The sequence below is a fragment of the Muscardinus avellanarius genome (genome assembly GCF_963383645.1).
Source record: "Muscardinus avellanarius genome assembly, chromosome: 5".
NCBI lineage: Eukaryota > Metazoa > Chordata > Mammalia > Rodentia > Gliridae > Muscardinus > Muscardinus avellanarius.
The window spans coordinates 132,634,974-132,755,120 of record NC_137790.1 but is presented as its reverse complement, the minus strand read 5'-3'; the positions used below and the strand labels follow the sequence as shown (position 1 = coordinate 132,755,120).

The following is a 120,147-nucleotide window of genomic DNA, read 5'->3' as shown; positions in this document are numbered from 1 at the left end:
TGTGTGTGTGTGTTGTGCTAGGAATTGAACCCAGGGGCATGCTCCCTCTGAGCTAGACCCTCCAGCCCTACTTTATTTTTTGATTTAGAAACAGGGTCTTACTAAGTTGCAAAGGGCCTCACTAAGTTGCTGAGGCTGGCTCAAACCTGTGATCCTCCTGTCTCAGCCTCCCTAGTGCTGGGATTACAAGCCTCAAAACCTGCTTCCCTGACGCCAGGCCCTTCTGGTAGTTTCGCAGCCACAGAGAACAAGAAGATCCATCTACCCTACTGCTTCTAAGAAGCACTGACAAAAAAAATGGCTCCCTGGTCCCTGAACTCCCTCCCAGGACATCCTGAGGGAAGGAGGGGTTCAGGCTGCACCTCTCCCAGTGACCCCCAAAGGACTAAGTATGCACCCCACTGGGACTCGGCGCCCTCCTCCGCCACCCTGGCCAACACCATCGGGTTCTCTGGACCCCAACACCCCAGAACAAAATGGGCAAAGAAGCAGAAGAAATCGGTGGTGTCGGGGCAAAGTCTGGGTCCCCGGGCACCCCCTGTTGCAGTGGGAGGCAGGCTGGGGAACAGGAACAGAGCGTGGGCGAGATGCAGAAGGCAGACTTGAAGCTGGATGCGTAACCACCTTGACCAGCGGTTGGCAGCTGGGCTGTGCGTGCGAGTCACTGGAGGGCTGGGGGCGCGGGACGTAACTCGAAGCTCAGGCCCCAGAGAGGCTGAGACGAGGGTCTGGGCTGGGGTCCAGGCACCACGGCCTTTCAGGGGAGCAGCCTGCCTGAGACCACTAGCTGGCAGCACTTTATCCATGTCCCTAGGGCTTTTTGGTCACCTTTGGTTATTCAAAAATTCGCTGCCTGGAGTATCCAGTATCTGAAATGACTAAAGGACTACAACCTTTAGTATAGAGGAACTAAAGCCCTTTGTGTATAGGCAGACACCCCAAACGCCTGCAAGTAGCTTACGGTCATCACAGGGGCGGAGCCGGCCTAGAGCTGGTCAGCCCGGCCATCACCACCGCCACACCCGCCTCCCTGCACCCATGACACCAGGGACCTGGCAAGGCCACCCACAAAGAGGGAACCGGAAGCCAGGGTGGAGGGCTGTCCAGTGAACAAGAGAAGTTATCTGCGATGTGTTGCATCCAGGAAGGGAAAGGGCAGGAGGCCAAGGCTCAGCTCAGGGTGCGGGGCTGGGGGCTCCCCAGGCTGCACTGTGGCCTCCTGGGACTCGCCCGGAGCTAATAGCGGCTGGAAGCTGCAGGAGGGGGAGCAGGAGGCGGGAACGGAGGTGGTGTCCCAAGCCACAGACAGGGCTGGGAGGAACCGGGTAAAAAGGCGCTGGAAAATGACTGTCACCGAGTTCAAAGCGCTGTGCTGAGTCACCCAGGGGAAGTGGAACCGCATTCAGCTCGCTGGAAAGAAGGCGGCGTGGGAGACACATGGAAATTCACCACCCCCACCGCAACGAAGGTAGAGGTGAAAAGTGTCCAGATTCTTCCGTGGCATCAGTTCATTCCAGAGAATGAATTAGAGCTGGAGGGAGCTTTTGAGACTTCTTAGTTTCTTCTGGTCGCTGGTTGCTATTAAGAGTTGGCCCACAGAGCGTGGTGGCGCACGCTTGACATTCCAGTACTTGAGAGGCTGAGACATGAGGATCGCGGTTCACGGCCAGCCTCAGCTACTTAGCGAGGCCCTCTGCAACTTAGTGAGAACCTGTTTCAAAATAAATAATAATAAATGGGGCTGGGGTGTAGCTTGGAGGTCGAATGCCCCTGGGCTCCATCCACATTACCCCCCCCCAAAAAAAAAGGTGGTCCACTTGCTGGGTGTGGTGGTGCATGTGTATAATCCCAGTACTTGGGAGGCTGAGACAGGAGGATTGCAGGTTGGAGACCAACTTAGTGAGAGGAAACCTCAGCAGCTTAGAGAGAACCTGCTTGAAAAAAAATAGGGCTGGGGGTATAGCTCACAGATGGTACACCCTTGGGCTCCTCCCCATTACCACACAAATAAATAAATAAATAAATAAACCTAAAAACTAGGGCTGGGGGTGTAGCTCAGAGGTCAAATGCCCCTGGGTTCCATCCCCAGACCTGCAAAAAAAATAATAACAGTAAATGAAAAATAGAAAGACTAAAAATTAGGGCTGGTGGTGTAGCTCGGAGGTAGAATGCTCCTGGGTTCCATCCTCAGAAGGGGGCTTGGTATAGCACCTAGTATACACACAGGAAGCTCTCGGTGTTTGAAAGTTGCTGTTTTTTTTTTTTTTTAGCATTAGCAGCGTTTTTATTCCCAATCCACCTTCTCCCTGGTTAACCCGAAGAAATCTGGGAAAACCAGGCCAGTGCCTCTCTAGTCCACCAGGTGGCGCCATTGCAGAGCAAACGGACTCTTCCTTGCTGAGTCTAGGTACCTAGTTTGTGTGGAAGCCAAGCCTGTAAGAGGAAATATGCAAGGTCAGGCCCTCAGCCCGCAGTCCCTCCCTGTAGGACTGCTTGTACCACGGAGATGTGCGTCCAAACTGCAAGTGCACCACCTGCATTTGCTCTCACCTACCAGGTAGGCACAAGGAACACGGAGTCCCCAAAAGGACTTTCTTGGCTCCATTCTCACAAGCCCCCCCTCATACATACACACACACACACACACACACACACACACACACACACACACACACACGCACACTTCGCTCTCTGAGCCCCAGGTCCCTGACTTCTGGCCTCCAGCCTGTTCACTCTGCACCCAGCGTTTCAGAAAATGTGTAGCCAGGCAGGGTGGTGCACCCCTGTAATCCTGGTACTTGGGAGGCTGAAACAGGTGAATTGCAGGTTTGAGGCCACCCTCAGTAACGTAGTAAAGATGATCAACAACTCAACAAGAACCTGTTTCAAAATAAAAAAATAATAAAAGGGCTGAGGATGTAGCTCGGAGGTAGAATGCTCCTTGGTTCAATCCCCAGTACCACAAAAGAAGAAAGAAAAGAGAAGGAAGGAAGAAAAGAAAGAAGGAAGGAAGGAGGGAAGGCAGGCAGGCAGGCAGGCAGGCATTGTGTAGGCTTCTGGGCAGATTCCAAAGCCCAGCTTTGAGCCCGTGGCCTCCAAGAGCCGTCTTAGTACCAGGGCAATGCATCTCCTGGGAAAGTGTAAGAAAAGCAAGTTCTCCCCACCCAGACCACTGGGTTTGCACTCTGGGGCAGGGCCCGGCAAGCCCTCGAGACCCCTGACCTGCACTCCCCACCCCATCCCAGGGCTGCAGGACCCTCCACCGTGGCGCCGCACCTCCACCTGCGCCCCGGGTCCACCTCACCATTGCCGGGGTGCTGTTGCCCCCTACCCCGCTGTGGAGGGAATTTTCCCTTATGATGATGGGCAAAGCTCTAGTTCTTAATCTTGATGAAAATATGTGATGTTTTTGTTCCAGTTGCTTAGAGAATGGAAAGAACCCTGGCTTGTGACAGTCAACGCCACAAACTTCAGGTTCCGTGATGTCTCCGGTTCCCGGGCTGCTCTCTGGGGGTGGGGGGGATTGCAAGGAGAGGGCGAGGGGGGATCCTGCGATCCTGGGGAGGGAGGGGAGGCCGGCCCTCGGCCCTCTGCCCCACGGGGTCAGGGAGAGCCCCACCCAGGGGGAGCAGCATGGCACCTGGAGGGATGAGAGACCGTCCCATCCTTTAGAAAGCTCATAATCTCAAACAGACCGATACACACGCCTGTCATGCCCACACTGGGAGGCTGAGACAGGAGGATTACAGGTTTGAGGCTGGCCTGGGCAATTTAGCGAAAATCTGTTTCAAAATAAAATAGGGCTGGGAATTTAGCTCAGAAGTAGAATACATTGAGTTCAGTCCTTAGTATTGTATACAAGGGGAAAAAATCGAAATGATTTTGGCAGAAAGTATAAGCATTTTCCTTCCCTTCCTGATGACTGCCTCTAAAAGAAGATTCCTAGAACTCAGAATTGCCATCAAATCCCCACACACGTAGTAAGAGGGAGAAGACAGTTAAGGCGGGCGTGGTGGCACACGCTTGTAATCCCAGTACTTGTGAGGCTAAGACAGGAGGATTGTAGCTTCTCGGCCAGCCTCAGCTACTCAGTGAGGCCTTCCACAACTTAATGAGACTCAGTTTCAAAATAAAGAATAAAAAATAGGGCAGGGGATGTAGCTCGGAGGTCGAATGCCCTTAGGTTTCATCCCCAGACCTGCAAAAAATAAAATAAAATAATAAAGAATAAATAATTTTGGGCCAGGCGTGGTGGCACATGCTTGTAATCCCCGCACTTGGGAGGCAGAGACAGGAGGATCGCGCAGGTTCGAAGCCAGGCGTGTGCGCTGGCTTAAGAGACCCTGTTTCCAAATAAAAATACAAAATAGGTGTCTGGGAGTGGAGCCCAGAGGTAGAAGGGCTTCCAAGAACCCCAGTACCACCAAAAAAAAAAAAAAAAAAAAAAAAAAAAAACAAGAATAAATAATTTTTTAAAAGGGCTAGGGGTGTAGCTCAGAGGTAGAACGCCCCTGAGTTCCATCCCCAGTACTGCAAAAAAAAAAAAAAAAGACACTTATTTTCTGTGAAAACTGACCCAGTGGCACCATGTAAATAACACTCTCTTAAGGGCACTGAAAAATAAAGATTTTTTAAAAATTACAAATATTCCTGTATGATCCTCAGAAACCCTCAAGCCAAGGGTCAGGACTCTATTAGCAGAGCGTATGGGGCTGACTGGCGCTGCTGAGAGGACAGGTCCACACCTGAGAGCTGTCAGGAGCTGTTCTGCCAATCCCCTGATTGCGCATTGCTGGCCTTGGCAACTCTAGAATACCTTCGAGCTGCATCCCCTGCTCTATTTTTTTATTCTTTGAGACAGACTGCAAAGGGCCTAAGTCGCACTAAGTTCACTGAGCTGCAGAGGGCCTCACTAAGTAGCTGAGGCTGTCCGGTAAGTTGTCGAGGCTGGCTTCAGACCCGCGATCCTATGACCTCAGCCTCCCAACTACTGGATTACAGGTGTGCACCATCACACCTGACCTGTTCTTTTATTTTGAAACAGGGTCTCACTAATTTGCAGAGGGCCTCACTAAATTGCTGAGGCTGACCACAAATCTGTGATCCTCCTGCCTCAGCCTCCCAAGACCTGGGTTATAAGTGTGCACTACCATGCCTGCCTTTTTTTTTTTTTTTTTCGGTACTGGAGATGGAACCCAGGGGCATTCTACCTCCAAGCTACACCCCCAGCCCTATTTTTTAGTCTCTTTATTTTTGAAACGGGGTCTCACTGAGTTGTGAAGGGCCTTACAAAGTAGTTGAGGCTGTCTGAGAACTGCAGTCCTCTGGTCTCAGCCTCCCGAATACTGGGATTACAAGCGTGCACCACAACCCCTGGCTATACCTGGCCTTTTAATTTAGAGAGAGAGAGAGAGAGAGAGAGAGAGAGAGAGAGAGAGAGAGAGAGAGAGAGAGAGAGAGTGTGTGTTGGTGGTTGGTGGTCATACTGGGGATTGAACCCAGGGGCTTTATACCGCTGAGTTACATCCCTAGCCCTTTTTATTTTTTAATATTTTTGTTTTGTTTTGAAATAGGATCTTGCCAGGTTGCTGAGAGTCTTTTTACTTTGGTGATGCTTTCCTCAAACCTGTGATCCTCCTGCTTCAGCCTCCCAACTGACGGGATAACAGGCTCGCGCCACCACACCGGGCAATTTCTGCTGTTTTACGCCACCCAGTGGCCATTTGTTGCAGCTGCACGAGAAAGTAACGCTAGAACACTACGGTGACTTCATGGTAAGCACATTTGGAAATCTAGAAAGAAATTGGAAATTCCCTGGCAACGTTTACATCGCCATATTTATGACCCAGAAAGAGAGGGAAAATGAGAACAGTTTTAGCTGCATTAGAAAAACTTGAAAACCTCTTAAGATTTTTATCACCTGCACTTCAGCTCTGCCCAAAGGTTTGGGGGTTTCCTCGTCGTGTGATTATGGAGCTTAACTTTGATTCCACTGTGTTTAGAGAATATATAATGCCATGGCCTCCCATGTGGTGTAGCATGTATGCGGGAGAGGAATGGAGTTGGTCATCTGTAAGCTGGGCATGGTGACGCACACCTGTAATCCCAGGACTCGGGAGGCTGAGTCAGGAGGGCCGCAGGATTGAGGACACCCTCATCAATTTAGCAAAACCCCGTTTCAAAATAAAAAAAATGAGCTCTCTGGGCCCGGGCCTAGGTGGCGTCAACATGGCTAACGCACCAAGAAGGTCAGCATCGTAGGTAACTACGGACCCGCTATGGTGCCTCCCTCCAGAAGACGGTGAAGAAAATTGAAATCGGACAGCACGCCAAGTACACCTGCTCCTTCTGCGGCAAAACCGAGATGAAGAGACGGGCGGCAGGGATCTGGCACTGTGGCTCTTGCATGAAAACTGTGGCTGGTGGTGCCTGGACCTACAACACATCTGCTGCCATCAGAAGGCTGAAGGAATTGAAAGGCCAGTAGAAACTCTACCATTTGAGACATCCTTAGCCTATAATAAATGGGTTAATTTATATTAAAAAATCAAAAACGAAATAGGATGGAGGTTTAGGCTTGGAGATAGAATGTCCCTGGGTTCAATCCCTGGTGTCCCCACTCCCAAATGGTGATTTCATTAGGAAGGTATAATTCCGTACATGTGCCTAATATCAAAACTTTAAAACATGTGAAATAACATTAGACAGCATCAAAAGAAAATAAGGAAAAACCAACGAGCAGAGGTTACACAGAGGTCAATCCCCCTTAGTGATATATGCAGTAGCTAGACCAAAATTTAGTAAGGATATGAAAGTTCTGAATAATTATGCCAGTCCTCTTGATCTAAACGACCCTTGTAGAATATTATACGCAATGAGCCGGGCGTGGTGGCGCACGCTTGTAATCCCTGCACTTGGGAGGCGGAGACAGGAGGATCGCGCAGGTTCGAAGCCAGCCACGCTGCCTTAAGAGACCCTGTTTCCAATTAAAAATAGAAAGTAGGTCTGGGAGTGTAGCCCGGAGGTAGAAGGGCTTCCAGGAACCTCAGTACCACCACCACCAAAAAAAAAAAGAATATTACACGCAATGACTACAGACTACACCTCCCTTTCAAGCACATAAACAACCAAAGAGGACGATACGCTGATTCATAAAACAAGACTGAGCGCATTTCTGAAGGTTTAGATCACACAAAGGATGATCGCTAGTCAAGATAAAATTAAATAAGAAGTCAAGGCCAAATAGGCTAGAAAGTCCCCGGCTATTTAAAAATTAAAGACTTCTATACAATCAATGAGCCAGTGATTATTCATTTTGATAATCAATGAATGGAAAAGAGGATCTTTTTATTGGTGCACTCTAGTCTCCCACCATAATGTAGATCGTGTTGACCACGGCATCTATTCACACAGTACGCAGTCCCCCATCGCCTCCCCATTTTCCTCCTCCCAATACCAAGCATCCAGTTTAGTTAACAATGTTATATTCACATGTGCACACATAGTCGTAGGGTAGCGTTTCCACTAATGGACCTCAGTCTTCCTCCTCTCCTCCCCTTCTCCCCGGCTCCACTGAAGATCTCCTCCATTACCTGGACTCCCTCTGGTATCCCAAATACTCCCTAGCTCGAGCATATTAGAGAAAACAGGTGTCCCTTCTCTTTCTGGGCTTGGCTGATCTCACTTAACATTACTGTTCTCCAGGGCTTTCCATCTTCTTACAGACGGCATAATTTTGTTCTTCTTTATGGCTGAGTAGAATTCCATTGTGTGTATTTCCCATAATTTTGCAATCCATTCATCTGTTGATGGAGACCTAGGTTGGTTCCATAGATTGGCTCTAGTGAACTGTGCTGCTGTGAGCAGGGGTATGTGTATATTACTGTAGTTCTCTGATTTCAGCCCCTTTGGGAGGATGCCCAGTAGCGGTATGGCCAGATCGTATAGGTGGATCCAGTCCCAGTTTTCTAAGGAATCTCCACTCTGATCTCCATAGCGGCTGAACTAGTTTGCACTCCCACCAACAGTGTAAAAGAGTTCTTTGAAAAATAAGATCTTTTTAATTGAGTGAATAAGAAAACCATAACCTGTGGAGCCTATGCCTGACAGAGGAATAACAAAATGTCAGAATTGTTCAATGTTACAAAATTACATTGAAAATTAAGAACCTTCCTAAATAGAAAACTCTAGGCTCAGAGAGATGTGCCAGGGAATTCCACAAAATACCAAAGAAAGAAATAGTGCCAATGGTGCATAAATCCTTTCAAAGCATAGAAGGGGGAAAAACTTCTCAGTTCATTTAAGAGGGGAGCATATTTCTAATATCAAAAATTGACCAGGGGGTGGGGAGGTAGCTCAGTGGTTAAGCACGTGTTCAGTTAGCATGTGTGAGGCCCTGGGTTCAATCTCCAGAAAACCCACCTCCCCCCTCAAAATACTGTCAAGGAAAGCGTTATCATAAGGACTGACATTTTCAGACCAGTGTCCCTCGTGACTAGAGATGCAAAAATGTTAAACAAAGTATTAGCCAATCAAATCCACTAATAAAAAGATAATCTCGAATGACCAACAGATATTGCCCTAAGCATGCAGGAATATAGATGTCCATGACCATAATTCTGCTTTACAGAAAAAAGGGAGAATCATATGGTCATCTCCAGGGTCAGAGAACACATTTCATCAGATTCAGTCAACTAATGTAAGAGGGGGAATCACTTCATCTGATAAAGGATATCTTTTTAAAAATTATAGCTAAGTCATGAATAACGATAAAATACTGAACACTCTCCCTCTAAGATCAGGAGTAAGCCAAGAATTTGCTCTTATATTTTCAACATTGTACTGGGGATCCTGGCCATCCCAGAAGGAGAATGAAAAGAAACAACAATGGCCAGCCGTGGTGGCGCACGCTTGTAATCCCCGCGCTTGGGAGGCTGAGACAGGAGGATCGCGCAGGTTGGAAGCCAGCCTCAGCTACTTAGTGAGGCTCTCAGCAACTTAGTGAGACCCTGTTTCCAAATAAAATATAAAATAGGTCTGGGAGTATAGCCCGAAGGTAGAAAGCCCCTGAGTGCCACCCCCAGTACCACCAAAAATAAATAAATAAATAAAAAATGATCATGTTGGTAAATACGTCACCATGCATGGGACACTAATAAAAATGACAACCAAAGACATTCTTGTTGTAAAAAGCCAAATGATCCAGATGTGGCTAAATTCTTTTTTGCCAACTTTCCCATCTGGAGACACAGCTTCAGGCTCCTGGGGCCTCGTTGGATCCCAGAGCCACCTGTGATGTAAGTATTATTTTGATCTCCACTTTACACATGAGAAAGTGGAAAAGCAGAGAGGTAAGGAGGGGTTTGTTTTGTTTTGTGGTTTCCTGTGCTGGGGATTGAACCCAGAACTTCACGCTTGCTAAGCCAGGGTTCTAACGCTGAGCTGTGTCCCCAGCCATGAGAACCGAGGACCTTCCCCAGAGTCCCAGAGTGAGCAAGGGCTGAGTCTAGATGAGTCCAAGGGCTCGTGGGTAGAGTGCCACAGACTGCGCGGCTTCCACGGCAGGGACCGGCCCGCGTCCTGGAGGCCGCAGTCTGACATGAAGGTGCGGGCAGAGCCCCGCTCTCAAGGGCTCTGGGGAAGACTGCTTTGCTTTTTCTTATCTTCTGGTGTTTGCCGTCCCTCCTTCCTATTCCTTGTTTATAGCCACATCACTTCAGTTTCCGCCTCTATCTCCTTCTTCCCTTTCTGTGTCTCCTCAGTAGCTCTATGTATAAATTTCCCTCTTCTTAAAAGGTCCAATCATGCTAGGCATGGTGCCTCAGCATTTGGGAGGCTGAGACCGGAGGATCGCGGTTCGCGGACAGCCTCAGCTACTTAGTGAGGCCCTCTGCAACTCAGTGAGACCCGGTTTCCAAATAAAAAATAGGGCTGGGGGTGTAGCTCAGAGGTAGAGTGCCCCTGGGTTCCATCCCCAGTACTGAAAAAAAAAGGTCCAATCATTGGATTTAGGGTTCACCTTGATCCTCTTAACCTGATTATGCCATCAAAGACCATTTCCAGATTACATCGCATCACAAGCATCGGGGCTTAGGACTTCAACACAGCTCACCCCACAACAGCAGCACACACCCGAGGTACCATGCTCTGAAAAGCTGGTGTGCTGATACACACCTGTAACCCTAGTACTTGGGAGGCTGAGACAGGAAGGTCATAGCTATGAGGCCGGCAAGCAAAAACTTAGTGAGACGCTGTTTCAAAACAAAACACAAGCCGGGCGTGATGGCGCATGATTGTAATTCCAGCATTCAGGGGGCTGAGACCGGAGGATTGCGGTTTGCGGACAGCCTCAGCTACTTAGGCCCTCTGCAACTCAGTGAGACCTGGTTTCAAAATAAAGAATAAAAAATAGGGCTGGGGTGTAGCTCAGAGGTCAAATGCCCCTGGGTTCCATCTCCAGACCCGCAAAAAACCAAAACAAAACAAAACACACACACAAGCCAGGTGTGGGAGTGCACGCTTGTAATCCCAGTACCTGAGAGGCTTAGACAGGAGGATCACAGGTTCATGGACAGCCTCAGCTACTGAGTGAGGCCCTTTGCAACTTAGTGAGACCTTGTTTCAAAATAAAGAATAAAAAATAGGGCTGGGGGAGTAGCTTGGAGGTAGAATGCCCCTGGGTTCCATTTCTAGTATCACAAAATAAATAAATGAATAAATAAATAAATAAAGCTGGGGTATAGCTCGGAGGTAGAGCACCCCTGGGTTTAACCCCCAATATCATTAAAAAAGAAAAAAAAAGCTGGTATGTAATAGAATGAACTCTTAAAACAAGTGCAGAGAAGATTCTGGAAGCATCCTCCCCCCAGATTTTGCTGTGACCCAACATACCACAAAGCGTTTCCTTGTCTGTAGCTGCTCCTATGTCTGGGGGAAACCCCAATGTTCTAGATGCAGATTTGCCCTCAGGTGCCAGGAAATTTTAGACGCCGTATTCCCAATGTTCTCATATAATTAATTTATGAGAGGAATTTCATGACATTCTAAGTACGGCTTGAAATAGGGAAAAAAGGAACCATAATCCCACTGCCATGATGTCGTGCGGGGAAGACGGGGGAGCTGAACATTCCCGGCAGAGGGACGGCAAGCGCAGGTCCCTGGAGGTATGAGGGTGCGGGTAGTTCCAGGAACAGGAAGGGTGCTGCAGCCGTGGTCGGCGATGCCCCGCAGCACACCAACAGGTCCCACGCTGGACTCTGCCCTCCACACCCGCTGCCCATGCACCCTAACCCAGGTGGGCCGTGGGGCGTGGGCCTGGTGAGGCTGGAGGGGAAGGATGGATCTTCTCTCCAAGGCAGAGGCTGGCAGGACCTGTGCCCCGCACTCCTGGATGCTGCCGTGAAGGTGAGGCGCTCTGCGGGGACCAGGCAGAGCCCAACACTTAACCTCCTGGCCTCAGGTTCCAGGAGCCTTCCCTGTATCCCTACTCATCCTCATTTTTTTTTTTTTTTCAGGTCTGGGGATGGAACCCAGGGGCATTTGACCTCCGAGCTACACCCTCTACCCTAATTTTTATTCTTTATTTTGAAACTGGGTCTCACTGAGTTGCAGAGGGTCTCACTAAGTAGCTGAGGCTGTCCGCGAACCGCGATCCTCCAGGTCTCAGACTCCGGAATGCTGGGATTACAAGCGTGCGCCACCACGCCCGGCTCATCCTCATTTCTTTAGCTTCTGCCGATATGGGCCAAGCAAAAGAGAAATGTTCTGAAGAAAGGGTTCTGTGGTCAAATAACTTAGGAAATCCCGAGTTAAATAATGTGTAACAGTTTGTTTGTTTGTTTGTTTGTTTGTTTGTTTGTTTTTTGGTACTGGGGAGGGAACCCAGGGGCATTCTACCTCCAAACTACAGCCCCGTCCTATTTTTTATTCCTTATTTTGAAACAGGGTCTCACTAAGTTGTGGAGGGGCTCACTAAGTAGGTGAGGCTGGCTGCGAACCCAGATCCTTCTGTCCCAGCCTCCCAAGTGCTGGGATGACAAGCGGGCACCACCACGCCCGGCTGTAATGGCTTTTTATCTGCAGGACTGTTTAGAGACCTTAATAGGATTTGTGTGCATGGGATCCCCCAAAACAGAACTTCAAAAAGCGAGCGTGCAGCGGTTCTCATATTGACTGCTCGGGCTCCGCAGGAAAACGCCAGGGTAACTGACTGTTGTCAGGTGGGGCCTTTGGGGGAGAGGGAGGCTTTCAGCCTTTGCTTTGCTTTGGCTAAGTCCTGCAAGGCCAAGAACCGTACAGGACGATTCTAGAACACACTCGTTATTGAAACATATTTCAGTAAGCAGTTTTACCCAGGATGGAGAGAGAGAGAGGAGAGGGAGGGAGGGAGGGAGAGGGAGAGAGAGAGAGAGAGAGAGAGAGAGAGAGAGAGAGAGAGAGAGAGAGAGAGAGAGATATGGATGGATGCTGGAGGGGCAGAAAATAATAGCTATTTTCTTTTGTTGTCATCCATGGGCCCCAGTAAACTTTCGGCCACACTGTGGAAAGGGCATGGAGTCATGCCAGGACGCCCACATCGCATTCTGGTAATTGATGAGAGCTGCCTATAATGTAGACCCGGCGCAAGATGATTTAGGATCTGAACTAGACTGGAGCTCCGCCTGCTCGGCCGGCTCCCATGGGTGGCTGGAACCCGTGCACGCCACCCTGGTCCCCGAGCACCTCCCGGCTCGCTTCTCGTTCCCCTTTTCCCAGGTCCCTTGTCCTTGCTGGTCATCCCGAGGTCAGCGGGACGGCCGGCCCCACGGAGGGGTGCGGGGGGCACGGGAGGGGCGTGAGCTCAGCTTGGCTGTGCTGGGGGCGGCGGCCCCGCTTTACAGCTCCCAGTGGAGGGGGCGAGGTTCCAGGCTCTGGGATTCAGGAGGAGGGCCCAGGCGCAGGGTCGGGCCCACCCTGGGGGCTTGCGGAGGCCCGGCTGGGCCAGTCGGTGGCTGCTCGCTAGCCTCTAAGGAGAATCTAGGCTAGACTGCATGTGGGAGACAGGTTTTAGGCGCTGTTTGTCCACGATAAGCCAGTCGTCCTCAGGCCTGGGTGAGTCACAAGCCGCCTGGGGCAGCTCTTAGTCTACCCCAAGTGGCCATGGTCTGAGGGCGCCTGGGCTGGCAGGTCCCGGGCAGCCTGACCACGCCCCTCTCCGGGGCCCCGCCCAGGGGGCGGGACCTGCCTCCCACGGGCCCCGCCCTCTCGTGCTGGTTAAAAAGCCCCGAGCCCTGGCGCAGGGAGGGCGCGGGCGAGCCCGGGCTGGGCCGGAGGGGCGCGCCGGTGCCTCCTTCCTCTTGCAGGTAGATGTGCCCAACTTTGGGGCGCGCAGGCTCGAGCTCGGGTGGAGCTCTAGGAGAGGGTAGGACGGTGGCAACGAGATGCCCGCGGAGGAGCCCGGCGCCCCCGGCGCCCCCGAGGGCCGGGGAGGAGCCCAGCGGGCCCCCGGCCCCGAGCTGCGCCTGTCCAGCCAGCTGCTGCCGGAGCTGTACGCGTTCGGGGCCCGCGTGCTGTTCTACCTGGCGCCCGTCTACCTGGCCGGCTACCTGGGGCTCAGCATAACCTGGCTGCTGCTCGGCGCCCTGCTCTGGATGTGGTGGCGCCGGAACCGCCGCGGGAAGCTGGGGCGCCTGGAGGCCGCCTTCGAGTTCCTCAACAACGAGCGCCAGTTCATCAGCCGCGAGCTGCTGGGCCAGCACCTGCCGGCGTGGGTGAGCCGGGGCCCCGCGGCGGGGAGGCTGGGGTCCCCGCGCCTGGAGCCCGCCGTGCCCTCCCCGGCCGTGGGAGCCCGAGCCTGGGTTTCGTTAAGGGCCCGGAGCCTGCGAGTCCAGTCCCGGGCGCGCCACACCCAAGAGAAAAAAACAAGGGCGCTGGGACTCCACCAAGTAACTTGCGAGGGAGGCCGGAGACACTCACGCCTGCCTGCTGGTTTCCAAGGACAAACGCAGGGCGCGCACGGTGATGGATAAATCCAGCAATTACAGAAACCTGGGCCCCAGGAGCAGGTGCAGGAGCCCCGGGGCGCAGGGCGTGCGTGGAAGGGGCCGGTGGGGACGGGCACGCAGGCCTCCCAGTCAGCTTTGTAAACAGGATTGTATACAGTGGGGAAAGGGGGGGGCAGAGACTTATTAGGAAGGGTGTTCAGTGAAAAACTGCCTTGACCACTGTCCTAGAGTAGTGTGTGGGGGGCTGTCTCCACCAGAGAGACCTTTTAACGTAAGCAGAAAAGGAGATTTCTTTGGGAGGGACCTTGCTCATCCTGGTTGCTGTGTGGGGCTTGTGTTCTGAAAGGGGCAGACTTAGAGAGCAGGCCTGACCTGTCCACACCCCTCGCCCACCATTGAGGCTGCCCAGGCCACCTGGAACAGCCCTGTGTGGTCCCCTCCCTGTATGGGGGAGGCCTCTAGACACCTGGCTGTGTACAAAGGCAGGGTTTGTAAAGAGAGACCGAGGGTCCATCCAGATGGGCACTGACACCCTCCCCCACACCCACACACTCATCACAGACACTGCTCTGAGTTTTTTTGGGGGGGAAGGACCCCAGGGACAGCATAGACCTGACTGCAGAGAGCTGGGGCTGAACACAAGAGTTTTACCCCACAGACGAGCCCCAGGCCTGACCCAGCTGGCCCTGGGCACTCGGAGGGAGGCGATCCTATCTCCTACCAAGCAGGCAGTGTCTGGTGGGAAGCATATCTGGTTATTGCTACGGTGGGGACAAAATAAATATCTGGTAAAGAAGCCAGTCAGCCGGTTAGTGCGTTGCTCAGTAACTCATGCGTAGCTGAAAATAATCGTCGGAGGGGTGCTGGGGATCTGGAGGCAGGACCCTGAGCTACATCTAGTCTGGAGTCTGAGACTGGAGCGAGGGACTCTTCCTGGGTCTCGTATCAGATTGTCTCCAAACCACGGCCTCCTGCGTCTTGGGTTCCCCCGCGCCTCCGGCTGGCCTGGCCGGCCACTTTGGAGGACCAGAGCCTGGCTAAGCTTTTGGACCAGGTGGTGATGCTGCGCGGGGCATTTTGGCCGCGGAGGTGCTTGTTGGGAGCACGGCATGGAGGCATGCACTGGTCACTCTGCAAGAGGGCTCCCTGCCCTTGGCCTGGCTGACCTGTGTGGTGGGGCTTGACAGACAAGGCCAAGTAGAGGCAGGTGTAATGGAGGTTGGGCCTGATTCTGAAGGCTGTCAGGGGCCCTAGGAAGGGTTTGAAAGGCCCTTCAGAAAGCAGCTTGGAAAGCTGAGCCTGGTAGCTTAGGCATTCGCAATCTTAGTACTTTGGAGGCTGAGACAAGAGGGTCCCAGGCTTAAGGCCAGCCTCAGCAACATAGACTCTGTTTAAAAATAAAAACTAAAATAGGACTGGGGGTGTAGCTTGAAGATAGAATGTGCCTGGGTCCAATCCCTAGTATAGAAAGAGGAAGGAAGGAGAGAAATTAATTGGGAAAATGAGTGGGGCCCCCATGGTAGTGATGGACCAAGAGGAGATGAGACTTGTAGAATGTGGACTCTAGATGCCCTGTGGCCTTTAGAGAGGGGTGAGACAGGGGTCCTCTCGGGTGCTTTCTGGGTGCCCACTCCTGGGATTGGGTTGCAGAGGGTCTCCCAAGTTGCTGAGGTTGGCGTCAAGCCTGGGATCCTCCTGTCTCAGCCTCCCAAGTCCTGGGATCACAAGGGTGCGCCACCACGCCCGGCTCTGTGATTGGTTGGGACTCTGGGATGAGAGGCAGGTCCAGGAGGTTGGTTGGTTATCTGTGAACATCTGGGAAGAGCACACAGCTGGATGCAGGCTCTCGGGCTTTTTGCCCCGCCCCGTGAAGGCAGCCAAACCCAAGATGGTGTAGAAAACCTGGCGGCTACTTGAAGCATCTCCTCCCCTCCTCTGGCCGTCTTAGGAACACACAGGGTTTGCACAGGCAGAGAAAGGTGGGGGCTGGGGGGAGTGGTGCAGGCGGCCCTGGCCCCTGGTGCGCAGTTATCTCGACCACATCCTGACCTTGACGAGCACCGTCCCTCTTTTGAGAACTGATTCCTTGCAGGGAAGAGGAGCGGTGGCTGGCGTACGACCCCCTTTGGTATCAGAGAAACATTTTTACAAGGTACCAGATGGCAAATCCATAGCTGGGGGTGGGGGGCTGAAGGCAAGTCGGGGGTCTCCAGGGTCTCCTGTGTGGCAGTGCGGTGGTCTTCCGCATAGCAGCAGAGTGAGCGGCGAGGCCAGGCTGAGCTGGAGCGAGGTGGGAACCTCTCCCCTGCCAGGACATGGCTGCCGTCGCTGGTCAGCTCTCGGTCATGCCCGCCTCGCTTGCTCAGCCTTGGTGTCTTCTCAGGCTTCACGGCCTTGCTAAATTGCTCCAGGCCACAGGTGACCACAGCGCCGCTTTCGCTGGCTGGGCCTGTTTCCCCACCTGGACAAGGGCGTCAAATGAATGGACCCGCGTCACAGCCGTATCTGCCCTGATGTCTGACTTCTTTTGCTTTTGAATTGGAGACTGAACCCAGGGGCATTCTTTTTTTTTTTTTTTTTTTTTTTTATGGTGCTGGGAATTGAACGGAGGGACATTCTTCTTCTAAGTCACACCCCCCAGCCCTATTTTATTTATTATTTGGAAATAGGGTCTTGCTAAATTGCCAAGGCTAGCTTCAAACCCGTGATCTTTCTGTTTTGCTCTCCCAAGTACTGAGATTACAGGTGTGCGGCACCATGCTCGGCTGAACCCAGGGGCATTCTACCGTGAGCTGCACCCCTCAGTTTTATTTTGAAACAGGGTCTTGCCAGGTTACCCAGGGTCTCACCAAGTTGCCCAGGCTGGCCTAGAACCAGTGATCCTCACGTCTCAGCCTCTGGAATACTGGGATTACAGGCGTGCATCACGGCGCCTGCCTCTGATTTCTGGCCACACCACAGACTGTCCTGCCTCTCCTCTCAGCTTCTTTCCATAGCAGACAGAATTTGGAGGAGAGTTAGATCTGCTTTAATACATGAAGACTTGCCCGTCTCCGTTGTCTCATGACTGTACTCTAGCCAAAGGAGAAGGCAGCCTAGGTGGCCCTGAGAGGAGAGCCACGCACTGTGTGTGTGTGTGTGTGTGTGTGTGTGTGTGTGTGTGTGTGTGTGTGTGTGTGATTCTGGGGTTCCTGGAAACCCTTCTATTTCCGGGCTACACTCCCAGACCTATTTTTTATATTTTTATTTGGAAACAGGGTCTTTTATTAAGCCAGCGCGGCTGGCTTCGAACCTGCGCGATCCTCCTGTCTCCACCTCTCCAGCGCGGGGATATCAAGCGTGCCCACCATGCCCAGCTGAGCCACACACTTTTACTTGAAAGTGTCCCTCGGGCAGCTTTTCTTTATATTTTCTAAGGAATCAAGAGTCACTACCCCTGGCGAGTAATCTCAGTACTTGGGAGGCTGAGACAGGAGGATTGCACGTTCACGACCAGCCTCAGCAACTTAGTGAGACCCTGTTTCAAACTAAAAAATAAAATAGGGCTGGGGGTGTAGCTTCGAGGTAGAATGCCCCTTGGTCCAATCTCCAGTACCAAAAAAGAAAAAAAGCCACGTGTCCTTGTTGGAGTGGGTGACTGTGTGCCTGATGGTGACAAATGAAGCCCTTGATTTTATAATCTAACCGTGGTCCTGGGTGAACCGCTGAGGGTCCACATGGGGTTGCGGTGAGCTGAATGTTTTGGAAGCCGCTTGTTCGGAGCTGGGCACAAAGGATGCTCAGTGGGGAGGTCTCTTCTGCTCCTTGATTTCCCAGGCCTCCTGACTCTGCTTCCAGCAGGAAGCTAATGACGAGAGTCCCAGCAACAATGCCTCTTTCAGGATCGGGTTGACTGCAGAGGGTGTCTCCAGGAAACCCCAAGATCACAGCACCCCAGCGGGGTTGCCCCGACCCTCAGGGCTGTGCCTCACGCTCTGGGCCCCCTCAGGACCCTCCATGGGGTAGCTTCTCCCTCCCTGCCCCGCCGCCTCCCGCAGCCCATCTCCGGGTGATTCCCTGAGCCGCTGACCAGTGCCCCGATGGGTTGATTGTTGATATTTACTTGGTCCCGGCCACGTGGGGCTGGCGTGAGGAGGGAGGTTTGGCAGATGCTGCTGTCCGACCTGGCTCTGAGTCAGGTGGGCTGTGCAGGGAAAGCCAGCCAGTGGGTAGGAAAACAGCCCGAGGCAGGATAGAGAGGAAAAGGGCCGTCTGGAAACCTGGCGTTTGTCCGTCTGTGGTCCTGGGTCTAGCCAGACTTGCTCTCCCGCCAGCCGATAGCGATCAGTTGGCGGCGTTGGCGGATACAGCGAACCCTCACTTCTGTTGGCAGACGACGCTGATGCCGGGTGGGCGGTGTGGACCTGGAGCCCGGCGCGCTTCCCCTGGGGGTCGCCTCTCTGAAAAGAACGAAGGTCTAGGGGGTGCCCTGGAGTCTTTTCGGCTGTAGGCATCTGCCACCCTCGACACGTGGGCTTTTCTCTGGAGCTGCACGCCCCATGGGACCCGGCCCGAGGCTCCCCCACCAGTCACGGATGAGCGCTTTGCGTGGCTGGTGCTGACAGTTTCCACTTCGGGGATCGTTGAGGGGCTCCAGGCTCGCAGGGTCTGTCTGTGCTAATGCTTTTGCTGCTTTGAGGACGCAAATGCAGAGACATCTCTGAGCCAACCCGGGCCCTCGCATGTGAGCCCACAAAGCTTAACTTTGCGGCCAGCACCATGGAATGTGGGTTTATGCGTGAGGACTGGCTGGGGGGCACTTGGAATGGGGTGGGACCCTTTAACCTATGAGTTCCCCACACCAGTGGGGGGCGCTTCAAGGTTCAGGTTGGCTTGGAGTCGGACCTGCTCTCCAGGAAGAGGCAGGCAGGCCTTAGTCATGTCCCTGGGCTTCCTGGCCCAGGTCTGAGGGATGCTTCATGGACTTACCACATCCCGAGCCAGGATTGGGCAACAAGGATGACAGAGTGTGGGACTCCTTTGCTCCAAGCCCAGCGCAGGGATCCTAGGCACGTATGTGTTCATGCCCAGAGTCAAGCAACAAACACTTATGGAAGCTTGCAATGTGGGAGGCGCCGTGCTTCGGGCCGGGCCGTACACACCGATGACACGCGGTTCTTGCTGTCCAGGAACTGGCAGGTGGGGGACTTGGATTCAGGACAGTCACATCCTGCGCCCGGGCCGTCCTGGGTGCTGCCGAGCCGGCATGGGGAGGACCCACCCAGGCTGGAAGTGGCCCAGCCGGCCTTCCCGGGAGAGGGGGCACTGCGTGTGGCTGGGCTAGGGGCGGGGACCCTGCGCCCCAAGCCTCCCACAGGCTTGGTGGCTGAGTGCGCCATCTTGCCTCAGTAGGCGGGTTCCAGGACAGCAAGTCATGGTACCCGAGCTTACAAGAGACTTGTCACCTCATATGCGAGCGCTCAGTCCTTCTGGGGCAGGAGGGCCCGGGCCGACTGCTCTTGTAATCCAGGTGTCTGGGAACCTGGGAGCTCACCGGTGGGCGGTGGATGAGGATCAGGGACAGCCCTTGTCCTTCTCCCCAGGGGGCAGGAGGGCAGGTGGAGCTGACCGACAGCTTCCCTTGGGTCCTGCAGGCCTTGGCAGCAGGCAGAGGGGGCACTTCTGCGCAAGTCCCCCGTGACTTTGGGGGAGTCCCTGGGACGTGTGAGCTGCCCCTGAAGACCTGTGGAGGTCTGGTGGCTCAAAGCTCCTGTTAGGCCCCTTTACTCCTACGCCAGGCGTGGTGGCGCACGCTTGTGAGCCCAGCATCCGGGAGGCAGAGACAGGAGGATCATGGTTCACGGACAGCCTCAGCTACTTAGCAAGGGCCCTTTGCAACTCAGTGAGACCCTGTTTAAAAAAAAAATGAAAAGACTAAAAAAAAAAAAAAAAAATATATATATATATATATATATATATATATGGCTGGGGATGTAGCTTGTACTTACAATGTCCCTGTTCCATCTCTGGTTCTGAAAAAGAAGACCACCCAATCCCAGACCCTTCTGTGAGGGCCCCCAAGTCCTCAGCCCCAATGATGTTTAACCATCAGTCTAGCTAAAAAAGGGGAAGGGAGAGGAAGGATGTAGCTAAGTGGCAGAATGCCCCTGGGTTCAATCCCTAGTACTTAGAAGACTGTTGGTACACTCTCTGGTGGCCCTGCTGGCTGGGGATTGCGGCTTGGACTTGAGTTCGGCTTACTATCTGTGCCTCCTTACTTAGCCTGGTAAGATTTGACTCAAGCCAGGCATGGTGGTGCACGCTTGTAATCCCAGCGCTTGGGAGGCTGAGACAGGAGGATCGCGCAGGTTCGAAGCCAGCCTCAGCTACGTAGTGAGGCTCTCAGCAAATTAGTGAGACCCTGTTTCCAAATAAATCATAAAATAGGGCTGGGGGGGAGGGTAGCCCAGAGGTAGAACGCCCCTGGGTTCCACTCCCAGTACCACACACACAAAAAAATAAAAATAAAATATTTGACTCAAGTACACAAAAGGTACCCAGGAGCGTGCTGGCTTAGGGAGGCCTCTGATGGGCTGTGCTTGGGCATCTGGGCGTTTGCCAGGCCCACTTCAAGAAATAGTCTCACCTACGATATATATCATGGGGGAGACTGTACAAGCTTCTTCAGGAATGAAGCTTGCTAGAATGTTGAATTTGCGTCAAGCCCTAACCCATTTTGTAGATCTCCTTCTGTTATGTCTCTGGACTGTGCACGTGGGCAGAGCAGGGATCGCAGCCTCATCCCTGGGAGAAACCTGGTTCTCTGAGGCCCTGGCTGCCTCCCCCACTCACCTGCCTGGCTGCTGAGCGCAGGTGTGGGGCCAGGGAGGCCGTCCCAGAGTCAGAGTGCCTGCCTTTTGTGGTGTCCCTCACCTCCCCTTCTTTGGGAAGGAGATCCCCTTGGAAAGGCCTGCGGTCGTCCATAGGGTGCTGGTGAGAATCTGGTGACACAGCAGCACTGGCCAAGCAGGGGGCCCAGGCTCGGGCTTTGGAGCCCTGGGTGTGGGGGGGCGTTTACAGAGAAGCCCCCTTCTTCCCGGGTCTGGGCAGGCCATCCAACCAGGGAGCCTGCCCCCTCCTTCTCCCTTGCTTCCGCCAAGATGAGAATCATGGGAGGACTTGGTAGAGGCAGAAGCCACACAGCCCTCCTGGGTCAGAATCAATAGTCTGCCATTTTTCTCTTCTTTTCTTTTCTTTTATTTTCTTTGTGATACTGGGGATGGAACCCAGGAGCATTCTATCTCCATGCTACACCCCAGCCCTATTTTTTATTTTTTGTTTTGAAACTGGATCTCACTGAGTTGCAAAGAGACTCACTAAGTAGTAGCTGAGGCTGTCCTCGAACCGCGATCCTCCTGTCTCAGCCTCCCAAATGCTGGGATTACAAGCGCACGCCGCCACGACAGGCTGAGTACATTTATAATGAGCTCTTCAGAAAGTTCCTCTGTACTCAAATGTTGGATAACTTCTGTCCAGCTGCCTGCTGTAGGTCTTTGCACCACCCGGTGGTGTAAGATCCCAGGGACTCCAGCCTCCTGGGGAATTGGAATAAAAGCTCAGTAGCTTTGGGACTTGGTACAAGGATGAGCCAGCCATCTTTGTTTTCTGCCTTCAGTGTTTCCTTAGTAGGGACAGACACAAACATGGGCTCTGATTGGCTTCCTTCGTCAGATCTCCCTACCAAGTACCCGCCCTTGGGCAGGCTTTCCAACGGTGCCTAGCTGGCTCTGGGCCCAGCCTATCAGTGGCCATCTATATCTGACCCCTCAGCCAATCAGTGGAGGCCAGGAAAATCGCAGCCAATCATGTTCCTTCTCTTCAACCGCGTTGACTGCCTTCAATGCTATGCTTTTTCTATTCTCCCCTGTCAGTGCTGGTTTTCAAAAGTTCAGAGCCGGAGGCCGTCGGAGATTGGGCAGAGAATTGTCTGGGCTTTGGGTCAGGAAGAACTGGACGTCGAGGCCAGGTGACTGCATTCTAGCATATAGCTGAAGCGTTAGGGGTCCGAGTGGCCCTCATTTCTGGAGCGCCCCCTCTGAGCCAGGAAGGGTACCGAGCACCGAGCACCCATCCTCCTGTTTGAGGAAGGGTGCTGAACACCTTGCACGCGTCCTTGCGTTGCTTCTTACCTGGACCTGGGAAGTTGGTAGCCTGGACCCACCTTACAGATGAGAAGACCGAGGCTTGGAGAAGCAGCATTTTACATGCATGGGAATAAGTTAGAGAATCAGTAAGAAAGGGGCTCCAAACGCTGCCGTTTCGGGTGTGTTGGGGCGAGGGTGGAAGGGGACGGAGAAAAGGATTTGAGGGCCGGGCTCCCAGCACCCTGGGAAGATGCGGGTTCTGCTCACAGGCAATTTGGGCAAGTTGTAACTGGTCTGAGCCTCTTCTCGCCTGTGAAGTGGGGATAATTACATCTTTGCTGGTCACATTATAGAGTCTCGGGAATATCAGAGGAAAGTGTTCATGGACCGTCCCGTGCCTATAAATGCCCAGAGAAGTATGACGGGCCGCGAGGGTTTAGGCCTCTGGGAGCAGCCGACCCAAGCCGCGCTTTCTATAAAAGGGGAACAGACGGCGGTGCAGAGGCGCTCCGAGGATGGAACCGCAGAGTCACGGTGGGGCCGGGGTCGGGACCCCCACACTAGTACTTGCATCTTTCCTGGCCTCAGTTTCCCCATCTATAAAAGGTGTTAATAGGGATTAGGCAAGTGTTGAGTGACGGGAGATAATATGAACTCACAAAGGTTGAAGGTGGGATGGAAAAAATACGGAAGAAGGCAACTTGAACACAAGGCGAGGCCTGCGCTGGCCTGGGGGCTCGCTGCCTGTGAGCCCGGACTCAGGAGGCCCACACGGGAGACTCGAAGCCTCAGCAGTGTGGAGAGAATCTCCGCAGCGTAGGGGGATCCTGTTTAAAGGTTTTAAAGAGGGAAGAGGGTGAGGATCAAAGGTAGAATGCCACTGGGCTCAACCCCTAGTAACACACACACAGGCTTAAATAGTAATTTTCACATTAGACAAAATAGAATATAGCTCAAAAGTAAGAGTAAGGACATACGTTTGTGTTTGTAAAGCGCAGCAGTTAAACTATAACCCAGGACACATATGTACTGTATAATACAAACTTAAAATCTTAGTCCATCTCTGACAGGACCTAGATGAAAACTACTTCTTGGGCTTGGAAACGTATACATATCCATTTCTGAAAATAAGTCAAGCAGACAAAGAATAAAGAAGGACAAAGCGTCTTAGAGGGACGTGATTAATAACTCGATCACCCACAGAACAGTCACAGAAGCTAGTCACGTGCCAGGCCGCAGAGGCCCTGTCAACATGTTCCGTCATCCTTCAGACAGCAGAGAAGCAAGCTTGGGAAACAGTTACAAATATGAGGCTTTAGAAATCTCATCTGTCTAGATATTTTAAGTATTACTATTAAAAATTCATGGAGAGAAAGTCATAATGCGATGGGGGAGGAGAGCAGAATAACAGTGGAAATATTATGTCAAAAACTGGAGGGGATTTGTAAGTTTGATTTTATCCTAAAACAAAAAAGTTCTCAGTGAGTGATTTAGCTTAAAAACTCATGAGATTCTAAAAATTTTACAAGCAACAGATTTAGATCAAAGCAATGAAGGAAATAACATGAATGTGGAAAATGTATAACGTTTCAAAAATAAAGGAAGAGAGGAAAGAAAACACGAGCAAAAGCTAGTTCTCTAAAACAGCTACTCCAGTAAGCAAGACTTCAGCAAGACTGCTCTTGACAAAAACAGATACGAGGAAAGCATAATGGGAAATCAAAGAGGAAGAAATAATTGCAGGTGCACTAGGTTAGAAAAAAATCAAATTTTATAAACGTCTTCATAACAAATGTGGAAACCCTAGATGATATATTTCTAGACAAAAAGAAATCCCCAAGTCACCCCCAATAAAAGAGAAGTCAGCGGACCTTGAACACGCCAGTAGGTACTGGTGGTCACTGGTGAAATGGTAATTTACTCCCCACAGTGGTTTGATAGGCAAGATATACAAAACTTCATAAATCTTATAATTTCTGTCTTTACTAAGGAGAGCCGGGCGTGGTGGCGCACGCTTGTAATCCCCGCGCTTGGGAGGCGGAGACAGGAGGATCGCGCAGGTTCGAAGCCAGCCGCGCGCGCTGGCTTAGGAGACCCTGTTTCCAAATAAAAATGTAAAAATAGGTCTAGGAGTGTAGCCCGGAGGTAGAAGGGCTTCCAGGAACCCCAGTACCACACACAAAAAAAAAAAAAAGAAAAGAAAATAGGATAAGGAAAGCTGTCTCATTCATTTTACAATCTGTTGTAAACTATAACAAAACCTGATATAAATTATACAGGAACAAAACATTTTAGCATCACTTTGAAACCTAGGTAAAATGTCGTGCTAATTCAATATATTCCATCAAGCGGGGTTTCTTCCAAGAAATAGATCGGATTCTGCCTTAGAGCCATCACCAAGGCTGACCATATTAATGGACTAACAATAGAAAAATCAGTGAGCAATTAGAACTGTTAACAGCTTCAACAAAGTTGCTCAGAAAGTGAAATAGCTTTAATTTATTTAGGTATCTTGTACTAGAGATTAAGCCCCGCAGGGGTCTTCTATCTCTGAGATATACCCTCAGCCCTTTTTATTTTTTATTTTGAAATAGGTCTCTCTAATTTGTTGAGGGTCTTACTGAGTTGCTAAGGCTGTCCTCAAACCTGTGCTCCTCCCGTCTCAGCCTCCCAAGTACAAGAATTTGGATGGGCGCCATCACATCTAGTTGAGATATCATTTTTTTTTTTTTTTGGTGGTGGTACTGGGGTTCCTGGAAGCCCTTCTACCTCCGGGCTACACTCCCAGACCTATTTTTATATATTTTTTTTTATTTGGAAACAGGGTCTCATAAGCCAGAGCAAGCGGCTGGCTTCGAACCTACGTGATCCTCCTGTCTCCACCTCCCAAGCGCGAGGATTACAAGCGTGTGCCACCACGCCCAGCGAGATATCATTTTTAATATCTGGAAAAATCCCCCAGAAAGTAACCCCCCCACACACAGGATTTTTATAGAAAAAAAGTTTAAAGCTTTATGATCCTAAAGATGAGTACAACAAAATGTGAATACACAAGGAGAAATAGTCTGTCCAAAGGTACAAAACTGCATGTTATGGTGGTAGGGCTCGTACGGAATAATAAGGATTTGCTATAGCTGGGGTCTGAAGTGTCCCCCAAAAGCTCGTGTGTTGAAGGTTTGGTCTCCATCCCCCAGCGCTATTGGGATGCGGCAGAACATGTAGGGGGCAGAGCCTGGTGGAAGGAAATTAGGTCATCGGAGTCATGCCCTTGGACCCCAGCGCCTCCTGGATTCTCTGTCTCTGCTGTCCAGCCACCATGAGGTGGGCACTTTGCTCTTCCATGTGCTCCCGCCATGGTATACTGCCTGGCTGCAGGCCCCAAAGCAAGGAGGCCAAGCTACCATGAGACCTCTGAAGCCACACGCCACAGCAAACCTTCCTTCTTTGTAAGTTGGCGATCCCCAGTACTTTGTTACAGCAAAAAAAAAAAAAAAAAAAAATCTCGCATCTACTCTTATCTGAATTAATTTGAAAAAGAAAAGCAGAAAACAGGAATTGCCCTGCCCCAGGCCATTTTGCAAAAACACAGGGCCTGAAACAGTGTGGTACTGGCCTGGGAACAGGCAAACGGGCTGATGAATGCCCAGCCCAGAAACAGCCCAGAGTCCCTGCCAGGAGCTGGCTTTTGAGCAAAGAAGCTTTACAAGTCAGAAGGAAAGATGGACTTTTGTTCTGTGATGGTGGAAAATTGCCTTTGTGAAAGTATGGAGCAGAAAAAATTATATCCATATCTCACTCTATTAAAAAAAATTCAGAGCCAGGCATGGTGGTGCATACCTGCAATCCCAGTACTTGGGAGGCTGAGACAGGAGGACCATAGGTTCGGGACCAGCCTCAGACTCTCAGCAACCTAGTGAGACTTTTTTTGTGTGTGTGGTACCAGGGATGGAACCCAGGGGCATTCTGCCTCCAAGCCACACCCCAGCCCTATTTTCCTATTTTTTAGTCTTTTTTAATTTTTTGAAATAGGGTCTCACTGAGTTGCAAAGGGCCTAAGTAGCTGAGGCTGTTCACGAACCACGATCCTCTGGTCTCCACCTCCCAAATGCTGGGATTACAAGCGTGCGCCACTACGCCCGGCATAGTGAGACTTTTCTTTGTGTGTGTGTGTGGGTCTGGGGATGGAACCCAGGGGCATTCAACCTCTGAGCTATAGCCCCTGCCCTATTTTTTATTCTTTATTTTGAAACCGGGTTTCACTGATTTTCAGAGGATCTCACTAAATAGCTGAGGCTGTCCGCAAACCATGATCCTCTGGTCTCAGCCTCCCGAATGCTGGGATTACAAGCGTGTGCCACCATGCCCAGCATAGTGAGACTTTTGTAATAAAAATATAATTAAAGCTTGGAGTGTAGTAGCATAAAGGTGTAGAATGCTCCTAGGCTCAATCCCTAGCACCACAAAAAAGTTAAAAATTAAAACCTGTCCGGGCGTGGTGGCACATGCTTGTAATCCCCACGCTTGGGAGGTGGAGACAGAAGGATCGCGCAGGTTCAAAGCCAGCCATGCTGGTTTATGAGACCCTGTTTCCAAATAAAAAGTATAAAATAGGTCTGGGAGTGTAGCCTGGAGGTAGAAGGGCTTCCAGGGACCCCAGTACCACTTTAAATAAATAAATATAAAATAAAACCTGGCATGATAGCATATGCCTATAATCCCATATTTGGGAGGCTGAGACAGGAAGAATACAGGTTTAAGGCTAACCTCAGCAACTTAGGGAGACACTGTTTCAAAACCTAAAAGAAAATAGAGCCGGGGGCGGGGGTGTAGCTCAGAGGCAGGATGCCCCCAGTAACTCCCTCAAAAAAATAAAAAAAGGACTGGTTGTATAGCTCAGTGACTGACAACCACTGGACTCAATCACAACGACCAAAAAAAAAAAAAAAAAAAAAAAGAAAGAAAGAAAGAAAAATCCAGAGAGTAAAGATTTCAGTGCGGAAGCCCATGTCCATAGACAAAGACTTAGGATAACTGAAAATTTGAGGTGGGGAAGATTTTGTCAGCAGGATAAAAAAAAAAGAGTGATCTGTCTGCATCAAAATGGTACACACTGACCAACGGGTGTGAGCCGTTGCTTCTAGGGGTCAGGCTTTGGAAGCCCCCTCAGCTCACTGGGTGAAGACTAAGATGCGGGCAGAGGGAACCCCCAAAGTTTGCAGCAATCGGGGGGCCTCAGTGGTCTCTTATTTTTTTTGGACTAAGTTTCTTCTCTTTTCAAAGTCTCTGCAGAGGGACCTTTTAGTGAGGAGCCTCAGATACAGACCATGAAAATTTAGTCAGCACTGGCCAGATCACTGTGCGCGGCCCACACTTGTGGGCGGGTGGGAGTCATCCGAGTACCGGGTGGGGGGGCCGGCCATCCTTGCCTCCTCCCAACCAGCCCCGACTAAGCTCCAGAATCATGCCAGGAGCTTGTTAAAAATAATTCGGAGGGCCCCGCCCCAGTAGGCTCTGATTCAGGAGGCGGGAGGCGAGGCGGCTCAGGAATCTCGGCCGCCTGCTCAGCTCCCAGGGCGGCCCAGGTTGAACCTGCTGGGCTGGATCACTGCTAATGCTGGGCCCAGAGTCAGAAGGACTCAGTCGGCAGGGATGCAGAGCCGCCTGCGCTGAGGATGCGGAAGGGCGCACCCGAGGCGTGTCCGGGAGGATGGAAGCGGCTTGGGATGGAGGAGAGCCAGTGGTCCCCGGCGAGGGCGTGGCTGCCCGCAAGCTCCTCGTAATTCAGGCTGCTTTGTGACCCTGGTCCTCATCCTGTGCCCCCCATGGGATATTCACTGCCTGCTCCTTCGCAGCTCCTCACAGCCATTCATCCATACATGCATCATTCATTCATTCATTCATTCCACAGGTATTCCTTAGTGCTCCCGTGCTAGGGGCAGGTTGTAACAGGGAACCAGGCTCTGTCAGCCCTTGTGGGCCTTCCAGGCTGGAAGGCAAGGGGTAGTAACACCAGGAACATAAATCAGATAGACTGGGCGCCGTGATGGACAACCCGAGGGCGCCTGGGAGGGGCACTGTGCTGTGCCTAGGAGGCGTCCTGGGAGCTGTGAGGCCAGAGGGGGCCATGAACAGAGCCGTCGGAGGGGAGTGGACTGTTCCAGACTCGGCCTGTGGCCCTGGGTGGGAAGCGGGAGGGTCCAGGTGGCTGCACTGGGAGGTCCCCGGGGGAGTCGTGAGGGATGAGGCCTTGCCTGCGGAGAGCTGCAGCCCCCTTGCAGTTCTAGGGCAGCGTGGGGACAGCAACAAAGGGGTCTGCCTTCAGGATATGGGACTATTACCTTCTCTGAGGTAGTGTACGCTGCTGCTCAGAGCTGGGGAAACTGAGGCTGAGAAAATGACATGATGTCCGAGGAGTCAGGAGTAGCAGGCACCTCTGACTTCTCAAGGCCCGTGCTGCTAAGAGAACTAAACTGCTCTGGCCCCTCCTGTGGCAGCAGCCTCCTCTGGGGCTGGTGTCAAGGCCAGGCATTAAGGGAAAACCTGAAAGCCATTGCCAGGCCTTGGGGTCCGCCTGTACATGTGTGCACCCCTGAGCAGGGAGTCTCTGAGCCCCATTGGGGAGGCCAGGACCCTTCCCCACCTCAGTCAATCCCAGGCCAGTGTCCAACCCGATCCCTAGCTGGCCCCGTGCTCCAGGGATTGTCCTGAGTGTGGCTGTTGCCACCACTTTACTGGTCTGTGCTTTGTGCCAGGTGCCCTGTGCATTGTACTCTGACCTCCTGTCCTTCCCGGGAAGCCTTGAGGGGAAATGAGGAGCGGGGGACAGAGGGGCCTGAGGTTCCCACAAGGAGAATGTGTCGTGCAGACGCTGACCAACAGAATTGCGCCCCCAGAACCCTCCAGCAGTGGGCACAGAGGCTGGGCATGGGACCCAGAGGAAATGATGTGACCGCAGGCCCCTAGGGAAGGGGGCAGCGTGGGCAGGGGTCCTGGGGGAGGGGGGAGAGTGGGCAAGAGACATGCCACCTGTTACGGCTGTTGGTCCCTGGGTGGTGGTATTTCCTAATAAAATACATTTTTCTTTATGTTTAGCTAACGTGTGCACTTGGTAATTTTCCTACAAAAGCTGTGCCATGCTTATATTGTGCACACGAGTGAGAAGATGGGGTTTGTGAGGAATAATCTTAGGTGTTATGGGGGTTCAGTGCTTTGGCAGAGAAGACGGAGCTTGTTTAAAGACCCCGCCCCACCCCCTGCACCTCCCACAGGTCTTCTGGGGACCGTGGGGAGGAGCGAGACCGTGGGGAGTCCTCCCAGGTGCTCCAGGAGCTGTTTCCCAGCCCCACTGGCCGGTGCGCTCCTCGAAGGCAGGGCCCAGCGCCCAGGACACCCTGAGAGCACCCGTGTGGCCTATGAGAGGCCCAGGGAGGAGACGCTGGGTGCATACGCGGTGGGCAGGACCTGGAACCTGCCGGGCCACCTGCTGGGGCACGGGCCTTGCCTGACCCCCCCCCCCATTCTCTTCTTCCTAGATCCACTTTCCGGACGTGGAGCGGGTGGAGTGGGCAAACAAGGTAAGAGCACGGTAGGGGGTCGCCCCGCGCCCCCTCACTGTTAGCGCCCTCTGGTCTCCTTGCTTAGGAGAGGCAGACGTGGCCCTTCCTGCTGGGCGGCAGCCTCCGGCCTTTCTTCATTCACCAGGATGGCTCTGTGTGCTTAAAAATGAGGGGGGGGAGGGTTGATGGATTGATTGATGGATTGATTGATTGACTGATTGACTACATGACCATAGCAGAAAAGTTAGAAAAAGAGAAGCACAGAGAAGAATAAGCCCCTCCCCACCGAGAGGGGCACAGCACAGGCGAAGGAAGACCTTAATTAGATGACAGCCCTGGCTCCCAGCCCAGATACCACACCACCGGCTGTGCGGCATCTGGAGTGTGCCTGACGCCTCTGAGCTGGTTTCCTTATCCTTAAAGTGGGAATAATTATGGCTTGTGCCCCGGCACAGTGCTTGCTCACTGATATCATTGCTACAGTGCTCTTGGTCACCTAGGGGACGCCCCTTTGGGCACTCTTGCCGGGTGACCGGCCTTCTGGCCCTCCCAGCAGGAACCTCCACTTGGTAGATGAGAATCCTAAGTCCCTCCCTACCGCCCAGCTCAGCCCTGGGAAGGCCTCCTGCGCCCTCCTCTAGTCTCCCAGCTCAGGACTTGAACCCCACCCTGGCCTTGGTTCTGGGAGGAGCTTAGCCCAGAGCAGGAGGACTTAGGCCAGGCAGAATAGAGGACTTCCCAGTCGAGCGTGGTGATGCTTGCCTGTAATCCCAGTACATGGGAGGCTGAGACAGGAGGACGGCAGATCCAGGACCAGCCTCCGCAACGTAGCAAAGACCCTCAGCAACTTTACCAGACCCTGTTTCAAAATAAATAAAATAAAAACAGCTAGGGGTATAGGTCAGAGGTAGAATGCCCCTGCCTGGGTTCAATCCCAGGTACCAAAAATAAAACATAAAAAAGAGAAGACTTCTCCATAGTGTCTGAGTTAAGGTTAGTATTTTCACAGTCTCAGAAATAATGTTTCAGAGGACGGCATCCCCAGCTCTGGGTGCAATTCAGAGGCAGCAGGTAGGAGGAGCGGCCCCGGGCTTTCTGTGGGTTGCTGCAGGCCTCACAGAGGCCCCTCGTGGCGGCCAGGGCCCTGTTCTCTGTGGGCACCACACCTTTGGGTGACATAGAGACCCCTCACCAGCATCCCTTCCCCGCTGGAGATAAGCCCCGCTCTGGGGTGTGTTCGGAGACCACAGGGAGTGACCGCCAGGAGAGGGGAAGAGGGGATCAGACTGCAGAAATTCAGTTAACATCCGGAGCTTGAAGGGGCCCCTGAGAAAAAGGACAGCGGGCCCCGCAGTGCCCCGCAGCACCCGGCAGAGTCGCACCCGCATCTCGAAGCTCCTCCAGCTGCAGGTTTGGAAGGCGGGCATGGCCCAGGGAGGTGCACCTTTAAACCAAGATCCGGGGCTTTGGGAAGAGGAGGAGAGGCCGCTGCCCCAGAGAGCTCAGCGGCCCCGCGGGGGGCCCCTCTTGGCCTCGGTGGCACCTCGCCCCCTCCTGCTAGAGGAGGCAAAGGACATTAATGGTAACCCTGAGACGCAAATAGTGTATAGATTCATTGAAGATGTTGGAACCACATTAGCGTCTTGGTTTTGAGCATTACAGTAATATACCAACTAACGGCATTTTACTTAACAAGGAACCACTGAACATAAAATTATAGTGGAGCCGAAATATTTCTACTGCCCAGGAATTTATTATTTTTTTTACTATACCTTTTCAATGTGTAGATGCACAAACACTCACCGCGGTGTTACGGCGGCCTGCGGTATTCGGTGCCGTGACCTGCAGGACAGGTCTGTGGTTAGGAGCCGTGGGCTATGGCTTTGGGTTCACGTAAAACACTCCAGGTTTGCACGACAAAAAAATCCCCTAACCAGGCCTTTCTCAGGATGCATCCCACGGTCAAACCACGCGCGACCGCGCCCTGGTTACAGAAGGGGCGAGGCTGAGGAACACGTGCTTCCGAACATGGTGCCCAGACTGGCACCGTGATCGCAGGTTCAAGGCCCGCCCGAGCAGTTAGGAGGCCCTCAGGAACTTAGCGAGACCCTGTTTCAAAATAAAAAGTAAAATAGGGCTGGAGGTAGCTGAATTCATTCCTCAGTGCCACAGACATAAAATGAAATAAAAATTGAATCGCAGGAAACAATTTTTAGCTTTCTTTCTGTAATTGTTTTCTTAAACCTATGACGTTTCCTAACTTTTCATGTGAGCCATAATGTAGAATGAGCCTATGTTTTTAGCACAGGACTGAAGTGCTTTGTATTATTAAATTTAATGCTTTTTCTTTTTTTCTTTTTTACTACGCCTTTTCAATGTTTAGATGGACAGATGTCATTGTGTTACGGATCTCTGACGATGGCACAAAGCTTTGGGGTTCTGCCGCCTTTACAAGAGCGGGAACCGCTGCAATAGTTATCAGATGTGTGTGTGTTGTGCTGGGGATTGAACCCAGAGTCATTCTACCTTCAAGCAATACCCCCAGCCTGATTTTATTTCTTATTTGGAAACAGGGTCTCACTAGATTGATGAGAGTATCACTGCTTGCTGAGGCTGGCCTCGAACCTGCGATCCTCCTGTCTTAGCCTCCCAAGTACAGGTGTTATCAGACATCGGAGGGGCAGGCAGGGAGGCAGGTGCTGCGGTGTAGGGACCTTGCCCTGGGACCCAGCTGCAGGGAATCGGGGCCTCAGCCCTGGTCGCGGTGGGTGGGCAGACGCAGGCCTCTGAGCACCGTGGGCCTCTTCCTGTCCTGGCAGATCATTGCCCAGGTCTGGCCCTACTTAAGTCTGATCATGGAGAACAAGTTCCGGGAAAAACTGGAGCCCAAGATCCGGGAGAAGAATGTCCACCTGAGGACCTTCGCCTTCACCAAGCTCTACTTCGGACAGAAGGTGGGTGCCTCCAGGGGCGCAGCCTGGGCCTGCCGCGGGCTCCGCTCTGTGCACCACAGGGCCCGCTCACAGAAGTCCTGTTTTTATCATCCAAAATGTGTCCCCAAGCCCAGCGTGGTGGCGCACGCTTGTAACCCCAGCGTTCAGGAGGCTGAGACAGGAGGAACACGGTTCGTGGACAGCCTCAGCTACTTAGTGAGGCCCTTTGCAACTCAGTGAGACCCTGTTTCAAAATAAAGAATAAAAAATAGGGCTGGGGGTGTAGCTAGGAGGTAGAATGCCCCTGGGTTCCATCCCTAGTACCGGAAAAAAAAAATGCCGGGCGTGGTGGCGCATGCTTTTAATCCCCCCACTTGGGAGGCGGAGACAGGTTCGAAGCCAGCCTCTCTGGGTTAAGAGACCCTGTTTCCAAATAAAAATATAAAAACTAGGTGTCTGGGAGTGTAGCCCGGAGGTAGAAGGGTTTCCAGGAACTCCGGTACCACCAAAAAAAAAAAAAAAAAAAAAAAAAAAAAAAACCTCAAGCGAAATCGCAGAGGTCAGCTTGCGTGTCTTTAAGCTTCAAGTGAAGTTTGGTTTTTAGTCTTATAACAATAACAACCGGACCATGCAACAGAAAAAGCGTCTGGGCACAGGGTCGAGCTGAAGAGAGAACAAACGTGACCATCGAGGGGGGTCTGGGACCCGTCCCCTCCCCGGCGCAGTGGGACCACGTCCTGCTCACCCACCAGGCTTAGAGTAAAGCGCCTCCCCTGAGCCTTCACTGACCCTGCCCAGCCCGGGCTGCCGCAGCCGGGCTGAGGCCCCTCTGTCTCCCTCCCAGTGCCCCAGGGTGAACGGCGTCAAGGCACACACCAACAAAAGCAACCCAAGACAGGTGACCCTGGACCTGCAGATATGGTGAGACCTGGAGCCACTTTGAAGATGGAGGGGGAGGAGGCTCCTCTGAGCCCTGGGCACGTGGGAACTGCTGGGGCTGGGGGGGGGTGTCCTACCAGCAGCCTGGGAGAGGGCGTGGCCAGAGGGAACAGGTGTGACTCTAGGCTCTGGGCCCAGGCCGAGGGGGGCCACAGGAGAGCGGGAGGAAGCCACGTCACCCACAGGCTGGTTTGTAGGTGGGGCAGGGCGCCTCTCCCAAGTGGGGTTCACAGGAAAAGGGAGACTCAATCTAGGAAGTCTTCCCGGAGGTGGCGAGGCTCGAGGTGGGCGGGGACTGCTGCTGTGTCCTGGAAGACCCGACAGGTGGGGCAGGGGCGCCGCGCTGCTGTATACAGGGCAGTTACTTCTTGAGCCCCTACTTTTTGTCTTGGGGGCCAAGGGGTGAGGTGGTGGCCAGAGTCGCCGCCCTCATGGTCAGGATGGGGATGTGCCTGGAGCACCCAGGTGTGGGACCTGGGGGCCTGTCTCTTGGGGACTGGGCAGAGTCAAGAAAGGCCCGGGTTGCTGGGGCGGCCACGTGCGGAGTGGCAGCTCAGATTTGGTCAGAGCTTGGGCAGGGCCATGCTGGGCACGTTGCCCGGCCTCTCTGAGCACTCCACCTGCCCCTTTCCCTTTCCCTCTCCCTCTCCTCCCCGTCCCCATTTCAGTTACATCGGGGACTGTGAGATCAGTGTGGAGCTGCAGAAGATCCGCGCGGGCGTGAACGGGATCCAGGTGGGTGGGGCTGCGTGCCGGCCGCCTCTGTTCCAGCCCTGGGAAGCGGGGCAGCTCAGGCAGCAGCAGGCTATGGACTGGGGTGACCACGCCAGTCGGAGGTCTCTGAAGCTTGGTGGAAGCCAGGCCCGAGGCCAGGAAGTGGGGGCTTGACCAGCCCCAGCTCTGCCCCGGCCCCCAGCCTGCCTCTGTCTGGGAGGTGCTGGCCATCTGGGGGAACCAGCAAGGTCATGTTTCTAGAGTGACAGAGAACCATCGCTGAGTAACTGAGGCAGGCCTTGGGGGAGGGACAGAGGCACCGTATTGGGCCTCTGTCAGCCAGCACCTCCACGGACATTGCTTTGTGGCTGGCGGGGTGCAGCCGTGTCCAGCCCTGCTGTGACGGTGGGTGGCCTGGGCACTGAGGGGCTCCCGGCAAGCGAGCATGCTCAGGTGCTCCGGGCCTGTCAGCTGCAGGGCACGCTGCGCGTCATCCTGGAGCCCCTCCTGGTGGACAAGCCCTTCGTGGGAGCCGTGACCGTGTTCTTCCTTCAGAAACCGGTGAGTCCCGGGGCCGGGGACAGGCCTGCTGTGCCACCCGGCTCGTCCACGGGGCTTGAGCCCAGGAACAGCCACTGCGTGGCCGCCCTGGCCTGGGCCCTCAGCTCCTTGCCTTGGTCCAGCCTCAGAGCGCCCGGGCAGCTGGACTCAGAGCAAGGACGTGGGTGGAGCCTGTCCAGAGCCCTCAACGTCCTGGGCGGTGCCCGCCCCCTGCAGAGGGCACCCACAGGCCAGGCCCGGGTCAGGGGTGCGAGGCTCCGCAGGGGTGCTCAGGCCCGGGCTCCTGACTCCTCCGGCCTCACAGCCCCTCTCTGCCCCTGCAGCACCTGCAGATCAACTGGACGGGCTTGACCAACCTGCTGGATGCGCCAGGAATCAAGTAAGTGCCTGAAGCCTTGGGGTGGGGGTCCCAGCTGGTGGGGGGGCTTAGGGCTTTGCAGCCAGTGCCCGGAGCCGCACAGGAGCGGAGCAAGAGGGGCGGGCACAGACCCAGTGAATCTGCGGTTGTGGACGAGTTACTTCACCCCTCTGGACCCTTCCTCAGTAAAGGGCTCCGGGTTCCTCTGTCTTGAGGCCCCTGAGTGTCCTCCCTCAGCCCTTCCCAGCCCAGGACCACAGGTGCAGGAGCAGGTGGCTGTCACAGCCGCGGCTGGTCAAGGAGGAGGGGGTCCAGGAGCTCCCACTCCCCAGGGCCAGGTGCGGGCTGCTCTCAGAGCCCGAGGACCCCTCCCCCACTGTGAGGCCCGCGAGAGCTCCCCCCCAGCAGGGCGCCCCCCCGCCCATGTGCTGGGCTCTTGGGTCTGGCTCCTGGGGGGGCATGGAGGGAGAGCGGCATGGGGAAGGCAGCGCCATAGCAGTCACACCTGGCTTCCCAGCGAGGTGTCGGACAGCCTGCTGGAGGACCTCATTGCGGCCCACCTGGTGCTGCCCAACCGCGTGACGGTGCCCGTGAAGAAGGGCCTGGACGTGACCAGCCTGCGCTTCCCTCTGCCCTGTGTGAGTACCCGTGCCGGCCACGCAGCCTCAGGCGGGTGGCCAGGTGGCCCGAGGGCGTCCTGCCACGCTTAGCTTTATTTCTGCCCTGAGAGGCCTAGTGTTCCCAGGTCACAGGATTGAGACAGGCCAGGGGCAGGGCAGCGCCCAGGCACATCTGTGCCCTCTCCCTCCCGTGGTGGGGCCTGTGGGCAGTCTCCCTGAAGCTCCTTCCCCTCCGGCCCCTCAACACCACTGAGTTTGGCGTGTGAGGAAGGCGGAACCTTTGGGTCTACTGAGGATTCTTGGTGGGGTCGGGGCTGGCACTTTCTTGGGGCCTGAGCCCCATGGTCCTTCCCTCCCCCCATCCTGAACCATCCCAGGAGGCTCCTGAGGGCAGCCAAGAGTCCTCTCTACAGAAAGGCCCTGGTTGAGGGTCAGAGTCCCCGGGGCTGGGAGTCGGTCCCCAAGAGAGGGACAAGCGCCCCTTTCATCCCTCACTCCTCTGGGTGGGGGGGCGGAGACGCAGCACATGTGTCTCCCAGCCTTCCTGTGCTGGCGTATGGGCTTTACACTATCACAGCACAGCTTTGGGTGTGATGGTCCCAGGATAACAATACAGACGCCACCACCATGCTGCTGTCCTCCGAGAAGAGCCCACTTGGGAAGTGCATTTCAGTTCCCCCCGCTCACTTGTTTCTGTTCTTTTTTAGGGTTCAGCTTTTGCATTAATTCCTGGTTACAGGCATATAAATTAGTCATACGTTTCTAAAGTCCAGCATGGAAACTACGCTGTTAAACAGGAGCTCGATGCTGCCCGGCCCCTCTGGCGGGTGCTCAGACTTCCCCAGGAAGTGGCGGCGCCTCTTCCCGCTGCTTTCTGTGGCTTTTTAAGTAGATACCCACGCGCCGTCCTGTGTTGTACACACCTGATTATATTCACAGTCCCCGTTTCTTTGGTGGTGGCACCTTCTAGCTTCCTGCCTGGCCCTTATTGCGCACTCTGACCTGGGGATCGCGTAAGGACAGTGTAGATGCCCTCCCCTTCCAACAGCCTGGCACCCACCGAGGCCATTCCCCAGCTCCTGCCTGTGGACGGCTAGGTTGCGTCTGGTTTTTTGCTGTTGCGGACACTGGCGTCACGGGCAGCCTGGTGCACACGCGTCTTTTTATATTTTTCCCAGCATGCCTTTGGGCTAGACTCCCAGAAATGCGTGGGTATTTACTGGTTTTTCTTTTTTTTTAAGTAGTTCTAAAATGCAGGCACACCTTAAGCCCCCTGAACTGCCACTTTCCTGATTCCTGTGGTCTGGTCTTTATTAAGGTGTTGCCTTTTTTCATTTCTTGTGTGTGTGGCGCTGGGGGTGGAAGCCGGGGTCTTGAGCGTGCTAGGAAGTGCGCTGTGAGTGAGCTGCGCCCCAGCCCACTCGCTTCTCTTTGAGCAAGGTCAGTGGGGAAGGACACCTCCCAGGGTATCATGGGTGACACTGAGGAGCCTTTGTGAATCCAGAACCTCCTGCCAGGGGCAGGCAGTGGGGTTAGGGTATTATACCAGGCTTGGAGAAGCGGTGCTAGCAGTCTACACGCGGGTGCACGAGGCTGAAGCGGGGTGGGGCACCTGCTCTGGTGGCGGGGCGGGTCCGAGGATCCTTCAGGAGGCTGCTTGGAGGCAGGCAGGGTGTGGGAAGGCCAGGGAGAGCCCTGCGCCCTGACACCCGTTGCTGAGTGGCCCGGGCTGGGTCATCGCCGCCTCTGTCTTCCCACGCCATCCATGGAGGGTTGTGGTGAGGGCCGCGGTGACGAGGGCGGCGTGGCCCTGGACGTGGCCGGGAGCCCGGCCCTCGGTGCTGTCAACTCACCGCATCTCCGACCCACTTGGAGCGGCTCCTCTGTGGGTTTGTGGCAACCAGCTGTGCATATTCAAAGCCATTTGGTTTCCAAGGGGGCTCCCTGGTGTGTTCTAGGGAGTGATCAGAGTCCACTTGCTGGAAGCGGAGAAGCTGGCCCCGAAGGACAACTTCCTGGGGCTCGGAGGCAAGTCGGACCCATACGCCAAGGTGAGCATCGGCCTTCAGCACTGCCGGAGCCGGACCGTCTACAAGGACCTGAACCCCACGTGGAACGAGGTGTTCGAGGTGAGGCTCCGCAGCCCCTCGGCCTCCAGCCTCCACTCTTGGTTGAGCCAAGGCCTTGCCTCCGAGGCGCTCACGTCCTCATGGAGGCTTCCTGGACAGGGGAGAGGCCTGGGGGACAGGAGGCCGCCTGTTGGTGCCACCAGCCTTCCGGAGTGGGGCCACCGGGGTCCTTGTTTGCGGCCTGCAGGTGAGTCCCTGCCCTCTTTCCCCATGGGCATCAGCCTTGTTGGAAGTTTTCAAATCAAAGAAAAAGAAGCCGGGCATGGCAGGTGCACACCTGTAGTCCCAGTACCTGGGAGGCCGAGACAGGAGGATGGCAGATTCGCAGCCAGCCTCAGCAACTTGGCGAGACGCTATTTGAAAATTAAAAGGGCCAGGGGTATAGGTCAGAGGTAGAACGTCCTTGGGTTAGATCCTCAGTAAAACACACATACACATACATAAAAATTAAAAAGGAAATAAAAGAAAAAGAAGAAAGAGACCCTGGGAGGCAGTTCTACCCACCCGTATCGAACTCCCTGCTAAATCCAAACACCAGGAGCCGGAAGACCTTCCCAAGTTCAGCCACAGTCCCCGCTACCTAAAGGGGCAACCCCCCACCTGTTCAGGCCCTCTGATTACGCAGTCCAGAGCCGCCTCTTAGGTGCCCCCTTCTCTTGCCCCCATGGTACCCCAGCTGGTGAAGGCAGCATGGCTTCCTGGTGCCGCAGCCCCGGGTCGGGGCTGTGATGGGCAAGCGTGGAAGCCGTAACCCCATGCAGGGCAGAGAGCAGCCATGTCGGGCACCCGCTGCAGGGCCGCGTGCGTTGTCTCCAGGCCTCTCTTGAGAGTCCAGGAGCGGGCGGTCCCAGGCTGGGGTCTGGCTCCGTACAGGTCAAGACGTCCCCCTCTCCCTCCAGTTCATGGTGTATGAAGTCCCTGGGCAGGACCTGGAGGTGGACCTGTATGACGAGGACACGGACAGGGACGACTTCCTGGGCAGGTAGGAAGGCGAGCCGGGCTGGGGGCCTTCCCTCCCTGGGGGCTCTGCGCCGAACCTTAGACTCCTCCTCCCTTAAGACCTGCCATCCTCTGGTCACTCTGACATGGGGTTATTTTCCCTCTTAACAAAAAACGTGGGGTTTTTTGTTGTTGTTGTTTTGTTTTAGCTTTGTGGATTAGAAGTGAGGCTCAGGTCTTGGGTCCTATGCAGCTGCGTTCAGGTGTGACCTGAGCCCCTTAAGCATGGGTGCCATCCCTACTTGTCCCTTGCAGGGCTTCTGGGTCAGATTTCAAACTAGAACAGCATCTGGGCTTTTAAAAAGGCAGTTGAAGTCAGGCGTGGTGGTGCTTGTAATCTGAGCACTTGAGAGGCTGAGATAGGAGGATCAAAGTTCGCAGCCAGCCTCAGCTACTTAGGCCCTCTGCAATTTAGTGACACCCTGTTTCAAAGGATAAAATAGGGCTAGGGTAGAATGTCCTTAGGCTCAATCCCCAGGTCAAAAAAAAATAAAAAAAAAAGGCACAGGACTAGGAAGCTACATTCCTGTAACGCATGGACAGGTTTGCATAATGAGGCATTATCCCCAAAACACCAGCAGGGCGGCAGGGAATGCAGAGGCGCCCTGGCCAGCAGCCCGCGCTTGTCTGGGTCTGGGAGCTGTCCCTCCCCGCCTGCCCAAACAGCACGTACCCAGTGGAGCAGCCCCGAGGCCAGCTCTCCCGTTCTGCTGGCCCCTGGGGGTGAATAAGGTCACTGGTTAATGCCCCCCCCAGACACCTGACCGTGGCCTCGGGGTGGAGGCCGGCCTCTGCTGCCAGGCTCTGAGTGGCGCTCACCCCTTCCTGTGTGTTCCAGCCTGCAGATCTGCCTTGGGGACGTCATGACCAACAAAGTGGTGGATGAGGTAGGGTGTCATCCACACCCGGGGGGTTTTGGCACAGCCCCCTCCCAGGACATCCCAGCAGGTTGCGTCTGTCCAGCTAGTCCTAGGAACTGGGCCTTCTGTGCTGGCTGCACCCGTGCCTGTCCTCAGGGACGCTGGCTCCAGGGAACCCGTGCCCTGGGGAATGCCCACAGAGTCAGGACGCCCAGCGGGGGACTCACATTGCGCTGGGAAGGGGTGCTGGGCTTGTCCATCCCGAGGTGTAGCACCTCCGCCCTCCCCCAGCCACACCTGCCAGCCCCGTGGGTGCCTGCCCGGGCTGGAGCCTGAAGGCCTCACATGCGGGGGTCAGCAGCACCCGACCCTTCCCTGAGCCCCGCCGTCCTCACAGTGGTTCGTCCTGACCAACACGACCAGCGGGCGGCTGCACCTGCGGCTCGAGTGGCTTTCGCCCATCACTGACCAGGACGCCCTGACCGAGGTGGGTACGGGCACCAGGGCTCCCCATACTTCCCGGGGACCATGTCGCGCGAGCCCCTTGCTCAGTGAGCTTGGGGGAGAAGGGAGGGCCCGCCAGCCCAGCGCCTAGGAAGCCGCCCGAGGCCAGCTTGAGTCTGTGATGCTGCAGGGTCTCCTCAGTCTCCGTGAGCGAGGCCGTGAGACCCGGGGCTGTGCGGGGTGAGGCTGCAGGTGTCCCCTGCCGTTGGGGACGTCCAGTGAGGGCTTGTCGTGTCTGCAGGACCACGGCGGCCTGTCCACCGCCATCCTGGTCGTCTTCTTGGAGAACGCCTGCAACCTGCCGGTGAGTGGCGATGCGTCTGGCGTCACACCCCTGGCTCTGTGGCCGCCACTTTCAAACCTGTGTGTGGCTTTAACCCCCTCTCCTCTGGTGCTGCAGAGAAGCCCTTTCGACTACCTGAATGGTGAATACCGCGCCAAGAAGCTCCCCAGGTGCGCCAAGGTACGGGGACGTGGCTGGAAACCCAAGCAAGGGCAAACTGGGACCGCTTTGCCCCACAGTAACTGCACGTCCCCGCCCCGTCTCCTGGGCCCAGGGAGAACAAGAGGTGCCCACCACTGGGTCTACACCACGGGCCACACGCTGGCTGGGCAACTCGTCCCCGTCCATTATGCTGAAGTCCCAGTGACTACGTGACAGTAGTTGTGTGTGTGTGTGTGTGTGTGTGTGTGTGTTATGTATACACGTGTGTGTTTTATAATGGGGATTGAACCCAGGGACCTTCTACCTCTAATCTGTGGGCACCCAGGGGCATTCGACCTCCGAGCTACGCCCCCTGCCCTATTTTTTATTCTTTATTTTGAAACCGGGTCTCACTAAGTTGTGGTGGGCCCCACTAAGTGGCTGAGGCTGTCTGCAAACTGCAATCCTCCTGTCTCAGCCTCCTGAATGCTGGGATTACAAACGTGGCCACCACACCCGGCTTACATTTTATTCTGAAGCAGGGTCTCACTGAGTTGCAGAGAGCCTTGCTGACTTGCCAAGGCTGGGTGCAAATCCGCGACCTCCTGCCTCAGCCTCCCGCACGCCTGGCTGTGTTGGTAGCTTTTACTGGCCTTGCAGAAACAGGACCCAGAGGTTAAGTGTTGGGTCACACAGCAAGAAGCTGGACACACCCGTTCGTATTTGAGCCCCAGGGAACGAGAGCCCGTGGCCTGCTCTGGCCTGGTGCTCGGCTCATCACCGCAGCCCGGGGCCCCGGGAGCTGGGCAGCCGGGCCCCACGGGCGCTCCCGGGGATGGAGACGGTGGGCCGCTGCAAGCTGCCCCTGACGCCGCGGACTTGCTCCTCTCAGAACAAGGCCAGCAGAGACCCCTCATCCTACGTCAAGCTGTCCGTGGGCAAGAAGACCTATACGAGTAAGGTACGGTGGCTTGCTGTGCGGCCTGGGAAGGAAACGGGCCCAGCCTTCTCAGGGAGGGCGAGAACTGCCTTCCGCTGACTGCCAAAGGCACTTCCGTGGCAACCTTGCCGAGTAGTTTCCTAGTTCAGGAACCCGAGGCTCAGGGGTACGTGGCTACCCTGAAAGCAACACTACAGCAGTGCTCAGGGTTCGAGGCTGGGTGTGCTTCCAAGCCTGCATCCTCTGCCCAAGGCACAGAGTACCTCAGCCAGCACCAGAAACCCTGCCGGCTGCCACCCCGCGAGCCCCTGTAACAGTGTTCTCAGCACCCAGAAACCACGCTGGGCGGCGTGGGCCGGAGTCCAGCTCGCCCGAGCCTTCCGCGGTCCCCTGTGTCCCCAGACCTGTCCCCGCAGCAAGGACCCCGTGTGGAGCCAGGCCTTTTCCTTCTTCGTGCGCGACGTAGCAGGAGAGCAGCTGTGTGTGGAGGTCAGCTTGCAGCTGGGCCCTGGGACGGTCGGGCACGGTTCTGAGCAGGTCCTGGCATCAGGCCTTGGTGTGCAGGGGAGGTGAGCCCCCAGTGCTGTGGCCCCTACGCAGGGCCTGCTACCCGGCACCCCAAGAGCCGGTGCTGGCATCGGCCCAGGATGTGAGCAGTCGCATACTTCTTTTGAAAAAAATTTCCTTTAATCTCCACAAAAGATCCGGACCAGTCAGGGTCCCCTTTATATGGAGGCTGCACCAGCCTTTGCCCAAGGGCTGTTGCTGGTCTGTGGGGACCCTGAGCCCTGGCAGGATGGCACAGCGCAGGGTCCCTGAAGCCAGCCCTGTGACCCTGGGCATTGGATGGCCTTGCCCGTCGGTCTTGGGCAGGGAGCAGCTCCTCTGGTCCCATTCCCAGAACAGGCCCATGCACCCACAGGTGCGCTGGCCTTCTGCCTGTGGTGAGTACAGCCTCGGGGGTCTGAGCTGCCTTGGTCCTCGGGGCTGCAGGTGCTGGATGACGACCAGGAGTGCGCCCTGGGCGTGCTGCGGTTCCCCCTGTGCCAGATCCTCCCCTTCGCTGACCTCACGCTCGAGCAGCGCTTTCAGCTGGACCATTCGGGCCTGGACAGCCTCATCTCCATGCGGCTGGTGCTCCGGGTAAGACCCCCGCCCCTGCGGACGGGCGCAAGCAATGCTCGTAGCAGCTGAGACGGGAGCTGCCTTGATCTTGGAACACTGCCCTCCCACTCTTTAATCCCTCCTAGACTTCTAAGTTGGGCCTCCTGTTCCCACCTCCTTAGCTCACAGTGCTGCCGTCTCATTTCTGCAGAACCCTTCCAGATCATAGATTCTGTGTGGCTGGGCCTAATCTGCTGTTTAACCTGTTCATAGCTTTTTTTTTTTTTTTTTGGTACTGGGGCTGGAACCCAGAGGCATTGTACTTCTGAGCTACACCCCTAGCCCTGATTTTTAGTCTTGTTTTGAAACAGGGTCTCACTGAGTTGGGAAGGGCCTAAGTAGCTGAGGCTGTCTGCGAACCACGGTCCTCCAGTCTCAGCCTCCCGAATGCTGGGATTCCAAGCGTGCGCCACCACAGCTGGCTTTGTTCACAGCTTTTATTTCAATGAATTTTCATCTCTAATTTTGTCTCTTCCAAATCCACCTGGTCATTTTTCATAGAAGCATTTTATTATCTCATGTTAACATTCCATCTTTAGTCATAATTCTACTTTCCAAAGATATTGGGAGTTGGGTTTTGGTGCCTGATTGATCTGCTGACGTGCTGTTTTACAACTTGAGTTGCCAATATGCTCAGGAACATAACAATTATGTTCCTCGCAGCCTGGATTAAAGCTCCAGGTCCCACGGAGGTTGGGCTGCACTTCCTGACTTCAGGAGCGCCGAGACCTGGACTCATTTTGGGTGTCAAACCCCACACTGAGTGTGAACTGTAAGAGCAGGCCTGTAAGGTGTGCATCCCTGGGGGCGCTTATACCCAACAGAGCACTGGCGGCGACAGACACGTTAGCAGTCTCGGCTAGCAGGGAGGATTCTTACTCTTTTTCACTGAGGAACCACCTAAATGAATCTCACCAACTCTCAGCTTAACAGTGACCCAAGGAAAGGATACCTTTTATGTTTGTTTTCACTGTCTGTCTTTTTAAATAATTATCCTTACTGGTAATCAAGCTTTTTCAGAATATTTGGGTTGCCGTCCTATTCCGAGGAAGGGTCTTGCTGAGCGACCGGTGGCCCAGTCCCTAAACTGTCCTGTCATCTGCTTCCAGTTCTTGCGCGTGGAGGAGCGGGAGCTGGGGAGCCCGTACACAGGGCCCGAGGCCCTGAAGAAGGGCCCTCTGCTCATCAGGAAGGCGGCTGCCAGCCAGGGTCCCAAGGCCCCACCCCCAGAAGAAGGCCCCACAGCCCCGCTGTGCCCCCCGGCCCCGGCCATCAAGGAAGCAGCCAAGACCACCACACCCAGCAGCACGGCTGCCCCTGCGCCCACACCCCGAGAGACAGGCCCAGAGCCCAAAGGCAAGGACGGTGCCAATGGGCTCTGTGAGCCCCCAGGGAAGAAGAGGAGCCCGGCCACCATCTTCCTGACTGTCCCAGGCCCCCATTCTCCGGGGCCCATCAAGTCACCCAGGCCCATCAAAGGCCCTGCCTGCCCCTTCGTATGGCCGCCCCAGGGGCTGGCTCCCAGCATGGCCTCGCTCAACTCCCTGGCTTCTTCCTGCTTTGACCTGACAGATATCAGCCTCAACATGGAGTATGCACCGCTCTGCCTAATCTTTTCTAAAACCACCCGTGTGAGAAATAGCGCCCACCCTGAAGGGAAACGTAGATAGGAATTTCCAATCTGTGCAAGGTGTGGTCTTTCACACAACGATCCTCACAAGAGGCGGCACAGTGTGGTAGGAAGAGCGAGGGAGCCGGCCAGCCTGGCTGGGACTGTAAGGCGGAGGCTGGACTTAGGTGTTCAGGCCCTTCCAGCAGAAACACCTCCTGAATTCTAAGAGTTATGCTGGGATGGCAGGTATGAAGAGCTGAAAATGTAGATTTGCCTAAGTGGCTGCTATTTGTTTACTAGAGGCTTAGCCTGCTGATTTAATTCAATTTTCACGGTAACCCCACAAAACAGAACTTACCGATCATCGAAGTCAGATTTGCTAGCCTCCCCTAAGGACTGCAGATATAAAGCAGGATCCACGGCCAGGTTCGGCCGCAGGGCAGGGCACTTAGATGCGCATGCTCAGTGGAGCCCGCAGGAACCTTCCTGAGAATTAGTAACTCGAGTGGCTCCGTGCCTCGAGCGGGAGGTGCTGTCTTGGGGCGAGGGGAGAGGGCTAACACTTGTAAGGACAAGAGAAGTGACAGGCCTTCTCCACAGAGGCGGGGACTGCCGGCGGCGGCTGGGCGAGATTCAGCTCACAGTGCGCTACGTGTGCCTGCGGCGCTGCCTCCGCGTGCTCATCAACGGCTGCAGGTAAAGGGGCTCGGGCCGGGAAGGCCCGATGGAAGCACCAGGCGGCCATAAATCAAAGTGGGGCGTGCAGAGCAATGGCCGGGCACACAGCCAGCCCCAGGGTGGAGGAGCGCCACGGTGGGAGGCCTGCGTGCGGGCTCCTCCAAGGGGTAGGGGTGTTCATCCTCCTTTGGCGCCCATGGGCTCGGGAGCAGCCATTGCCAGGACATTTTCCCCAGCAGGAATCCCCATCTTCCGGGGAACGGAGAGTACTTGTTCTGCCCCAACCTGTATGAAGACGCATGTTTTCAAAACCAGGCACCTGATACTTTGTCCTCTAGATTCTGCCTCTGGTCAGCTAAACTATACTTGAGCCCGTCTGAAGCTTAAGGGCTAGTGCAGCTTTCTCCCCAGGGTGAGTCTTTATAGTGTTTGAAAACTACGACTCTCTTTTCTCTACAAATCAGAAACCTGACGCCCTGCAGCAGCAGCGGGGCTGACCCCTACGTCCGCATCTACCTGCTGCCTGAACGGAGGTGGACGAGTAGAAAGAAGACCTCCGTGAAGAGGAAGACCCTGGAGCCCCTGTTTGATGAGACGTGAGTGCCCCGTTGGTTCCAGTGTGTGCCGAGCCCGTGGGCAGCCAGTGGGCACGAGGAGGGGCCAGGACTGGAGAAGGCAGCGAGGTCTGACTCTGGAGCGTCCACAGCTTTCCAGGGGGAGGACAGTACCGCCAGGACCATTTACCAAAAAGGCTGCCCACGGAGGCTGACATGGTCCTGATGATGGAATGTTCTACAAACTCTTCAAGTCTCTTTGGGAGTCAAAGGATTTGATCTGGTCAGATACTTTGTTTTGAGGGAGCTGTTTGAACTGCTAGAATGCAATTAACAAACCTTCCTTGAGCCCAAGGGCCCAACATTTCCCCCGAAGCTCCAAGGTCTTTGGTGCATCTCCCCTACTGCACGAAGCAGAGGCAGCAGGTGAAACAGATCGCTCCCCTTCTCCACAAGGGCTGGCCTGCCAGGTTCTGGAGAGCAAAATCGGCAGGCAGATTGAAATCGTGCTTCTTGCTTTTGACAGATTAGTGGTAGCAAGTCTGGTTTTATTTATTTGTGGTACTGGGGAGGGAACCCAGTGGTATTCTACCTCAGAGCTATACCACCAGCCCTATTTTTTATAATTTATTTTGAAACAGGGTCTCACTGACTTGCAAAGGGCCTAAGTAACTGAGGCTGTCCATGAGCCACAGTCCCCCTGTCTCAGCCTCCCAAATGCTGGGATTACAAACATGCGCCACCACGCCCGGCTGCAAGTCTGGTTTTAAATGGTCTTGCTTTTGGTAATGCTCAGAATGCAGAAGCTAAGGGTTTACCAGGGCCTCAGGCCCCAAGGAGGATACTTCTCGCCAGTCCAGCATGTGCTAGACCTCAGGGCTGGTTCCTCCTTATCCTGGTCCATACCTGCTCATTTTTAAAGGATGGTAATCGAGTTCTTGAACGAGTATGTTACTTGAAGAGCTCTTTTTCCCATCAATATCAAGAAAGGCTCAGGGAAAGAGAGCTCAGCCATTCAACACTTGATGGCCGGCCCCATCCTCTCTGGAGGCACGCAGAGAGGAGTGCCTCAAGCACACCTCTGCCAGTAGACAGGTGTCACGGTGGCTGCGCAGGAGCACAGGAGGGAGTTTAACATCTGACCTCTAAAACAGTCTGTCAGGAACTGTCTTAAGATTATCTGGAAGGAGGCTTGACCATCCCCGCCCTAACAGTAAACCTGCGAGCGGGGCTTCCAGGCAGGGTCTCTCATGAGGACATGATGCTTAATCTGCAGAGACGCATCTGCCTCGCTCCACATTTCACACACAACTCGTGACCTGGCCAAACAACCTCAAAAGGGGCTGAGGGGTCCTCCGAGCAGGTTCACCACAGAGAGGAGGGCAGAGAGGGGAGAAGAGAGCCACAGACTCCAGCCCCGCTCGTCAGGCAGGCTCGGGACACGGGGGTTTGTGGACAACACGACAGTTGGCTCTTCATCTACAGCTCCTGCTGCAGTGGGAGACAGGCACAGCACTTAGGACTTCAACAATGGCAAGTATATAACTCATCTTTCTGCTTCTTAAAGATTTGAATTTTTTGTTCCTATGGAAGAAGTAATGAAGAGATCGCTCGATGTTGCAGTGAAAAACAGCAGGCCGGTCGGCTCACACAGAAGGAAGGAGCTGGGGAAAGTAAGTGCTCAGAGCGCGGGTGTCCTGGGCCCTCCGGGGGCTGCTGTGAAGCACAGCTCACCCCCAGGGGTGACCCTGGATTGCAAGGCTCCCGGGAGGGCACTGTGCGTGCGTGTGTGTGTGTGTGTGTGTGTGTGTGCGCGCGCGTGTGTGTGTGTGTGTGTGTGGTACTGGGGATTAAACTCAGGGACATCCTTCCTCCAAGCTACACCCCAAGCCCTTTTTGTTTTGAAGCAGGCTCTCACTAGGTTGGTGAGTCCCACTTGGTTGCTGAGGGTTGGCCTTGAACCTGCAATTCTCTCATCTGAGCCTCCTGTTTTTATTCTTGAAAGTAAATATAGACATATAAATTTATATGATAAACCCCATTTTACTAAACTCAAAAATCTGTCCAAACTTGGCATCCCACAAGTATTTAAAGATCAAAACTATTAAGTATTATTTTGATAAATACAGCATCGTGTAAAGCTTGGAGCCCATTAGGTCAAGATATTTGTGGTGGTTAAGCCAGACGTGGTGGTGCACACTGGTAATCCCGGCATTCGGGAGGCCGAGACAGGAGGATCGCAGTTCGAAGACAACCTCAGCTACTTAGTGAGGCCCCTTGCAACTCAGTGAGACCCTGTTTCAAAATAAAGACTAAAAAATAAAGAATAAAAAGTAGGGCTGGGGGTATAGCTTGGAGGTAGAATGCCCCTGGGTTTCATCCCCAGTATCATAAAAAAAAAAAAAAGTTGTGGTGAATGGTATTTTGCCTAAAGGAAAGGTAGAGGATATACAGGAATATGCCAAGATGAGACCCCCAAAATTCTATGTATATAATACTTTGTCTTACATTTTAATACCTTTTACTCACCTCCATGAAGCCCACGTCTAGATGGCATTATTCCCAATTTTACAGGTGAGGGAAGTTGTCTTTTTATAACACTCATAACTAAAACCTGACCTGGAATTCCTGCAGGGCAAGTGCAAAGTGCAGCTTGCCTTTCCCAGGGCAGCGATCGGTCTGCCTGTCCCCTCCATGTGTCTCCATGTGGAGGCCAAGGAAGTAGGCCCCGCAGCGCCCTGAGCAGCGCCCCTGGACTAACTCTGTGTGGTTGTTTAGGTACTGATTGACTTATCAAAAGAAGATCTGATTAAGGGCTTTTCACAGTGGTAAGTGTGCCCTTTCACTTTTACACTGTATCCTCTCCAAACTTCTTCCCTTTTCAGAAATATTTCAGCTCCTTTGCTTATCAGGAGACAGATTAACACCTTTCCCTAAAGCTCACTAACCGCAGAGCTCGGTGCCTACGGGACCTCTAATCTCTGCCCTTACCCCTGGCTGGCAGCGCGCAGGAAGCTGGGTTCTGCTGGCTCCCAGGGGCCCAGGAAGCCGTCCGGTTACAGCCACACACATTCTCGTTTCTAACCCAAGTCCACACCTGTCTTACAGGTACGAGCTGACTCCAGACGGACAGCCCAGAAGCTGACGACGAATGCTATCACGGCTGTCTCAGAACGCATACATATGTGTATTAACTATGTACAGAATCTGATGGACACATACACCGTGTGAAATCCAACTGCATGGCTGGAGAACATGTACAGCGGTAGCCATGTCAAGGCAAGAACGACTTCCTCTTGATTGGATTTGTTTAAATCCAGAATTTGTGTCTAAAGTCATCGAAACCTCCGTGGTGATTCCCACTTTGGGTGGGTCGTTATACACGTCTGAGTTAGGTCTTGCCTTGATTCATGCTCCTGAAAGCTTCTTGTCCCCGACATGAGGGCCGGGGAGGGCTGCTGCTGAAGCAGCTGCCAGGATTCCCACGCATGTGGAAATAGAAACTGAACCAACCCAAGGCTAGCGCTGCCCCGGCCCTCAGTGCAGACGCAGGCCGGCTTGGGAGCCAAGTCATCTTCCTAACGGCAGTAAGGTTACGTGACTTAAGTGACTGGAATTAAGTACTCTGGTGTGTCTAAAGTCAGCCTAGGGCTTTATTCCAGCATGCGCCCTGTGCCATTATCTTCATAGGAAATGAAAGCCACGCTCCAAAGCTGGGTTTGCACCTGCACTGACAGCAGAGGCTGCAGGTCAGTCACTGCCAGGGGAAGGGCGCTTCTGGCTCCTCAGCAGGTGTGGGGCCTCCCACTGTGCTGAGAGGCGGCTGGTTCCCCCCACAGGGATGTGTGCAAGGGGTGTATTTAAGCAAGTGCCTCAGAAGCATTTTGAACTCTACGACTGCTTGTCCACTCTGATGTTCCTGGACCCACCGTCCTCTTCTGTTACCCACTCGGGTACCAGTCTCTGCCGGAAACTTCCCGGCCCCACCTCTGCTGCTCTTTTAAGAATGAGAATATTCGAAAATGTGATGCTACTCTCACAAGATTCATTTCAATAGGAAATGATTTCCTAACTTTCTGTAAATATCAAAGCCCCTTCATTACGCAAGAGCAGATGATCGGCTCCAGAATATTTCAAATACTCTGCTCATCTCAAACCAGTCCATTAAGCCAGTCCCTTCTGAACCGGCCCCTCCTGTCACTCAGGAAAGTACACTGTGTGGAAATACACCCATTTTGTGTTTTAACAATTGCGACTTGTAACATTAAATTTCTAAAGCCGTTTACCAAGCGTCTACACCGCCTTCCCGCTCAGCAACGGCAGGGCCTGTGCTGTGTCTCCAGTAATCTGCATCTCACTTTGCGAGCCAAGCAAACTATCAGCTGCCTGAATTGTGTTTACCCTCACCGCTCAAGACTCATGTAGATATAAATAAAATGTTTTTGTCTCTGCTGAGATTTCTATTTTGAATGACAAATTCTCATAACATCCTAATTGTTCCCTAAATACACAAGCCTTAAATGGGAAGGCACCAAAGAATTATAAAACACGCCAAGTATCAGAAACCCTAAAACTGCTGCTTGAGGTCACAGATCCGTGAAACCTACCTCTCCGTTTCCTAAGACATGGACGACCTAGTTACACTGTGAACTCACTTAAACATGGCAACAGGTAAAGGTCCTAGTGATAGTTCAAAGAAAAATAATAAACCAAGACAGTGCCCAGAAGTCAAGGGGAGGTGAACTATTGAAGGAACCAGAATCTTAGCACATCCCAGCCAGGAGGCCAGCTGTGGGCCCTATGTGAGGACTAAGAGCCAGAAAACAGCTCTGCTGCCCACAAGGACAGGAACGCTGTCAGGAGGGGGTGGAGACTCAGCTTACCTGCCCTGTAGGAACGTGGGATCTGAAGTTACATACCGTCAACTTGGTGTACAAAACGGAGTTAAAACTGGGAACTCTGAAGGTCCAATGGAGTCGACCACAAAGCTGGCCCTCGGGGTTGCTGGCACTCAATTTTAAAACAGGAGACCCCTGCACCAGATAGCTCTCCCTGACAGGAAGCTGTCAGGCAAAAACTAAACACAAAGGATGTGGTTCAGCAAGAAGGAAAATGTGCCATAAAGCAGAAGTGGCTGGGCAGCAAAGGTAGCTATAAAGTAGTTGGTAGACCAGCTTTTCATTACTATAACAAATACCCGAGGTAATCAGCTTATAAGAGAAAGAGTTCACTGTAGCTCACAGTTCCAGAGGTTTCAGTCCATGATTTCCCCAACGGGCCTATAGCGAGGCAGCACATCTTGGCAAGAGCATGTGGTGAAGCCATCGCCTCACAGCTGGGACACTAAAGAGAGGAAGGAGCCGGCCCCATGTTTCCCTCGAGGGCACATCCCAATGACAAGGTGAGCTCCCACAAGGCCTCACTTCCAAGAGTTCACCACCTTCCAAGAGTGCCACAGGCCTGGGAGCGCCTCTCGTACACTGGAGCTCGCAAACACTTACACCACGGTAGTAAACAACCAGAGATTTTAGTAAGGGGTCAAAAATAGCAGGCTCAAATGCTAGTTCTAACAGCTAAGAAGCAGTTTCCAAAGACCCCAGAATCTTCATCTTGGATATATACTCTAGAAAGCTTGCACACAAGCGTACGAGGAAGCACGGTCAGAGTGGCACTGCTCACAACAGCCCGGAACCCGAAACCACTGCATGTCAGTCTGCAGGAGAACAAAGTCATTCGGGGGTGGGAACAAGTGTCCTGGACCTATCACACAATACCATGCAGGCACAGCACTAAAAGAGATATTAGCATACACACAGTATGACTTCACTTTTATGATGAACTAAACTATACTGGCTTCGGCATTCACACAAAAATAACAGAACAATTACTTCAAAACCAAAGAAGTGATTAACAAAGTCAGGATCAAAGAAACCTGGGGAATGGACTGTGGTGAGCGGGGAAGGCTGGCTGGAGTGCTGGACAGTCTATTTCTTAGCTGTTACGTGGGTAATACCATGACATACCATTTCCATCATACGCATTATAATTTTAAAAGGTTAGCCGGGCGTGGTGGCGCACGCTTTTAATCCCCGCGCTTGGGAGGCGGAGACAGGAGGATGGCGCAGGTTCCAAGCCAGCCTCGCTGGCTTAAGAGACCCTGTTTCCAAATAAAAATATAAGAATAGGTCTGGGAGTGTAGCCCGGAGGTAGAAGGGCTTCCAGGAACCCCAGTACCACCAAAAAAAATCTCAAAATAATTATGCTAAAAGATGTCAAACAAAAATAGCATGTTCATTTACATAAGTCAACAAACTGCAAAGCCTTCTCTAGTGATGGAAATTAGGTCAGCTTTGGAGAAGGGCTAGTAAGAATAGCAAGAAAACTTTTGGAGTGATTGGTAGGTTATTTTTAAGTATTTGTATTTAAATACAGATAAACAGTCATTTCAGTTATTTATAAATTAAATAAAAACAGAAGTAGAGCTGCTGGAGACGCCTGAAGCTGCTCCTGTCAGACGCTGCCCTTCTCAGTGGCCTCTGAGCACCTCCAGAAAAGTCCCTCTAGGGAAGGGTTTGAAATTGTTTTAAAGAGTTATCCAGGATTCTTTAGCTGACAAAATTTGGAGTAAAGCACGCTTAATTACATCTCTCTCAAAAGTTGTTAAGGCTTTCCAGCAGAGCGTGGTGGCGCACACCTGTATTCCCAGTCCTTGGGAGGCTGAGACAGGAGGATCACAGGTTCAAGGCCAGCCTCAGCCTTGATCCTGATTCAAAATAAGTTTAGAAGGGGTTGGGGATGTAGTAAGTCAGAGTAAATTGCCTCTGGGTTTAATCCCCAGGATAAAAAGGAAAAAAAAAGTTAAGACTTCCAGACTGTCCCGTAGCAATTTCTTGGGGTGATTCAATCAGTTCAGGGTATTTACAGTATGGGGTATCCAAATACTTTTCCTACTCAATCCTCAAGACATACGTTCTACAGATTGTGAGTGTTCAGAAATGTAACTGCAGATTAACAAAACAAAGAACTTTAAATTGAGATGGGGTCTAAGACATATCTAATATATCTAACCCCTAACCCTAAGGTCACACCAGCAGGGATCTGTCTCCTGACATCTACCCTGCATCTCACCAGGCTGCTTCTTCCTGGAAGTAACTTATGTTTGTTCTACATGCTAACCAAGAATGACAGAAACCCGTTAGGCTGCTTATAAACATGAGGTCTGGAGGGCAGCCGGAGTGGCGCGGGCTCGGGATGCTCGGCGCTGGTCCCTAAGGAAAGCGGACGGAAGGCGAGGGCAGAGAACGCAGCGGCAGCAGCCCGAGTGGGCCGCCGCGGGGACGCGCCCCGAGGCCCGGCCAGCAGGAGAACGTGACTCCATCTGTGCGCGATACAAATAAGGCACCGAGGGCACTGCGTGTGGAAATTAATCACAAAACTTTATTTGAGATCTTATGTCCTTATAAAAAGTATATTACATCAAAATTGCAAAAAAAAGACACTTTGAGAAAAACAAGGGACTTCTACCTACTCCTCTATTTACCCCATGATTCATTTCTCATCATAACACAGACATCAAACATTTTTCCTTTCTCCTTCCTGCTTCGAGGGCAGCTGCCACGAGGTGTACCTTCTCTCACTCTCAGTGTGCCAGCGCCCCCTACTGGCTGGCCTGAGAGCAGCCAGCACCGCTTCTGCCAGCCCGAGTCACTAACCTGCAACTGACACGCGACCTTCCCATGCAGCCTGGCTCCCTGAGCCTCTCGCTCACCCACTCTGCCGTCCTTAAAACCACCTTCAATTTTCAGCACTCAAGAACTGCTTAAGAAATGATTAAGGGATCTAAGATTAATTTATTCCTTTAATAACTTAGCAGCTATTCTATTTCTGTAAAAGAATCACAAAGCTAATAAAAATTATATGGGTGAAAAATGACCCACTATTAAGAGGATGAATTCTGTGAGCAAATACATTTTACAACCCTTATCTCAAAATAAGAGTAATTCTACAACATACTCAGAATGGTAAGAAGGCAATTTACACAGTAAAAATGATTTGGATTTGTTTTCAGTATGAAAGTACTTTTAATTTCTTTACCGCAGGTACAATGGCATCCACGTCGTCAATTTCTGTAATAAAAGAACAAGAATAAGGGAGAGCAACTTCAACGATGGGCTCAAGAACCTCTACGCGAGGCGGCGCTGCTGGCGCTGCTGCGCGCCTGGAGTCCTCCTCCAGCAGCCATGCGGCATCACCCACTCAAGGGCTTCCTGGGCATCTCTGTGAAAGCTGCCACACACCCACGATACCCTCTGATTCCGACACTAACCTACGAGCCGCAGCAAGCCCCTGTTAACAGATCCGGCCAGCCACAGCTGCAGGACGTTAGTGCCTCCTTATTTCTGAACAGCGAGGTGGTGAAATCCTAGCTAGCGGCATCTTTCCTGGGTCTCCATCTAAAGACCTAGGAAATCTCACAGAACACAGCGCTCTTCCCTGATCCTCTCAGGGTGACTTCTCGCTAGCGGCCACTCTTAGGTCTGCCTTTCACAGTGGAAGGGGTCTACCTCGTAGGAGGCGAGAGGCGGCCCAGAGAAACCCCAGGTGCCTGTGGCACAGCAAGGAGCCCGTCTGGCTTGCCACATGGACCACTTCGGGTTCCTCTCTGGCAAGTTCTTTCTGAATTTCATTCTTATTCCTATAACTGTCTTATTCCAACTAGCCTAAGCTGGAACTCACTCTCTCGAGCCAGCCAGCCCGCAACAGAGGCCGGCTCCCGCCTCAGCTGTGCTCAGGGCAAGGTCAAGGCATTCCCTGAGCCCATTCTGAAATCACACCTGTTTCTCACGAAAGGAGAAAACTGCCTTAGAACCTTGCAGAAATGAGCCGGGCATGGTGGCGCACGCTTGTAATCCCCGCGCTTGGGAGGCGGAGACAGGAGAATCACGCAGTTGGCGCGCTGGCTTAGGAGACCCTGTTTCCAAATAAAAATATAAAAATCGGTCTGGGAGTGTAGCCCGGAGGTAGAAGGGCTTCCAGGAACCCCAGTACCACAAAAAAAAAAAAAAAAAAAAAAAAAGAACCTTGCAGAAACGACCCTGGCTGGTAGGAGGGTTTTCTCAGCCAATCACATCAAATATAAGAAGAAGGAAACGTTCTTTTCTTAAAATCTACTGAAAGTAATGGCCGGGCGTGGTGGCGCACACTTGTAATCCCCGCGCTTGAGAGGCAGAGACAGGAGGATCGCGCAGTTGGCGCGCTGGCTTAGGAGACCCTGTTTCCAAATAAAAATATAAAAATCGGTCTGGGAGTGTAGCCCGGAGGTAGAAGGGCTTCCAGGAACCCCAGTACCACCAAAAAAAAAAAAAAAAAAAAAAAAAAAAATCTAATGAAAGTAGTCCCCATATCTGGTATTCAGTACAACACTGTACCTAATACTTACCAATGTTTAGTCATTTAAAAACAGTCATATTTGCCAAACTTTCCCAATGTAAAATATTTAACTCTAGAAATTTAATTTTGTCCAAAATAAGGAATTTGTCTGCAAGGAAACTTGACTTTCTGAAGCAATGATCTTGTATGAACCATCCTAAGCGATATAATAATCTGAGAGGGGTTCTACAGAGGGATCTAAATAAGCTTTGTAAGCACATCTAGTGAAGTTGCTAATTTGCAAAGCAGGGTTTGGTAATGACTAGAATGTCACTGTGCCGGTCCATGGCCATCCGTGGTCATCCACAGCACACACAGCCATTCTATGAACGACCCCTTCAGGAAACCAGGTAACACACGTACATTTCAGACCCTGTCTTCACCCTCGAGTTATGTTTTCTCTTGCAAGGATCTTTTCAAGCACGTGAGTGTGCCTAACGGACTCCCCGTCAGCGACCTGGCTCCTACGGTCCTCATGAAATCAGACCCAAACTCTGCTCACTGGTGACTACGCCCATCAGATACTTCAATTCAGTTCATCACTCCCTTCTCTTCCTACCAAGCCTCATTTCCTCTTCAAAAATCAATGTTGTGTGTGTGTGTGTGTGTGTGTGTGTGTGTGTGAGCGTGCGCATGTGTACGTTACCAGGAATTTAGCCCAGAGGCCTTCTATCTCTGAACTACAACCCCAGCCCTTTTTATTTTTTATTTTACAACAGGGCCTCGTTAGATTAGTCTCACTACACTACCAGGCCGCCCTTGATTTTACAATCTCCCACTCACACACACACGTCTCAGCCGCCCAAGGACTGGGGTTATAGCTGTGCACCACCAGGTCCAGCTGAGTTATTCTTTAGAAAATCAAATAAACTATGCAGAAAAAATAATTTGTTAGTGAATAAATCATTTTAAGTTTTGAAAAGTGTTCTTAATAAGATAAATTAACTAATAGCCATATGTAATTACATTTAAAAGTCTTTTTTTGTGTGTGTGTCGTACTGGAAATAGAACCCAGGGGCACTCTACCTCCAAGCTGCGCCCCCAGCCCTATTTTATTTTTATTTGAAACAGGGTCTCCCTAGGTTGATCAAAGTCTCTTTGCTGAGGCTATCCTCAAACCTGTGATCCTTCTGTCTCTGCCTCCCAAGTACTGGAATTAAACAGTTGTGTGCCACCATGCTGGCTAAAATAGTCTTTCTTTTGCCTTAATTTCTAAGCAAACTAAATTTTCCCTTTAAGAGATACTAATGAAAACCTCAATCTGACCAACGATGTAAATGTAATACTTCATCTCTTCCTTTCTATAAATGTTCACTACTTTGTATTACGTATCACCTGAAAAGAAATTTTTGTGTATTTAAGAACATACAAGGCAGGTACTATCTTTATACAAAGAGTAAGTCAGCAAGTGTGTGGTGATGCACACCCGAAGTCCCGTATCTCAGCACTTGGGAGGCTGAGACAGGAGGATCTCAGGTTTGTGGCCAGCCGTAGCTACTTAGTGACACCCTGTTTCAAAATAAATAAAAACATAGGGCTGGGGGTGTAGCTCAGAGGCAGAATTCCCCTGGGTTCAATCCCCAGTACTTCAATAAATAAAATAAAAAATAAGTAAAAAGGGGAGGTCTTCCAAGGTCGGACATTCTACCAAGACTTCTCACTAGGTAATGACAGAGGCAGGGCTGACGGGGCCTGGCCAGAGCAGGACCGTCTCTCCTACGGCCCCCAGACAAGGCAGCCACAACTCCAGGCTCTGTGCTTCTCTATTCTGTGGACTAACCCCAAGCAACTCTGACAAGTTAGGGTTTTGCTTCTACAGCTACTAGTGGTTTCAAGACACTTCTAAACACTCGAAGTAACAGCACTAACCCAGTGACCAAGGAAGACACTTCTTCAAAACACACCAACATCTGAAGACTTAAAATTCCACCACCACCACCACCAGGTCTTACCTAAGATTTTAAGTAGCTCGTTAGTGAATGCCTGAAATGCTGGGAAAAATTCCTCATGTTCTTCCAATTTGTAGATAATGCTGTTTAAAAAATTCACAGTTTACACCACACCTAGAGCTTAGGTTTCCAGCATGTGATTACAAACATCTTCAAAGTGGAAAGAAACTATCCTACTAGTTTACATATAAATTTAATGAACATTTACTACAATCTTTCCTTTTGGAGTTTGTTTACCTAATATGAATCTTCTAAAAGAAAAAGTATGTTATCAGAGCAAACCTTTGTTAAATTTATATAACAATCATATCATGGCAAACTTTCCATTTAGCTGAAGTTTCTTAGACAACCATGTATTGATAGCATTTTCTAAAACTACACTTTTATACCCAACATCCTAGTTAAAAATTAATATAAAATATCAGTAGTAAGCAAAACTGCAGAAAGGAGGCAAAGACCAATAAGGGGATCTATGATCCTTTTAAAAGCATCGAACATTGAAAAACTCAAGTGTCATTTATACAAGGGTTCTCTCTGGAAAGCTTGCCGTCCATATGGAGAATGTGGTATATATGTATGTTTCCCTTCCCGTATACTGCAGTATAAAATGGGGGTGAGGGCTGGAAAAAGTTGCTTTAAGTACAGCTATAATGCCTCAGTGGGTTTTGTTTTTTGTTTTTTAGGTTCTGGGGACTGAACCCGGGATCTCGTCTCACACAGGCAGGCTCGACTCCTGAGTCACATGCCACATCCTCAACATTTAAAAATAAAACGCAGCAGGTTATACGTTAGCAATGCCTAGACTTTCAAAAAATCCTTGGCCAGACACAGTGGCCCACACCTGCAGTCCTAGTACTTGGGAAACTAAAATGGGAAGACCACAGCTTTGAGGCTAGCGCATGGTAATTTAGCTAGAATTGTTTCAAAATTTAAAAAGGGGCTGAGGGTGTAGCTCAGTGGTAGAACGCCCGAGTTCAAGCACTCATGCACGCATGTGCACACGCACACACACGTGTACACACGCCCTTGATATTGATCATTTGGTCAAATACCTAATATATATGCTGCTAGTAATTATTCAGTGGTCTACGATGATATTTTAAAACTTGTTGATAAAATCTGAACTCAATGAAGTGGCTAAACGGCCCAACTTGCCCTGGGAACAGGCTTATGCTGCAGAGTTCCCGACCCAACCTATGTAAACCTGTCGACCCTACATTCTAATTTTATCTTGAAAACACTTGGCCTTTTCTCCATCCCCATGGGTCTGAGATTGTTTTAGGTTGTCACGTTACTTTAAAAATGCCATTCCAAATAGGGAAGGTAAATAACTTAGAAGTTTTGAAAAGTCTTTAATTTTACCACTCCAAGTATTCTGGCTGATACTTTTCAAACAAATACCTCTGGAGGTCTTCAGGTCCTAATACCTGCATAACCTGCTCGTTCACATCCTCGTTAATCAGCCGACACAATTTCCCAACGGTGCCGACCAGCACACACAACGAGGACGAACTATCTGCAAAGAGAAACACACGTGCAGGATGTTAAGGGAGTCTCCGCAATCACCGCACCCAAACATTTCACGCAGCAGTCATAGAAAGTTTTACATTTTAACCTATTGTTCATCTATCAAGAGTCATTATTAAGTGGGCTAAAGATGAAAGAGGCCATCACCTAACTCCAAGAGCTCCTGGAGGTTTCTCACAGCATTGCTCATCTCTCCAAGCCGCGTGTAAACTTCATTCATTCTGGGATAGACCCCGTTCAAAGAAGGCACATCAAATAACTTTTGGAAGTGAGAGACAATAGCTTGCAAAGTTTGAAAGTTTGGTGTGTTGCTGTTCTGTCCAAAAGAAGGGGTGAAAAAGACAGTTCAAGTCTTGAAACCATCCAGATCTTTAATACAGAACTGCTCCATGTGAACTAAGTACTAAGCGTTACCTTTTCCTTATTTTCAACTTCTTCCAACATGGTGTCCACCATGAACAACAGATCCTCAACCTTGACACCTTCATTTTCATCCTGTTTCTTCAAAGAGTGCCAAGGAACCAGTCCTGCAGACAGCGTTTTCAGGGACTTATACAAGTCCTTTATAACAAAAGAAACTACACGCTGTTATTCATTTCAGTAAATAGGCTCTACAGTAACACTAATATAAAAGCAATCCAGACAAGTGAAAAATATAGATTGCAACCATCATCGTATTTTTAAAATACTATTACCAGTTAAACACAAATGTGTTGAAATTATATTTCTCCAAATAAATATAGGCCTTACCAAAAACTGCATACTGATGATCACAAATACGGATGCTCTAAGCAGTTATATTACTACGTGTTATTTAAGTAGCTACCTTGAATTACTGATATATAAAGAATAAACTTGTCCTTATATTTTGTTTTGGACCCTCCTCCCCCCACCTCAGCGCTAAGAATTTAACTCAAGGCTTCACCCATGCTAGGCCCATCCCCGGCCCAGGTTTAGAATTTTTTATAACGCCTTAAATTGAGATGAAATGTACATACCAAAATTTCATTTATTAAGTATATAATTGGGTAGCTTTAATATTTTCACAGTGATGTTCAAACATTATCACCACTATCTAACTTCAGAACATATTCATCATCCTAAAAAGAAAACCAAAAATGGGTGTGATGGTGCGAGCTAGTCATCCCAGTACTTGGGAGGCTTAGACAGGAGGATTGCAGGCTCAAGGACTTAGCAAGAACCTGTTTCAGAACAAAAAATAAAAACTAAAAGGGGCTGGGGCTTAGCTCAGGGGTAGAATGTCCCTGGGTTCAATCCTTCGTCTCTCTCACACACACACACACACACACACACACACACACACACACACACACAACCACACACAGCATGAACACACACACAAAAGAACAATGCTGTTCAAAAGCAATGTAATATGAGCGATGGTCATTTTAAACTGTCTAGTAGCCACGTTATGGAAAGTAAAGGCAAGCAGGTGACATTAATATTTTAGAGATTAAGTGGAGCACTCGCCTACGATGCCTGAGGCCCTGGGTTTTAATCCCCACATCACAAAATATGCATCTGTATTTAACATCCAAAGTGTTTTCATTGACTTGACACATGTAATCAATATTTAAACTTGTCTCCCTCTGCACGCTGAGCCGTCTAATGTGCTGTGTTAGACACTTCGAGCACCTCTTCAGGGGACCGGCCACATCTCAGTGATGCACGGCCATGCGGGGCTGAGGCCACCACGCTGGACGGTGGAGCTCTAGAGGCAGTAGGACTTTCCTCTTTTGACTTCTTTTAGTTCTCCACTATTCAACACTCCCCAGTTAAGGCCTAGATCTCACCTGCTGATACTTTTAACCTTCCATTTGGTAGAAAGGCAGCTTCCTATTTAAGCAACTCACAGAAATAAATTCATTGACAAATGAATGTTCTAAATAGGAAGTGTGGTTACTATTTAGAAAAGAGGTCAGCAACTAGCAGAATCTTCATATCTTTATCAATGCTCCCATCAACAGGTACATTTATAAAGAAGTGGTCTATGGTATAAAAAGAAGCATACCAAATCTCATACTTTTTTGCTTGAGAATAAAAGAGCATCGCAGAGCTAGGAAGAAAAGATGCTCTGCTCTCCATGGCAGTGACGGGACGTTTAGCACAGTCCATCAAGGGAGCCCTGAGAAATACTAAGCGGGACCCCCCAGGCTCAGCCTGGGAGAAGCTCCCCGTGGTCCTGTCCGTCTCGTGTCTGGAGCAGTGGGGGCAGGAGTGCAACACACACACTGTTCTGAGCTGAAAAAGCTATGGCATCTGGCGCTCACCTTTCTGGAAAGGCGAGAGGGAAAGAGGAAGGAGGTAGCTGGCCGGCTCCGTGCCCGCCCAGCTCACCGCCCCACTCTCGCTCTCGCCCTGATATGCACACTTTTTTTTTTTTTTACTGTAGTAAAACACACATAACGTTTGCCACGTTCGCCATTTGTAAGTCTAAGTTCAGTGTTACTAAGTACCTTCGTCGTGCTGTATGACTGTTACCACTACACACCTCCATCACTCCAGCTCGCACAACGGAAACAACCAGGAGTGTGTGTGTGTGTGTGTGTGTGTGTGTGTGTGTGTGTGTGTTGTGTTTCTGGAGATTAAACCCAGGACATTCTACCTGAGCTACAAACCCAGCCCTATTTTACTTTTTATTTTGGAACAGGGTCTCCCTAGGTTGCCAAGGGTCTTGCCAAGTTGCGGAGGCTGACTGTGAATCTGTGATCTCTTGTCTTAGCTTCTCAAGTACTGAAATTACAAGTGTGTGCCACCACGCCCGGCTCAGCATTCTACTTTCTGTCTCTACAATTTTGACTACACCAAGTATCTCTTATAAATGAAATCGTACAAGCCGGTGTTATGGTCAGATAAAGAATGTCCCCTGAACAGCTCAGAGTTGCTACAGTTAAGTCATGAGGGCTGTAATGTCAACAGTAGATAAATCATTGCAACCAATTTACTAGGTGTTAGCTGAGCGTGGTGGTGCACACTTGTCATCCCAGTACCTGGGAGGCGATACAGGAGGACTGCAGGTTCGAGGCCAGTCTCAGCTACTTAGTGAAGCCCTCCAAAACTTAGTGAGACCCTGTTTGAAAATAAAGAATAAAAAATTGGGCAGGGGGTATAGCTCGGAGGTCAAATGCCTCTGGGTTCCATCCCCAGACCCGAAAAACAACAACAAAAGGGGGAAAAAAAAAAAACCAGGTGGTCACCTAGGCCGGTGGGGTGAGGTTGGAGAAGGTGGCCCTGGCATGGGCCTTGGGGCCTGCACTTGTGGACTGAACCCCCTGCCTGCTGGCCCTCTGTGCTTCCTGCCTCCGAAATATGAGAGCAGAGCCCACATGCTCGCCCTCTCTCGGCTCCCCGTCACCATGCTCTGAAATTCACATGGTCTGAACCCAGAACCTCTGGGAAACTAAGCAAATAAACCTTCTTCTAAACTGTGTGGTCAAGCCGGTCATGGTGGCACATGCTTGTAATCCCAGGATTTGGGAGGCTGAGACAAGCATCACAGGTTCACAGCCAGCTTCAACTACTTAGTGAGGCCCTCGGCAACTTAGCGAGACCCTGTTTCAAAATAAAGAATTGAGCCTGGCATGGTGGCACACGCTTGTAATCCCAGCATTTGGGAGGCTAAGCCAGAAGGATCGAGGTTCGCAGCCAGCCTCAGGTACTTAGTGAGGCCCTTTGCAATTCAGTGAGACCCTGTTTCAAAATAAAGAATAGGGGATGGGATGTAGCTCAGTGGCAACATGCCTGCTTTGCAGATGTGGCACTCTGGATTCAATCCCCAGTTCCAAAAAGATAAAAAATAAATTGTGTGGTCAGGTGTTTTGGACTATGGCACTAAGAACATTAGCTGAGATGCAGGGCATGGTGGTGCATGCCTATAATCCCAGAGTTTGCAAGGTTGAGACAGGAGTATAGCAGGTCTGAGGGCAGCCACAGCAACAGAGCTACTCTCAGCAACCCAGAAAGACCCTGCTTCCAAATAAAAAATAAAAAGGGCTGAGAGAGAGGAATGCCCTGGGTTTGATCTCCAATGACCCCGCACACGTACACAAATGGAGTTACACGGTGCTTGTCTTTTCACGACTAGCTTCTTCCACAATATAAGGTCATCATAATATTCATCTACGTTGTTGTATGGGTCAGAATTTCCTTCCACTTAAGAGCTGAGTAATATTCCCTTAAGAAAAGAGATCTCTCAGCTGGGCGTGGTGGCGCACGCTTGTAATCCCAGCATTCGGGAGGCTGAGACAGGAGGATCGTGGTTCGCAGACAGCCTCAGCTACTTAGTGAGGCCCTGTTTCAAAATAAAGAATAAAAAATAGGGCAGGAGGTGTAGCTTGGAGGTCAAACACTCCTGGGTTCCATCCCCAAACCCGCAAAAAAAGAAAGAAAGAAAGAAGGAAAGATCTCTCAGTCTAATGTGGTGGTGTGCTCCTGTAATACCAGTATTTAGGAGGCTAAAACAGAAAGATCACAGGTTCAAGGCCAGCCTCAGTGAATTAGTGAGACCTTCAGCAATTTAGCAAGACTCTGTTTCAAAAATAAAAGGCCTGGGGGTGTAGCTCGGAGGCAATATGCTCCTGGGTTCCACCCCCAGTACCAAATGAAAAGGAGAGAGAACTGTCATAGACTGTTGGTTCTGGGTATGGTATTAGATGATGAAAAATCTGAAGTTTGAAGAACAATGAAATTAAACACTACTGACTCTAAGGTAATCCACCTTTCAATAAACTCATCAACAAAACTGGAGTAACTCAAAGCTATGCAATAAAGAATACACAATAATTCTATAAAGTGAACACATTTCCAATAAGGAATCCACAATAACTAAAGAGCGAACCATTTCCATCACCCATGGGTTGATAAAATAGGCTAGAAGTGTTGACCACTAGTCGACTGCTACCTTCTCTGAAGAACAGGGCTAAACCCAGCTCCAAGAGATGCAAAAACATTTAAAATATGAACAGAGGAAAAGCACTCCCAACCAAAATGCAGTAAAGGATAAGGCATTACTGAAGAGGAATCAGGGCCGGAAACTCTGCAGCATGGAGATGCTGAGAGGAAGGGCCTGGAAGTGCAATGGTGCGCCCACCGCGGTTTTCACTGCCACGGGCCTCAGACACCTGTGCGCTAGGAGGAGGTAAACTCAGCAGTGAGGACAGCAAATGGCCAGAGAGGTAAGTAGCAAATTCCAGCTCAAGATGCTTCAGTTTTATAGCTAAACAACAATGAAAGCCAAGTGCTATTAACAAGCCCATAGGGCCCAAGAGCTACTCAGAGCATAAGTCTATTCAGCTTCTTACCTTTAAGGACGTCAGTTCATCTGCCCACATTTCTATGATAGGGACAAGATGTTCAAATCCACAGTCTTGAACAAGATCTTTATTAAAATTTTGGACTCCTTTGCTCTGTTTGTAAATGATCACTGGAGTTCTTGGATTGTGAATAATTGAATTGATGCTACACAGCACCTTTAAAAAGAGACCGTGGACAGTGTTTTCCGTCAGAATGCTTATCTTAGTCCTACAAACTAATAAAAGAACACTTCGTATGTCGATGTGATACCATTTTTAGAGTTAATAATTTTAGATACAAAGAACTTCACTGAGATTGACCCTTGTATTATTATAACAATATAGTAATTCTCATTAACATGGTTAAACATTAGTTCTAAAGGAGTCAAAATCTCTGCAGAAAATTAAAACGAATTAGACTTGAGAACAATTATAGCCTATTATAATCTACATAAGAGAATAACAGCAAGCCGGGCGTGGTGGCGCACGCTGGTAATCCCCGCGCTTGGGAGGCTGAGATGGGAGGATCGCACAGGTTCGAAGCCAGCCTCAGCTATTGAGTGAGGCTCTCAGCAACTTAGTGAGACCCTGTTTCCAAATAAAGTATAAAATAGGTCTGGGAGCATAGCCTGGAGGTAGAAAGGCCCTGGGTTTCACTCCCAGTGCCACAAAAAATTTAAAAAAGAGAATAATTGCCTCGACACGCTGAGCTACAGTACCCCTTTCTCTGTTTCCTATCTAAACAGGATGCTAAAAGGGGCTTTTCCTATTGGTTAAATGTCACTGAAAGTTCAAAGTGAGGACAGTTAGAGGTATGAGAGGATGCTTGCCCTGGGGGTTTTTTGTTTGTTTGTTTTTTGAGGTTTTTCTTTGCTGTACCATGGATGGAACCCAGGGGCATTCTACCCCCGAGCTACACCCCAGCCCTATTTTTTAGTCTTTTTATTTTTGAAATAGGGTCTCACTGAGTTGCGAAGGGCCTTGCTAAGTAGCTGAGGCTGGCCGCGAACTGCGATCTTCTGGTCTCTGCTTTCTGAGAGCTAGGATTACAAGCATGCACCATCATGCCCAGCTCCCCACGGGGTTTCTAAACGTTTCTACTATAAAAATACAGATAAGAGCCGAGCGTGGTGGCACACGCTTGTAATCCCCAAGCTTGGGAGGCGGAGACAGGAGGATCACAAAGGTTAGAAGCCAGCCTTGCTGGCTTAAGAGACCCTGTTTCCAAATAAAAATATAAAATAGGTCTGGGAGTGTAGCCCAGAGGCAGAAGGGTTCCATCCCCAGTACTACAAAAACAAAACAAAACAAAAAACAGATGAGAATATTAGCTGGGCGTGATGATGCCGGCCTATAATACCAGTACTTGGGAGGCTGAGACAGGAGGATAGCAGGTTTGAGAACAGCCTCAGCAACAAAGCAAGACTTTTAGGAACCTAGTGAAACCCTGTTTCCAAACAAAACAAAAAAGGCTGGGAAGAAAGGTGAAAAGGTAGGAAGGTAGGGAGGAAGGAGACGGAAGCTAGGCACAGTGGCACACTCCTGTAATCCAAGTACTTAGGAGGCGGAGACAGGAGGATCACGGGTTTGAAGAGAGCCCTCAGCAACTTAGTGAGCCCTGAATGAATATAGAAAAAGCAATGAAGTGGAACAGACCAGATAGAAATGCACATCTAATGAAGTACATGATAAAAGTGTCATTTCCATAAAGTAGAGAAGAAAGCGGTCTATCAACAAACTGCAAAGTCAGCTGCCCAGAGAAGCCAGGGACATGCAACCGAGCGAACACACAGGTGGTGGGGGCTGCGGCGAACACAGCTCAGGGGAGAACCCTGTCCTGCTAACGCACACGCAGGGGGTTGCTGCAGATCCTCTAGCTTAAGAGAAGCCAGAAATAGGGTGAATTCGTTCGAACCATCCCCTCGTGCTATAGCATGGGGCTTAACAGTCTTCTGTATTTCATTCTTTTTAATAAACTCCTTAAAAAAGAGAGAGAGAGAAGCCAGAAATAGAGACTTGATAAATAAATCTTGACGGGGTGGTGGCGCACGCTTGTGATCCCAGCATTTGGGAGGCAGAGACCCAGAGGATCGCAGGTTCGCAGCCAGCCTCAGCTACTTAGTAAAGCCCTTCGTAACTCAATGAGACTCTGTTTCGAAATAAAGAATAAAAAATAAGTCGGGGTGTATCTTGGAGGTAGAATGCTCCTGGGTTCCACCCCCAGATCTGCAAAAAAATTAAATCTTTTAATATTCAAAATATTAGTACTATTTCAAAATTTAAAAACCCTATGTGGAGCAAATAAAATGTGAGTGCTGGCCCAATTCCCCCAATAAATTACTAGATTTAATTGTTCATCTAGTCAATAAGTGATCTATAAAACAGCACAGTTAAGATTCCCTATATCATAGAAAATTAAATTTCACATCGACTAAATAGACAAACAAAAGCAAAACCACACAAGGAACCTAAGAAAACATTTACTTACGTAACAATAGCAACAAAAATAAAAAGAAAATGGCTTAGAGGGGAGAATAGAGAAAAGAATTATAAAAACCTTCCAAAAATCCTAGCGGATTTTTTTTCCTACCATTACTCCCTAAGCAATACAGTGTAAGAACTATTTACAAAGAATCTAAGTTGTATTCGGTGTTATAAGTGACATAGAGAGAATGTACATAGGTTCTATACACATTCTACACCATTTTATATTGAAAGAACTGGGCATGTGCAGATTGATTTTGATAGCCACAGTAGGCTGCAACTAATCCCCACAGACACCATGGGTGACTGTGCAAGTCTTCCTTACCAAGGGATAATTCATCACAACACGACTGGAACCAAGCTCCATTGCAAACACCTTTTGTGCTAGCTATTCAATACCTGGAAGTACCTCTGGTCAATTAGGGTCTGTTGATGGTTGTCTCTGCTGGGCTCATCTTTTTTCTCTGGGTCCTCAGTCTTTTTATGACTGATAAGCTCTTGTAACCTAAAGAGGGGAAAATGTCAAGACACTAGGCTCAGATAACACACTAAGCCAGTGATCTAGCTGCCCCCAGTCTTGTCATTTTACTTACACGTGTATGCATACACACACATATTTAAAGTTAAAGTCGGTCACTACCATGAGAAAACAAAGTCCTCCAAAAAGAACACTAGTTAGAAGACATCCCTAAAAACAGAAGGGATAAGACTGAAGGAAATTCTAATCGCTCTCCAGTACCCACAGAAACAAGCATGGAATCAATTTCCATCCGAGGTGCTCCGAGCTCAGATGCTACCAGTGAAGGGGGCAGTCAGCACGGGCAGGGCATCCTGCCTGGGACTGCAGAGGAACATCTAGACAGTTCGGCTCCTCTCTTTACAGTCTACCTTTGCCAAAGAAGAGTCAACAGGGCCGCCTGGGCCAAGAGACCCGGCAGGCTGCAAGAACTCTGGAGAAAGATGTTTGCCAAGAAACATCACTATGTATGAACATTATCTATCTGATAGCAAACCCTTGCCCCTCTCCAAACACAGGCTGAGGAAAAGCATTTCTTCCCATCCCTCCCCATGACTGTGAAAACAGTAGTCTCTTATTAAGTGTGCTTCAAATTAATCCTCTTAACTGAGTATGCCGTCCATTTCTTGCTAGGACCCCAACAGCTTATTAATGAGCTCTGACTTGCTGTTTGTAAAACAGAATAGTAAAATTCTATCATGTCATTTGCCTGCTTAAAATCAATGGCTTCTGTTTTTTGAACCAAATCTAAAATCTTTTGTTATACTTTCAACTCTCCACACCAACCCAATATTCCTCCTGACTCTTGTGATCTTACTTCTCCCTAGGCTGTTCTTCTCCAGGGACCCACTGTTACTATCTGCTCCCTGAAGAGTGTAAGCTCAAACCAGACCGATACACAGAATGAGCTCTAGACGCCAGCTCCCTTCCTCTTCTAGGCTCCGGGTCTCAGTCACTCTCCACATGACTCCACACCCACCTATCACATTCACGTCGTCTGCACTTCTGTCTAAAGGCAGTGCCACGCGCATATCATAGAAAACCAAGACACAGAAAAGCTAAACGTCCTCTGGGTGGAACATAAGCAAACTCATTTATCTGAATATAAACGCTATCCTTTCACGCTGATGACCGATGTTCAGCTTACCAACGAACTGCTAGCAGTCTGGTTATTTAAGAGATATGGATACAGATCACAGCTCTACCAACGCAGCAACCAAAACATACATACGGTTGCTTGTGTTGCTCAGAGTAACTGTGAAAAATAAAATGTAATTCCATTAGGTAGATGGATGAAGATACCCTCATTTAATGATGACAATAACTAAAATTCATTAGGAGGTTGATGAGAATATTTGAGAGCCTTTGGTATGGAGAAATTCTAAAAGCTTTGTAAATAAATACATGTGTATTACCTCATTAATCCTACTGTTTTTTAAATTTATAGATAAGAATTATTAAAAGATACCGATGCACAGAAACTCGGTTCACCTAGACTCACAGTTAATATCTACCATAACAGAAATGTATCCTGAGAAATGTATTCTGCAAACAAAAACGCTTACTTTGCAAAACCACACCATTAAAAACAGGGCTCCGTAGGAAAGCAGTACTAGAAACCAGAGAACTAACGAAAGTGAAAATGGCTGCCTCCGGAGGCGAGTTAGCCGGCTCGAGTTTGTCTGGCGTTGCCTTAAGGGACATCGGCAGGGCAGACAACAGAGAAGAAGCGTTGGCGTGAGGATGGCGAGATGATGGCGACCCAGTGCAGCCCGCGCCCAAGAACCTGACGTGCAGGGGCCCGGGAAGCAGAGCGACCGGCCTTGGGCCTGGGGTCCATCTGATGCCGGGTCGGGGAAGGGGCTCGGCACACGGCTGCTCACTTAAAGTGTTCTTCAAGTGGATGTGAAAGGACACTTGCCTAGGTACAGCAGAGCTCGCCCCCTCCTCAGGAGCTCGACTGTTGCTCTTCTAGTGACTCATGCCCCAGAAAACACCGTACTGGGCGATGTAAGCGCTATGGTACAGTGCTAACCGCTCTTAGTTTCCATTTGTTTATGACTTCACTGATTTATTTATTTATTTATTTTTTGCGGTACTGGGAGTGGAACCCAGAGTCATTCTACCTCCAAGCTATACTGCCAGCCCTTTTTTTAAAAAAATTTTTTTAAATTCTGAAACAGGGTCTGAGTTGCATAGGGCCTCACTAAGTAGTTGTCCGCAAACCGTGATCCTCCCGTTTCAGCCTCCTGAATGCTGGGATTACAAGCGTGCGCCACCACGCCCGGCTTGACTTCACTGCTTTTAGAACCCTGTGTTGTCGCAGACTGGGCTAGACTCAGAAAGACCCTAGAGTTGTTTTGTAGCCCCCAGGGCATTCAGGCCTGAAAGATATAACCCCCCCAGGAGTGGCTGAGGAATACTCTACATGCTTAGTAGACATACATCCACGTAGCCAGGGACAACGCCCCGGGTCCTTTGTGAACGCTGCGAACCCAGAAACTGCCTCCAACTTCAAATACACTGTGTCGTCATCTACTTTGTCGAGCTGTTGCTAGAGTTCAGGTTTCTAGACAGAAACTTAACTTTAAAAACGCCTCGCTTACTCCACACGTCCATCCTTTAATAAAAGAGCCTCTCAGGAGGGGCCTGGGCCTGGGATGCAGAGGCGCTGGGGCTGGCTCAGGAGTGCGTGGGGTTAGAAGCAAGGCTTCTTTAACTGGCCTGCTGGAGCCTTTCTAGGGCCTCAGAGTACACAGAAATCCATGCTGAAGATAAGGAACAAGTCAAAGAGTGGCCGGCCGATTTGGTTTTTAAAACTCACACAACTAGCCATACTGATGAAACACACGGCTGCATCGGGTGAGCCTCTCAAAGTCGTCCCAAGTCCTTTCCCCCACATTCCCGGACTTTCACGATGGTGACGCAAAGATGTTCACTGCAACCCGGCAGCGCTGCCAAACTGAAGGCAACACTGTCGGCCGCTCAGCCGCTCGGCTCCAGGCCAAGACCCTGGTGCTATCTTCAAGCCCAGCCGTGGGCAGCTCCAAAGGCTCTGCCCGGCAGCCTCTGAGGAAAAGCAACTTCCTCACAGCAAAGGCGGCGCACAGCCTGAGCACGGTGAGCCCTGCAGGCAGCGGCTGCGGGCTCCCAAGCCAGCCACGCCCACAGCATTTCTGCCTCCCAGGCCCCTCCTGAGAGGCCTCTTTTACTAAGGGATGGTGGAGTGAGCAAGGCGTTTTTAGGGGCTTCTACCATGACCTCCTTACTGGTAGGGGAGCTTTAATGAAACACCTTCTGACTCAGTAGCTCTCCTCTCCTAACCTCCCCATCAGACAGCAAAAGCTCTAAGCAGTGAGACGCACCCCCGGCCCGGCTGCAGGCACCGACTGAGCCTGACCACTCCATAAACAGGAGGCACCAGGAGCGGCCTTGGCTGTGGCCTCACACAGGCAGCAGGGAGCAGGACCGCGCTGCCCCCTCCTTGCCTCACCGGCTCCTGACCACGAGGGGGGCTGTCCCCCAATTTTGTTTTCCCCTAGCAAAACATAAACACTATTGGAAATGTAAGTGAAATAATGCAATCCCTGGGCTGTCTTTCCCCGGCAGGCTCATCATCACTTCTTAGGAACCTAGTTCTGTAACGAACTCATTTGTCATCTTAAGACCATGTTCTCTCATGTCAAATTATTAATTGCCTCCTTTGATATGGAAGGTTGGCTAGTTTAAGGGTAACAAGCTTAAGAGGCAAAAAATAGAACAAAAACGCTTAGACAACTGAATTATTTTTTTATTCCAAAAGAGAAAAAAGACTAGCCAATTCCATTTTCTTGTAGCACTTCCTTTGGGAAACTTGTAGCTACAAATCTTGTCTCTCTAAGATGCATGTCATCTTTTCAAGAGTAAAATAGGCCTCCTGCCAGTTTTTACATCCCCAGAATGTCTTTCTTGGGAGCCTCGGGACCATCTCTTCAAGCGTGACCATCAGAGACGACGGTGCCTACCACCCTGTTGCCGTCGGAGTTTAGCCAAGGCTCCCGTCCCAACCTGCTACCTCGTGTACGTCATAAACACATTACAAATTTTTCTTTTCCTCTGGAGAAAAAGACAGTTACCATGTATGTGACGGATGTGTCCGCCTGACTCTACAGGAGGCCTGACTTGTGTCCTTACATGGCGTTAGCACATTCCCTTCATGTACATCCGTCTCAGTAGTGACTGTCTCTTTTCTACATGGGGAGATAATTCACTGGAGTGACACATCTTAATTTTTTTCCCAAACATCAACAGTATTTTAAAATAGTCTACCTCTGGCACTATGGAAAATAAAAAAATCTAAAACAGTTCCCCTTAGAATTTATTTTTTCCCATGGGCTAGAGAAAAGAATAGCTCAGGAATAGAACATTTGCCTAACACAAGTGAGGGCCAGGTTCAATTTCCAGTATGGCAAAAACAAAAACAAAAATGTTTCATTGGGAATTTTGCTTGGTTCTAATTATTAGTATAGTGATAAGAGTATGAGCTTTGGAGTCAGAATGACTAAAGACCTGATTTCTACCCAAGCTCCTCCACCTATGACCAATGGAAAGTGGACACGGTATCTAACATTCCCCAATCATCGTGTCCACATCTACATACTGTGAAAAGTTTCAAAATAAGACTTTTTAAAATGACAAACCACTAGTCATTTATTCAGAATTCAGTAGAAAAATATAGCAGGGATTGATTCTGAATTATAGAAGACAATAATGATAAAGTGATTTATAGAACCAGAACTACCATTATATCTGTCTAACACACACACAGGTATAATATACATGGTACGTGTGTGTGTATCACTAGATCCAAGGGTCCCATTATTTGTGGTGGCTATGGTATAAAGATACCACGAACGCTGAGTCACTGCACACTGAATCGCTGTTCCCGGGGACACGCAAGGCCCTATTCCTGCAAGCTCTGGTGACAGCTTCCTTTACTGATTAACATATAAGCTTGTTTTATGAGAATCTCCACTTAGCCAGCTTACTTAAAAAATACACACACACACACACACACACACACACACACACACACACACACATATATATTTTTTTGCAGGTCTGTGGATGGAACCCAGAGGCATTCAACCTCCGAGCTACACCCCCTGCCCTATTTTTTATTCTTTATTTTGAATCAGGGTCTCACTGAGTTGCAAAGGGCCTCACTAAGTAGCTGAGGCTGTCCGCGAACCACGATCCTCCGGTTTCAGCCTCCTGAATGCTGGGATTACAAGCGTGCACCACCACGCCCGGTTACTCATGGCTAGTACTTCCTAACTCACGCCTGGAACAAGGCTTATCTCATGTTTATATTTCTTTCGTAAGACATGTTATCTTCTCTGTGCACAGGCACGCTAGACAGCACTACGCTTGGGACCGTCTTGGAAGAATCACCAACAAAAAGCACAAAAGTACAACAAGAAAAGTGGCACCAAACAGACAGCAAAAATGACATTTGTTCACAGTACGAAGGTTGAAACAAGAGGGCAGAGCACTGACTTGCTGAGCCGCCTGGGAGGCGCGTGTTGGCAGACTGCAGGCATGCCGTGCATGGCGGCCCAAGTGCCAGGCTTGATCTGAGGTTAAAATACGGCTGGTCAGGTAGCAGATTCACACGCAGAGTCTGAACACCGCGACTGAGCTCTGTGTCTTTAAGCGCGCCTATGTACGTGGATCTTCACGGCCACTAATATGATTACTCTGGACCCATAGTCTCCTCTTCCGACTTTTTACCCCCACACCCTCCCTTTCCCACTTGCTGATCTCTCAATGTCCCCATCTCGGTTAATAGCACTAACAACTACCCCATCACTCAGGCCTAGAACCAAGGAAACTTCTTTTTGGGGGGAATGGGGATGGAACCCATGGGCATTCTACCTCTGAGCTACATCCCCAGCCCTAATTTTTATTCTTTATTTTGAAACACGACCTAAGTCATGGAGGGGCTAAGTAGCTGAAGCTGGCCATGAATCTGCGATCCTCCTGTCAGTGTCTCAGGTACTGGGATTACAAGCGTGCGCCACCACGCCTCGCTTCAAGCAGACCGTTCTTTGTCCCCCTAAACTCCATCCAGCCCATCACAAAGTCCTCTCAGTCCTACCCCAGTTCCAAACACGTCCCAGCCCGCCGCCACCGCCTCTCATCTGAAAACGCGTTCGATCCACTCTCGCTACTGCCCGCTAAGGGCTTGTATTTCTTCATTACCTCCTCCCTCCCTGACTTCCCCACGAGGGCGGGCCCTTTTCTGTTAGGGTTACCACTGCAGCCCTGATCAAAATGTTAAGCAGATAGTAGGCCAACAAAGACGTACCGAAAGTGTCAAGAAATGGCAGAAAGGGGGAAATTGCTCGCTGAATGATGAATAAGTAAAAACAAAACAAATAAATAAATAAAAGCTATAAATTTGGTAAAATATAATTACTTGATGTTTTTCTTAAGGGATTTTTCCAGTTTCTTCACCTGTTGTTTATAAAGTCTTAATTCATGCTGTGTGGGCCTGTAAAATATAAATCATGTAAAATATATTCAATTTATTGAATAAAATGATAAAAACTTAATAGACAAAACTTTGTTACCTGTCACAAATTATCTTACTAAGATTTTTAAGATATTCCATGACTACTTAATGAGGTGTTTACTGGCTTTTAGGGTTTCTTCTTCCATAAAGCCTTTTACTTTTTTGTTAATTTATGGTGAAATACTTTAAATATACAGAATAGAGAATATTGTAATGCATCCTGGTAAATCCCCCACATGGCTCTACCAAATTTTAATTTTGTTTCAAGTTGGTGTGTGTGTGTGTGTGTGTTACTGGGAATAGAACCTGGGGGCATTCTACCTCCAAGCTATATCCCCAGCCCTATTTTATTCTTTTATTTTGGAACAGGGCCTAAATTGCTGATGTTGGCCACATGATCCTGCAAGTGTCCCACCTCAGCCTCACATGTACCGGGATTACAAGCATGAGCCACCATGCCCAGCTATCTCAAAACTTTAAAACATTCCTCTCCTTCCATACCTTAGGTAACAATTCTGAATTCTTTGTTCCTTATTCCAAAGCATTAGTCTTAAATTTTTACTCTATATGGCAGGTGTTAAGCCTTTATATATAAATGGTTTCTGTTGTAAGGCATTAGGGCCCCTTCTCCATTAAAATATAACCTTTAGGATTTGCCAACGTAGTTCAGAGGTACAGTGTTTGCCTAGCATGTATAAGGCCCAGGGCTTAATCCTTGAACTGCAATAAAATAGAAGCTTTATTATAACAGGGAATTTGTTTGGGGCATTGTTTTATCCAAGAGCTTAGGAAATCCTAAGTTATGACAGGTTTTCAACAAGTATTTGCTTAATGAAAAAGTGTCAACAATGTTCGTTCCGTTCCATATAACTGTCAACGGTGGGGCTATTTTTTTTTTTTTACAATTATGCTATATATGACTTTCTGTTATCTTATAAAAATCATTTACTTCTTATCCCACAAAAAGAAATAAAGACATTGTAAAGTAACCTGGAAATGAGAAACCCACTGGTATAAGATTAAATCTAATATAGTAAAAATAACATATCATGCATTTTTGGGTGGGTACTTGGGGATGGAACCCAGGGGCATTCTACCTCTGAGCTACACCCCCAGCCCTATTTTTTATTCTTTATTTTGAAACAGGGTCTCACTGAGTTGCAAAGGGCCTCACTAAGTAGCTGAGGCTGTCTGTGAACCACGATCCTCCAGTCTCAGCCTCCCAAATGCTGGGATTACAAGCCTGCACCACCATATCCAGTTTATACCAGACATTTCAAAATCAAAAACTGTAGAAGTTACAAAAAGGTAATTGAGGTGATGGATGTGTTAGCTTAATTATTACACAATGCATGTATAAATCACATTTGCACTCCATAAATATATAATTTGACAATTTATCATTTTAAAAATTAAGAGTAAAAAAAAATAATTTTGAGTGCAAAGACAACCCAGAAGAGAAATTGTGTGTAGCTCTATTTATATGAAGTGTAAAAAATAAAAACTAATGTATAGTGACAGAAAATGAATCAGGAAGATGAAATTACAAGAGGGGCAAGAGAAAACTTTCGGGGGAGTTCTCAAATTATGACTGTATCACAGGGGTATGCCTAAGTCAAAACTCTTAAATTGTGCACTTTACATACACGCAATGTGGTAGACATCAACTACACCTCAATAAAGCTCATTTTTAAGCAAAACCCAAAGAGGACCAGATCTACTCCAAGCTGTTCCCGGTTCCATCTTCTTCCGCGGGCCCCTCTTCTCATTGTCCCGCCTGCCTAGGGCTCCTCTTCCTTAATCTTCACCACGAGACCCAAAACCACAGTCAACACAGGCGTGAAGCTCTTGGGAACTGTTACGGGGCGGGCGGGCGGGCGGGCGGGCGGGCGGCTAGAGCGGCTTGCTGACATTCCCCGGCCCAGTAAGCATTTCCTTTTCAAAGGCTAAAGAAACATTCGTTAAGCGTCTCTCACCTGCTTTCTAAATCTTTTTGGAGGTTCAGCTTTTCACTCACAAGTGTGTCAATCTTGAATTTTGATTCCTTGAGTTGATTCTGTAACGACTGCAACACATTTCACAGAATAATTAACTTCCCTAGACGATTATTTTACCTTTTTTTTTTTTTTTTTTTTTTTTGCAGAACTAGAGATTGAACCCAGGAGCATTTTACCTCCGAGCTACAACCCCAGCCCTATATTTTATTCTTAATTTTGAAACAGGATCTAAGTTGTGGAGGCCTCACTAAGTAGCTGAGGCTGGCCTCGAACCTGCAATCATCCTGTCTGAGCCTCCCAAGTACTGGGATTACAAGCGTGCATCACCACGCCCCGCTGATGATTTTACTTTATGCAAAAGAACTTATTGGTTATGCAGTGCCCGTACCATCAGAAGGCCTTCATAAGCTAAGGAGGGATCCATGTTTCTGTAGTCGTCTTCTTCTGACTGACTTTCATCTTCTTTATATTGCCTATGAAAAGATACATACAGTGTATGTCTTAGGAGATCGATCGTCAAAGAAAGAATAGAGCTAATAAAAACTAAGTCAATTTAATATGGGTTGAAAACCTCACAAGAATTACAGTCAATCCCGATTTCTTCTTGTTCCCATGCAGAAGGTGTGGAACATGGTGCTCCCTTAAAACAATCTTTTACCTACATGTGGAACCAGAGCTTTGCTCCCTGGAAGAACACGGGCACGAGGGGAGCTGAAAACACTTTTTGAATAAGTAAAAACACACGTGGAAGAGCCCTGTTCTTTTTTTAAAATGCATTCTCCACGTACTGTTTTTGCCTTTGAGTACTTTCAGGCCATCAATAAAAAAAAAAAAAAAAAGTGCTGTTAAAAAGCATGATGGAAGCCGGGCATGGTGCTGCAGCATTCGGGAGGATCTTGGTTTGTGGACAGCCTCAGCTACTTAATGTGGCTCTTTGCTACTTAATGTGGCTTTTGCAAAAAACAGCATGATGGAGCCTAGGTGGTCACAGCCAGACTCCATAGTCTTGACACGTCTCGGCACCACCATTAACCAGCTGTGTTTAACAGATCAAATACACAGAATTCGTTGACTCACCTGTAAAACAGGAATACTGTCATATCTACCCCAAGATTGGTGTGAAAATCATAGGGATATCAAAGTGCAAAGAAAAACAAAGCACAGTGAATTGTAAAGTGCTAACAGGTCACTGCTATCAGCAATCTTCATGCACTCACAATGCTGTGCTATCCACAAGCCTCTGGCTACAGTATTAGCACACACTGGGAGGACTGCTAGTGCAACTGAACAACTTGTAGCTTTGATTTTAATTGAACTTTATTTATTTATTTATTTATTTATTTATTTATTTATTTATTTTTGAGATAGTGGGAATTAAACCTGCTACCTCCAAGCTTTTTTCTTATTTTCTTATTTTCAAACAGGGTCTCACTAAACTGAAGAGGGCTTCACTACTAGCTGATGTAGGCTGTGAATCCATGATCCTCCCATCCCAGCCTCCCAAGTACAGGGATTACAAATGTGCACCACCAAGCCTGGCTTTTAAATGAACTTTAAATTCAAAAGCTGAAGGACATCTCACTTTAACTGTTGTCATGTGAGTTACTGTTACAGCTTGCAAGCTCGGGCTGCATTCGTGATTTCAAGTATTACCTGCAAAAACATTATGAGTCTGCTCAGTATTAATGGAGCAGAGTGTACCGAGGGTGCATGTAGGATTTCTAGTATTACCTTCAAAACCAGGCTATCGCCAGCAGGCTGAGTTTTTAACTAGTTTTATTGGAATAGTCGTGCCAATTAACGTATGTATCATGGATGGCTGATTCTGTAGCATAACAGCAGAGCTGGGCATCTGTGACAGACTCTACGGCCTAAGATGACAGGCCCGCTCTTCACAGGAAGAGCTTGCTAACCCTCGGATCTAGAACAGAACGTATTAAAGACATACAAACATCCTAACTGGTATTCAGGTCAGACTCTTTCAAAACACTGAGCCATTGTGAACATTAAGACCCGATTACATTTCTAGGTCCAGCCTTGTATATCCTGTTGGGGAGCTGAGTGGCTGGAGCTGCTCCCGCTGGCCCCAGTCCCACTTCCCTCCTCGCTCATGTCCACTGAGCTTGTCCGGCCCTGCAAGTCTTCATTTTCCTTCCCTTTGCTGGCACAAACCATGATGGTTATTTTTATTTATCAACTTGGCTAGGCTGAGGTGCCCAGCTACTTAGTCAAACACAGGTCTAGATGTTGGTGGGGGGTACTTTAGACGTGATTAACACTTGAATCAGTAGACTTTGAGTAAAGCAGATGACTGTTCACAATGTGGGTGGGCCTCACCCAACGTGCTGAAGGCCTCATGAGGCAAGTGTGAGACCCTGAGGAAGGCTGCCTCCAGGGCGCCCTGGGCCTCAAGAATGGCACAACCTCCCCTGCGTAGGGAGGCCCTCCACAATTAGTGAGATCCTGTTTTAAAATAAAGAATATAATATGGGAGAATAACACTACCTGGGAGTGTAACTCCAAGGTAGAATGCCCCTGGGTTCCACCCCCAGTACTGCAAGAAAGAAAGGAAGAAAGAAAAAAGGAAAGGAAAGGAAGAAAGAAAGAAAGAAGAGAGGAAGGAAGGAAGGAAGGAGAGAAAGAAAGAAAAAGAGCGAAGCAGGACCCCTCCCAGGGTCTCGGGCCCGCCTGCCTTGTGAATGGCAAGTGTGCCAGTCCCAAATCATGTGAGCCATTCTTTTTATCTGTCAGCAATCATTCTGACTGTCTTGTAGAACCTAACACACACACCTCTCCCCCTCCTCCCCAAGCAGGTTTTCTGTAGTCTTCCCATTCACTGTGGTGCCCAGCTGGTTAATGCCTGCTCTCCACAGGTTACTACCCCTACCTATTAACATACCAACAATTCCCTGCAACTCCAGCCAGGCCGGCTAATTATCATGTCTCTAATTATCATGCCACTTAACCAGCTTAGTACCTGGGAGACAGGGAAATTTCAGGTTCTAGGCCAGCCTCAGCAACTTAGTGAGATCCTATTTCAAAATAAAAAATAAAACAGGCTAGGGTGTTTGAACCCTGGGTTCAAGAATGCCCCTGGGTTCAATCTCTAGCAACACACACACACACACACACACACACACACACACACACACACCCCTAACACCCCTTACAATCGTTTATCTATGCATTTTTAACTCATAGAATCCAAGCCATCGAGAATGACTTTCCCGCTTTTCTTTGAGCTTTTCCAAATGTTACTATCCTGTAATTCCAGCACAATCCCATCAGCTTAGTAAAGGCTTCCCCTGGTCACTCCATCCAAAACTGATCTGCTAACTCCTATATTACCGTCTGTACATTTTTTAGTAATCACTCAATATTATACTTTGTATTAGTGCTGTTAAGTCTCTTTTTGTGGTGGTGGTACTGGGGATTGAACTCAGGGGCACGCTACCTTTGATCTATACCACTAGCCCTATTTTAGTTGTTATTTTTGAAACAGGGTCTCACTAGGTTGCTGAGTCTCACTATTCTGCTGAGGCTATCCTCAAAACTTCAGTCCTCCCACATCAGCCTCCCACATACTACAGGGGACTAAACCCAGGGCTTGCTACCAGCCCTTTTTGTTTATTTTGAAAGAGTGGGCCTCATTAAGTTTCAAACCTATGATCCCCCACCCCCGTGTCAGCCTCCCAAGTACATCGTAATCTGGGATTACAGGTATATGCCACCATGACCAGCTTCATGTAATTTGTAGTTGTTAATGTGTTTATATTTTGTCTTTTATTAGACTAAAAACATACAGAAGGATCGTGTTTAAAACACTGTGCGATCTATAGACTAACACCATGTCTACCTTTTAAAATTAAAGACAGTTTCAGAAGGTTCTTAAAATTAACTTGACGTATGCTGCTTTGAGAACAGAATGAAGGAGCTGCTTGTATCACTGTTTTATCTTTCCTTACTTTCCCCTCCTGCGCTCCCTCCTGCTGTGAGTCCCCAGAGCCCCAGGAGAAAGCAGCCCGCAGGCACAATCCCAGCACAGTGCTGCCCCTGGTCCCAGCTTCTGGAAAGTGATCATTCTCAGGACAAGAATACTCCAGGGCAGGTTTCAAGAAAGCAGAATTTTATCTCTTGTTATCCTAGGACCCTGACTCCTAAAACCAAGCAGGATACTAAGTCGGTGCTTAAGTGTCTATTTGTGGAAAGAACAATTCGATCCATTAAAAATGATATAGAATAGCCACTACTTTAATGACCTTACAGTAAAGCATTTGATATTACATGGAGGGTCTCACTAAGTAGCGGAGGCTGTCTGGCAAACTGCGATCCTCCTGTCTCAGCCTCCCAAGTACTGGGATTACAATTGTGCGCCATGCCGGGCATCATTTTCTCTTTAATCTCATAATTCTACATTCTAATTAGGTTGTGCTTTGGTAGGCAGCTAATCCAATTCTACACAGTATGGAGAGACTCAGTAACTACTGACTGAACAATGTTACATCAACAGAACAAATTATACTTCAATACTAAAGGAAATACCATTTCTGCTGTGACCAATACTTTGGTGATTATTAAATGTATAGTATTAATGTAGATGCATTTTAATTAAATACAGTCTAGGATCTTTATAAACAATGACTTCATAGTGACATACCAGGTAGATTTCCACAGCACACCTAAATCTTTAAAAGGCTATAAATTTTTTTCGTATAATTTACTGAATAATAACTTTTAATATTGTAATACAGAATTATTCATACCTTTGCATATGGATTTTTCTAATTTTAGATTCGTAGTAGTCAATTAGGCAAAGCAACCTAGAAAACAAAAGCTCTATTAAATTATTTCTAAAATGTGATATTTGTTATTTTCTCTATAACTTCAAATTACAGTGATTAAGGTAAGTATAGATTATATGGTGGGCTTAAAAAATTTAAATGATTCCTGCCAGAAGCAAACATTATACTAAGTCATATATTTTATATTAGTTTCAATGAACAGATTTTAAATAGCCGTAAGTGTTATACCTTAAGCCTATTAAATGAATCTTCTTGTTCTAACAATTTTACCTCTCGCACCCTCACCCACAAAATAATTTCCCAAGGAAGTAATTCAATATGAACAAAACTTGTTTACTGCGTCCTTACTTATAAGAATGAAAAACCAGAAACCATCTGCCTTTCAACAGGTCAAAGGTTAAACAATGACACATCCATTCTACAAGAAATAATGCAGAAAAGCAAATGTACATGGCTATTTTGTCTAAAAAGGAGAAATAAGTTGTGTATGAGGTGTATATGTAGTGAAACCCCTCTATGGGTTCTGTCTTGGGAGGTAACACAGTGGCGAGGCCTGTCGGCCGGCACGCTGAGCCGCCTGGGGAGGGGCTGGAGGCCAGGGGCGTCAAGACGGACCACCCCACGCAATCAAGAGCATAAGGCCGTGCCTCGTGCTCCGGACCTCTCGGGCCACCTGCCACTCAGGACGCGCTCACGTGCGCAGGCCTTTCTCCCCAGCTTGACTCCAGCTCCCCACCCCAGAAGCCACGGCTTTGCTCCTGGGTGTGTGCTTACTACAGAGGCCACAGCTTCCAACCACCACGGCTGCCGTGGCGACAACGCATGGGTTTTCTAATGGAAGTTTAATTTTTAATGTCACTGCCTCAAGCTAAGATGTGCTTGGTTAACAATAGAGGGGTTGGGGTCTAGCTGGGTGGTAGAGCAGCTGCGAGCACGTCCTGGGTTCAATCCGACACAACAAACAAAACTCTCTGGTCCACAAGACAAAGACCCAGCTGTCCCGACTTTGTCGGGCAGCGCAGTCCTCGCAGCATTTCTCTGCCCTCACCCACCCAGGCTGGCTCTTTTCTGGTTTTTATTTTCACCCCCTCCCCCGCACGCTACATTATCATCTTGTGTGGTAAACATACTGTTTATCCAAGACGGTATGAGGAACTCTGTTGCAGAGATAGGCAAACACTCTGTTCTGAGTTATGATGCGCTCTTCTTCCTCCTTTGTTAGTCTACAGATATCCTTTTGCAAAGAAGCAATCGTCTCTTGTTGCTCTGCTCGCTTTTTCTTGTAATACTGGCATTTTGTCTGTAAGGAATTTTTTAAAAACACACTTATGATATGTATAGCTAGGACACACCGTCCTAAGACTGTACACAAAGGCAGCCTCGCTGGGCTGTCTCATTCAAGGGCTTCAGCACTGAGGCTGTTTTAATTGGGTGCAAGCTCCAGAAACATGCCACAAACCTATCAAATAACTATAAAATGGGAAACTACAGCTCTTAACTGCATGCATTCAAGATTTCATAATAAATAATTAAGAATCCCCATAGGATTGATATAATTTTATGTTAAGACAATAACCAAGAAAGGACCAATATTAAAGATGTTAAAAAGAACCAGGAATGAGACCCGGGCGTGGTGGCGCACGCTTGTCATCCCAGCATTTGAGAGGCTGAGACCAGAGGATCGTGGTTCACAGATGGCCACAGCTACTTAGTGAGGCCCTTTGCAACTCAGTGAGACCGTTTCAAAATAAAGAATAAAAAATGGGGCTACAAATGTAGCTTAGAGATAGAATGCCCTTGGGTTCCATTCCCAATCCATCCGTCCATCCGTCTCTGTCTCTCTCTCTCTCTCTCTCACACACATACACACACACACACACACACACACACACACACACACACACCCACCAGGAATGAAAATTAAGATTCCTAAGTAATCAATAAAAATGCAGGATTGCAAGCAGGCATTCAAGCAATGTGGGAGACTGAAGACAGAGTCAAACAAGAAGTAATCAGTTAGCGCCCTGAGATTTATAAAAAGGACTGGGAATCTTGTCTTCAGCAAGAGCTCATTCACTTGCCTGTTCTTTCCTTATTCTCTGTCTTCTCTCCCTCAGTGTCCTTTGGAGGCTCGTTATCCAAAGCCAATCAGTTTTTCATTAGCATATGTTTCACAGCTGAGTGAGGAGCCCTTTCCCTATCTGGCCCACACATTACCAAGACATCTCTCTCAGCCGGAGGAACATTTGGGACGTGGGGTCTATTGGGAGACCCTCGGGTCTTTGGGGCCATGCCCTCGAAGGGGGTCGTGGGTCCCCATCTCCACTTCTCTGCTTCCTGGCCTGTGACTTTAAGTGGGTTTTCTATGCCCCACGGTCACCATGAGGCTTGGGCCTAATCCGAGACCCAGAGAAATGGGGTCATTTGTTTTTGGCCTAAAGAATTGGAGCTACTTTTTCTTAGGCTGGAATGTCTAGAACTGTCAGCCAAAGCAAGCATTTTCTCTTTGCGAGTCAGTTGCCTCAGGTATTTTTGTTGTTCTTGTTACATGCAGTGCTGTCAGTCATCTTTCCAGCTGCTAAGAGTACCACCTTGGGAACCAATCCTTCAACACATGGACCTTGGAGACTTATTCAAACCACAGCTTGCAGCCACATGGGTGAATCTCAAAAAAATTACACTAAACAAAAAAATATTGGATTTCCATTATATTAACATCCTATAACATGACTTGTCTTCCAATATTTCACTATACCTCAAAAATTTGCTAATTCCCTTGACCTCTTTGCCAAATCAATAGTTCCTTGTTCTCAACTGTAAAATACAGAGCACTAGACCAGTCTACAACTGGAAATGATTGTATACTAAAATAGAAGTGTCAAACTCTGAAATAATTATGCTCCAGGGGCACTTTCATTTTCCCAACTTGCTAACAGCACTAAGGATTCATTTTCCTTAATCACAATAAACACCCAAATTTCTCTATAATTAAAACATTATATATTCAATGTTGTAATATTGCCGTTTTATAATAACTTTGTTTTAGGCATATAAAGTTCTAGATGCCTATTAGCGCTAAGCAGGCAGGTAACTGAGTCTGGAGTTGGGGGAGAGGTCTGGGCTAGAGATAAAAATCTGGGAGCTGTGAACTGGAGGGAGCGAGGGAGTTAGAGTACAGAGAAAATAAGATCTAAGGGCTGAGCGTGGGAGAATTCCAGCACAAAAAGGTGAGGAAGGTAACAAGAACAACAACAAAAGAATCGAAAAATGACTGATGAGAACAAAGGAAAGATATTCTGGAAACCAAATGAGCAGTGTTTCCGAATTAAGCAACATGGAAGCCACCCGGGGCCATCGTGAGCCGTCACGACGCCAACCATCATCTCAGCAAACACGCAACTTGATACCTGTAAGGTTTTCTGCTCCTTCTGAAGGTCTCTTATTGTATTCTGTTGCTGGCAAACCCTGTTCAGGGACTCGTCCTCCAGTTCACCAACTTTGGCTTTCACACTCTCCATAATCTGTTCTAAGTCGTTAGCTCGTTGTTCCTGATGGGCTGCTCGGCTTTGTTCTAGCTGAAGTTCGTTTCTAATTCAACAGACACACAATTCTTTCCCTCAGTACAAAAAATCACCAGATCACCAAGCGTACCCAGGGCCTCACCCACGGGAAGGACTTACTCTGCCACTGAGCTACATGTCCAGCCCCAGCTTCTCTTACAGCAAGGATTAACTGAAGAAATAGAGCGCAATACATGTTTCTGCTAAACTATTACCCAAAGACCTAATACTTCTTTACCTATAAATTTTTTTTTTTTTTTTTTTGGTGGTACTGGGGTTCCCGGAAACCCTTCTAACTCCGGGCTACACTCCCAGACCTATTTTATATTATTTTTTTTATTTGGAAACAGGGTCTCTTAAGACAGCGCGGCTGGCTTCGAACCTGCACGATCCTCCTGTCTCTCCTCCCAGGCGCGGGGATTACAAGCGTGCACCACCACGCCTGGCTATAAAAATATTTTTAAGTTTAATGTTTAATCAAAATGGAACCTTAGATCCCAGGACCCCTGTCAAGCGGCTGTTGGGTGCAGTTCGAAGGGACCTTCCTGCCGCCTTACTTGAGCTGCTGATTCGTTTCTATAAGCTCCCGCATCATGTTCTGCTGGCGTGCCGTTTCTTCCATTAACGTTTTCAGGTTCTCTCTCATCCTTTGTGATGACTGTTTATCAAAAATGATGAGATCTACATTTTTAAAGACATAATACAGATAGTAAAAACAAAAGTCAAGTGAGAGAATTTTTTACGAAAAAGATTTTTTAAAGGAAAAAGAAGCTTTTTACCTTAAGGGGCAAACATGAGATCTGATTACCTTTAAAATCTGTTCTTTTGACTAGACACAAAGGTTTTAAGCCGTGCCGCATCAACAGCACATTTATGCTTTCCCACTCTGCTTCTTCCTGCTACAATTACAAGGAGAAAAGAACGGATCAACTCAAAGATAGAAAGTGAATAAACACCCTCTTACACATCGTTTCCTGTGTTTTCAAAGTAACAGGACTTTCTCCCAAACAAATTGTTACACATATCTGATTAAAAATACACCATTTCTAATAAAATCAGTAACAGACTAGAAGTCTGCAAATAAACAGAAATGACTGTATTATACTCATGTAGGCCTTCGCGGATAAATTAAAACAAAATGAATAATAAAACATCTCATAATTTCAGTGAGCTAAATACATTAAAGTGAACCAGAAAAGACCCCACTCAGGAAAAAAATAGCTGTAAACTCGGTAAGACTGAATAGCAAGGAAAAGATGAGTCACTAGGAAACAAGTGTCATTTTAAAAATGACTAGGGACACACACACAGTCAAACACACCTTATCAGAAGGAGCAAATGGTTTAGGCAGAGCATCTATCACACAAGGAACAGACTATGGAAAAGAGCCTGTCCATCTAAATAACAGACCGAGTATAACCACCCTGAAGGTACGCTCAAGTCTTGTAACCAGTTGTAAATACGAACCTACGTCCTAAATTGAGAAGGAATGCCAACGCTCTAGATTACGCGAATAAAAACATAACAGGCATAAGAAAAAAGTAACAAGGATATAAGGATAATAATAGAAATAAATTATTTTTAAAATAACATACTTAGAGGCCGGGAGTATAGCTCAGATAGAGCACATTCTTAGCATACACCAGACCCTGGGGTCAGTACCCAGCACCAGAAAAAAAAAAAGTAGATTAAAAACCTATTAATATTGTGCATTTAAGTGTGTTTTGTCGTCATCTGTTTGTTAGCTAGCTGGCTAGGGTTGCTTGTTTTTGGTGCTAATGATTGAGCCAAGAGCTTTAGCGCTACCTGTGAACTATACTCTAGTCATATAATCTGTATTTAAATATAAGTACAAGCCAGGCGTGGTGGTGCACGCTTGTATTTCCAGCATTTGAGAGGCTGAGACAGGAGAATTGCAGTTCACAAACAGCCTCAGTGAGGCCCTGTTTCAAAATACAGAATACAAAATAGGGCTGGGGTATAGCTTGGAGGTAGAATGCCCGGGGTTTCATGCCCAGCATTACAAATAATAAAATAAATATAAGTACAACGATCCATTTTGAAATCACTATGTGAGGTATTTGATGTTTAAGTACTTAAACATTTGTAAAAAGGTTCCCTGATAGAGAAGTTCAAAGAGAAAAAGATTATCTAAGTTTCCAATGCATGTTTTTATTAGTGATACAGTGCATAAATAGCTTAATAAGATGAATAATAAACAAACTAAAAGTACTATGATACTTCACATCTAAACGCCCCTCAGACATAAGCACCTCTCAGCTCAAAGGAAGGAACAAACTGCCCTGATAGCTCTCCGATACCACAGCTCCCAGCAAATGAGCCTTCCTCATGTTTCCAGTGCTGGAGACGTAACCCTGGGCCTCGAGCGTGCCAGGACACGCTCTACCGCCGAGCTAGCCCCAGTACCAAAGAAATCCTTAGCTGCCGGCCTTTTCCTCCTCTTTGCCCTCATTTTGCCTCGGGCCTTCTGATCACAGAGCTTAATTACTTGGTGAAGGCAGAACTGAAATCATCACCGCTGTTTGTTTTAGGAGCCAAGAGCTCTGTGTGGGTATCTCAGTGGATGCCTATTTTAATTAATTAAAAACAAAATGTTCTGTACATATGGTCACAAGTTTTTGAATGATTATACAACTTCTCACCTAACACCTCTTGTATATTAAGAAAGAGGATAAAGTTAACGGATTCTAAATTCTGAAAATAGCAGGAATGGCATTTTCCAAAGTGTGTACTGTGGAACACTAGTATAATGAAATATTCCAGCTAGTGTTAACATTAAGAAGGAAAACACTTTACTGTGAAGTCTTACAGTAATAAAAACACTTAACAGTCTTATCATTCCCAAGTCATCTGAGCAAAGAATTCTTTTAAAAATACAGTTTTCACATTTGTTGATCTACCGTCCTTTGGCACATATTCTAGCAAACATTGGCTTAAAAGATTTCAAGTTTACCTTTTTTTCCATCATGAAACTGTTGGATAATTGACCAGACTCCTGGGCTTTAGGGGCTGTTGGTGACATTGTTTCTTTTATGCAATCAGAAGAAGTAGAAAGTGGCAATAAATAAATTTGAGTTGCCTAAACAAAACAAAACAAAACAAACAAAATAAAAACAAAAAAAAAAAAAGGAAAGAAAGAAAATTTCAACAGGAGTTAAAGGAAGTTGTATTTGCAAGTACCCAGAACTCCTGCCGGGCAAATTAGGCCCTGCAGGAAACTTGATGACTTCCTAGGTAGCTGACTATAGGAATCACTTGAATAAGCCCTATTTTATAATGTTCTCTTCTGGAAATAAAACATTCTGGGGGGCTGGAGATATAGCTTTGGGTTCCATCTCTATGACCATGAAGAAAATGGATGGAAGAAAACAAGCAAACATTTGGCTGCCACCTAAAAATTGAGAAGCTCTGCATCTGACCCGTGAACTGGCCAGTGGGACAATTCACTGAGCTCTATGGACTGATGGAATGTCACTTTCTTTTTTTTTTTTGGGGGGGGGAGATCTGGGGATGGAACCCAGAGGCATTCAGCCTTCGAGCTACACCCCCTGCCCTGTTTTTTATTCTTTTTTTTTTTTTTTTTTTTTTTTTTTTTGGTGGTACTGGGGTTCCTGGAAGCCCTTCTACTTCTGGGCTACACTCCCAGACCTATTTTTACATTTTTATTTGGAAACAGGGTCTCCTAAGCCAGCGCACGCGGCTGGCTTCGAACCTGCGCGATCCTCCTGTCTCAGCCTCCCAAGCGCGGGGATTACAAGCGTGCGCCACCACGCCCGGCTTTTTTATTCTTTTTAATTTGAAACAGGGTCTAAGTTACAGAGGGCCTCATTAAGTAACTGAGGCTGGCCCTGAACCACGATCCTCCAGTCTCAGCCTCCCGAATGCTCGGATTACAAGTGTGCGCCACCGTGCCTGGCTGGAATGTCACTTTCTAAGTAGATCATAAGCTAGCAAAAAGGATTGTTTGTCTGTCTCTCTCTCTCGCGCGCGCGTGCGCGCACACACACACACACGCACACGCACACGCACACACAGTTTATACTTAATCTACCCTGCCAGTACTTGCTCTTGTTATCCAAGACTGCCATTCTAGGGGAAAAGTCCTTACTTTCTTTGACATAAAGATATAATTCTTCTTTCCCAAAAGCAAAACCACCTTCATTAGGAGCATGGAATTTTAGAGCTTGAGTGGGCACTGGAAAGAGTTTAATTCAAAATCTCTAGCTATTTGCAGCTATCAAGAAAGAATGTATACAGAGTCAATCAATTCAGAAAAGACTAGTCTCAGGGACACAGAGGAGGAAGGAGTGTTAATTATCACGAGTAGCCACAGGAGGGCACCGCAATGCGGCCACAGCAGGAACAGGCTGCTTTGGGCTCCCACAAGGCCATGGCTGTGGACCTTAAAACCTCCGTATATCAGGTACGCAGAGCTGCCAAAGAACCTGTCAGTTGGGCATGGGGACACACTTCTGCAATCCCAGTACTTAGGCTGAGAAAGGAGAATGCCAGGTTTTCAAATTAGGCCCTCCACAACTTAGGCAACGCCTTGTTTCAAAAAAATAAAATCTGGCTGGGGTGTAGCTCAGAGGTAGAATGCCCCTGGGTTCAATCCCCAGCACCAAAGGAAAAAGAAAAAAAGTCACCAAAAAGATGAGAACTGACTTATTCCCTGAAAACCTTGGCTTATTCCAAAGAAGAGCTGTGTAAATGGACACTGAAGTTCAAAGCCACCCCAACTTAAAGCATGACCTGGAGGGGCTAAGCCCCGAGGATGAGGGTGACCCAGAAGCAGAGTAGCTCTCACACACCCTGAAACCTGCTTCCTCCCTTCTGGTTATTCTAGGACCTTGAGAAGGTCCCAGGTTGCTAGCACTTCTAAGTACGTGGCAGGTACAAATGAAATCTCTGAAGAAAGGCTTGAAATCATTCTTACAAAACCTTTCACAGCCAGGTACAGTACTGCACACCTGTACTCGGGAGGCTTAGACAGGAGGAAGCGGGCTCCACACCAGGCCTGGCAACTTAACAAGACCCTGTTTCAAAACACAAAATAAGCTGAGCGTGGTTGTGCACGCTTGTAATCCCAGCATTTGGGAGGCTGAGACTGGAGGATCGCAGTTCATGGACAGCCTCAGCTACTTAGTGAGGCCCTCTGCAACATAGTGAGACCCTGTTTCAAAAATAAAGAATAAAAAATAGGGCTGGGGGTGTATTTCAGAGGTAGAATGCCCCTGGGTTCCATCCTCAATACCACAATAATAAATAAATAAATAAATGACAGAACAATGTCCAGCACCCAGCAGGACAAAGCTGGTAATCGGAGTTGGTAACCACCGTGTTACCTTATGTTTTGGGTGAGTTTTTGTAGTACTAGAGATTGAACCCAGGAGCATTCTACCCCACCTGGAAGACCTCTGTCCCAGCCCCTTTTATGTTCTATTTTATGACAAGTCTTTCTAAATTGCCAAGACTTGCCTCAAACTTGCAATCCTCCTGCCTCAGCCTCCCAGCTCACTGGGATTATAGGTATGGGCCACCGTGCCTGGCTATGTTACTACAACTTATTTTAAACTTGACAAGTCTAAAATATCTACCTGAGACAATGATGGAAAGGTCAAAAAGAAACAGCCAATACATCTAGTATAGTATTCAATAAATGTTAGAGCCCCTCCAACTCCCACACCTAGTCATCCGCCCCGGCCATACCTCAGTCATAGCACGTTCCGCCTGCACCTTACACCTGGTCATTCAAGGTGATAGAACGAATCTCATGTCTGAAACTGGAGCTTCATCTGTTTCAAAAAGATACAAACCAAAATCATGAAACGTCTGAGCTTTAGTAAGAATGGTCCTGGGTTTCCCGCAGAGCAGGGGCCGCTGTACTATAACCGCAGAACCAAAGGTCAAACAGCAGCAGAAACTGCTCACGGCTCTACTGCGCCCCACGGCTCCTCCCTCCTCCCACCCTGCTCCTCCTCTCCCTGCTTTGTTGAAACATTTGTCTGGCTGTTCAAGTCTATGTCACTTCTGATTTCTGGCTTCCACAGGTAGGATGCACTGCCTTGTGAGGGCACTACGCCGAAGCAGTCTCGAGCCACCGCTGGTCACAAAAGCAAAGGCAGGAAGAATTCTTTTGCACCTGTGGTCAAGCCCTCCTTTTCTGAGGTCCAGCTGAATAACTGACGGTAGCCTTTCCCCCACTTAACACCAACAGAACATAGGATTGGAGCTCTGAAAGTCACAGGAAGAGCCAGGCGTGGTGGTGCACGCTTGTCATCCCAGCATTCAGGAGGCTGAGACCAGAGGATCGCGGTTCGCGGACAGCCTCAGCTACTTAGTGAGGCCCTCCGCAACTTAGTGAGACCTGGTTTCAAAATAAAGAATAAAAAATAGGGCAGGGGATGTAGCTCAAAGGTCGAATGCCCCTGGGTTCCATCCCCAGACCCGCAAAAAAACAAAAAAAAGAAAAGAAAGAAAAAGGAAAGAAAGTCACAGGAAGAGACCAAATGCCTCCCAGGGCCAAGGCAGAAGCTGCTGTTTTAATCAGTGTCCTAACATATCCAAAGGAAAACTTTAGGAGCAGGTATGGAGGGGGGCAGGAGTTGGTTTGCACATGACATAAGTGTAGAAGAGCTGAAAGATGGATATACTGACATGATCCATATTTCCCGAGAGCTTTTGGTCAAACTGCCTTTGAAGGTCTGAAGCTCCCAGACCATGCACCATACATTAAAATTTTAATAACTTTTCTCCACACTAGGGGCAAAAGCTGGAAGTGACAAAACATAACCAGTAACCATTCTTTCTCAAATGAATGCCACCAAAATCAGAAGCTTTCTCGAAAGGATGTATTTCAAATTTTGCAACAAATGAATATAATGCTTTAAAAGCTCTACTCTCTATTCATGCAAACACTACGCCGAAAATATTCCAACCTGCTATTTAATGCTAAGAAAAAACAAACTTGGGGGAGAGGTGAGTTGGCCCGGGCCACCCTCCCCCCTTGTGCTATTTTGGCATGGGGCTGTAACTATTTTCTGTGTTTCTGTCTTTTTAATAAACTTCTTTAAATCTTCAAAAAACAAAACAAAACAATCTACCGCTAATAATAAGGGGATTAAGGCTGGATATCATCTCCACCAAGTCAGGCAGCCCCAGGAGAGGTTACACAAAGGGCCTGAACAGGCCTTCCCCGCTGGGAGACAAGACCTACCAGTAAAACTACAAGCTGCTACCCCTTTCTTCCCTAAAAGGTGGGGGCAGGGGAGGCACAGTTCTAGACAATATCAGAAGAAAAGCAAAAACACCTCATGTAGCCAATGGGCAATGCCTGCAGCGCTCATTATTATGATTAAAAATAAAGCGGCAAGCCTGGCATGGTGGCGCACGCATGGAATCCCAATACTTGGGAGGATCGCAGGTTTGTGACCAGCCGCAGCTACTTAGTGAAGCCCTCTGCAACTCAGTGAGACCCTGCTTCAAGATAAAGAAAAAAAAAATTAGGCTAGAGGTGTAGCTCGGAGGTAAAATGCCCCTGGGTCCCATCCCCAGTACCAAAAATATATTTTTTAAAAAAGAAGAAGTATCAAGGTCCCCTGCATAGTCAAGAGTGCAGGGAACCCAGAGAAAGGGGCTCTCACCTCCCCAACTCCCCCAGGTTCCCATCGTTTTTTTTTTTTTTTTTTTTTTTTTCTTTCGGGTCTGGGGATGGAACCCAGGGATGGAACCCTTTTGTGTGTGTGTGGTACTAGGGGTGGAACCCAGAGTGTTTTCTACCTCCGGCTATATTCCCAGACCTATTTTATGCTGTCTTTGGAAACAAGGAGGTCTAAGTTGCTGAGAGCCTAAGTAGCTGAGGCTGGCTTCGAACCTGTGCAATCCTCTTGTCTCAGCCTCCCAAGTGCAGGGATTACAAGCGTGCGCCACCACGCCCGGCTTTATTCTTTATTTTGAAACAGGGTCTGAGTTGCAAAGGACCTCACTAAGTAGCTGAGGCTGGCCGCGAACCGCGATCCTCCAGTCTCAGCCTCCCGAATGCTGGAATCGCAAGGATGCACCACCACGCCCGGCTCCAGGTTCCCATCTTCACAATATCTTGGTCACCTGCCCAAGAAGCCAGTGAGAATCTGGGTGGACTCCGGCGAGTGGATTATCACCGCACCTGCCAGGAACCCAGAACCTAGCTGACGGTGCGACCCGGAGCTTTGCGGTCATTGCCCCGCTTAACCCACCACTTCGGGGAAGGGAGTTCGGCCCGGGGAGCACCGCCGGGGAGGGGGGAGCACGCTAGGGAGCACAGCCCGGGAAGCACCGACTGGGGAACTCGGCCCGGGAGCACCGCCGGGGAGGGGGGTGACGCCGGGGAGCACAGCCCGGGAAGCACCGACTGGGGAGCTCGGCCCGGGAGCACCGCCGGGGAGGGGGGTGACGCCGGGGAGCATAGCCCGGGAAGCACCGACTGGGGAGCTCGGCCCGGGGAGCACCGCCGGGGAGGGGGGTGACGCCGGGGAGCACAGCCCGGGAAGCACCGACTGGGGAGCTCGGCCCGGGGAGCACCGCCGGGGAAGGGGAGCACGCCGGGGAGCACCACAGGCTTTATTAGGCTAATAAAGGCGGGGGAGCCGGGATCCCAATCAGGCTATCCGAGCACCAACCTGCCCGGGGCGACAGCGCGGGCTCACTCACCTCCCTCGGCCGCCCCGCCGCCGGCACAGCAGCCCAGCCCGCCACCTGCCCGCCGCCCTGCCCGACCGTTACCGCGGAGGCCGGCCAACGGAGCCCGAGCGCGTCGAGGGCCGCCCGGCCCCGCCCCCGAACGAGCCGCTCTGGGCTCTGGCCTGGACACAGGACCCGCACCGCGCCCGCTGATTGGCTCTGATGCTGGGGGCGGGGCTTATCACTATATATACACGAGACTTCCGCGTCCGGTGCTTACTACCAAGCCAGGCTCCTTCCCTCCCGTTCTCTTATCTTCTTGGGCGTTCAGGCGGAGCCTCTTTTACCCAAAACAGGAGAGAAGTTCATATTTGTATCTGCAGTGAGACTAGAAGGAAAGTCCGGGCTACCTGGCCACCACAGACTACCTTTTTTTTTTTTTTTAAATCTTTAAATGTAAAAATGTGTTTATTCACAATTCTTGAGAAGTTACTATTTCTTCAGAAAATTCCTTATGAACAGAAAGCCAAGAAAAATTGCAATACTAGTTTGTGTCAAACCAAAAATTACATTAGATGTATATAAACTTTAAAAAAATATTAGCAGTCAACGTGAATAGCTTTAAAATATTTCCAATGACATAACTACAACTTAAATTGTTAAAACAGTTATAAATAATAGCATTATCTAGTGTTTTATGTTTACACTTTAAAGTATATTTCTATGAGATTTATAAAAAATGACAAAATACTGTGAATGTCATTGCCTAGCAGTTCCAATATTGAAAGGGCCACATGATTTTTTTGAAAGTATAACAAGAACTTTAAGTTACTATTTTTTTTAAATCTGGACCTTCCTGTATTCTTTTTCTTTTTTTGTGGTACTGGGGATAGGACCCAGGGGCCTTCTACCTGACCTCTTTTATATTTTATTTGAAACAGAGTAAGTTGCTGAGAGCCTAAGAACTGAGGCTGGCACGATCCTCCTGTCTCAAGCTCCCAAGTACTGGGATTACAAGCGTGAGCCACCACGCCCGGCTCCACAGACTGCCCTTTCTACACCAGCCACCCTGCCATGACTGCACGCTCTCACTGGGGGGCCAGTTAGCTTGTTCTAGCAATGGCTGAGTGCTGCAGTGGCTGGCATTTGGAAGACCCCGGTGAATGTTGGTAACATTAAACAAAATTTATCATTTACCAAAAGTCTGTTAAGTGCTAGGTCCTGCATTGAGCTCCAGAAATTCAAAGATGCCTGTCTAAACTCTCAGTCTAATTGAGATGGACACCTGCTCATTTTGAGATGGAGTGATCAGCAGAGAGGGGCGGCTGGGCCACAGAAGGGAAAGGAGGATTACACAGCTTGCCACTGAAGGTTTATTAAGCTAGTGGGGTTCAACCCTGACTGCACATTTGAATCAACTGAGGAGCTTTGAAAACTATGAGCAGGCCCTTGGCCAATTAACTCAGGGTCTCTGGGGTTGACAGAGGCATCCACAGTTCATAAGACTCCCCAGGTGAGTCCAATGTGCTGCCAAGAGGGAAAACTGCAAATCTATAAAGATAATTAAAAATGTTCCTGAACAACACAAGAGGAAAGGTATTTAGAGAAAAACTTGTGCAAATCAAATAATTCCAAAACACTTTTTGTTTTTTGCGGTACTGAGGATGGAACCCAGGGGCACTCTACCTCTGAGCTGTACCCCCAGCCCTATCATGATGATGGACAATCATAACACACCAGCCGGGCGTGGTGATGCATGCTTGTGATCTCAGCATTTGGGAGGCTGAGACAGGAGGATCGTGGTTCATGGCCAGCCTCAGCTACTTAGTGAGGCCCTTCACAACTTAGTGAGACCATTTCAAAATAAAGAATAAAAAAAAATAGGTCTGGGAGTGTTGCTTGGAGGTAGAATGTCCCTGGGTTCCATCCCCAGTACTGGAAAAAGAAAGAAAGAAAGAAAGAAAGAAAGAAAGAAAGAAAGAAAGAAAGAAAGAAAGAAAGGAAGAAAGAAGGAAGAGAGAAAGAAAGAAAAAGTGCTGGTGATATAGCCCAGTGGTAAAGTGCCACTGGGTTCAATTCCCAGTACCAAAAAAATAAGATAAATCTGATTATCTATGAGCAAATTGGTGAGAGAAAGTTTGAGGCTGAACAGCATCTAGGTACTTCCTTAGAATTATGAAAATAAAGTTTAAGAAGATGGGCGTGGTGGTGCACACTTGTAATCTCAGTACTTGGGAGGCTGAGACAAGAGGATCGCAGGTTCATGGCCAGCCTCAGCTACTTGGTGAGGCTCTCCGCAACTTGAGACCCTGTTTCAAAACAAAAAAATAAAAATAGGGTTGGGGGTGTAGCTCAGAGGTAGAATGCCCCTGGGTTCAATCTCTAGTACCGAAAAAGAAAGTTGCAAAAACTTCAAAAAATATGTTTCATACTTAAGCTCAATACCTTTCACAGTGTTTTGTTCTGAGGCGACATCTTTCCGTTTCAGTTCTGCCAAGTCATAAGCAGCTGTTCCCAGCTCCGATGTCTGGGCTCCCTAGAATGGGTAGGTAGAAAAAGCAGCGCACACTGGGATGTGCTCCACTCGAGACATCCCAGAGAGGAAAGCGGCACAAACCAGCCAGCTGAGGAATCGCAGACCGCTTTGTCTAACCCGGGCGCAAGGCATGGCTGTGGCTTTGGGGCAGGCTAATCTGGACTTTGGGACCCTCAGAACCCTGGCTCTTTGCAAGCACAGTACTTTTCTAGTAACAGGCTCCCTTAACATGAACTTTTCAACCCCCCGAGGCTGGGTTCTATATCTCGGTCCTGTAACTCCTGAAGGGCTTCAAGTCTCTTTGTAAAATAAATATAATTAATGGGCTGTTGTGAGAACTAGAAGCAGTGGCCTAGAAGGCACATGGCAAGCATTCAGTAAATTATTCCTTGTTGGTCTTTTAAAAGCTGAATTCCTTAAGTTTTATAAGAAAATATCATTATTAAGTAGTATCTTTGAGCTATTCCCCAACCAGGATTTTCTGATCCTCACCCATCAAGTCAGGGTTATTTATCAGAATAGAAGAGTAGGAAAAACAATTATGGAGGGAAGAACCAAGAATAAGGGGGGAAGAATCAGCAAGCTTTGGAAACTTCAACTCTGAGGCCTTTGTTTTTTTTTTTTTTTTTTTTTTTTGCGGTACTAGGGATGGATTCCAGGAGCATTCTATCTCTGAGCTATACTCCCAGTCCTATATTTAGTCTTTATCTTGAAACAAGGTCTCACTAAATTGCAGAGGGCCTTACTAAGTAGCTGAGGCTGTCTACAAACCCAGATCCTCCTGTCTCAGCCTCCCAAGTACTGGGATCACAAGTGTGCGCCACCACCCCGGCTCCCTGTGGTCTTTCAATTCTACCTTCTCTTAGAGACTGTACCTGCTCCACACCTAGAAACTGTGCCCACACTGCCAACCCCAAAGGTGGAACAATCTTACATCAGCGTCAAGCTACAGCAAGGAATTACACAATCGAGCCTGCCTGTCCTTACACCCCCATCTTAGTCTGTCTAGGCTATCACAAAATACCTTGGCCTGGACAGTTTCTAAACAACAGGAAGGTATTGCTTACAATTCTGGGTAAGAAGCCCAAGATCAGGGTGCCAGCAGATACGGAGTTTGAGGCCTTACCTGTTCCAAAGATGGCGCCTTCGCAGGGAATCCCCATAAAACCAAGGAAGAGCCTAAATAAACGCTCGAGACTTAGTTCCTGAATCAACATTCTAGGCTTAGCCTGCTTCACCTGCTCTTAATAATTTGCTTTTCTACATATAACTCATTTCACATGCTCCTACTTAACATTTAACTTTTAAAAAATCATCAATTTAGCCAGGTGTGGTGGCGCACACTTGTAATCCCAGCATTTGGGAGGCTAAGACAGGAGGATCGTGGTTCACGGGCAGCCTCAGCTACTTAGTGAGGCCCTTTGCAACTCAATGAGACCGTTTGAAAAGTAAATAATAAAAAATAAGGCTGGGGGTGTAGCTTGGACATAGAATGCCCTTGGGTTCCATCCTAGCACCACAAAAAATAAAAATAAAAAATAAAAAATCACCAATTTTAGGGCTACAGATACTACCTCTGACACGTGGGGTCACGATGGTAACTATTGATGAGCTTTATTCACGCGTGTGTGACCCATAGAGTCCATCCTAGCTTCCGGTCAGCTTTTTCCATATCATGGCCCATGAATATCCTATGAATGTCTTCGAGCCCCGTCATCACAGAGGCAGGTTTGAGACTAGCTCTGCCATCACACATGGCCACCTCGTGGACGAGCTTTCTGTAGAAAAAGTTGCCAGTTCAGAGATTGGCACAGTGCACGGTGGGTAAAATGGGCCTGATTCTGGAACATTCCCTTGGTGGGAGGGGCAAACAGGCTCTCTGAAATCTCTTTTATAAGGGCGCTTGCTCCATGTCATGAGGTTAGCCTTCAAAATATGAATTTTAGGAGGATACTAGCCTTCAGACCAGAGCACCCCCAAATATGCTGGGCTCTCGTCTTCTCGAATCCCTTCTCGAGTCTCCATTCTGCAGCTGGGCCTACTCTCCCGGGGCACTCCCTGCTCTCCTCAGACCCCCTCAACAACTGGCCCCCTAAGGATGCCACTGTCTCCTCTGGGTGAAAATCAAGGCCACCTCAAATACTGCTGTTGGGGAAGAAAAAAAAAAAATGGCTTCCCTCTACCACTGGGCTTCTTGGGCTAGTCCACGAATTAAATTGACATAAGACAGGTTAGCCAGAGTGAAGCCATATTTAATTACATAGGTGCATGCAAATGGACGGCCATAAAATAATAAGACCTGAAGAAAGTTGGTCAATGATTGAAGCTTAGGTGGCGCCCTGAGCTAGCTACAGAAAGAAGAGGCTTAGGAGTGCTGGGGGGTGGTGAGGACGAGTTATAGGGGTGAGGGCAGGAATGTACGGTGCATAAAAGATGTCTTGCTATGCACGCAAGAGGCTCTCAGGTAGTAACACTTGTCTGGAGCTGCCCTTTTTTTTTTTTTTTTTTTTTTTTTTTTTTTTTTTTTGCGGTACCAGGGATGGAACCCAAGGGCATTAGACCTCCGAGCTACACCTTAGCCCTAGTTTTTAGTCTTTTTATTTTTTGAAACAGGGTCTCACTGAGTCGCGAAGGGCCTCGCTAAGTAGCTGAAGTTGTCCACGAACTGCGATCCTCCCGTCTCTGCCTCCCGAATGCTGGGATTACAAACGTGTGCCACCAAACATCACGCCCGGTTTACCTAGGCTTTTTACAAATAAAATTTTTTCTTTATCATTTCAAGTTCTTTTATCAAAATGACAGCTTGCAGAATCAATACTGTGTCAGCAGTTTCTCAGAATAACCAAAATTTTATTCTGGGGCATCCTGCTCTCCCCTCCCCCACCGTCACATTTTGGGGTGGTGCGTCTCGAGCCCCAACATTGCCTAAGCCTTCTTTGTTCATTCAGCAAATATTTATTAGCAAAACAACGGGGGGGGGCCCTTCACAGAGGTGGGAAACACAAGAGAGTGCCACACAGCAGTGATCCCTGTGTGCATGGGACTTGGTGTACTACTCAATTATACATTAAGGCCGAGTGTGGTGGCACGCACCTGTTATCCCAGCTGCTCGGGAGGCTGAGGCAGGAGAATCCAAAAGTGGAGTCCAGCCTGTACGATTTAAAGAGACCCTACCTCAAAAAAACAAAAAAATTTAAAAGGTCTGGGGATATAGCTCAGTAGTGGAGTGCCTCTAGGTTCAATTTTCTGTATGAGGGAGTGCGGGGGAGGTACACAAAATTGCACAAATAATATAATGCACACCCTGGGCCGGGCGTGGTGGCACAGGCTTGTAATCCCAGCATTCGGGAGGTGGAGACAGGAGGATCGCGCTTTATTGACAGCCTCAGCTACTTAGCGAGGCTCTTCGCGACTCAGTGAGACCCTGTTTCAAAAAATAAAGACTAAAAACTAGAGCTGGGGGGTGTAGCTTGGAGGTAGAATGGCCCTGGGTTCCATCCCCAGTACTGCAAAATAAATAAATAAATAAATAAATAAATAAATAAATAAATAAAATAATGCACACCCTGAAAAGTAGAAAAGAGAATTAAAAGTCTTACAGGCCAAGATAGTTTTCCTTAAGAAAAGGAACTTCAACAATTACAACAAGACAGAATTAAGCGTGGTGGTGCATGCTCTTAATCCCAGTTCTTGGGAAGCTGAGACAGACAGATCACAGGTTCCAGACCAGCCTCAGCAACTTATAGAGGCCCTCTGCTACCCAGCGAGACCCTGTTTCAACATAAAAAATAAAACAGGAGTAGAGTGTAGCTCAGAAATAAAATGCTCCTGGGTTCAATCCGCAGTACCACGACCACCACTAATGATAATAATGACGATGACGACGGTGATGCATTGGGTCGCCACAGGTTGGTTTCGGGGCGCAGGGCCTCGTTCAGGGTCCAGGGTCCCCTTCGTCCTGGCTGCAGGGCGGGCTCACCCGGTTGCAAGCCTCCTCTGCCCGGGACCGGCTGGCCACCCGGGGCGCGGGCCTGCGGAGCCTGGGCGGCGGCGGGGTGGGATCTGAGCGCGGAGCGGCGCCCGCGGGGACCCGCAAACAGGGCGCAGCCGCCGCGCCCATAGGAGCCGGCGTCCGCCCGGGCGCACGGGTGAGTCCGCCGCGCTCAGGCCGGGGCGGGCGGCATCTATGGGGGTGGGGGCCCCACGCTCCCCGAGGCCTGGGCCGCCCGGGCGGGGAGCCCCGGGCCGTGTCGCGTCGCCATCGCCCTCGCGGGTCCTCCGCCCGCCTCCCGCGCCGGGGGCCGGGACTCGGAGCCCCCCCCGCCCGTCTCCCGGGAGACGGAGCGCTGCGCATCCCGGCCGTAAAGCGCCGCGGCTCGGCTCGGGTCCCGCGCCGCTCCCATTGGCTGAGCCGGCCGCGCCCCGGGGACCCCGCATCCCTCCCGCGCCCGCCGGGCGGGCTGGACCAGCCGGACTTCCTGGAGGCCCTCCCCGGCAGAGGCCGCCGGGCTTCGGGGTTTGGTGGTTGCAGAGAGCAATCGGTTTTGCGCGGTCTGAGGGTTTGTGGAGACTGCCCTTAAAAAGTTATTCCGGTTTTCGCTCCTCCGGTAAGTAGCACTTGGGCATGCCTGGCTCAGGGACCTTCTGGACTTCGCTGAAGGCCCCGGGGTTGTACTGCGGGCCAGGCGATCGGTGTCAGGGCTTCTTGTTGTTGTTGATTTTTGTTTGTTTGTTTGGTTGGTTGGTTGATTTTTCTGCCCTTGTTTTTGTTTGTAGGTACTTGGGATTGAACCCAGAGGCATTTTTACTCCCCAGCTACACCCCCAGCCCTTTTATTTTATTTTATTATTTTGGAACAGGGGCTTGCTAGGTTGCTGAGACCGGGTCTCCAATTTGAGATCCTTCTATCTCAGACTCCCGAGTACTGGGATTACGCCTCGCTTGGTCAACTTGACACTTATTTAAAGAGTGGCTTGTGAACTTTACCTGGAGCTTTGTTGAAAAGGCAGCTATGCACTTTTCAATAATTTGGGGGGGGGCACTGGGGACTGATCCCAGGGGTCATTCTACCTCTGAGCTACACCCCCAACCTTATTTTAATTTTATTTTGAAACAGGGTCTCACTAAATTGCTGAGCCTGACCTCAAACTTGTGATCCTCCTGTATCAGCTTCCCAAGAACTGGGTTTATTCCCAGGTACCACCACACCCGGCTGAGCACGTTAATAATTTTTAAACTGAAACGGCTTCGACAAAATCAATATGTTTAAATCTAAGTTAAGGTAAAAATCAGACAGGGTTCAGGGAATAATGGAAAAATTTTAATGTTTAAGTCTGGCCCGAGAGGGGCGTGGTGGCGCACGCTTGTAATCTCAGTACTTGGGAGGCTGACACAAGAGGATCACGGTTTGCGGCCAGCCTCAGCTACTTAGTGAGGCTTTCTACAACTTAGTGAGACCCTGTTTCAAAATAAAGAATAAAAAAATAGGGCTGGGGTATGAGGTAGAATGCCCCTGGGTTCTATCCCCAGTACCGCAAAAAAAAAAAAAAGAGGAAAAAATGGCGGGTTAATTTCCTTCTCCCAGGACCCTGCCGCAGTGGGCCCCTTCTGTCCGCAGTGGTTCTCTTTACAAACATCTTCCCCTCGCTGTGGTGCTCATTCTTTGGTCTCACCATGCTTGCCTACTCTAAGCGTAATTGCCCATGCAGTGCGTGGCACGTTTATGCCCAATAACTACTGGTATCCTGGATGAGATTAGAATTTGACGTGTGCTTATTAAATTGGCTCGTGACTTAGAGACCTATGTGTAGCTGTTATTTCTGATTATTCAAATGATTACAGCCATTATGATCATGTCTTGGTTAAGGTGTAATCATATTGTAAGAAATATTAGCAGCTGAACAGCTAGTTCCTTTAAAAAAAATACAACTTCATTGAGATGTAATTCACATACAATTGCCCATTAAAAATGTGCAATTCAGTTGTTTTACACTGTCTTTAAGTTTTGGTAAACTGTACTTAACATGGTCCACACCATGGCCCTCACTTGTATGCCCAGCTACTCTGAAAGCAGAAGCAGGATGATTGCACGTTTGAGGCTAGCCTGGGCAACTTATCTAGACCCTATCTCAAAATAAAATTTAAAAAGGGCTGGAAATATAGTTCAGTGGTAGGCCCCTGTGCACAAGGCCCTGGGTTCAGTTCAATCCCAGATACCAACACACACAGAGAAAAACTTAGAGTGTGTAATTCTTTTTCTGAGCCAGCAGATACCTGTGAGCTACACCCCCTATTCCTGCTTTATTTTATTTTTTTGGTACTGGGGATGGAACTCAAGGGCATTCTAGCTCCGAGCTACATCCCCAGCCCTATTTTTTATTCCTTATTTTGAAACAGGGTCTCACTGAGTTGCAGTGGGCCTCACTAAGTAGCTAAGGCTGTCCTCGAACCGTGATCCTCCTGTCTCAGGCTCCCAAATACTGGGATTACAAATGTGCACCACCACGCCTGGCCCTTTTTATTTTGAGACAGGTTTTTAAGTTTCCCAGGCTGGCCTTAAACCTGCGAACCTCCTATCTTAGCTTCATCAAAAGTACTGGGATTACAGGTGTATACCAACACATGGGGCTGGAATCACTCTTTTAAGATAAAATCAGCCAGGCATGGTGGCGCACGCTTGTCATCCCCGCGCTGGGGAGGTGGAGACAGGAGGATTGCGCAGGTTCAAAGTCAGCCGTGCTGGCTTAAGAGACCCTATTTCCAAAAATAAAATAGGTCTGGGAGTGTAGTCCGGAGGTAGAAGGGCTTCTAAGAACCCCAGTACTACCAAAAATAAATAAAATAAAATAAAATAAAATCATGTGGAAATTTCTTTTACCCTCAGGGCACTATTGGGGCCTCCATAGTTTCCTTACAGAGTTTGATAGTTAATAAAGCCCAGGATCAGCAGCGGGGGTAGTGTTTAGAGGGCGTCTTGTTACCTTGATTTTCCTTACTGGCAAAAGGAAGCTAGACAAGATGATCACATCGTTTTTGTTTTCCAGTGCTGAAAAATCATATGACTCTCATGGGTACTGGTTATAGCTCTTATAGAGCTTGTTTTTAATCTTTGCAGAAAAGGAACTTTTTTTCAATTAATCTCTTATTTTTGAAAATGGTACAAAACTTGAAGCATTGCAGCCTTTTATAAACCAAATTTGCGGTTAGGATTCCCAGAAATAATCATTAATATGTTTTATAATTATTGTTACTTTTTTAAAGGTTTTTAGGTCTTTGGTTTAAACTAATAAATAACAAGCACCCCCCTCCCAATTGAAATACTACTAACTGGCATTAAACTAGGCTTTTTCCTAATTAGATATACAGAAAAGTAAGCACAGAGCAATATAATTTTATATTGATTTCGTGAATTTGTGTTTGAAAAGAACATCAAAATTGGCGATGGTGATGTATACCTGTAATCTCAGTACTTGGGAGGTTGAGAGAGGAGAATCGCAGATTCAAAGCCAGCCTCAGCAATTCTGAGAAGTTCAAAATAAAAAATAAAAGGTATAGCATAGAAGTAGAACATCCCGGCCGGGCGTGGTGGCGCGCTTGTAATCCCCGCGCTTGGGAGGCAGAGACAGGAGGATCGCGCAGGTTCGAAGCCAGCCGCGCGCGCTGGCTTAGGAGACCCTGTTTCCAAATATAAAATGTAAAAATAGGTCTGGGAGTGTAGCCCGGAGGTAGAAGGGCTTCCAGGAACCCCAGTACCACCAAAAAAAACAAACAAAAAAAGAAGTAGAACATCCCTGGATTCAATCCCCAGTACCTCTCCCAACACACATACGCAAGAGAAACATCAATTTCATATAAGGGGAATTGCATATAAGGGGAATTACGTATAATTTCATTATATACAGTTATGCATAGAATTATATGGTTTCAAATTTGCCAGATAATTGCTTCAGCATTGACTCTGACCACTGAATATGGTTGTCCTCTGATATACATTATGAGTTATTTGAGAATGAAAATGGCTACTGTTTAGGTAGTCAATGAATGTGGAATGTAAATGAAAACGTCGGAAAATGTAAATGTAAATGAAAAATCTTAGAAAAATGTAAAAGTATACCTGTGTTCCTGGTTTCTAACTTCCTTTCCCATTTGTTCCATTGCGTTTTATACTTCTATGTGAAAAAGCATCTACATTAAATATGGTTCTGTGTTTTATCTTACTACGACTTGGTAATCTTTGAAGTTTCTTATAATAAAAAACAGGGCAGGTTTTTTTTTTCAGGTGTGAATGTTGTGTTACTGAACTTTCTAGACCATCTAAAAGTTGTAAAACTAGATTTTAATGATATTCCTAAATCTTTTCTGACTTACAAAAGAAGTTTTACCAAGGTTTATATTAATGTTGTTTGGCTTATTCTACTCTATGTATTCTTTATGTTTTTTTAGTTGCAGGATACCCTCCAGATTCATAAAAGATATCCACAAGCTTCTCGGAGCTAAAGAAAAAGTATCTGTGAGGCCCTGGGTTCAATTTCTGGCACCTCAAAAAATAAAAATGAAAGTTCTAGGAAAATTCCAAAATTTATATGGATAAATACATAAACGAAAGTAGCCAGCCTCCGCTACTTAGCGAGGTCCTTTGCAACTCAGTGAGACCCTGTTTCAAATAGAGAATAAAAAAATAGGGCTGGGGGTGTAGCTCGGAGGTAGAATGCCCCTGGTTCCATCCCCAGTACCGCTAATAAATAAATAAGTAAATGAATAAATAAAAGAAGGATTCATCTTCAGTGTGAATCTTTACCTAGTTTTCATTCTAAATTCTTAGGCTTCCTTTCCCAGTTGCCTACTGGATATTTTTAGTGGCTGTCAATCTCTTCTCTAACATCTTCACCACCATTTGCGGATCTGGCCGTCGTTCCAGCAGAGACGGTTGGCAGTCTGCCATTTTTTGCAAGGAGAATGTGCCCTTGGGCATCTATGGGGAAAAGACTAAAAGAGAGGGTTAAAATCAGTGTCGATCTTGGGAGCAAAAGCTATCACTGAACATGGGATAGCTTGGCAGAGGTGCAGCCGTTAATCCCAAACCTTCGAATGTGGAGGGTTTCCTGTGCGTGTGTGTGCACGTGTGCTTCTGATTTTAGTAAAAGCTAATTAGCCCCGCAGCCCAGTTACCATTCAGCTCACTGCGCGTTACTGGGCTCCGGTGCTGCTTTAGGTTTCTGCTTATGGCCTGAGCGGGTCACGTGACTTTGGTGGGTTCATATCCGGCACTAGTAAATGGGCTTAAGTGAGTGGTAACTTAAGATCACTCTTAGCAAACCGGCATACCACTGGCTGCATCCTGAAAACTTATCATTTCTCTGGGCAGGGAAAAAAAATGTTTTGAATTATATTTTACCCTTCCAAAAAGTACTATACTGATTGTATTTTAAATTGGTTACCACCCTGTCACACTGATGCTTCCAGAAGACGCATCCTGTTTATCTTGGAGTTTTTTGTATTCCCTTATGACCTGCTCCAAACCCTTGGGACTTGTTGGGCTTCCAGTTGAGAAGCAAGGGACCCAGGGAGTCTCAGGGCTCTTGCGGCCCTGATGTGCTATTATAATACTTGAAAGAAAATAGGGCTTATTCTCTAGCTTTAAGTTTATACTTTTAAGAAACGAGAAGTCCCTAACAGGGGAAAAGATGATTGGCTGACTTGCATGATTGAACTTCTTTCTCTGAAAATTGAAGATTGCAATTCTGTTGTGTGTAAAAGCTGTTTCATCTGAAACTGCATGCAATTTAAGCAATGGGTGGCATGGTTAGAAAAGCCCTTTGTAGATGTCCTCTGTGTCGCTCTCAATCTTCCTTTGCTGCAATTCTGCTTTTTTTCCCTTCCTGCCTGCTAATTGGACTAAAGACTGTTTTGCCCATGGCGTCTGGAGATGACAGTCCTATCTTTGAAGATGACGAAAGGTAACCGTCTTGCCTTGCGATACAACTAGCATTGGAAGTCTCCAGACTGTTAGGATCTCAGAAGAGTTCTGGATCCAAGCTACTCTGTGAAGGACGCATGTCTTGTTACAGAATTTTGCTACACGTTTTGTTTTCTAATTTAGATCAAGGGTGCCGACTGCACAGAGACCTGGGGGAGGGCTCCTGGCCCCTCTCAGCACAGAGTTCTTGGCAACCACTTCCAAATGCTACCAAGTCCACTTAACAGCCCTGATTTAGAGCATAGAAAGAAAGAGGTTAAAATGAACAATGAGAAAGATGTAGACAGAACAGAATCTGGAGCCAGCATCCCAGGTTTAAGTCTTCCCTGCCCTTTAAGCCAGGCATAGCGGCAAGTACCTGTCACCCCGGCTACTTGGACCACAGTTGGGCAGATCGCTTGAGCTCAGGAATTCAAGATTAGCCTGGGCAGCCTAGCAAGACTCTTTCCAAAAAAACAACAAAGAAGCCTGTCTCTGCCATTTAATGTCATCGTGACCTTAGGCAAACCCCTAGCCTCTCTGGGGCTCAGCATACTGTGAAGTGGGGGTGCTAGCCGCCCCCATTTCAAAGGGGAGTTAGAAAAGGACAGGACAGGACTGGCGCACAGTAAGCGCGTCACAGCAGCTGGTAGGTGTGGTCTTGATTAGCTAATGATCCCTTTTAATGTTAAAATAGTAATTATACATTATTATATTGGTGTCATTTACACAGGACACATTCAATATTATATATTCAAGATATCAATGTAAAATACGTGTTTTAATTGTGCCAGAAGTTTTGGCAAAACCAGAATTCTTTATTTCTAAAATTCTCTATACTAATGCCAGGAATGACTGTCTTCATAACAGTTTTATGTTATTTTTATTGCTGTTATAGGCTATTTCTTCCATGACTTTTTTTTTTTTTTTTTAGATACTGAGGATGGTACCCAGGGGCATTCTACCTCCAAGCTACACCCCCAGCCCTATTTCTTTTGTATTCTTTTTTTTTTTTTTTTGGTGATACTGGGGTTCCTGGAAGCCCTTCTACCTCCGGGCTACACTCCCAGACCTATTTTTACATTTTTATTTGGAAACAGAGTCTCCTAAGCCAGCTCGTGCGGCTGGCTTCGAACCTGCGCGATCCTCCTGTCTCTGCCTCCCAAGCGCTGGGGCGTGCGCCACCACGCCCGGCATGTATTCTTTATTTTGAAACAGGGTCTCACTGAGTTGCAAAGGCCCTCACTAAATAGCTGAGGCTGGCTGTGAACCTGCGACCCTCCTGTCTCAGCCTCCCGAATGCTGGGATTACAAACATGCGCCGCCATGCCTGGCTCCATGACTATTTTTCCCCCTCAATTTTAGCATAATAAATGAGAATCCTTTTTGTTAAGCTGAATCCCTAGTCATTTAGTTTAAGTAGGAAAAGTTTGGGGAATTCTATAAGAGAAAAGAAACAACAACAATGAAATAGAGTGCTTGGTCAACTGGGAAGGAACACTTTTTTCTGAGCTTAGCATGTGCTAAACTATCGCCTAGAATGCTATGCTGGATAGACTGCTAGATTCTTAATCCTATTAGTATTAAGGTGACTTTGTTTGGAATTATCGGACTATATACCCATACATAGTAGTCACCTCTTAAGCAAAGAGTGAATGAGAGGGAGAAAATAGTTACATGTCCTGTGAGTAGGAGTTCATAGGAAATAGCACTTTAATACTTGACAACTTAAAGGGTTTTAATATTTGATATTTTTACCTTGGGATGATTAGCTGGTTATTCTCCTCCTGTGTGGGACCCATTATAATGGCTTTGTTTTATTCCTATAGCCCTCCTTACAGCCTGGAGAAGATGACCGATCTCGTAGCCGTCTGGGACGTTGCTCTAAGCGATGGAATCCACAAGATTGAATTTGAACATGGGACCACGTCCGGCAAGCGAGTAGTCTACGTAGATGGGAAGGTAGGGGGAAACGTTGCCTGGTAAGGTGTCCTCACCGAGAAGCCTGCTGTGATCAATGTAGTTTCTTCAGATATGAATGAAGTCAGGGCTTTTTTTTTTACGGTGGTTATCTTTATGGTTTGGGACTATGTGCTTTTGTGTACAAAGCAAACAAGTAATAGTTAGAGAATCCACTGAATATAACATCTAATACCTAAACTTCAGATGCAGTATTTTCTGAAACCGTGGCATTATGAGTTAATAAAATTATATCTAAGTTGGGCATGGTGGCGCACACTTGTCATCCCAGTACTGGGGAGGCTGAGACAGGAGGATCGCGGGTTCACAGCCAGCCTCAGCTACTTAGTGAGGCCCTCTGCAACTTAGTGAGACCCTGTTTGAAAATAAAGAATTAAAAATAGGGTAGGGGTATAGCTTGGAGGTAGAATGTCCCTGGGTTCCATCCTCATTTCTGGGGGGGGGAAATATATATATACACACACACACACACACACACACACACACACACACACACACACAGCATTGCCATTTGTATACTTTGAAACTTTGAAATTATTATTATTATTTTTTGGGTGGTGGTACTGGGGTTCCTGGAAGCCCTTCTAACTCCCAGACCTATTTTTATACTTTTTTTATTTGGAAACAGGGTCTCTTAAGCCAGGCCACTGGCTTTGAAAATACGTGATCCTCCTGTCTCCGCCTCCCAAGCGTGGGGAATTCCAAGCATGTGCCACCACACCCAGCAAAACTTTGAAATTATTTCTAAAAACAAATATTATTAATTTTTCTGCCATTTGTATATTTAAATAGTTTCTTTTTTGCAGTACTGGGGATGTAATCCAGGGGGATTCTACCTACACCCCCAGCTCTATTTTTTTTTTTAATTTTTTATTTTGACACAGGGTCTCACTGAATTGCAAAGGGCCTAAGTAGCCGAGGCTGTCTCCAAATCGCGATCCTCCTGTCTCAGCCTCCCGAATGCTGGGATGACAAGTGTGTGCCACCAGGCCCGGCTAAAGCTTTTCTATTCTGTTACACAGGAAGAGATAAGAAGAGAATGGATGTTCAAGTTAGTAGGCAAAGAGACCTTCTGTGTTGGCGCTGCAAACACAAAGGCAACCATCAATATAGATGCCGTCAGTGGCTTCGCCTATGAGTACACTCTGGAAATTAATGGGAAAAGCCTCAAGAAATACATGGAGAATCGATCCAAAACCACCAACACGTGGGTCCTGCAGCTGGACGGCGAGGACCTCAGAGTTGTTCTGGGTGAGTTGTGCTTCTACAGACTTTCCCAGCTTCTTATGATGCCTGTTGAATTAGTCGCTCTAACTTCGTAGACTCCTGTAGGAGTCTCCTTTTGAAAAGGAGAGGGCATATAAATACAGGTGTGTTTCTGATGTGTCCTGTGTGATGGGTATTTACGTAACCCACTGTCCTGTGTAGAAGATATCTTAGCGAGCTGGGCGTGGTGGCGCACGCTTTTAATCCCAGCATTTGGGAGGCTGAGACAGGAGGATTGTGGCTCGGAGACAGCCTCAGCTACTTGAGGCCCTGTGCAACTCAGTGAGACCCTGTTTCAAAATAAGAAAAATAGGGCTGGGGATGTAATTCAGAGATAAAAGGCCCCTGGGTCCCATCCCCAGTACTGGAAAAAAAATGCACAAAAAACAAAACAAAAATGACAGAATATATCTTAGAGCTGGGCGTAGTGGCGCATACTTGTATTCCCAGTACTTGGGAGGCTAAGACAGATAGATTGCAAGTTCAAAGACAGGATCAGAAAGTACTGAGACTCTCATCAATCAGAAGGACCCTGTTTCAAAATAAAATAGAGCTGGGGGTGTCGCTTGGAGGTAGAATGTCCCTGGGTTTTTTTTGTTTTGTTTTGTTTTGTTTTTTAGTGGTACTAGGGGTGGAACCCAGAGGCTTTCTACCTCCGGGCTATACTCCCAGACCCATTTATTTTATATTTTATTTGGAAACAGGGTCTCACTAAGTTGCCGAGAGCCTCACTAAGTAGCTGAGGCTGGCTTCGAACCCGTGCGATCCTCCTGTCTCAGCCTCGCAAGCGCCGGGATTACAAGCGTGTGCCACCACGCCCGGCTTGTCCCTGGGTTTAATCTTCAGTACTGAAAAAAGGAAGAAGGAGGAGGAGGAGGAAGAGGAGGAGGAGAAGGAGAAATATGATAATAACAACTATCCTCATAAGGATATATTTAGAAATTATAAACTTAGGTTTATAATAACTTAGGTTTATTTTATAAAGCAATATTGGGGCTAGGGATATAGCTCAGTGGTAGAGGGCTTGTCTAGTATGCATAAGGCCCTGGTTACATCCCCAAAACCACAATAAAAACAAAAGCTGGCCGGACCTGGTGGCGCACGCTTGGGAGGTTGAGACAAGATTGTGCAGGTTTGAAGCCAGCCTCAGCTGGCTTAAGAGACCCTATTTCCAAATAAAATATAAAATAGGTCTGGGAATGTAGCACGGAAGTAGAAGGCCCCTGGGTTCCATCCCCAGTACCACACACACACAAAAAGCTGGGAGGTACAATGCCCCTGAGTTCCATCCCCAGTACCACAAAAAAATAAGAAACAAAATAAAAAATAAAAATAGGGGTAGGGTGTAGCTCGGAGATAGAATGCCCCTGGGTTCAATCCTTCATACCAAAGGGGGAAAAAGAAAAAGAAGAAGAATGTAGATTATTGTTCTATCTAGTAAGAAAATGAAGACCAAGATTTTTTCTTTTTCTTTTTTTTTTTCAGCACTGGGGATGGAACCCAGGGGCATTCTACCTCTGAGCTACACTCCAGCCCTATTTTTTATTCTTTATTTTGAAACCGGGTCTCACTGAGTTGCAGAGGGCCTCACTAAGTAGCTGAGGCTGGCTGAGAACCGCGATCCTCCTGTCTCAGCCTCCCAAATGCTGGGATGACAAGCGTGCGCCAGCACGCCCAGCTGAAGACCAAGTTTCTAAACCTGACTACTGTCTGTCCTGTGTGAGCCTCAAAACTGCACGTGTGCACATGTGTGTGTGAGTGCGTGTGTGTTTTCTTTGTGCCATGGCTAATTGTGTCAGTGTGGGAGGCCTGGTCACTACTTGTCTGGTCACTGATATTAAAGGACACTCTGTGCAGAGGGCCCCTCCCGCGCACTTGAACACATCCTCCTTTGAAGATTATCCTTCAGCGTTTCTTTGTGTAAAAAGAACTTAATTAAATTGCATGAGAATCATGACTTTAAAGGATTGTTTTGTTTTACTTTAGTTTCATCTATGAACAAAAGTTTTCAAATTGTAGAGCTTCAAAGCCATGGGGAAGTATTGAGTTTTAGAACATTAATGGAATTTTAGGAACCCAGCATATTTCAAAGTTTTCCTAAAATAATAAGTATGAGAAGTTAACCTTTAGCCGGCCGTGGTGGCACGCACTTGTAATCCCAGCATTCAGGAGGCTGAGAAAGGAGGATCGCGGTTCGAGAAAGACTCAGCTACTTAGTGAGGCCCTTTGTAACTCAGTGAGACCCTGTTTCCAAATAAAGAATAAAAAAATAGGGCTGGGGGTGGGGCTTGGAGGTAGAATGCCCCTGGGTTCCATCCCCAGTACCACAATAATAATAATAATAAAAAATAAGTAAGTAAAAAAATAATTAATAAAAGTTAACCTTTAAGTCGTAGAGTTATAAGTTTTAAATTTTATGTTGTTTTCACAGAAAAAGACACTATGGATGTATGGTGCAATGGTAAAAAAATGGAGACAGCAGTAAGTCGACCTTTGGATTCCCTCGGTGGTGGTGTGTGTGTGTGTGTGTGTGTGTGTGTGTGTGTGTGTGTCCATGGAATGCTTCTGTATTTCCTCATTCCAGATATTTCATCATTAACCAGGGTCCTCCCAGTAAAAATGAAAACGAGATTACAATAAAAATCTGAAAACCTTTCCCAGACAGTCCCTGGGACAGCAAGAGTCTAGAAATGAACTTGTCCTGCGCTGGCACCGACTAGCGCCGCATGTGGCCCAGGCTCTCGTCCTAAATGGTCTCTGCATTAGAAAGCCCTGCTCCCAGCCGGGCATGGTGGTGCACGCTTGGGAGGCTGAGACAGGAGGATCGCACGGGTTCGAAGCCAGCCTCAGCTACTTAGTGAGGCTCTCAGCAACTTAGTGAGACCCTGTTTCCAAATAAAGTATAAAAAATAGGTCTGGGAGTGTAGAAGGCCTCTGGGTTTCATCCCCAGTTCCACACACACAAAAAATATAACCCCACTCCCCATAAAGGCTGGCATCCTCCATGATTATCCATGGGAAGCAAGGCTTTATTCCACTGCTTCTCAAGTTTGCCTGCATAGTCACCTAGGATCTTGCTCAGAAGCAGATGGCAACATTTCCCCCAGTGCTGTGGGTCTGCGGCCCACGGACCACACTGGGCATGGGGAGGTGCTCCACCACGCACCAAGGCAGCGGCACTTTTCTTTTGAAAATAAAGGGGACACACACAGTGTCAGATATCACAAAAGTAGACAGGAGCCAGGCACAGTGTCGCACGCTTGTAATCCCAGTACTTGGGAGGCTGATAAAGGAGGATCGCGCAGGTTCGAAGCCAGCCTCAGCTACTTAGTGAGGCTCCCAGCAACTTAGTGAGACCCTGTTTCCAAATAAAGTATAAAATAGGTCTGGGGTATAGCCCAGAGGTAGAAAAGCTCCTGGGTTCCACCCCCAGTACCACCACCAAAAAAAAAAAGACAGGAAAGGACACTCTTATGAACCCCAGAAGACCGATGGAAGTTGGTGGGCTCGGCCAAGACAGGGAAGCAGCGGGGTAGAACAGCCCTGGATTAATCTCCAGTAACACACGCGCACACACGTGCTAGGACCTGCTTGTGCTGCTGTTCACACACCTCCCCAGAGAGCCCTTGGCGGCTGCTTCTCCGAGCTGGGAGCAGCCGCTGTCTGATGCTCTCAGTGGTTGGATGATGTTAACTGAGAGACCTTTTGGGCCAGCAGGAAGCTCGTAGCCAGTGTTAACCCCGCAGTTTCTTTGCTTCCTGGCAGAACCCACTTTCCTCACCGCCCCGTTTCTGCCTTCCCTGTGGTCCTCGGCTCCTCTCTTCGCACTCTGCTGCTCAGTGGAGGGTAGGATGAGCCACAGGTGTGGGCTTCACATGTAATTTTTAACTTTTCTAGTTGCCACATTAAAATTTATAAAGATGAATTCATTCTAATGATATATTTAATTTTTTTGTGAGTCTGGGGATGGAAACTAGGGGCATTCTATTGCCGAGCTAGGCCCCTAGCCCGATTTTTTATTCTTTATTTTGAAACAGGGTCTCACTGAGTTGCGGAGGGCCTCACTAAGTAGCTGAGGCTGTCCGCGAACCGCGCTCCTCCTGTCTCAGCCTCCCGAATGCTGGGATGACAAGTGTGCGCCACCATGCCCAGCTGATATACTTAATTTAAGTCAGTATATGGAAAATATTATTCAACATGTTATCAACGTAAGGAGTTATCAATCAGCGAGTTATTTTAGTCTTTGGTTCATGCTGTCTTCCAAATCCAGTGTGTATTTTACCCTTAACCAGCATATCTCAGCTGGGTGTAGTGGCGCACACCTGTAATCCCAGTACTTGGCAGGCCAAGACAGGAAGATCCCAGGTTCATGCCAGCCTCAGCTACTTAGGCCCTGCTTAAAAATAAAAAAAAAATAAAAAAGAATAAAATAGGACTGGGGGTATAGCTCAGAGGTAGAATGCCCTGTGTCTAATCCTCAGTAACACACACACACACACACACACACACACACGCACACGCACACACATGCACACACCGCATATCTCCTTTCAGACTAGTCACATTGCAAGTGTTCAAGAGATGTAGAGTATCTAGTTGTATGTTATGTTTATGTTTTATTGTAAGCCACCTAAGAAACCAGCTGTCGAGAGAGGTTAAGAACACCGCATCCCTTACGGACTGGAGCCTTTAGCAAGTTAACCAACCACGCGCGCCCTCCACGTGCTGGTCTAAAAATTGGAGACCGTAGTGGTGCTTCCAACAGGGTTCTCAGAAGGAAGCAGAGACATGATGCTTACAAACACTGCTGGGCATATTGGAAGTAACTGGGAAAAGCTTATTGTCATGTTCGTCGATTTTCTTTTCTTTTTTTTCTTTGTGGTGCTGGGGGGTGGAACCCAGAGGCTTTCTACCTCGGGCTACACTCCCAGACCTATTTTGTGTTTTATTTGGAAACAGGATCTTACTAAGTTGCTGAGAGCCTCACTAAGTAGGCTGGCTCGAAAGTTAAAGAAAGTTAATGAGGCTGGCTTCGAACCTGCGCAATCCTCCTGTCTCAGCCTCCCAAGCGCTGGGATTACAAGCGTGCGCCACCACGCCCGGCTCGTCAATTTGATTTTTGAAGACATAGTGTATTATAGATGCATAATGACAAGTTACATGTACATCCCCCAACTTAAGATTCTTAAGGAGCGTAGAGATCATAAAAAGGAGCTTTGAATTCATAACAAAATGTAAATGCCTCCAAGTACAAGCTTTAGACTTTAGTTTGCCGAGTTCCCATTCAGCTGCGGTATTATTTCATTGTGCCACCAGTGCTCTTAGGCGATGTTCATGCTGTCGACAAAGAAATCCCCAGAGCACTGATCCCTTCTTCTGTCCTCCCAGGGCGAGTTTGTAGATGACGGGACTGAAACGCACTTCAGCGTCGGGAGCCACGACTGTTACATAAAGGCCGTCAGCAGTGGGAAGCGGAAAGAAGGGATTATTCATACCCTCGTTGTGGATAATAGAGAAATCCCGGAGAGTCTTGAATGACTTCGTGTCGACGAATTTTAATCTTAAGTAAAGATCGGACTTTTCAATGACTGTGGCAATTAGACGTGTTCAGCGTGTACTAAGCAGTACATTTAGTCTGCAGAGTTTTTATTTTTTAGTTACTTGAAACTGTAATATTCCCAGGGTCAGGACACAAATTATGTGCAGCCATAAAAAAAAAATTGCAATTTATTCTGTAAATAATGTAAAATGTTTTAAAGCCAAACTGAAAGTAAGATAAGGACCAAAATGATTGTTTTGCAATGGTAACTTTTACTACAATAAACACTGTAAAATGAAATCAGTGCGGCTTGGTCTGTGTTTCTAAACATGGCTAAGTCTGCGTGTGTGTGTTTGTTTTGTTTTGCAGGTCTGGATATGGAACCCAGGGGCGTTTAACCTCTGAATGACACCCCCAGCCCTATTTTTTATTCTTTATTTTGAAACGGCCTCACTCAGTAGCTGAGGCTGGCCATGAATTGCGATCCTCCGGTCCCAGCCTCCCGGATGCTGGGATGACAAGCGTGCCCACCGCGCCCGGCTTGCATGTGTTTTTTTTTTATCCTGGAAATGGTTTCTCTAGGTGAAAGCAGTTGGTTCATATTATGCAATCAGTTTAAAGGGAAAAAATGAGAAACATTTTCTGTCTAGAAACGAGGGAGCGTCACATAAGAATTCAATGAAAAAGCGTGGGTTTCCGAAGATGTAGTTGTTTCATTAACACAGCGAGGACCAGGAAACAAGAGAAAAAGAAGCGAATTGTTCACACCAGACTTTCCCAGATGCGCCCTCAGGCGGGGTTAAGAAGTCTGCGGGGCCACTGCGGGCTTCAGGAGGGACCGCAGCCCAGCGGGCATGCTCCCAGAGGCCAGCGGGGCAGCCATTTCTATCGACCTTGCACAACCAGTGCTGAGCGTGCTGGGTTCCCACAGTCTCCGCGGGTCTTTTGGGCAGGATTTAGTTTCACAGCAGAAACTTATATTTGGGGATTTGACATCTATTATCCTCTGACACCCTCTGCGAGAAGTCTCCATTTCCTCCACTTGCTGTATTCCATGTGATCCCCACTGCTCTTAAGTTAGTTAAAATTATTATTTTTTTGAGGTACTGGGGATGGAACCCAGGAGCATTGTACCTCTAAGCTACACCCCCAGCCCTATTTTTTAGTCTATTTACTTTTTTGAAACTGAGTTGCAAAGGGCCTAAGTAGCTGAGGCTGGCCTCGAACCTCGATCCTCCGGGATGCTGGGATCACACCCACCACACCTGGTTCAAGATCGTTAAAATGAGATACAAGCCGGGCGTGGTGGCGCACGCTTGTAATCCCAGCATTCGGTAGGCTGAGACCAGAGGATCGCGGTTCGCAGACAGCCTCAGCTACTTAGTGAGGCCCTCCGCAACTCAGTGAGACCCGGTTTCAAAATAAAGAATAAAAAATAGGGCAGGGGCTGTAGCTTGGAGTAAAATGCCCCTGGGTTCCTTCCCCAGACCCGCAAAAAAAAAAAAAAAAAAAAAAAAAAGATACAGTTAAAAGCCCAGTTCCTCAGTCACACCAATCACATTTCAAGCGCTCAGCAATAGGTGTGGCTGTACTGTACTGGACGGTCTGGCAGTGTAGCTCAGAGGTAGAAGGCCTCTGGGCTCCATCCCCAGTACCACACATACACACAAAGTAATCTATATCTTTTAATTTCGTTATTTTTACTAAAGAATAGTACCTAAATTTTGTTGAATATAATTATCAGATTCCACAGAATGGTTAAAATAATGAATTACAGTGCCACTGCTGCTATGTTAAAATAACAAATTACATTAATGACTTGCCCAATAGTGAACTACACTGGCATTTCTTGATCAAAGCCTGCTTCTTATCAAAGTATTCTTGTTCTGAGATCTTGAGATTGCACGGTAGATTTTCTGTCATGGGTATCATAAAGGAAAGGTTTTTTACGTCTAGGCTATATTCCCAGACTTATTTTGTATTTTATTTGGAAACAGGGTCTCACTGAGTTGCTGAGAGCCTCACTAAGTAGCTGAGGCTGGCTTTGAACCTGTGCGATCCTCCTGTCTCAGCCTGCCAAGCGCGGGGATTACAAGCATGCGCCACCACGCCCGGCTTATAGATTACTTTTGAACATGATAAAAAATACCTAGTTCAACTTAGAAACAAACACCACACTTAAACAAGAAAAACACTAGACAGCACTTGTTAGCAGTCTTGGCTACACACCGCATCACTTAGAAAGCCTTAGAAAGTACTGATTCCTGGGTCCTGTCTCCCAGAAATTATGGTCAGTCAGGATGGGTTGAGACCAGTAGATTAGGATTTTTTTAAGCTCCCACGTCTCTACTGCAGCCAAAGTTGAGGACCACTGTACTAAAGTCATCAGGCACAAATCCAGAGATGCCTTCTGTCTGCGCTGTTCTTTAAGACTGTACTAGAGACACAACTTGTATAATTAATGTTGTATTGGAAGCCAATGCACCCATATAGGAGAGGATAAGATTTGAAAAGCAGAAGTTAAATAAATTTATCACTTTTTTTTTTTTTGGGTGGTGGTACTGGGGGTGGAATCCAGGTCTTTTCAATTTCCGGGCTATACCCCCAGACCTATTTTATACTTTATCTGGAAACAGGGTCTCACTAAGTTGCTGAGAGCCTCACTAAGTAGCTGAGGCTGGCTTCGAACCTGTGCGATCCTCCTGTCTCAGCCTCCCAAGCGCAGGGATTACAAGCATGCGCCACCACGCCTGGCAAACATCACTTTTTTAGATGTTAGAATGGAGGTATTCAGGATTTGGCTTTGAATTCTAAAAAGCGCCCCCCTTTATCTTTTTCTCTACCCCTCTTTTACCTTTCAGACCCTCCCTGAGCCCTGACTAGAGCACCAACAAATCTCTGTCTTAATCGAAAGCAAAAAGCATGATACCTCTGTTAGCTCGCAGAGCTCTTACTGCAGGGCGCGGTGGCGCACGCTTGGGATCCCAGCATTCGGGAGGCTGAGACAGGAGGATCGTGGTTCGCGGCCAGCCTCAGCTACTCAGTGAGGCCCTCTGCAACTCAATGAGGACCTGTATCAAAATAAAGAAGAAAAAATAGGGCTGGGGTGTAGCTCGGAGGTAGAATGCCTCTGAGTTCCATCCTCAGTACTGCAAAATAAATAAGTAAACAAATAATAAAAAATAAGGCTGGGGGTGTAGCTTGATGTAGAATGCCCCAGGATTCAAGGTTTAATCCCCAGTACCACCACACACACACACACCAAAAAAAAAAAATCTCTTAGGTAGAAAGCAACTTTTTTTTTTTTTTTTGTAGGTTTAGGGATGGAACCCAGGGGCATTTGACCTCTGAGCTACACCCCCTGTATCAGTGTCTCAAATGCTGGGATTACAAGCATATGCCCTCACACCCGGCCTAACATGTAGGCCTTCGGATGAGATTAAAAACAAAACACTTGGTCAATTTTTCTCCTCTCTTTGTTATGAAATGATCTTAGTCCAGAATAAATGTTTTCAGGTCTGCTTATTCACGTACTATCTAGATAAATATGGTGGAATTTGGGGTAGATGTTGAGGAAACCATGCAATTACTAGGCCCTCCACAAGTGCTCAGCCCCTGCCTGGCTGGGAAGGACGTGTGTGTGAGAACGTGGTCCCTAAGTGTGCCCGGAATCCACGGCCCCCGTGGGTCCCGGGAGGGGCTGTCAACACGCCCGGCAGGGAGGAGTGCCCGGCTCCCTGGTGGAGTGCAGTCCAGGAGGTTACCTCTCATTTCCTGTCATGAGAAGTTAATAGGTACTGGCTAGTTTGTTTCTGAAACCTCTACTGCCGCAGTCCCGGCCCAGCGACTCCTCAGGCCACCACTAGGGGGAGCACGGGGCCGAGATGGGCGGCCTGCCCCTCCCAGTGATGGGTGGGTTTGAACCCGGGAGCCAGGGGCTCCCATGGCGCCTCCTCTCTTGGGGGTTATTTGGCTCCGTACAGGTTTGTCATAGACCTCACCCTGCCCACCAGAGCATCATTTCTGAGCGTTTATTACCTTTAGCAAGAGCATCTGATAAAGAAGAAAGCACACAGACAAATTACGACAGGAGGTTTGCAGTCCATCCCGAGGGCGACTCTGGTCGCTGTCTGGCTGGGCGGTGGCTCTAGACACGCTGCCCCTATAGCCTCAGCAGCCATCGCTGCCAGCTTGGGGTGGGAATCCAAGCCTCCTGAGCCACTGCGGCTTCAGCCATCAGCCTCATCTCCAACTCAACAGGCTGTTTCTCCTCCCATCAGAGTCCCAGAGACCCCTGCCCCACCCAATCCCAGGCCCTCAGCCTCAGAGGTCCCTCCCGGCCCCATGGGTTTCCCCCACGAGTTTCCCCATTGTGGTCCTGAGCCCCGTCCCCCCAGGGTAACACAGTGATCTCACACTAAATGTAACTCCTGCTGGTCTCACCCAATCAGCTAGACAATTTCTGTTAAAATATGCCTAGCCGGGCGTGGTGGCGCATGTAATCCCCGCACTTGGGAGTCTGAGACAGGAGGATCGCACAGGTTCAAAGCCAGCCTCAGCTACTGAGTGAGGCTCTCAGCAACTTAGTGAGACCCTGTTTCCAAATAAAGTATAAAAGAGTTTGGGAGTATAGCCTAGAGGTTGAAAAGTCCCTGGGTTCTACCCCCAGTACCACACAATAAAATAAAATAAAATAAAATAAAATAAAATAAAATGAAATATGCCTTCCCAAACCTACTGCAGAGACTCTCATTAAGAAGTCTTTCCCCCCATGTTTCAGGGTTATCAATTTTATTATAAAATCAAAGAAACAGAAATTTATTAGGAGCCATCACAGGGCAGGAAAGTTTCCCAGGAAAACGTCTCTGCGGTGTCTCCCGGGGGGCAGAGGGAGCCCCTCACCCCCAGGAGACTCCAGGCGGCCTGCGATCCCTGTGGGGAAGCCCCTGCAACTTGCGTATCCCTCCTACAATTGCCAGAGTCTACGCTGGGCTGGCCGGTGTCGGTGTCCAGGAGGCTGGCATTAGCCCTCTGGGTGGCCTACTTTCACTAGAGACACTTTGATATTAAATAATCCTCGGACCTCTGCTCCCCTTTCAGTGCATCTACTTGGTTGGATCCAGGGCAAATCTTTGGGACCAGCGCACAGCGGCAACGTGTTTGTGTAACAAGTCACTGGGAGCCAGAGCCCTCTGCACACGGGCTCCATCACCAGGTAGACACACTCAGCGGCCAACGAGCCAGAGCCCTCTGCACACGGGCTCCATCACCAGGTAGACGTAGCCGGCAGGTTCTACCATCTGAAACCGCTGGTCGACCTTTGGGTGCTCACAGTCCTCATTAGATCCATCTTGGATGGAGCGAGCGTGAGCACCCATCTGTCCTTAGTCAGGACCTTCATGGCCACCGTGGTCCTGGTGAGGACACAGTGGGCCAACTTGACCTGGACGAAGGTGCCCTCGCGGTGTCCCTCCGGGTCTCATAATGGCCCTCGCGAGCATCCTCACAAGGAGAGCTGGCCTCACCTCACACTGTCCACTGAAAGCCACAACAGCAACTGACCGTGCTAGCTACAGAGCAAAACAGCTACCAACAAACAAAAGTACAACCACATAAAAACCCAAACAAACAAACACACACAACACAGCCAAAGCCCAAACCCACAACTCAGATCCAAGGCCATCACTCCGCCAAACGAGCTGACTAACTGAGAGTCCGACGGTCACCACCAAGAGGCCCCTGGACTTATGGACAAAAGCCAGCAGCGGCCAGGGCCTTACATAGCCGGGGCTCGTGGCTCCGCACACGGCTCCTTGTGAGGTCACGGCAAGAAATAGCGGGTCACGGCTGGGCGCGGCCCACTATGGCTGTCTCCCCTTTGGGCCTCTAGGACCTTTTCCACTTTAATGAGAATAAAGACTCTAGCCGGGCGTGGTGGCGCACGCTTGTAATCCCAGTATTTGGGAGGCTGATCCTGGAGGATCGCTGTTCGTGGACAGCCTCAACTTAGTGAGGCCCTCTGCAATGGGGCGGGGGGTGACTCGGAGGTCAAATGCCCCTGTGTTCCATCCCCAGACCCACCAAAAAAAAAAAAAAAAAAAAAAAAAAAAAAAAAAAAAGAATAAAGACTCTAGAAGCTTTTTGCTTCCATTGGGTTAAGGAGACTGATGATAGACATTTACATCTGCACGATGCTTCAATGACCTTTTCATTTGCAGTCTGAAAATCTGTAATAGTTTTCTGGCTCCTTTCAAAAAGTTTTCTTGATGCACTATAGTCTCAAAGACCTAGAAATTAGACCAGAGACTTTGAAATTATTAGAGGAGGGCATCAGTCTAACATTCAAACATCTAGGCACGGGTAGTTCCCCAATAAGACCCTCAGAGCTCAGGATATTAAAATAAGAATG

General features: G+C 48.7%; 3 protein-coding genes across 4 annotated transcripts; 2 read left to right on the top strand and 1 right to left on the bottom strand.

Annotated features, from left to right (window-relative positions):
• Positions 1–13,418: 13,418 nt before the first annotated feature.
• On the top strand, positions 13,419–48,795 carry ESYT3 (extended synaptotagmin 3; the record flags this gene model as incomplete). The annotated part of the gene is made up of 23 exons (XM_080695929.1): positions 13,419–13,748; positions 29,638–29,679; positions 32,481–32,615; positions 33,439–33,515; positions 34,202–34,268; positions 34,719–34,808; positions 35,132–35,187; positions 35,684–35,804; positions 37,745–37,915; positions 38,815–38,897; positions 39,753–39,801; positions 40,172–40,261; positions 40,520–40,582; positions 40,679–40,741; positions 41,595–41,663; positions 42,045–42,131; positions 42,636–42,785; positions 43,916–44,397; positions 45,019–45,114; positions 45,561–45,692; positions 47,218–47,323; positions 48,429–48,478; positions 48,759–48,795. 23 exons carry the CDS (start codon positions 13,419–13,421, stop codon positions 48,793–48,795), a joined length of 2,646 nt encoding a protein of 881 aa, XP_080552055.1.
• A 4,919-nt stretch (positions 48,796–53,714) lies between these two features.
• CEP70 (centrosomal protein 70) lies at positions 53,715–87,897 on the bottom strand (the record flags this gene model as incomplete). The annotated part of the gene is made up of 17 exons (XM_080695764.1): positions 87,867–87,897; positions 86,758–86,831; positions 84,592–84,682; positions 84,341–84,464; positions 83,631–83,811; positions 81,354–81,523; positions 80,185–80,241; positions 75,810–75,894; positions 75,401–75,489; positions 73,329–73,403; positions 66,751–66,856; positions 63,877–64,044; positions 58,970–59,116; positions 58,703–58,871; positions 58,430–58,544; positions 57,032–57,111; positions 53,715–53,776 (listed from the first exon to the last, which is right to left on the bottom strand). Exons 2-17 carry the CDS (start codon positions 86,824–86,826, stop codon positions 53,715–53,717), a joined length of 1,788 nt encoding a protein of 595 aa, XP_080551890.1. The 5' UTR covers positions 86,827–86,831; positions 87,867–87,897.
• A 17,013-nt stretch (positions 87,898–104,910) lies between these two features.
• Positions 104,911–113,737, top strand: FAIM (Fas apoptotic inhibitory molecule; the record flags this gene model as incomplete). Of its 2 annotated transcripts, none has more annotated exons than XM_080696409.1 (5): positions 104,911–104,954; positions 106,795–106,915; positions 107,956–108,184; positions 110,631–110,680; positions 113,588–113,737. In XM_080696409.1, 5 exons carry the CDS (start codon positions 104,911–104,913, stop codon positions 113,735–113,737), a joined length of 594 nt encoding a protein of 197 aa, XP_080552535.1. The 2 variants fall into 2 exon arrangements, with proteins under 2 accessions (XP_080552535.1, XP_080552534.1); XM_080696408.1 differs by having other exon boundaries at positions 106,783–106,915.
• Between the last annotated feature and the right edge of the window lie 6,410 nt (positions 113,738–120,147).